This window comes from Caretta caretta, chromosome 15, assembly GCF_965140235.1.
Source record: "Caretta caretta isolate rCarCar2 chromosome 15, rCarCar1.hap1, whole genome shotgun sequence".
NCBI lineage: Eukaryota > Metazoa > Chordata > Testudines > Cheloniidae > Caretta > Caretta caretta.
In genome coordinates this window covers 191,829-332,837 of record NC_134220.1, presented here as the reverse complement: position 1 = coordinate 332,837, position 141,009 = coordinate 191,829, and the positions used below count along the sequence as shown (strand labels likewise).

The 141,009-nt window shown below is 52.8% G+C and overlaps 3 protein-coding genes across 5 annotated transcripts; 1 reads left to right on the top strand and 2 right to left on the bottom strand.

Moving 5' to 3' along the window:
* Window positions 1-20,357: 20,357 nt before the first annotated feature.
* On the top strand, window positions 20,358-26,831 carry MTFP1 (mitochondrial fission process 1). The gene is made up of 4 exons (XM_048821777.2): window positions 20,358-20,672; window positions 22,276-22,403; window positions 24,193-24,425; window positions 26,159-26,831. The coding sequence occupies exons 1-4, from the start codon at window positions 20,618-20,620 to the stop codon at window positions 26,232-26,234; spliced, it is 492 nt and encodes a 163-aa protein (XP_048677734.1). The 5' UTR covers window positions 20,358-20,617; the 3' UTR covers window positions 26,235-26,831.
* A 29,458-nt stretch (window positions 26,832-56,289) lies between these two features.
* On the bottom strand, window positions 56,290-66,041 carry LOC125623098 (zona pellucida sperm-binding protein 3-like). Its single transcript, XM_075120182.1, has 10 exons — window positions 65,978-66,041; window positions 64,486-64,679; window positions 63,732-63,844; window positions 62,564-62,655; window positions 62,016-62,196; window positions 61,416-61,524; window positions 59,596-59,687; window positions 58,131-58,228; window positions 57,226-57,354; window positions 56,290-56,521 (listed from the first exon to the last, which is right to left on the bottom strand). The coding sequence occupies exons 1-10, from the start codon at window positions 66,039-66,041 to the stop codon at window positions 56,316-56,318; spliced, it is 1,278 nt and encodes a 425-aa protein (XP_074976283.1). The 3' UTR covers window positions 56,290-56,315.
* Window positions 66,042-68,461: 2,420 nt separating this feature from the next.
* GAL3ST1 (galactose-3-O-sulfotransferase 1) lies at window positions 68,462-116,450 on the bottom strand. Of its 3 annotated transcripts, none has more exons than XM_048821778.2 (4): window positions 115,711-116,450; window positions 91,151-91,303; window positions 75,893-76,026; window positions 68,462-73,247 (listed from the first exon to the last, which is right to left on the bottom strand). In XM_048821778.2, exons 2-4 carry the CDS (start codon window positions 91,199-91,201, stop codon window positions 72,098-72,100), a joined length of 1,335 nt encoding a protein of 444 aa, XP_048677735.2. In that variant the 5' UTR covers window positions 91,202-91,303; window positions 115,711-116,450; the 3' UTR covers window positions 68,462-72,097. The 3 variants fall into 3 exon arrangements, with proteins under 3 accessions (XP_048677735.2, XP_074976246.1, XP_048677736.2); XM_075120145.1 differs by lacking the exon at window positions 91,151-91,303 and adding an exon at window positions 79,669-79,712 and having other exon boundaries at window positions 115,711-116,448; XM_048821779.2 differs by lacking the exon at window positions 91,151-91,303 and having other exon boundaries at window positions 115,711-116,445.
* Window positions 116,451-141,009: the final 24,559 nt, after the last annotated feature.

Sequence of the window (141,009 nt, the reverse complement as noted above, 5' to 3'; positions counted from 1 at the left end):
AGGGAGTGGGGTGGTTGGATGGGGGTGGGGTCCCGGGGGTCCCAGAAGGGGGCAGTTAGGGGACAAGGAGCAGGGGGGGTTCAATGGGTCAGGGGTTCTGAGGGGGGCAGTTAGGGGGCCGGAAGGGGTAGGGGTCAGATAGGGGGTAGGGGCCAGGCTGGGAGACACAGCCTTCCCTACCCAGCCCTCCATACAGTTTTGCAACTCCAGTGTGGCCCTCGGGCCAAAAAGTTTGCTCACCCTGCCCTATATAATGCACTGATGTCTTAGCACAATCACAGCCATAAACCCAGAGAGTCTAGATTCAGCTACTAGGGCTCTCAACCCCCTCCCCGATTTTAACTTTCGGAAAGACCCTCCCTTGGGGCAGGACATTTCAAGGTGTGGTTTCCGAATTTTTTCCTGCCTGGAAAGTGGGGTCAGCCCCAGGGAAGGCTACTGCCAATGATTCTGCTAGAGAGGGCCCTGACCCAACGCTGCGGGCCCAGGCCTTGCAGCGGGAAGGTGGGTGGCTCAGGGTCCACTGGAGACCCCTGGCTGTTGGGGTGCTTAGCCCCCCCCGCAGGACCCTAGCTCCGGACAGGTCTCCTTCTCCAGGGGGTGCAGATCAGGGCCTTGGCTCCCCTCCGTGGGATGCAGATCATGGCCTTGGCTCCCCTCCGGGGGGTGCAGATCAAGGCATTGGCTGTCCTCGGGGGGTGCAGATCAGGGCCTCGGCTCCCCTCTGGGGGGTGCAGATCAGGGCCTTGGTTTCCCTCCGGGGGTGCACATCAGGGCCTTGGCTCCCGTCCGGGGGTGCAGATCAAGGCATTGGCTGTCCTCGGGGGGTGCAGATCAGGGCCTCAGCTCCCCTCCAGGGGTGCAGATCGGGGCCTTGGCTGCCCTCCGGGGGTGCAGATCGGGGCCTTGGCTCCCCTTAGGGGCGCAGATCGGGGCCTCGGCTCCCCTCTGGGGGTGCAGATCAGGGCCTTGGCTGCACTACAGGGGTGCAGATCGGGGCCTAGGCTGCTCTCTGGGGGGTGCAGATCAGGGTCTTTGCTCCCCTCTGGGGGCGCTGATCGGGGTCTTTGCTCCCCTCCGGGGGTGCAGATCGGGGCCTCGGCTCTCCTCCGGGGGTGCATATCGGGGCCTCGGCTCCCCTCCGGGGGCGCAGATCGGGGCCTTGGCTCCCCTCCGTGGGGTGCAGATCGGGGCCTCGGCTCCCCTCCGGGGGCGCAGATCAGGGCCTCGGCTCCCCTCCGGGGGTGCAGATCACGGTCTTTGCTCCCCTCCGGAGGTGCAGATTGGGGCCTCGGCTGCCCTCCGGGGGTGCAGATCAGGGTCTTTGCTCCCCTCCAGGGGTGCAGATTGGGGCCTCGGTTTCCCTCCGGGGGTGCACATCAGGGCCTTGGCTCCCGTCCGGGGGTGCAGATCAAGGCATTGGCTGTCCTCGGGGGGTGCAGATCAGGGCCTCAGCTCCCCTCCAGGGGTGCAGATCGGGGCCTTGGCTGCCCTCCGGGGGTGCAGATCGGGGCCTTGGCTCCCCTTCGGGGCGCAGATCGGGGTCTTTGCTCCCCTCCGGGGGTGCAGATCGGGGCCTCGGCTGCCCTCCGGGGGCGCAGATCGGGGCCTTGGCTGCCCTCGTGGGTGCAGATCGGGGCCTCAGGGGGGTGCAGATCGGGGCCTCGGCTGCCCTCCGGGGATGCAGATAAGGGCCTTTGCTCCCCTCCGGGGGCGCAGATTAGGGTCTTGGCTCCCCTCTGGGGGTGCAGATCGGGGCCTTGGCTGCACTCCAGGGGTGCAGATCGGGGCCTAGGCTGCTCTTTGGGGGGTGCAGATCGGGGTCTTTGCTCCCCTCTGGGGGCGCTGATCGGGGTCTTTGCTCTCCTCCGGGGGTGCAGATCGGGGCCTCGGCTCCCCTCCTGGGGCGCAGATCGGGGTCTTTGTTCCCCTCCGGGGGTGCAGATCGGGGTCTCGGCTCCCCTCCAGGGGGCGCAGATCGGGGTCTCGGCTCCCCTCCGGGGGGCGCAGATCGTGGCCTCGGCTCCCCTCCGGGGGGTGCAGATCGTGGCCTCAGCTCCCCTCCGGGGGGTGCAGATCGGGGCCTCGGCTCCCCTCCTGGGGCGCAGATCGGGGTCTTTGTTCCCCTCTGGGGGTGCAGATCGGGGTCTTTGCTCCCCTCCGGGTGCGCAGATCGGGGCCTCGGCTGCCCTCCGGGGGGTGCAGATCGGGGCCTCGGCTCCCCTCCGGGGGCGCAGATCGGGGCCTTGGCTCCCCTTAGGGGTGCAGATCGGGGCCTCGGCTCCCCTCGGTGGGGTGCAGATCGGGGCCTCGGCTCCCGTCTGGGGGCGCAGACTGGGGCCTCGGCTCCCCTCCGGGGGCGCAGATTGGGGTCTCGGCTCCCCTCTGGGGAGCGCAGATCGTGGTCTCGGCTCCCCTTCGGGGCGCAAATCGGGGCCTCAGCTCCCCTCTGGGGGTGCAGATCGGGGCCTAGGCTGCTCTCTGGGGGGTGCAGATTGGGGTCTTTGCTCCCCTCTGGGGGCGCTGATCGGGGTCTTTGCTCCCCTCCGGGGGTGCAGATCAGGGCCTCGGCTCTCCTCCGGGGGTGCATATCGGGGCCTCGGCTCCCCTCTGTGGGGTGCAGATCACGGTCTTTGCTCCCCTCCAGAGGTGTAGATTGGGGCCTCGGCTGTCCTCGGGGGGTGCAGATCAGGGCCTCGGCTTCCCTCTGGGGGGTGCAGATCGGGGCCTCGGTTTCCCTCCGGGGGTGCACATCAGGGCCTTGGCTCCCGTCCGGGGGTGCAGATCAAGGCATTGGCTGTCCTCGGGGGGTGCAGATCAGGGCCTCAGCTCCCCTCCAGGGGTGCAGATCAGGGCCTTGGCTGCCCTCCGGGGGTGCACATCGGGGTCTTTGCTCCCCTCCGGGGGTGCAGATCGGGGCCTCGGCTGCCCTCCGGGGGCGCAGATCGGGGCCTTGGCTGCCCTCGTGGGCGCAGATCGGGGCCTCGGGGGGGTGCAGGTCGGGGCCTCAGCTGCCCTCCGGGGGTGCAGATAAGGGCCTTTGCTCCCCTCCGGGGGCGCAGATTAGGGTCTTGGCTCCCCTCTGGGGGTGCAGATCGGGGCCTTGGCTGCACTCCAGGGGTGCAGATCGGGGCCTCGGTTTCCCTCCGGGGGTGCACATCAGGGCCTTGGCTCCCGTCCGGGGGTGCAGATCAAGGCATTGGCTGTCCTCGGGGGGTGCAGATCAGGGCCTCAGCTCCCCTCCAGGGGTGCAGATCGGGGCCTTGGCTGCCCTCCGGGGGTGCAGATCGGGGCCTTGGCTCCCCTTCGGGGCGCAGATCGGGGTCTTTGCTCCCCTCCGGGGGTGCAGATCGGGGCCTCGGCTGCCCTCCGGGGGCGCAGATCGGGGCCTTGGCTGCCCTCGTGGGCGCAGATCGGGGCCTCGGGGGGGTGCAGATCGGGGCCTCGGCTGCCCTCCGGGGGTGCAGATAAGGGCCTTTGCTCCCCTCCGTAGGTGCAGATCGGGGTCTTTGCTCCCCTCTGGGGGCGCTGATCGGGGTCTTTGCTCCCCTCCGGGGGTGCAGATCGGGGCCTCGGCTGCCCTCCGGGGGTGCAGATCACGGTCTTTGCTCCCCTCTGGAGGTGCAGATTGGGGCCTTGGCTACCCTCCAGGGGTGCAGATCAAGGCCTCGGCTCCCGTCCTGGGGGGCAGCTCGGGGTCTTTGTTCCCCTCCGGGGGTGCAGATCGGGGTCTCGGCTCCCCTCCGGGGGTGCAGATCGGGGTCTCGGCTCCCCTCCGGGGGGTAAAGATCGGGGCTTCGGCTCCCCTCCGGGGATGCAGATCGGGGTCTCGGCTCCCCTCCGGGGGCGCAGATCGGGGTCTCGGCTCCCCTCCGGGGGCGCAGATCGGGGCCTCGGCTCCGCTCCGGGGGGTGCAGATCGGGGTCTCGTCTCCCCTCTGGGGGCGCAGATCGGGGTCTCGGCTCCCCTCCGGGGGCGCAGATCGGGGCCTCGGCTCCCCTCCGGGGGTGCACCGCGGGGCCTTGGCTCCTCTCCAGGGATGCAGATCGGGATCTCGGCTCCCCTCCGGGGGGTAAAGATCGGGGCCTCGGCTACCCTCCGGGGGGTGCAGATCGGGGTCTCGGCTCTCCTCCGGGGGCGCAGATTGGGGTCTCGGCTCCCCTCCGGGGGGTGCAGATTGTGGCCTCGGCTCCCCTCCGGGGGCGCAGATCGGGGTCTCGGCTCCCGTCCGGGGGTGCAGATCGGGGCCCTGGCTCCCCTCCAGGGGTTCACCGCGGGGCCTCGGCTCCCCTCCGGGGGTGCACTGCGGGGCCTCGGCTCCCCTTCGGGGCGGAGATCGGGGTCTTTGCTCCCCTCCGGGGGTGCAGATCGGGGTCTGGGCTCCCGTCCGGGGGCGCAGATCGGGGCCTCGGCTCCGCTCCGGGGGGTGCAGATCGGGGCCTCGGCTCCCCTCCGGGGGTGCACCGCGGGGCCTCGGCTCCCCTCCGGGGGTTGCAGATCGGGGTCTCGGCTCCCCTCCGGGGCGGCAGATTGGGGCCTCGGCTCCCCTCCGGGGGCGCAGATCGGGGCCTCGGCTCCCCTCTGGGGGGTGCAGATCGGGGCCTCGGCTCCGCCTCGGGGGTGCACCGCGGAGCTTCGGCTCCCCTCCGGGGATGCAGATCGGGGTCTCGGCTCCCCTCCGGGGGGTAAAGATCGGGGCCTCGGCTACCCTCCGGGGGGGCAGATCGAGGTCTCGGCTCTCCTCTGGGGGCGCAGATTGGGGTCTCGGCTCCCCTCCGGGGGGTGCAGATTGTGGCCTCGGCTCCCCTCCGGGGGCGCAGATCGGGGTCTCGGCTCCCCTCCGGGGGCGCAGATCGGGGCCTCGGCTCCGCTCCGGGGGGTGCAGATCGGGGTCTCGTCTCCCCTCCGGGGGCGCAGATCGGGGTCTCGGCTCCCCTCCAGGGGCACAGATCGGGGCCTCGGCTCCCCTCCGGGGGTGCACCGCGGGGCCTCGGCTCCCCTCTGGGGGTGCAGATCGGGGTCTCGGCTCCCCTCCGGGGGGTGCAGATCGGGGCCTCAGCTCCCCTCCGGGGGCGCAGATCGGGGCCTTGGCTCCCATCCGGGGGTGCAGATCGGGGCCTCGGCTCCCCTACGGGGGCGCAGATCGGGGCCTCGGCTCCGCTCCGGGGGTTGCAGATCGGGGTCTCGGCTCCCCTACGGGGGCGCAGATCGGGGCCTCGGCTCCCCTCCGGGGGTGCACCGCGGGGCCTCGGCTCCCCTCCAGGGGTGTAGATCGGGGCCCCGGCTCCCCTCCGGGGGCGCAGATCGGGGTCTCGGCTCCCCTCCGGGGGCACAGATCGGGGCCTCGGCTCCCCTCCGGGGGTGCACCGCGGGGCCTCGGCTCCCCTCTGGGGGTGCAGATCGGGGTCTCGGCTCCCCTCCGGGGGGTGCAGATCGGGGCCTCAGCTCCCCTCCGGGGGCGCAGATCGGGGCCTTGGCTCCCATCCAGGGGTGCAGATCGGGGCCTCGGCTCCCCTACGGGGGCGCAGATCGGGGCCTCGGCTCCGCTCCGGGGGTTGCAGATCGGGGTCTCGGCTCCCCTCCGGGGGCGCAGATCGGGGCCTCGGCTCCCCTCCGGGGGTGCACCGCGGGGCCTCGGCTCCCCTCCAGGGGTGTAGATCGGGGCCCCGGCTCCCCTCCGGGGGCGCAGATCGGGGCCTCGGCTCCGCTCTGGGGGGTGCAGATCGGGGCCTCGACTCCCCTCTGGGGGGTGCAGATCGGGGCCTCGGCTCCGCTCCGGGGGGGCGCAGATCGGGGCCTTGGCTCCCCTTCCGGGCGCAAATCGGGGTCTTTGCTCCCCTCCGGGTGCGCAGATTGGGGTCTCGGCTCCCCTCCGGGGGTGCAGATCGGGGCCTTGACTCCCCTCCGGGGGTGCAGATCGGGGCCTCGGCTGCCCTCCGGGGGTGCAGATCACGGTCTTTGCTCCCCTCTGGAGGTGCAGATTGGGGCCTTGGCTACCCTCCAGGGGTGCAGATCAAGGCCTCGGCTCCCGTCCTGGGGGGCAGCTCGGGGTCTTTGTTCCCCTCCGGGGGTGCAGATCAGGGTCTCGGCTCCCCTCCGGGGGTGCAGATCGGGGTCTCGGCTCCCCTCCGAGGGGCGCAGATCGGGGCCTCGGCTCCCCTCCGGGGGGTGCAGATTGGGGCCTCGGCTGCCCTCCGGGGGTGCAGATCGGGAACTCGGCTGCCCTCCGGGGGTGCAGATCAGGGTCTTTGCTCCCATCCAGGGGTGCAGATTGGGGCCTAGGCTACCCTCCGGGGGTGCAGATCGGGGCCTTGGCTCCCCTTCGGGGCACAGATTGGGGACTCGGCTCCCCTCCGGGGGTGCAGATCGGGGCCTCGGCTCCCCTCCGGGGGGTGCAGATCGGGGCCTCGGCTCCGCCTCGGGGGTGCACCGCGGGGCTTCGGCTCCCCTCCGGGGATGCAGATCGGGGTCTCGGCTCCCCTCCGGGGGGTAAAGATCGGGGCTTCGGCTCCCCTCCGGGGATGCAGATCGGGGTCTCGGCTCCCCTCCGGGGGCGCAGATCGGGGTCTCGGCTCCCCTACGGGGGCGCAGATCGGGGCCTCGGCTCCGCTCCGGGGGGTGCAGATCGGGGTCTCGTCTCCCCTCTGGGGGCGCAGATCGGGGTCTCGGCTCCCCTCCGGGGGCGCAGATCGGGGCCTCGGCTCCCCTCCGGGGGTGCACCGCGGGGCCTTGGCTCCTCTCCAGGGATGCAGATCGGGATCTCGGCTCCCCTCCGGGGGGTAAAGATCGGGGCCTCGGCTACCCTCCGGGGGGTGCAGATCGGGGTCTCGGCTCTCCTCCGGGGGCGCAGATTGGGGTCTCAGCTCCCCTCCGGGGGGTGCAGATTGTGGCCTCGGCTCCCCTCCGGGGGCGCAGATCGGGGTCTCGGCTCCCGTCCGGGGGTGCAGATCGGGGCCCTGGCTCCCCTCCAGGGGTTCACCGCGGGGCCTCGGCTCCCCTCCGGGGGTGCACTGCGGGGCCTCGGCTCCCCTTCGGGGCGGAGATCGGGGTCTTTGCTCCCCTCCGGGGGTGCAGATCGGGGTCTGGGCTCCCGTCCGAGGGCGCAGATCGGGGCCTCGGCTCCGCTCCGGGGGGTGCAGATCGGGGCCTCGGCTCCCCTCCGGGGGTGCACCGCGGGGCCTCGGCTCCCCTCCGGGGGTTGCAGATCGGGGTCTCGGCTCCCCTCCGGGGCGGCAGATTGGGGCCTCGGCTCCCCTCCGGGGGCGCAGATCGGGGCCTCGGCTCCCCTCTGGGGGGTGCAGATCGGGGCCTCGGCTCCGCCTCGGGGGTGCACCGCGGAGCTTCGGCTCCCCTCCGGGGATGCAGATCGGGGTCTCGGCTCCCCTCCGGGGGGTAAAGATCGGGGCCTCGGCTACCCTCCGGGGGGGCAGATCGAGGTCTCGGCTCTCCTCTGGGGGCGCAGATTGGGGCCTCGGCTCCCGTATGTGGGTGCACCGCGGGGCCTCGGCTCCCCTCCGGGGGGCGGAGATCGGGGCCTTGGCTCCCCTCCGGGGGCGCAGATCGGGGCCTTGGCTCCCATCCGGGGGTGCAGATCGGGGCCTCGGCTCCCCTACGGGGGCGCAGATCAGGGCCTCGGCTCCGCTCCGGGGGTTGCAGATCGGGGTCTCGGCTCCCCTCCGGGGGCGCAGATCGGGGCCTCGGCTCCCCTCCGGGGGTGCACCGCGGGGCCTCGGCTCCCCTCCAGGGGTGTAGATCGGGGCCTCGGCTCCCCTCCGGGGGCGCAGATCGGGGCCTCGGCTCCGCTCTGGGGGGTGCAGATCGGGGCCTCGACTCCCCTCTGGGGGGTGCAGATCGGGGCCTCGGCTCCGCTCCGGGGGGCGCAGATCGGGGCCTCGGCTCCGCTCCGGGGGGCGCAGATCGGGGTCTCGTCTCCCCTCCGGGGGCGCAGATCAGGGCCTCGGCTCCCCTCCGGGGGTGCAGCGCGGGGCCTCGGCTCCCCTCCAGGGGTGCAGATCGGGGCCTCGGCTCCCCTCCGGGGGCGCAGATCGGGGCCTCGGCTCCGCTCCGGGGGGTGCAGATCGGGGTCTCGTCTCCCCTCCGGGGGCGCAGATCGGGGTCTCGGCTCCCCTCCGGGGGCGCAGATCGGGGCCTCGGCTCCCCTCCGGGGGTGCACCGCGGGGACTCGGCTCCCCTCCGGGGGCGCAGATCGGGGTCTCGGCTCCCCTCCGGGGGGTAAAGATCGGGGCCTTGGCTCCGCTCCGGGGGGTGCAGATCGGGGTCTCGGCTCCCCTCCGGGGGCGCAGATCGGGGTCTCGGCTCTCCTCCGGGGGCGCAGATTGGGGCCTCGGCTCCCCTCTGGGGGTGCACCGCGGGGCCTCGGCTCCCCTCCCGGGGGGGCAGATCGGGGCCTCGGCTCCCCTCCGGGGGTGCAGATCGGGGCCTCGGCTACCCTCCGGGGGGTGCAGATCGGGGTCTCGGCTCTCCTCCAGGGGCGCAGATTGGGGTCTCGGCTCCCCTCCGGGGGCGCAGATCGGGGACTCGGCTCCCGTCCGGGGGTGCAGATCGGGGCCCTGGCTCCCCTCCAGGGGTTCACCACGGGGCCTCGGCTCCCCTCCGGGGGTGCACCGCGGGGCCTCGGCTCCCCTCCAGGGGTGTAGATCGGGGCCCCGGCTCCCCTCCGGGGGCGCAGATCGGGGTCTCGGCTCCCCTCCGGGGGCACAGATCGGGGCCTCGGCTCCCCTCCGGGGGTGCACCGCGGGGCCTCGGCTCCCCTCTGGGGGTGCAGATCGGGGTCTCGGCTCCCCTCCGGGGGGTGCAGATCGGGGCCTCAGCTCCCCTCCGGGGGCGCAGATCGGGGCCTTGGCTCCCATCCGGGGGTGCAGATCGGGGCCTCGGCTCCCCTACGGGGGCGCAGATCGGGGCCTCGGCTCCCCTCCGGGGGCGCAGATCGGGGCCTCGGCTCCCCTCTGGGGGGTGCAGATCGGGGCCTCGGCTCCGCCTCGGGGGTGCACCGCGGAGCTTCGGCTCCCCTCCGGGGATGCAGATCGGGGTCTCGGCTCCCCTCCGGGGGGTAAAGATCGGGGCCTCGGCTACCCTCCGGGGGGGCAGATCGAGGTCTCGGCTCTCCTCTGGGGGCGCAGATTGGGGTCTCGGCTCCCCTCCGGGGGGTGCAGATTGTGGCCTCGGCTCCCCTCCGGGGGCGCAGATCGGGGTCTCGGCTCCCCTCCGGGGGCGCAGATCGGGGCCTCGGCTCCGCTCCGGGGGGTGCAGATCGGGGTCTCGTCTCCCCTCCGGGGGCGCAGATCGGGGTCTCGGCTCCCCTCCAGGGGCACAGATCGGGGCCTCGGCTCCCCTCCGGGGGTGCACCGCGGGGCCTCGGCTCCCCTCTGGGGGTGCAGATCGGGGTCTCGGCTCCCCTCCGGGGGGTGCAGATCGGGGCCTCAGCTCCCCTCCGGGGGCGCAGATCGGGGCCTTGGCTCCCATCCAGGGGTGCAGATCGGGGCCTCGGCTCCCCTACGGGGGCGCAGATCGGGGCCTCGGCTCCGCTCCGGGGGTTGCAGATCGGGGTCTCGGCTCCCCTCCGGGGGCGCAGATCGGGGCCTCGGCTCCCCTCCGGGGGTGCACCGCGGGGCCTCGGCTCCCCTCCAGGGGTGTAGATCGGGGCCCCGGCTCCCCTCCGGGGGCGCAGATCGGGGCCTCGGCTCCGCTCTGGGGGGTGCAGATCGGGGCCTCGACTCCCCTCTGGGGGGTGCAGATCGGGGCCTCGGCTCCGCTCCGGGGGGCGCAGATCGGGGCCTTGGCTCCCCTTCCGGGCGCAAATCGGGGTCTTTGCTCCCCTCCGGGTGCGCAGATTGGGGTCTCGGCTCCCCTCCGGGGGTGCAGATCGGGGCCTTGACTCCCCTCCGGGGGTGCAGATCGGGGCCTCGGCTGCCCTCCGGGGGTGCAGATCACGGTCTTTGCTCCCCTCTGGAGGTGCAGATTGGGGCCTTGGCTACCCTCCAGGGGTGCAGATCAAGGCCTCGGCTCCCGTCCTGGGGGGCAGCTCGGGGTCTTTGTTCCCCTCCGGGGGTGCAGATCAGGGTCTCGGCTCCCCTCCGGGGGGTAAAGATCGGGGCCTCGGCTACCCTCCGGGGGGGCAGATCGAGGTCTCGGCTCTCCTCTGGGGGCGCAGATTGGGGCCTCGGCTCCCGTATGTGGGTGCACCGCGGGGCCTCGGCTCCCCTCCGGGGGGCGGAGATCGGGGCCTTGGCTCCCCTCCGGGGGCGCAGATCGGGGCCTTGGCTCCCATCCGGGGGTGCAGATCGGGGCCTCGGCTCCCCTACGGGGGCGCAGATCAGGGCCTCGGCTCCGCTCCGGGGGTTGCAGATCGGGGTCTCGTCTCCCCTCCGGGGGCGCAGATCGGGGCCTCGGCTCCCCTCCGGGGGCGCAGATCGGGGCCTCGGCTCCCCTCCGGGGGTGCACCGCGGGGCCTCGGCTCCCCTCCAGGGGTGTAGATCGGGGCCTCGGCTCCCCTCCGGGGGCGCAGATCGGGGCCTCGGCTCCGCTCTGGGGGGTGCAGATCGGGGCCTCGACTCCCCTCTGGGGGGTGCAGATCGGGGCCTCGGCTCCGCTCCGGGGGGCGCAGATCGGGGCCTCGGCTCCGCTCCGGGGGGCGCAGATCGGGGTCTCGTCTCCCCTCCGGGGGCGCAGATCGGGGCCTCGGCTCCCCTCCGGGGGTGCAGCGCGGGGCCTCGGCTCCCCTCCAGGGGTGCAGATCGGGGCCTCGGCTCCCCTCCGGGGGCGCAGATCGGGGCCTCGGCTCCGCTCCGGGGGGTGCAGATCGGGGTCTCGGCTCCCCTCCGGGGGCGCAGATCGGGGCCTCGGCTCCCCTCCGGGGGTGCACCGCGGGGCCTCGGCTCCCCTCCGGGGGCGCAGATCGGGGTCTCGGCTCCCCTCCGGGGGGTAAAGATGGGGCCTTGGCTCCGCTCCGGGGGGTGCAGATCGGGGTCTCGGCTCCCCTCCGGGGGCGCAGATCGGGGTCTCGGCTCTCCTCCGGGGGCGCAGATTGGGGCCTCGGCTCCCCTCTGGGGGTGCACCGCGGGGCCTCGGCTCCCCTCCGGGGGGTGCAGATCGGGGCCTCGGCTCCCCTCCGGGGGTGCAGATCGGGGCCTCGGCTACCCTCCGGGGGGTGCAGATCGGGGTCTCGGCTCTCCTCCAGGGGCGCAGATTGGGGTCTCGGCTCCCCTCCGGGGGCGCAGATCGGGGTCTCGGCTCCCCTCCGGGGGCGCAGATCGGGGCCCTGGCTCCCCTCCAGGGGTTCACCACGGGGCCTCGGCTCCCCTCTGGGGGTGCACTGCGGGGCCTCGGCTCCCCTTCGGGGCGCAGACCGGGGTCTTTGCTCCCCTCCGGGGGTGCAGATCGGGGTCTGGGCTCCCCTCCGGGGGCGCAGATCGGGGCCTTGGCTGCCCTCCGCGGGCGCAGATCGGGGCCTTGGCTCCCCTCCAAGGGGTGCAGATCGGGGCCTGGGCTGCCCTCCGGGGGTGCAGATCACGGTCTTTGCTCCCCTCCGGAGGTGCAGATTGGAGCCTTGGCTACCCTCCAGGGGTGCAGATCGGGGTCTCGGCTCCCCTCCGAGGGGCGCAGATCGGGGTCTTGGCTCCTCCGGGGGCGCAGATCGGGGCCTCGGCTCCCCTCCGGGGGGTGCAGATCGGGGCCTCCGCTCCCGTCCGGGGGCGCAGATCGGGGTCTCGGCTCCCCTCCGGGGGCACAGATCGGGGCCTCGGCTCCCCTCTGGGGGGTGCAGATCGGGGTCTCGGCTCCCCTCCGGGGGCGCAGATCGGGGCCTCGGCTCCCCTCCGGGGGTGCACCGCAGGGCCTCGGCTCCCCTCCGGGGGTGCAGATCGGGGTCTCGGCTCCCCTCCAGGGGTTGCAGATCGGGGTCTCGGCTCCCCTCCGGGGGTTGCAGATCGGGGTCTCGGCTCCCCTCCGGGGCGGCAGATTGGGGCCTCGGCTCCCCTCCGGGGGCGCAGATCGGGGCCTCGGCTCCCCTCCGGGGGGTGCAGATCGGGGCCTCGGCTCCGCCTCGGGGGTGCAACGCGGGGCTTCGGCTCCCCTCCGGGGATGCAGATCGGGGTCTCGGCTCCCCTCCGGGGGGTAAAGATCGGGGTCTCGGCTCCCCTCCGGGGGCGCAGATCGGGGTCTCGGCTCCCCTCCGGGGGCGCAGATCGGGGCCTCGGCTCCGCTCCGGGGGGTGCAGATCGGGGTCTCGTCTCCCCTCCGGGGGCGCAGATCGGGGTCTCGGCTCCCCTCCGGGGGCACAGATCGGGGCCTCGGCTCCCATCCGGGGGGTGCAGATCGGGGCCTCAGCTCCCCTCCGGGGGCGCAGATCGGGGCCTTGGCTCCCATCCGGGGGTGCAGATCGGGGCCTCGGCTCCGCTCCGGGGGTTGCAGATTGGGGTCTCGTCTCCCCTCCGGGGGCGCAGATCGGGGCCTCGGCTCCCCTCCGGGGGTGCACCGCGGGGCCTCGGCTCCCCTCCAGGGGTGTAGATCGGGGCCCCGGCTCCCCTCCGGGGGCGCAGATCGGGGTCTCGGCTCCCCTCCGGGGGCACAGATCGGGGCCTCGGCTCCCCTCCGGGGGTGCACCGCGGGGCCTCGGCTCCCCTCTGGGGGTGCAGATCGGGGTCTCAGCTCCCCTCCGGGGGGTGCAGATCGGGGCCTCAGCTCCCCTCCGGGGGCGCAGATCGGGGCCTTGGCTCCCATCCGGGGGCGCAGATCGGGGCCTCGGCTCCGCTCCGGGGGTTGCAGATCGGGGTCTCGGCTCCCCTCCGGGGGCGCAGATCGGGGCCTCGGCTCCCCTCCGGGGGTGCACCGCGGGGCCTCGGCTCCCCTCCAGGGGTGTAGATCGGGGCCCCGGCTCCCCTCCGGGGGCGCAGATCGGGGCCTCGGCTCCGCTCTGGGGGGTGCAGATCGGGGCCTCGACTCCCCTCTGGGGGGTGCAGATCGGGGCCTCGGCTCCGCTCCGGGGGGCGCAGATCGGGGCCTCGGCTCCGCTCCGGGGGGCGCAGATCGGGGTCTCGTCTCCCCTCCGGGGGCGCAGATCGGGGCCTCGGCTCCCCTCCGGGGGTGCACCGCGGGGCCTCGGCTCTCCTCCAGGGGTGCAGATCGGGGCCTTGGCTCCCCTCCGGGGGCGCAGATCGGGGCCTCGGCTCCGCTCCGGGGGGTGCAGATCGGGGTCTCGTCTCCCCTCCGGGGGCGCAGATCGGGGTCTCGGCTCCCCTCCGGGGGCGCAGATCGGGGCCTCGGCTCCCCTCCGGGGGTGCACCGCGGGGCTTCGGCTCCCCTCCGGGGGCGCAGATCGGGGTCTCGGCTCCCCTCCGGGGGGTGCAGATCGGGGTCTCGTCTCCCCTCCGGGGGCGCAGATCGGGGTCTCGGCTCCCCTCCGGGGGCACAGATCGGGGCCTCGGCTCCCATCCGGGGGGTGCAGATCGGGGCCTCAGCTCCCCTCCGGGGGCGCAGATCGGGGCCTTGGCTCCCATCCGGGGGTGCAGATCGGGGCCTCGGCTCCGCTCCGGGGGTTGCAGATTGGGGTCTCGTCTCCCCTCCGGGGGCGCAGATCGGGGCCTCGGCTCCCCTCCGGGGGTGCACCGCGGGGCCTCGGCTCCCCTCCAGGGGTGTAGATCGGGGCCCCGGCTCCCCTCCGGGGGCGCAGATCGGGGTCTCGGCTCCCCTCCGGGGGCACAGATCGGGGCCTCGGCTCCCCTCCGGGGGTGCACCGCGGGGCCTCGGCTCCCCTCTGGGGGTGCAGATCGGGGTCTCAGCTCCCCTCCGGGGGGTGCAGATCGGGGCCTCAGCTCCCCTCCGGGGGCGCAGATCGGGGCCTTGGCTCCCATCCGGGGGCGCAGATCGGGGCCTCGGCTCCGCTCCGGGGGTTGCAGATCGGGGTCTCGGCTCCCCTCCGGGGGCGCAGATCGGGGCCTCGGCTCCCCTCCGGGGGTGCACCGCGGGGCCTCGGCTCCCCTCCAGGGGTGTAGATCGGGGCCCCGGCTCCCCTCCGGGGGCGCAGATCGGGGCCTCGGCTCCGCTCTGGGGGGTGCAGATCGGGGCCTCGACTCCCCTCTGGGGGGTGCAGATCGGGGCCTCGGCTCCGCTCCGGGGGGCGCAGATCGGGGCCTCGGCTCCGCTCCGGGGGGCGCAGATCGGGGTCTCGTCTCCCCTCCGGGGGCGCAGATCGGGGCCTCGGCTCCCCTCCGGGGGTGCACCGCGGGGCCTCGGCTCTCCTCCAGGGGTGCAGATCGGGGCCTTGGCTCCCCTCCGGGGGCGCAGATCGGGGCCTCGGCTCCGCTCCGGGGGGTGCAGATCGGGGTCTCGTCTCCCCTCCGGGGGCGCAGATCGGGGTCTCGGCTCCCCTCCGGGGGCGCAGATCGGGGCCTCGGCTCCCCTCCGGGGGTGCACCGCGGGGCTTCGGCTCCCCTCCGGGGGCGCAGATCGGGGTCTCGGCTCCCCTCCGGGCGGTGCAGATCGGGGCCTCGGCTCCGCTCCGGGGGGTGCAGATCGGGGTCTCGGCTCCCCTCCGGGGGCGCAGATCGGGGCCTCGGCTCCCCTCCGGGGGTGCACCGCGGGGCCTTGGCTCCTCTCCAGGGATGCAGATCGGGATCTCGGCTCCCCTCCGGGGGGTAAAGATCGGGGCCTCGGCTACCCTCCGGGGGGGCAGATCGGGGTCTCGGCTCTCCTACGGGGGCGCAGATTGGGGCCTCGGCTCCCCTCTGGGGGTGCACCGCGGGGCCTCGGCTCCCCTCCGGGGGGTGCAGATCGGGGCCTCGGCTCCCCTCCGGGGGTGCAGATCGGGGCCTCAGCTACCCTCCGGGGGGTGCAGATCGGGGTCTCGGCTCTCCTCCGGGGGCGCAGATTGGGGTCTCGGCTCCCCTCCGGGGGGTGCAGATTGTGGCCTCGGCTCCCCTCCGGGGGCGCAGATCGGGGTCTCGGCTCCCGTCCGGGGGTGCAGATCGGGGCCCTGGCTCCCCTCCAGGGGTTCACCGCGGGGCCTCGGCTCCCCTCCGGGGGTGCACTGCGGGGCCTCGGCTCCCCTTCGGGGCGGAGATCGGGGTCTTTGCTCCCCTCCGGGGGTGCAGATCGGGGTCTGGGCTCCCGTCCGGGGGCGCAGATCGGGGCCTCGGCTCCGCTCCGGGGGGTGCAGATCGGGGCCTCGGCTCCCCTCCGGGGGTGCACCGCGGGGCCTCGGCTCCCCTCCGGGGGTTGCAGATCGGGGTCTCGGCTCCCCTCCGGGGCGGCAGATTGGGGCCTCGGCTCCCCTCCGGGGGCGCAGATCGGGGCCTCGGCTCCCCTCTGGGGGGTGCAGATCGGGGCCTCGGCTCCGCCTCGGGGGTGCACCGCGGAGCTTCGGCTCCCCTCCGGGGATGCAGATCGGGGTCTCGGCTCCCCTCCGGGGGGTAAAGATCGGGGCCTCGGCTACCCTCCGGGGGGGCAGATCGAGGTCTCGGCTCTCCTCTGGGGGCGCAGATTGGGGCCTCGGCTCCCGTATGTGGGTGCACCGCGGGGCCTCGGCTCCCCTCCGGGGGGCGGAGATCGGGGCCTTGGCTCCCCTCCGGGGGCGCAGATCGGGGCCTTGGCTCCCATCCGGGGGTGCAGATCGGGGCCTCGGCTCCCCTACGGGGGCGCAGATCAGGGCCTCGGCTCCGCTCCGGGGGTTGCAGATCGGGGTCTCGGCTCCCCTCCGGGGGCGCAGATCGGGGCCTCGGCTCCCCTCCGGGGGCGCAGATCGGGGCCTCGGCTCCCCTCCGGGGGTGCACCGCGGGGCCTCGGCTCCCCTCCAGGGGTGTAGATCGGGGCCTCGGCTCCCCTCCGGGGGCGCAGATCGGGGCCTCGGCTCCGCTCTGGGGGGTGCAGATCGGGGCCTCGACTCCCCTCTGGGGGGTGCAGATCGGGGCCTCGGCTCCGCTCCGGGGGGCGCAGATCGGGGCCTCGGCTCCGCTCCGGGGGGCGCAGATCGGGGTCTCGTCTCCCCTCCGGGGGCGCAGATCAGGGCCTCGGCTCCCCTCCGGGGGTGCAGCGCAGGGCCTCGGCTCCCCTCCAGGGGTGCAGATCGGGGCCTCGGCTCCCCTCCGGGGGCGCAGATCGGGGCCTCGGCTCCGCTCCGGGGGGTGCAGATCGGGGTCTCGTCTCCCCTCCGGGGGCGCAGATCGGGGTCTCGGCTCCCCTCCGGGGGCGCAGATCGGGGCCTCGGCTCCGCCTCGGGGGTGCACCGCGGGGCTTCGGCTCCCCTCCGGGGATGCAGATCGGGGTCTCGGCTCCCCTCCGGGGGGTAAAGATCGGGGTCTCGGCTCCCCTCCGGGGGCGCAGATCGGGGTCTCGGCTCCCCTCCGGGGGCGCAGATCGGGGCCTCGGCTCCGCTCCGGGGGGTGCAGATCGGGGTCTCGTCTCCCCTCCGGGGGCGCAGATCGGGGCCTCGGCTCCCCTCCGGGGGTGCACCGCGGGGCCTCGGCTCCCCTCTGGGGGTGCAGATCGGGGTCTCGGCTCCCATCCGGGGGGTGCAGATCGGGGCCTCAGCTCCCCTCCGGGGGCGCAGATCGGGGCCTTGGCTCCCATCCGGGGGTGCAGATCGGGGCCTCGGCTCCCCTACGGGGGCGCAGATCGGGGTCTCGGCTCCGCTCCGGGGGTTGCAGATCGGGGTCTCGGCTCCCCTCCGGGGGCGCAGATCGGGGCCTCGGCTCCCCTCCGGGGGTGCACCGCGGGGCCTCGGCTCCCCTCCAGGGGTGTAGATCGGGGCCCCGGCTCCCCTCCGGGGGCGCAGATCGGGGTCTCGGCTCCCCTCCGGGGGCACAGATCGGGGCCTCGGCTCCCCTCCGGGGGTGCACCGCGGGGCCTCGGCTCCCCTCTGGGGGTGCAGATCGGGGTCTCGGCTCCCCTCCAGGGGGTGCAGATCGGGGCCTCAGCTCCCCTCCGGGGGCGCAGATCGGGGCCTTGGCTCCCATCCGGGGGTGCAGATCGGGGCCTCGGCTCCCCTACGGGGGCGCAGATCGGGGCCTCGGCTCCGCTCCGGGGGTTGCAGATCGGGGTCTCGGCTCCCCTCCGGGGGCGCAGATCGGGGCCTCGGCTCCCCTCCGGGGGTGCACCGCGGGGCCTCGGCTCCCCTCCAGGGGTGTAGATCGGGGCCCCGGCTCCCCTCCGGGGGCGCAGATCGGGGCCTCGGCTCCGCTCTGGGGGGTGCAGATCGGGGCCTCGACTCCCCTCTGGGGGGTGCAGATCGGGGCCTCGGCTCCGCTCCGGGGGGCGCAGATCGGGGCCTCGGCTCCGCTCCGGGGGGCGCAGATCGGGGTCTCGTCTCCCCTCCGGGGGCGCAGATCGGGGCCTCGGCTGCCCTCCGGGGGTGCACCGCGGGGCCTCGGCTCTCCTCCGGGGTGCAGATCGGGGCCTTGGCTCCCCTCCGGGGGCGCAGATCGGGGCCTCGGCTCCGCTCCGGGGGGTGCAGATCGGGGTCTCGTCTCCCCTCCGGGGGCGCAGATCGGGGTCTCGGCTCCCCTCCGGGGGCGCAGATCGGGGCCTCGGCTCCCCTCCGGGGGTGCACCGCGGGGCCTCGGCTCCCCTCCGGGGGCGCAGATCGGGGTCTCGGCTCCCCTCCGGGGGGTGCAGATCGGGGCCTCGGCTCCGCTCCGGGGGGTGCAGATCGGGGTCTCGGCTCCCCTCCGGGGGCGCAGATCGGGGCCTCGGCTCCCCTCCGGGGGTGCACCGCGGGGCCTTGGCTCCTCTCCAGGGATGCAGATCGGGATCTCGGCTCCCCTCCGGGGGGTAAAGATCGGGGCCTCGGCTACCCTCCGGGGGGGCAGATCGGGGTCTCGGCTCTCCTACGGGGGCGCAGATTGGGGCTCGGCTCCCCTCTGGGGGTGCACCGCGGGGCCTCGGCTCCCCTCCGGGGGGTGCAGATCGGGGCCTCGGCTCCCCTCCGGGGGTGCAGATCGGGGCCTCAGCTACCCTCCGGGTGGTGCAGATCGGGGTCTCGGCTCTCCTCCGGGGGCGCAGATTGGGGTCTCGGCTCCCCTCCGGGGGGTGCAGATTGTGGCCTCGGCTCCCCTCCGGGGGCGCAGATCGGGGTCTCGGCTCCCGTCCGGGGGTGCAGATCGGGGCCCTGGCTCCCCTCCAGGGGTTCACCGCGGGGCCTCGGCTCCCCTCCGGGGGTGCACTGCGGGGCCTCGGCTCCCCTCCGGGGGTGCACTGCGGGGCCTCGGCTCCCCTCTGGGGGTGCAGATCGGGGTCTCGGCTCCCATCCGGGGGGTGCAGATCGGGGCCTCAGCTCCCCTCCGGGGGCGCAGATCGGGGCCTTGGCTCCCATCCGGGGGTGCAGATCGGGGCCTCGGCTCCCCTACGGGGGCGCAGATCGGGGTCTCGGCTCCGCTCCGGGGGTTGCAGATCGGGGTCTCGGCTCCCCTCCGGGGGCGCAGATCGGGGCCTCGGCTCCCCTCCGGGGGTGCACCGCGGGGCCTCGGCTCCCCTCCAGGGGTGTAGATCGGGGCCCCGGCTCCCCTCCGGGGGCGCAGATCGGGGTCTCGGCTCCCCTCCGGGGGCACAGATCGGGGCCTCGGCTCCCCTGCGGGGGTGCACCGCGGGGCCTCGCCTCCCCTCTGGGGGTGCAGATCGGGGTCTCGGCTCCCCTCCAGGGGGTGCAGATCGGGGCCTCAGCTCCCCTCCGGGGGCGCAGATCGGGGCCTTGGCTCCCATCCGGGGGTGCAGATCGGGGCCTCGGCTCCCCTACGGGGGCGCAGATCGGGGCCTCGGCTCCGCTCCGGGGGTTGCAGATCGGGGTCTCGGCTCCCCTCCGGGGGCGCAGATCGGGGCCTCGGCTCCCCTCCGGGGGTGCACCGCGGGGCCTCGGCTCCCCTCCAGGGGTGTAGATCGGGGCCCCGGCTCCCCTCCGGGGGCGCAGATCGGGGCCTCGGCTCCGCTCTGGGGGGTGCAGATCGGGGCCTCGACTCCCCTCTGGGGGGTGCAGATCGGGGCCTCGGCTCCGCTCCGGGGGGCGCAGATCGGGGCCTCGGCTCCGCTCCGGGGGGCGCAGATCGGGGTCTCGTCTCCCCTCCGGGGGCGCAGATCGGGGCCTCGGCTGCCCTCCGGGGGTGCACCGCGGGGCCTCGGCTCTCCTCCAGGGGTGCAGATCGGGGCCTTGGCTCCCCTCCGGGGGCGCAGATCGGGGCCTCGGCTCCGCTCCGGGGGGTGCAGATCGGGGTCTCGTCTCCCCTCCGGGGGCGGAGATCGGGGTCTCGGCTCCCCTCCGGGGGCGCAGATCGGGGCCTCGGCTCCCCTCCGGGGGTGCACCGCGGGGCCTCGGCTCCCCTCCGGGGGCGCAGATCGGGGTCTCGGCTCCCCTCCGGGGGGTGCAGATCGGGGCCTCGGCTCCGCTCCGGGGGGTGCAGATCGGGGTCTCGGCTCCCCTCCGGGGGCGCAGATCGGGGCCTCGGCTCCCCTCCGGGGGTGCACCGCGGGGCCTTGGCTCCTCTCCAGGGATGCAGATCGGGATCTCGGCTCCCCTCCGGGGGGTAAAGATCGGGGCCTCGGCTACCCTCCGGGGGGGCAGATCGGGGTCTCGGCTCTCCTACGGGGGCGCAGATTGGGGCTCGGCTCCCCTCTGGGGGTGCACCGCGGGGCCTCGGCTCCCCTCCGGGGGGTGCAGATCGGGGCCTCGGCTCCCCTCCGGGGGTGCAGATCGGGGCCTCAGCTACCCTCCGGGTGGTGCAGATCGGGGTCTCGGCTCTCCTCCGGGGGCGCAGATTGGGGTCTCGGCTCCCCTCCGGGGGGTGCAGATTGTGGCCTCGGCTCCCCTCCGGGGGCGCAGATCGGGGTCTCGGCTCCCGTCCGGGGGTGCAGATCGGGGCCCTGGCTCCCCTCCAGGGGTTCACCGCGGGGCCTCGGCTCCCCTCCGGGGGTGCACTGCGGGGCCTCGGCTCCCCTCCGGGGGTGCACTGCGGGGCCTCGGCTCCCCTTCGGGGCGGAGATCGGGGTCTTTGCTCCCCTCCGGGGGTGCAGATCGGGGTCTGGGCTCCCGTCCGGGGGCGCAGATCGGGGCCTCGGCTCCGCTCCGGGGGGTGCAGATCGGGGTCTCGGCTCCCCTCCGGGGGTGCACCGCGGGGCCTCGGCTCCCCTCCGGGGGCGCAGATCGGGGCCTCGGCTCCGCTCTGGGGGGTGCAGATCGGGGCCTCGGCTCCCCTCTGGGGGGTGCAGATCGGGGCCTCGGCTCCGCTCCGGGGGGCGCAGATCGGGGTCTCGTCTCCCCTCCGGGGGCGCAGATCGGGGCCTCGGCTCCCCTCCGGGGGTGCACTGCGGGGCCTCGGCTCCCCTCCGGGGGCGCAGATCGGGGTCTCGTCTCCCCTCCGGGGGCGGAGATCGGGGTCTCGGCTCCCTTCCGGGCGTGCACCGCGGGGTCTTGGCTGCCCCCCCGGTTCCGTGCGTGGGCGCGGCGGGCGGCTGGAGCGATGCCCGGTCCCGCCCCGGCTGCGCAGGGCGCGGGCGGCGGACGAGCCTTGGGAAGGGCGGGCTGAGCCTGGCCCCATCGGCCCGCCCCGCCGGCCCGGCCCAAGCGGGCGGGGATTTGCTGACCCGGGGCCGGCGTGACGGGGCCAGCGGCCGCCGCGCCATGGGGCCCCCCGCCGAGACCGACCTCTACCGGGACACCTGGGTGCGCTACCTGGGTGAGTGTGAGCCCGACCCCGACCCCGACCCCGCGCCCGTGTAAGGCGTGTGCACGGCGCGGCACTAACGCCAGGCCGGTGACGTGTCCGGAGCAGGGTCTGCCGCAGTGTCAGACACGGAGCCGTGTGTGTGTGTGCGCCGCACACAGGTGGGGAAGGGGCTGTGTGTCCTCCCAGGAGAGAGGCAGCCACACTCCAGAGCTCACCCTGCAAGGGTTGGTTGTGAGCCTGATTTCTCAAGGTGTTATTGTGGTGTGTGTGTGTGTTGCTGTGTAACCACACACCGATTTACACACATCAGTGTCCTGTGTGTGTGTGTTGTGCAGCCAGACACCGATTTATGTAGATCAGTGTACAGTGTGTGTGTGTTGCTGTGTAACCACACACCGATTTACACACATCAGTGTCCTGTGTGTGTGGCTGTGCAATCCGTGCACAGCACATGCAGGCACCCGTGCGCTCCATCCCCACCCGCAATTGTTGCATTGCGGAAAAGGGGGCCATGTCCCATGCCATGCTATGAGCATTTGGCTTCTTTGAGTCCCTGGGTCAGATGTGTCCCTGTGGCCAGGCACGCTATGGGATCTTGCCAGTGATGAGCTGCCAAAAGCTGAAGAACGGGGTTCTTCACTCGCTCCGGGTCTTCGGCGGCACTGGAGGACCTGCCGAATTAAAAAGGGATTCTCAGGGGAGCCTCCCCAGCCGAGAGCTCAGGCGGGCCGGACAGGATGGCCCTGGGGGCAGAATGTGGCCCACAGGCCGGAGTTTGCCCACCCTTTAACAACCAGTGCTAAACTGGCTTCAAAATTTAACAACCGGCTCCAGCTCACCACTGGATCTTCCTGCTGGGGCTGGCTTTCTGGCTGAGACGTGGAACAGCCCCCACCTGCCGTGGGCAGCTCTCACCAAGTGATGGGCTGCTGGAGGCCGATGCAGGGAACAAAGGGCACGCTCAAGGTGACCTTCCTGCCCATCAGCCCCAGGCTAGTGAGGCCTCTGCAAGGGCTCAGTGTTTCCGCCCTCCGGAGGCGCCTGGCACAGCCTGTAGGTGTCAGAGGCACCAGGGCTAAAAATAACCCTGGAAGCACTGCTGACAGCCCAGGGCACGCTGAGAAGGCGGCTGCTCTGAAACTCTGTGTGGTGCGTCTGCGAGCGAGCCCTGGAGAGCCTCAGAGTAGTGCAGCAGAGGGCAAGCTTTGCCCACATTGCCCTGCCCCATGCCTCAGCCCTGCTGAGGAGGCACCCAGGGCCTATTCGCTCCTGGGCCGGCGCCTCCCGCAGAGTTTACATGTGCAGTTCCCAGCCTCGTGATCCCAGAGGTGACCTGATGCAGAATTGTCTGTTCAGTCTGCAGCGGGTCTGACACTCTCTGAGAGGCGTGAGCTGCCCATTGGCTGCAGGGAGCTGCCAGGCTGAAGCCTAGAGCTGATGCTTGAATGACAACACTGGGGCTGCTGATCATTGAGCTACTGCGGTGTTGTGGGTGGAGCTTGGGTAGGATCCCACCGTTTTTTTGTTTCAACTCCTCTCTGGCCTGTGCCTTAGCCTCTTCTGTAACTAAACCCTCCCCCACTGGTCCCTCTGACCTTGCCCTTTCTTAAAGGCTACGCCAATGAAATTGGAGAGTCCTTCAGAGCCATTGTGCCCATCTCGCTGGTCTGGGCGAGCTACGGGGTGGCTACCACGTATGTGACAGCCGACGCGATTGATAAGGGAAAGAAGGCAGCTGTTGTAAGTATCCTGGAGCTCTCAAACCCTTCTGTCCCTGTACCCCAGAGCTGGTTGTCTCCTGGACCCCTGGGATTGCCTGTGTGTGTGTGTGTGTGTGTCCTAAACCCCATAGAGGGGCCAGAACAAGATTCTGTCACTTAGACCCTGGTCAGGTCCTGTGCCAGCGGGGAGGGCAGGCTAGGGTGGGTCTCCCTGTCAGGCCTTTGACCTTCCATGGGGCAAGGGCTCTCCTCTCCTGCTGACAAACTGGGCAGCCTGGGGCCAAGTTCTCTCATCTGCTAACTCCACCCTCCCTCTCATTCCTGCCCAGATCCTGTCTACTAGGCCAGACCTGCTCATGCACCAAAAATCTGCTTCTGCCTCTGAGCCCCATCTTTTCACAGACAAAGTCAGTCTGGCACACCTCCACTGCACAACTCTCTGCACTGAGGCCCTGTCTTCCTCTCCCGCTCCACCGGCTATAGATGTCAGACTCCATAGATTGAAGTTCCTGGGCATGTTTTAATTCATGGTGTCAGCTCAGGACTTGTAGTGTCCTATATCTCCATTCTGTGAAATTCACCTGCCTTTTCCTTTCAGTTCTTTCTCACTCACCTCCTTGGGTCGGACAGTGGACCATAAGAATTCCCCTGCAGGAAGAGACTTGTGGTCCATCTAGTGCAGTATCCCATGTCCCTGACACTCTGGAAGAGACCCCTGAGCTCTCCAGTCCAGAGCTCTGTATCTGACATTGGCCAGCGCCAGATGTGTCGTAACTGTGCAATATGCTGGGCTGCGGGATCATTCCTGAGCCCACCATCTGCAAAAGCATTTGGGTTTAGGGCATGCCAGGAGCTGGCAGCAGATCCAGGAGCCTGAGAGGCCAGCTACAGCACCTCCAGGAGCGTGGAAGAGGATGTTCTGACCCCTGCTGCTGTGCTGGAGACGGGGGCAGAGCCTGCTAGCACTGAACCCCCATCCAATGGTAGCTAGAGAGCAAGGAGCCACGTGCTGTGGTCTGGGTGAGCGAGCCGGGGAGGCCTGGCTCCCTTTGAAGGGGCAGGTGGGATCCCCATCAGACACAGCAGTGACTTGGCAGCTTCCTTGCTGTGTGTCGGCTGTGCTGCCCCGCGGTGCCAAGCTGAGCTCTGCGGCGGTTCCTGATTGGTGGTACCACCCTGCACGCACCAGGGCAGCACCTTCCCTGCTCAGGTGAGCTAATGCACCCACCCAGATGCGTACAGACACACCCAGCCCTTCACCCCTGTGCATGCATGGATCTGTACAGCCCCAGCCTGCACACGCACGCATATGGACGTGCACACCCACAAATCCACAGAGACCTGTACACCCCCTGCCTGCACACACACCTGTACACGTGTGCGCTCACACACACACACAGAGACCTGTACACCCCCTGCCTGCACACACACCTGTACACGTGTGCGCTCACACACACACACACAGACCTCTGTACACCCCCTGCCTGCACACACACCTGTACACGTGTGCGCTCACACACACACAGAGACCTGTACACCCCCTGCCTGCACACTCTCCTGTATGCATGTGTGCTCACACACACAGAGCGCCCATAACAAACGATTTTCTCTGCTTGCCTTCTGCTGTGGTCCATTCCTCTCTGCATCATTTCCCCCAACCCATACTGGACCCTGTGTGTAACCCACCTCTTCCACATCACTGATACATTCCTCTCTGTACATGCCCCCCCATCCACACCCTGCTGTTCTGCCCCTCTCCTCCAGTACAGTGTCCCTGCTCTCCATGCTCTCTTTGCTGCACCCATCAGGCACATGAATACGACGCGGGGAAGACGACGCGGGTGGCCGTGGCTGTGGTGGATACGTTTGTGTGGCAGGCGCTGGCCTCCGTAGCCATCCCCGGCTTCACCATTAACCGCATCTGTGCTGCCTCCCTCTACCTCCTGGGCACCATGACCCACTGGCCCCTCCCCATCCGGAAGTGGATGACCACAGCCATTGGCCTCTCAGCCATTCCCATCATCATCAAGCCCATTGACAGGTAAGGGCTGGCCTGGCTTCCCTGGCATGCCAAGGTTTAACACTGCGGAGGCAGGATCATGGCTAAGCACCTGGGGCTCAGGACTCTGGGCAAGAGTCCAGAGGCTTGTGATGCCCTGGGGGGGGAAGATGATGGTGGAGGGGGTAGTGTACACTACTTACATAGAGAGGCATGGTGTTAAAGCAGAGGACTAGGAGTCAAGACTCCTCCCTCCGCTATTGACTCATGGTATGGCCTTGGGCAAGTCATGGGGCTGCTCTGTGCCTTGTTTTCCCTGCCTCTATCAGCGGTAGCTACAGTGCTTGGCATTAAAAATGCAGCATTTGCCAGTAGTGCTCTGCCTGAGGGATACCAGTGACCCTTGTAAGCCCCTGCACCCTGACCCCGCTGCCTGGCAGGAGCACTGTGGAGGGAGGAGCCCCCGTGCTCCAACTCCATTTCCCCAGCTGGAGTGCCGGGGGAACTGCAGGTGGAAGGGGTGGAGAAAGGCCCCACTTGCTCTGGCCCAGTGCCCCACAAACCCCTAATCTGAGTGGAGCAATGCCTGAGTGTCTTTGGATCGAGGCCGTAGGCACCCAACTCCTGCTGAAAGTCCCCTCATGCCCCAGGCCCTCTGGCAAGCACAGCCTGTGTGTTCATTGTCAAGCAGCTCAGAGGGAGCTAGCACTGGGGAATTTGTGCAAGTACCCTGGTTGCACCATTGCCCTGCACCAGGATGGTGTCACCCTCTCCTGGCACAGCTGCCGTTAAACACCTGGCCGAGCACAGCGCTAGCTCACAGCTAAACCCTGTCCATTGCTTCAAGGGGTCTCGACCACAGGAAGACTGCAGGGGCCCATGGCAAATACCAGCCTGGGGCTGATGACAAGACTCCATGCTCACTAGGAAATGCCGACACTAAAAAATGACCCATAAGCCACCAAGCAAAGGCCAGTGTAGGCCTGGGAAGCTGAAGTGGATTGGCTCACATGGGGCCTTAGTCCTCACTGGTGCCTGGCAGTAGGGGGTGGTGCATGAAGCTTGTCCGGCCATCCCACATGGTGCTGCTCTTTGCTTTCACCCGTCACCCGCTCTGTATTACCAACATGGGCATCCACACATCATGAGTCAGCCCCTGCCCCAAGCATGGCTTTTTTTTAAAGACGCCACCCAAAGCCATGTTGGTTTTGGTTGGCTGCTAGTGGCCTAGCTGTTCAGGGTCACAGCTCCAAGCTTTTCCTCACCCCCTCTGGGGAATAGAACCTTAGTTTCCATTTTAAAAAGTGAGGTTCTCCTGCTCAGATAACTCGAAGAGCTGCGAGCACTAGCTGCACTTGTGTGTGCTAAGCATCCCCCTGTACCAAGAACCTAGAGGGCTATAAAAATAGCTGGAATTTAAGAGCAGCCCTCTGGCTGCCTCTAATAGGGGCTGCCATGTGCAAGAAGAAACGGGCAGCTGGTATCAAAGAGCAGGTGGCTGGGCAGCACATCCATCAAGGGACTGAACAGCTAGGAGGAGAAAGAAAATCAAAGGAGACCTTATGGTTAACCCTTTCACTAAGGGCCCCACACTGATCACGTTAGAGATGGATACAAATGCTTACCAAGTAACTCCTAGCTGTGAGCTAGTGCTCTGGGGCTGTTTGCTAGGAGAGGGGGCCCAGCTGACGGAATGAAGGGATATGCAAGGGGCACAATGGGATAGGAGCATGAAAACACCTGTTTGAAGTAACTTCAGCCTCCCCTCTCTGCAGGTCTGTGGATTTCCTGATGGACTCCAGCCTTCGCAAACTCTATGGTGCAAAAGAGAAACATCCCTCTTCTTCCTGAGGCAACCCCCCTGCCCCCATGGCTGAAGTGGGGCAGCGGGGAGAACTCTCACCCATCCAGCTCCACACCTCACAACTGACTCCACTGTATTTGAGTAATTTTCTGCTGTTAAGCCAACTTACTGTGACATCAGGGCAGGAGAACAAGAGGGCTGGGCAGTCCTGCCCCATGCATCTCTGTTTCAGAGGCATTAGCACCAGGCCTGAATGGCCAGGAGCTGGTTGTCCTACCCAAATGCTGGCAGCCTAGCTGCTTTGGCAGAATGGGATTTCAGGGTTGTTTTTGGTCCTTTGTGGCCTGATTCAGGGAGTATTGGGGGAGGAGAAGAGGAAAAGCGGAATTGCTACCAATACCCCCGTGGTATTAATACAGGCTAGGGCTGGTAGAGGCTCTATCTAAGTTACAAAGCCGTGGGACAGGTTAGGTTTGGCCTATCGAGAGATCTGCATTTACTGTGAAAAACCCTGTTCTGGGGGTTAATTGTACTAACTCACATTCATCTAACTGGCTCCAGTTCCTGCTGTTTGACTAGTCAGGTTCCCACTGTAAAACAACTCTGCAATTCCTTCTCCTCCGAATAAACCACTTTAACCTGAATTCACTCCAGTTCCATGGGATATTGAACTCGCTGGTTAAGGCTCCCTCTGCTTTAGTGCAGGGACACTCTTAATAGCTAGGATATGCTGGCATGGAGAGACCTGAGGAGGTTTGTCTCTCCCTTCCTCTAAGAAGCAGAGACAATGCAACAGACAGACACCAGGAAACTCAGGGTTTGGGTGGTGACCCCTGTAGTCCCCTCGCCTGCAGCACGAGTCTCAGAGCATTGACCCGACCTGTAGCACAGCTCTGGTTGACCGTTCAGCCTGTTTTCAGAGACTTAACCGCTAGCCTTGAGATGATTCCCCCCCTCACTCCAGCTCTATTTTCTGAGTCCTTTGCTACTGACAATTTCCCCTAGTTCATTGTTACAGGTCAGCTGAAGGCAGAGATAAGTGCATGTGCCCTTCACACCTATGCCATCACCACAGGCCATGGCTACTTGCACCTGTTATTTCTGAGCTTCACACCGTTCTGACTTCTGCATCCTCCCACCACCCTCATTTGTCAGCTGCCACTCACACTGGCCAGCCAGTTCCTGAGCTTTAGGCAGCCAGAAAGGCATCAGCCACAGGTTGGGTTTTTGTTCATTTTTCTTATGTGATCAAGTATCTATTCTGCTATTGCACTCAGGCTCCCCTAGTTGGGGGGTGGATAGGAACTGCTGCATTGCAAAGTGGGACTCTTCCATCTGCCATGGCTGCTTACTAATAGGAATGCTTGGAGCTAGGAGTTGCCACAAAGTCTTAACCTATGGGTCTCTAGACCAAGCAGCTGCATAACATCACCCCCCCCCCCCAGAGTATCTGGACCTGTTGGTGGAGAAAACTAGGAAACCCAAGGCTCATTCCAGCAAGGAAGATCCAGATTCTCATGGAGGGCAGAGTCAGTGTCTCATCTCCCCCTGCCCCTCCTCCCCCCCCCCCCTTGGGGGCTTGGAGACCTCAGCAGAGGGAAGACAGACAAGAGATGAACATTAGAGAAAGAGCATTTATTGTAGCTTGAAGGGCTGGTTATTCCTTCTCTGATGCATCTGTATTCAAGTTGTAGTCTATGCTGGATTCTCTCTGATCCTTCTGTATCTCTTCAGCAGGAACAAGGGCACTCACCACAGTCTGCAGCTCTGTATGGTAGGGGTACTCCTTCCTCTTCCTCAGCAGCCTTTGCCCTTTGCTGCTCTGGTATGACCGGAACAAGGCCAGAGCCAGAGCTAAGAGGCCTCCTACAAAGAGGGCTCCCACTAGACAGCTACCCACAAAAGCAACACCCACCAGCAGAAGCTTCTTCAGGGTGCGGCATCGTTCTAGGGGACAGAGACATTTAGGGGTTGAGTCCAGACCAAGTGGACCAAAGAAAAATGTAGCCCTAGGAGAAGCCAGTCTCTTATGAGCCCTGCATTTGTGTATCGGCTCCCAGTGCCTAGCCATTCATTAGATGCCACCTACAGAGAAATGCCCAGAACTGCTGTTACAAGCTGTGCCAGCTGGGAGCTACAAAACCAAGTACTGCCTTCTTACTCAGAGATGAGTGCCAGAGCTTTTACCATTAGTCTTAACCATTTCCAGGTGTTGTAGGGGTGGAAGGACCCTGAGTCTAAGTTATTCATTCCCACTTCCCTCCCAGTACAATGAGTTTGTCAGGTCTCATTCACACCTACCTTCATACCACGGAGCCTCTTCCTTGCACACGGTCAAGGGGCCAGCTACCTTTCTGTGGAGCATCCCTTCACCTACAAACTCTGTAGGAAAAACAGGTCTTTGGACAACCCAGTCTGAGTATGGGTAGTCACTTTACTACAGAGGCAGGTGAGCACAGCCATGGAGATCTATGGGATGGCTACAGCCACCTTCATTCCACAAGGAGATGGAGGCTACAGGTCCAAGCTAGTCAGCACAGGCTGCATCACCATATTGAGGGGCTTTTGGTTAATCGAGTAGGAGTTACTTGTGTGAGAGAGTTCAATACCCAGCTCAGGTGCCTTAGCTTGATTTGATTTGGCAAGGTGGCTTGATACCATGCAGCCCCCACCATTCTTGTGCTGCATATGATGGAGTGGAGGCTGCCCACAGTCTGATGTTAGATGGGGTCTGTGTGTTTGTGTCCCCATCAGAGCAGGGAGATGGTTGTGACCGGCTCCTGTAGGATAGCTAGACTTTCCCCCTCCTCATGAGGAATTGAGGCTCACAGAAGAGGGCCAGTCAAGATCACATTTCCTCAACATTGCCCCATTCTTGTTGGCTGCATTATTGCCCTCAAAACCACACAAGTCCAGTGGAGAGCCCAATGCTAACTGGCCACAGCAGAGTGGATGATACCAGGAACCCAGAAGCCCTCCCACTCTGGACAGATGAAACACCCTCTTATGGCATTGCTGCCAGGTCCTGCCTGCAGTCTGCTGAGACAGCCCCAGCAGAGAACATCTGTTTCTCTGCAGCAAAGTCAGAGTGACCATTCTGTTTGGGGAGCACTCACCAATTGGCTATACAATCTGGCTGCACAGTATCAAGCATGCAGAGAAGAAAAGGGACACAGGGTCCTGGTACCTCTTAGTTCTCCTGGAGGAGTGGGGTCAGCAGGGCAGTGGCTGTCACAGCAGCTACACTTTAAGTTCTGGGAAGGATCCTCGAGGTTCTGCCAGCTGGAGATAGTGAGAGGAAGGAATCACTGGGCAGCAGTCCCTGCACAGCACATCTGGGATCAGGAGTGGTCCCACAGGGAGGGTACCCCCTATAGCCCCACAAGCAGGTACTTTGAGGACAGGCCAGCCCCACACCATTATAGCCTTGGCTTCTCTGCAGAGGCTGCCAGTTGGTGACAGCTGTGATGGCCATTTCCATGTGGCAGCTTGCCCACTAGAACTGAATGGAAACCCACTGCTTCACATAGGCTACTCAATCAAATGGTCACTACTGATCAGAGCTGGATTCAAGCCAGCTTCCTGGGCATACCCTCCCAGCAGGGTGTTATGTTGGCAGGGGGCCACATTTAATCCAGGTGGCCACATTTAATCCAGGTGGCCAGATTCAAGCCATTGGTGGCTCAAATTTAGTCATATGTCCTCCTCCACAAGCATAGCCCAGAGAGCCTTCTCCAGGCACTGTTTGACAGATGCTCTGGAGTAGTGTCTTGTTTGTGCTCAGATGTGAAAAAGCACTTCCCCAGATGCAACTGTTGCAACAGCCCTGCCAGCTGCTTCTTATATGGGAGAGCCCCACTAGTCAGTGTTAATGGGCATTTTGGTCACAGCCCCCAGAAATGCACTGAGAATGGCCGAGCAGACCTGAAGGAGGTACTGTTGTAATAGCAGGACTTCTTCCCCAGGCTTGTGAGGCTCTCCTGACCCCATGCAGTCAGCAGGCAGTGAATGTAGATCTGAAAGAGACAACTTGTGCTCAGAGCAAACCCTAAGCTCCCACCCCAGATTCATACCCCAGGTGCTGCTGGTCAGTCTACATGTAGGCCAGGAGAGGGATTGAGCTCAAGGTCATGGTCAGAGCAGCCAGGGGAAACCCTTGGGCCAAGCCTCATCTTGGATGAAGCTTGCACTGACTGACAATTTCATTTGATGTTCTAAGTTTGGAGGGAGCCTGGCAGGTGTCCAGAAGCAGATAGGATGGTGGGCTTGCCCACTGTCATGCAACTGCCATACATGCAGCCTTCCCACTCCAGGCAGGCCCAGAGCCACTGGGGAACAGAGGTGAAGCTAGTGCACAAATGAGGGCCTGGGAAGAGTTGGCTGTCTGGAGAGGCAGTGCACAGGGACCCCACAGCTGAATGATCCTGAGGGCTGAGCCAAGCACAAGCCTCTCTTCTGAACCATTTGCTGTATATGCTTGTGTTGAGATGGGGCAAGGGGCAGCCAGCTCAGCCAGTCTGGCTACTGCACACGTTCCAGGACAGACATCTCCCTGAAAGCCCCAGCTACATCGTTGGAGATGCAAGCTGGTGTCCCGCAAGGGGTGCTCATGGGCGTCTTAGCCTGGGCAATAGGGCAGGACATAGTGCTGCCTTCCTAGATCAGTCTTCCATGGCAAGGATAACCCCCTGGTTCCAGCCAGGTAGATTCAGGGGCAGTTAAAGCACCCAGCTAACAGAGAGGAGACTTTGGGATCCTTGTAGGAGGATCTGGATTCCAGTTAAGGTGGCTTTCACCAAGCAGTTCCTGCTTTTCTGGCTTAGCCGGGAGGGGCAGGCAGAGTCTCTCATAGGGCACTGTCTGTTCAGAATTAGGATTCTGAAGCAGGACAGGCAATTGCTGCCGAGTGCCTTGGCTAGGCTGCAAAGTACAGTCAGCTCCACTCAGTCGCTGCAGGGAGCTTGTTAAAGGCTCCCAAGTCTGCTTCTTAGTTGGCAGCATCTGAGGAGGCAGATGCCCTCCTCTATCAGCCCTGGCTGAGCCCAGCTGCCCCTTTCAGCCACTAGCAGAACAATGCCTGAGGGCACAGCCAGTCACACTCCCCACCCATAGTGGGGCCTCACCTTTTCCTCTGGTTCGCCAGCCAGCATGAAAGCCTGGATGGCAAACTGCAAGGCAGAATCCTCCGGCCGACGCCAGATTGCAATGTCTCCAGACTCCCCCCCATGCAGACACCTGGGGGAGACAAGAGAGCCAGCCAGGGATGCCTTGAGCCCAGGGTCACAGCCTCCAGAAGGGGGAAGGGATCAGAGGAAGTGCCCTCCCCAGCAGTGATGTGCAGACTGAGTAAGGGTTGTCATGTTACTGACCAGGCTGCCGTTCTTCCCATTGACTTGTCCTAGGCTCCCCAATACCAAGGTGGTGGGCACAGCCCAGGAAGAGACTCCCTCAAGTGTATGCATTGGAGTTACATGTTCCCCTGCTAGAGCAAGGGATCCACACACCCCTACATCTGGGAGAGTAAACAGGGATGACTGAGGGTTTAATATAGGAACCAGCTGAGGGTCAAAGAGCACCTGCTCCCCCTCCCTGCTGTATTTTTGCTCCAGGGAAGTGCTGAAATCCAGCCTAGGGTGACCAGATATCAGGACTGTCCCTATAAAATTGGGACAGTCCTGATTTTTGGGTCTCTTATATAGGTTATTACCCTCAACCCGATTTCACATTTGTTGTTGGGTCACCCTAATCCAGACAGCAGGATAGATTGCATGTCCATGTGTTGGGAGTGAGACCCCACAGCTGAGGGCATGCAGAACAAGCCCAAGCACCTCCTCAGTCTCTGATCTCCCCACCCTTTGCCCCCACTGACCCATGGTTGTTCACAATCACATAGATCCTCCTGGAATGGTTCAGGTGCTTTGCACGGGTCCCATAGCACTCATCCACATAGATCCTTGGGGAGACACCTGCACTGGATTCCACTCTGGCCTCAACATGGATGGGAGAGCCAGGGTTGTATGTTGGGGGCTCTGCCATCACACTGAAGTCCTCTGGGGGGGAGGGGAGGAGAGGAGAGGATAGGTTACATGTACCAATGCCTTGTACTATCCCAAATACATCTGGAGCACCTCTGAAGAGGTGCTGTTGTCTCATCCACCCAGTGACAGAGGGAGTGCCCCAAGGGCAAAGTACACCTTCTTGCCAGCATCCAGGGAGGTCATGGGATGGAGAAAGTCTGTATCAGGTCCTTGCACCCAGGAACAGCAAGCCATAGCTGTAACTAGGACGGTCTCTGCTCTCCAGAAGGGTCAAACCAGCAACTGCTCTTTCCTGGTTTCCTCAGCCCAGAAAAGGAGCAAGTGGTCAAGGGGCTGGATGAAGGCCACCTAGCCCTTGAGCTCAGTTTCCAATCCAGTTCAGATTGATTGAAACTAAGAGCTATTGCTTCCCCGGAGCCTATGGCTGGAGTCTGAGGTGTCAGAAGTTCAACTCCATGGTAAATGTTAAGATTGAGACCTACTCAGACTTGTGTTCTGGTGACAGTGGTCACCCCCAATAAGCCACCAGCTAGTCCCCAGGAAGTATTATGGGACAATAGAGGAGTAGAGAACAAGCTACCCACTCACACGGTGGAGCATACAAACAGCTCAGGGTACAGGGAAGGTACTGAATATCCCAGCTAGACAGAGGCAGGGCTAGAGGCTATTCTAATCCAGGAATTCTGTTGTTGTAACTACACAAGACTCCCATTTATGAAGCCCTCTGCTGAAGGGAGCCCCATATGCTGGCCCTTATACCTGCCACCCCAGGTATTTAATCCCAGTCATTAGGTTCATTCAGCTAGGTGCTGGAGCCAGTGTGCATTGGACCAGCAGAGGTTCAGCACTATAGAGCTGATCCACCCTTGGACCAGGGCAGAGGATGGCAGCTCCCCATGCTCAAGGTGAAAAAAAGTGGTGCTAAACCACACTTACAACATCTCTCGCAGGAAGTGCCTTTGGTTTCTCAGTGCGCAAAGCCCTGCACGTGGGGCAGTCCAGGAAAGAATGGTGGGGGGGGGCGGGGCGGGGAGAGAATACATCAATGGTCACCACTGATGAGATGAGCCCAAGATGCCTGTAGGTGGTCACATCCAGGAGCACGTTAACCAGATATCCATGGACAGATTGTTACCCTAGAGACAGCTGGCTTAAACTCATACTGACACCTAGGCAGCAGGGCGAGTGTTTACCAGGGTTGGTTTTGTACATGGGGTGGGGGGGGGACAAACAGCACAGAACAGAACATTAAGGCAGAATGCTGCATCTCTTACACATGAGAACTTCACCAAGATCTGTAGGAAGGTCTCACCATTCAGGATCCTTAGGGTGAAGTTCATCTTCGCAGACTTTATGGAGTGGCCACCTTGCAGGACCTGGACATGAGCCGGTGTCCTAGCTGAGAGATGGCCAGCCACTGGGGTACCAGAGGGGGCTGAAGCAGCGGGCACCACCGTGGACACTGTATTGTAAGAGTAATCACCCCAGAAGGGGGACACTAGATCTTTGGCAGCTATGAGAGAAGAATTGAGAAACTAGACTTGAATCTACATTGAACAGCATCTGTAGGAACATAGAAAGTGTCAGACTGGATCAGACCAGCAGTCCTATCCCCAACAGTGTCCAACTGGAGAGACTTTAGAGGAATGTGTCAATAGGCTGCCCGGGGGGGGGAACCCTATAATTAAACACTCACCCCCATTGCAAAGTTTGGTTTATGCCAGGATTTATTTAAACCTCAACATGGAAATGTTCTTGCTACCCACAGAGCATCTTAGTCTGGCAGAGTTCTTGACCTTGATGCATTTCAGTGGCATTGAGTTCCACAGACTTAGGTAAGTCTTGTCAGTTTTAAATTTGCTTCATTCCAATCTCACTGGTGTTTGTTCTAGGAATGCAAGAATGGGTGAGTAGGAGCATCTTGTCTACTTTCTATCCCATTCTTTAGACTGGAGACCTTCATCAGGCCCTCTGATTCATTGATTTACCATGCAGGCACCTCTCAGCCCTCCTCCTGCAGCATTCACCAGCCTAACTATGGCCACAGAACTGGCGAAGTGGGAGCTCCACCACCACAGAGGGACCTACTAAAATAGGTTCAGCAGAAAACCTATGGAGGGACCAACCTGAGACCTGCAGCACTGTAAGAGAGGGACCATTAAACATACATGGGTTTCTAGGTAGCTGGCCTTTCCTCCCATGAAGAGGTTAGGACCTGCCTTTGGGTCATTCTGGAAGGAGGGGTTGGATAGTAATTAAGAGGACTAGTGAGCAGCTCCCAGAAGGAAGGGGCCAAGAGCACCAAGCGGCTCATCCTTCAGGAAGTCATCCATAGGATGGAGTGAAGGAAATATGGCCCTACAAACATGTAACCAACTTCTGCACTGAGGGGACTGCCTGGCTAAGTTGCAACCTTCAGGTCAGCGGTATTTTGCCAAGTAGCAGCCCACCAAGCCACAGGCAAGCCCTGCCTAACCTAATGAGGGGATGGCAGTGATGCAGGGTTCAGAGCAGGGCAAGGAATAGAGAATGAGCTCCACAGAGTTTCAAGGATGCTGCTGCATATCTGCTGAGGGCCTAACCCAAGATGGAAGTAGCTAGTGTCATGGGCTTTTGCAGCTCTTGGGCTTTTGCAGGGCTTGACCTGCCTGACCCAGGAGGCCAAGGGTTTCTCACCATTCAGGACTTTATGGAAGAAGCTCATCTTTGCAGACTGTGCAGTTGTGGCGTCTTGCCGATTGTGACCTGTGGCAATAGCTGCTGCAGTTGGATGCAAGGAGCCATTCCACTGGGTGGGAACTAGCTCCGGGACAACTAGAGAAGGAAACCTTTGATTATTGACAACTCAGCCTGGGTTAGCCGCGACGCTTAGAGTCTTACATCTCCACTCACAGTGCACAAGCCAGGCACCCAGCTAGCCTTCAGTCTCCTCAGCATGGAGCAAGATGGTAAATGAAGCCCTTAAGAGTACCGATTCCAAGGATACAAGGAATCACAACAAAGCAGGGAATTTGTTCATTTAAATCCAAAGTTATCACATGGTAGGGGGTTAGTTACAGAAAAACCCAGCCATGCTGAGGAAGCAGGACCCAGCAAGGAGGACAGACCCCAAGAGAAGCTCATACAGGTTGAGAACTTCTTTCAGAGCAGGGAACATCCAGGCAGAGAGGGATTGTCCAGACTGGGGTGCAGGCAGTTATATAGCGAGTGAAGTATTACCACTCCCCAGCCCAGGGCTTAGAAGGGGGGCAGAGGCAGATCTCTCCCCTCTTGTGGCCTACATAGGAAGTCAGTGGATGCTCCAGCTCCTAGGGGTCAGGTGTCCACATCCCTAGCTGGCACCATTGTTATCAGTCACAGCAGGAACTGAAGGAAACATGGAGTGGGTAAAGTCCAAAGTTGCCAATGCTGGATTCATAAGAGACTCTCATAGCATTTGGTGGTTTTCTTAACGCCCCAGCTCCTGTAATCATGCGAGTGTGGGGAGTCTCAGCTTTCATATAATAGTGAGTTTCTAACCTTATGGTATAGAAGAGCTTGAAAGTGACTTGAGTGCACCCTAAAGGCTCAGAAACCAGAAGTAAATAGAGCTTTATTAAGACACACATGGCATTCTCTATAAATATGATCTCATGATTTGAAAGCTTGGGGTTGGTAATACCAAGAATCTGATTCTCTCTCCCCCCTCCCCAGCCCTCAAATCCTTACACAGGGCCTGGGAAATGGGGATGTGAGCTAGAGGTAGCAGATGAGGGAATCTGAGCTAGAGACCATTTTAGCCTCCAGGGCTGAGATGCACCTTTCTCCTGCATTAAACCCCAGCATGGCATTTCAATCTACAGCTTGCTCCCTAGACACTAAACAAGTCCATTTTCCTTGGGCACAGAGTTTTCATTAGCCCAGTGATCAGATAGCAATTTAGTCTAGTGCCAGGGGACACCACAACAGTTCCTAGCCTGCTCAAGGGTAATAAAAGCCCTAACTTTTTGCTGTCCACTCCTCCCTCAACACCCAGTTACAAAAAGCCCTCATAGATCAGCTGTAAAAAGAAAAGGAGTACTTGTGGCACCTTAGAGACTAACCAATTTATTTGAGCATGAGCTTTCATGAGCTACAGCTCACTTCATCGGATGTATACCGTGGAAACTGCAGTAGACATTATATACAGACAGAGACCATGAAACAATACCTCCTCCCACCCCACTGTCCTGCTGGTAATAGCTTATCTAAAGTGATCATCAAGTTGGGCCATTTCCTGCACAAATCCAGGTTCTCTCACCCCCTCCAAAAGCCACACACACACTAACTCAGTCTCCTGCTGGTAATAGCTTATCCAAAGTGACCACTCTCCCTACAATGTGCATGGTAATCAAGGTGGGCCATTTCCAGCATAAATCCAGGTTCTCTCACCCCCCCACCCTCATACACACACAAGTCAGCTGTGACTCCTTTAGGCAGATACCTGTGTCTTTCTGCTTCTCTTCACTGCATGAGGCACGGGTGCCACCACAGGGGAATGGTAGAAAATCAAGTGGAAGCGAGTCAAGATTGAATGTCTAAGAAGTTATGCTATAGCTCAGAGAAGAGGGGTTTTTTGGGGGGGGCACAAAGGGGAGAAAGGAATGTTTAACCTTTGTTATGCAGGTGGTCAGACTAGAGGCTCTTAATGGTTCCTTCTGGCCTTAAGTTCTATGAAAGACAGCAAGAGCAGGCTGGACTTTTGGTGGAACTGTGCCTTTGTTACAAAAAAAAGAGGAGACATGCCTGTCTCTAGACAGCTTCCTCTCACATGGAAAGAGAGGTCAGCCAGTGAGCAGAGCTAGAGAGCAAGCCGTATATCCGCAGCGCATATGCACCCTAGTGAGCTAACCCCTAGAAGGTTTCAGGGCAACACTACTTTGTTCCTTAGAACGATCACACTCACCTCCAAAACAAGGGGAGCAGGCTGCTTTGTCTCTTCAAGGCAGAGAGACCACAACATGAGAGGCACAACCTTCCCCACAGCAGGCAGCTACTAGGCCCATATCACATCTTCCCCACAGAGCCCCATAGCCTGCAAGCAGGACCAGGAAAACCCCCATGCCATTTAAAGTGATGGCTTACCATTTTAATACCCCACACTTCTCAGTCAAGCAGACACCCTAGAAAGACTAGCCTAACCTAAGGCATCAGACACCATCTCACCCAGCACACAGGAGTGAGAACAAGAGGCCCTCATAGTAGGATTGCTAAGTAAGGATGTTACAGGGTAAGAAGTCTCAGATTACCTGGCACCCCAAACACTGCTACACACACAGCTGTGACCAGAACCACCCTCCAAGGAGCCATCCTGGGAAAGAAAAGATTCAGAGCACTACCTCCCAGGCCCCTGTAAATAGGCCCTCCAGCAGGTGCTCTGAGAGCGAACAAGCCCCACCTGAGTGAGCTTCAGCCCAAGAGCTCTGCCTCCTCATTGGGCAGTTCACCTGGATAACCACCTGGGTTGGGGGAGGGGGAAATCAATGCCAAAGCAAAAGCTCATAGAGATTCCCTGGGCACACCTGGATCAGCTTCATCCTTCACCCAGAATTGGGTCGCCTCCAGTCCCACAGATTTGGGGGGGAAATCACAGCCCATGTGGATTTAAGCACATAGTAAAAGTGCTGAGTGGAGACTCCTTATTCATTAGCTGACAGGTGCTTAATATCAGTGCTGGGAGCAGTGCTAAAAGTTCAGGGGTTCTGCCCAGCCCAAGCATCTAACATGTCCAGTGTTTTCTGACCCCCAGCTGTGAAAAGCTCACTGGCTCTGGCTCTCCTGTTAGCTTTCCAGTCTCTTGATTCCAGCAGGGCTGTATATGCCTTACAGATAATCAGCTGTGCAGGGATAGTTTATTTTTGGCAGTAACATAGCACCTAGAAGCTGCTACCTACTGAGACCTAAACTGCATCGCGTTAGGAGTGGTGCATGCATATAGGAAGAGATAGCCCCTGCTCTGGTGATGGGGTTGCCCCACATATGGGACATCAGTGACAGGCTTTCAAATCTTAGGCGAGGTGGGGCACAGGTTTTGGGAGGAGGGTTGCGTCTCACCTTGTGAGAACCAGTTTCTCTGTCCCTATCAATTTCCTTGAGGTGTGGAATGGATGGGGGAAAGGGGTGTGCTCAGAGGGTGGTCTGGGCCTGGGCCTGGGCCCGGGCCCAAGGAGTTCATGCCCCCAAAAGAGACTAGTTTGCAATCAAGGTGTAAGTAGTCTCAGAAGCACAGTTCTCTCCTTGCTTGTCTAGCCTGGGCAGCTCACAGAACTCTCTGGGGCTCCTGGCTGTGGGACCACCCCCTGTCTTGTCTCTGCTGGCCTGGCACTACCCTCTCCTCCCACCTGACCTTACTGTCTACAGTATTCATCCCCTCATTGTCCTCTGAGGTGACAGAATGGCTGGCATCCTGTAGGCCTCTGTATCCCAGCATGCTGCCTCTAGGGTTGCCAGGTGTCCGGTTTTCAACTGGAACGCCCAGTTGAAAAGGGACCCTGGCGGCTCCGGTCAACACCGCTGACCGGGCCATTAAAAGACTGGTTGGCAACGCAGTGGGGCTAAGGCAGGCTCCCTGCCTGCCATGGCTCTGCGTGCTGCGCAGCTCCCAGAAGCAGCGGCATGTCCCTCCTCTAGCTCCTATGCATAGGGGAAGCCAGGGGGGCTCCACACGCTGCCCCCACCCCAAACGCTGGCTCCGCAGTGCCCATTGGCTGCACACTCCAGCCCCCTGCCTCAGCCCGGAGCCCTCCCATACTCCGAACTCCTCGGCTCCACCCCCCAGCCTGGAACACTCTCCTACACCCCAAGCCCCTCATCCCGGCCCCCACCCCAGAACGCGCACCCCCAGCCAGAGCCCTCACCCTCTCCCACATCCTAACCCACTGCTTCAGCCAGAAGCCCCCTCCTGCACCCTCAACCCCTCATTTTTGGCCCATCCCAGAGCCTGCAGGCCCAGCCAGAGCCTGCACCCCCTCCCACACCCCAACCCCCTGAACCAGCCCAGTGAAAATGAGTGAGGGTGGGGAGAGCGAGTGACAGAGGGAGGGGGGGATGGAGTGAGCAGGGGCGGAGCCTCGGAGAAGGGACAGAGCAGGGGGCAAAGCGACGGTGTTTGGTTTTGTGCAAGTAGAAAGTTGGCAACCCTAACTGCCTCTCCAGCCTGGCAGCCTCTGCCCCACTGCACTGACTGAGTTGCTGGGAAACGTGATGGCGGTTGCTGACAAGGGGTCTGAGCCTCCTCCACCTCCTCTTCCCTCTCAACACCCCCTCCAGGCTATATCCGGGCATTGTCGCCAATGCGGTGCCGGCAGGGTCCGGCCCAGAGACAGAGGCTGGGATGAGAAGTGGAGTTGCCCAAGTGGAGTGCAGGAAGCGATATGGTAGGACAGTGGCCCAGGAGAGCGAGGAGCCATGGGGATGGGCTGTGGAGCAGGGAGCTCTTGGCCACACACAGGAAATTCCTGCTATGGCTTTGGTCCCCACTCATTGTCTTCGTTTAAGCATTTATATGACATCACTGTTGTTCAGACCTTCCCCGTCTCCCTGAAATAATCAGCAACCACAACCATAGAGCAGATGCTCCTTGGTGCCGCCTGCTCTTCCCTACGCCCCCCACACCACTGCTGGATCTTGAGCCGGGCTTCTATTGTGCCCCTGCTGCCCACACATTTCCTTCCACACCAGGAGGTGGTACTGCTGGCGTATGAAGCTAGGAATCAGTTTTCCGCCTGCAGAAGGTTGTTATGTTGTGCTCAGCCCCCAGGTAACTGAGCACCTCCGAGTTTCTTCCTTGTCCATGGGAAGCATGCCGCCCACCCCGTCCATCCCCTTCCATTCTCAGAGGCCCCACCATGATTCCTGGGAGGTGCTTCTGCAGCATTGGAGGGAAGAGTCCAGGAGGCAGAACTACAGCTATCCCTTCATGCATGCTACTGCCCTCCCACCTGGCTGAGCTCCCCCTCTCTGATGAAGAGAAGAGCAGAGGCCAGCTCAAGCAAATCAGGTTTCCCCGTGAAGTCATTCAGTCCAGCCCCACACCCCAGATACAAGGCTAACTATCTGTGTGGAACTGCCTCCAGACGCTGTGCCGTCTTCTCAGATGTTAGGGCTGGTCAGAAAATGCTTTTTATTTTCCCACAAAAAATTGTATCTTTTTGGTAGAAAGTCACCAAACAGAAATATTTGGATTTGGAAATGCTGCTGCAGTGCTACATGGGAGTTGTAGTTCTGATGCCTCAGAGTGCCACTCTCTTGTATATGCCTGGCTCCCTTCTTGGACTACATTTCCCAAGATGCACCATGGTCTCAACTTTCGGTGAGGAGAAGCAGTGCTTTCTGGGAATCCCTGGCCATGGTGTATGAGGAAGATGGCTGGGGACCATAAAGGAGAACAGGAACAGAAGGCTACAGAACTACAGCTCCCATACGGCACTACCAGGCCTTTCAGAACTGAATTACTTTGATTTTTGGCTGAAAACCCTAAACACTGGTTTGGGGCATTTTTTTTCCTTTCACAAAAAGTGAAAATTTTCTGCCAAAAGCAGCCACTTTGTGTGAAAAATTTTGCTGAGTAAAAAAATCAGATTTCCCATCAAAACACATCTTAGATGGAAAATGTTCATACATACCTATTCAATATGCACAGCACCTATCACTGTAGTATTTAAGTGCATTCCTGGGCTCCTACCACAGACAATCCCCTTTTGTCCTCCACTTGCTCAATGGATAAAAAGCGACAATGTTTCCTTCCTACAACTGACACCCATTCATCAGAAACTCATTCAACTTTATTGTTGATGCATTTCAGCAGCACCTCCCCCACTTCCTGCTGAAGTCTGCTTACTAGGGGCTCGCTCCCCCAGGGTGGAGGGGCAGGGCAGACAGTTCTTCGACATAAGTGTATTTGAAATGAGGAGTTTTATCTCCTATGAGACCACAGCTCCTTGAGACCACAGTACATCGCATAGCATTAATTCCATGCTCCCCTTCTTGTGCAAATGACAAAGGCCACAGGGTTTTTTTCTTTTCACTTTGTCAGTCGCTGTTTAAGCTGTAACAATCTGGGGCCAGGGAAGCCTGCATGAAAGCAGCTGGTGATCGGTTTGTCAGTGACCCTGCCATGACGGACACAGAGCTGCTCTGGTCTAAATGATGCAGAATGTGTGTTGGGATGGTTACTGCAAGAACCTATTGGGTTAGCTTAAAAACAGGGCTGTTAGGACAAACAAGCAGGAAGGGAAGAAGGATAGCTCAAAATAAGGCCCTGGTCAGCAAACACTTGAGTGTTGTCATGGGACAGTAGGAGGGCCACTGGCTCACAGGCTCTGATTTGGCCTCTGGCTGAGGCTGCAGGTTTTGACAAGCAGGGCCAAAGCCCAGGAACTGTCAAGAACAAGGAACTCGGGCTACATTATAAGGGACTTTCTCTCTCCAGAGGGGCATGGTTGTTCAGGGGAACTAGACTGGGACAGGACCCTGCTGTGGTATCAGAAGAAGGTAGGCCTTCTTAGGTCCCCATCAAGGGGGCCAGGACTTTAGGTGAGACAGCCATGTGTGAAGGCTATCCTCTAAACGCTTTGTTCCTACTGTTAAAACATCAGCTATCATCGGCAGTAGCTGATGGGTCTTTTTTCCTCGGTGACACAGGGACACTGCCTTTCTCCAGCATGTGAAGACTGTTCTGGTGGACTGGGTAGAGGAAATCAATTTCTGATTCAATGGCCATGAAGGCGGTTCAGCAATGTGCTGTGGGGCACGGAGAGCATGACAAGACTCTGAAGCTGTCCTGGCCACCCACTGCAGCTAAGGAAGTCCCCAGCCATAACGATTCTTCATGCTGCTGGAATCTTTCTTCCGTGGCTGAGAGTGTGGGACAGTTCCTGTGCAGCGCCTTTCTCACTCAGAAATTTATCGCAACTCTCATCCCATTAACATTTTATCAAATCTCATTAACATCATATCACTAATTCAAGTCCTGCGGTGATGGGGGCGTGGCGAAGCGACTGTGGAGACGCCCACTGGCGGTCGTAGCCACAATCCTGCACGTAGGCGGCCTTGGGGCTAGTGGCCGTTCAGCTCCATCCCAGGGCAGTGGAGAAATTCGGCAGCACCCTAGGTGATGGAGCAGTCCTTATTAGGAAAGCACTGCTCACCCTAGATAAGGGAGGGGCTAGAAAAGGTGCTTTAGACATAACACCTGCCCCATAACATCTGGCCAGACTACCACGGCTGGCAGATCATCCTTCAGTGGTTGAAAAACAATAAAGAAGAAAAGACTCACTCTAGGAGCATGGAATGTCTACACCCTTATGGATGGAGGGGATGCACAAAGGCCTGAGAGAAGAACAGCTCTTGTCTCCAGAGAACTTGCCTGCTACAACATTGATATTGCAGCACTCAATGAGATGAGACTGGACGGAGGAGGTTCCATCAGTGAGCTAGGAGGTGATTATACTTCCTTTTGGAAAGGAAAAGCAGAGAATGAAGACAGGATCCATGGCGTCAGATTTGCAATAAGAACGTCTCTCCTGAAACAACTCCCTGACCTCCTTGTTGGCCTGAATCAAGAGTTCATGGAACTTCAGTTCCCCTGAATCCTTTATGGCATGTCACTATTATCAGTGCCTGTGCACCTACACTGCCCAACACATAGGAAAGCAATGAGCAGTTCTACTCTGACCTGAACTTCATCACTGGATCAACCCTGCAAATGACAAGCTCAGCCTCCTGGGAGGCTTTAATGCTAGAGTTGGTAGAGACAGCAGTGGCTGGAGAGGTGTGATAGGATGACATGGACTAGAAAGATGAACAGCAATGGACTCCTCTTGGGTAAATGTGCAGAACACAGTCTGCTGATCACTAACACCATCTTTAGGCAAAATGATAAATATAAAATGACATGGATGCACCCATAGTCCAAACAGTGGCACCTGATCCACTATGTTATCACCTACCAATGAGATGTCTGTGATGTCAGAATTACCAGAGCCATGCGTAGTGCAGAATGCTGGGCAGACCACATATTGGTAAGAGCAGTGCTCAACCTGCATATAGTCCCTTGACAGCATAGGTGTCCCAAACTTAATAGAACAGCCTTCAACAGGGCAAAGCTCAAGCACACTAACTATCAGGTGCAGTTTCAGAAGTCACTTGATGACAAGCTTTTTTCATGCCTGCCAATTCTTGGCAACCCAACAGAAAAATTGAACCAGTTCAAACATGTGATTATTGACACAGCTAAATCAGTGCTGGGGCCAAAGAAAATGGTGCTCCAGGATTGGTTCGATGAGAACAGCGAGGATATCTCCAAACTCCTAAGTGACGAGGAGAAAGCATTTGTTGAATGATGTGATAATCTCACTTCCATCTCAAAGAAAGATAGGTTTAAGTACCTACTGAGCAAGGCCCAGTCTGAACTGAGGAGAATGCAGGATGAGTGGTGGGAGAGGAAAGCTGCAGAAGTCCAGCATTACGCAGATACAAACAACGCAAAGGTGTTCTTTGACTCTCTCAAAGCAGTCTACAGACTATCTAAATCTGGCAAAGTCCCCTTGAACTTGGCAGAGAGCACAATTCTCATCAAAGACAAGGAGGGAATCGTACAGAGATGGACTGAACACTTCAATAGTCTACTCAATAGACCATCCACAGTCATTTGGTGTGTCCTTGATCATTTATCTGAGAAACCTATCAAAGAGGATCTCAATCTCCCTCCCTTCCAGTTGAGGAAGTTATAAAGCCATCTGTCATAAATATAAAGGGAAGAGTAAACACCTTTAAAATCCCTCCTGGCCAGAGGAAAAACCCTTTCACCTGTAAAGGGTTAAGAAGCTAGGATAACCTCGCTGGCACCTGACCAAAATGACCAATGAGAAGACAAGATACTTTCAAAAGCTGGGGGGAGGGAGAAACAAAGCCTCTCTCTCTGTGTGATGCTTTTGCTGGGGACAGAACAGGAATGGAGTCTTAGAACTTAGTAAGTAATCTAGCTAGATATGTGTTAGATTCTGATTTCTTTAAATGGCTGAGAAAATAAGCTGTGCTGAATGGAATGGATATTCCTGTTTTTGTGTCTTTTTGTAACTTAAGGTTTTGCCTAGAGGGATTCTCTCTGTTTTGAATCTAATTACCCTGTAATGTATTTACCATCCTGATTTTACAGAGGTGATTCTTTTTACTTTTTTTTTGTTTTGTTTTCTTTCTAACTCTTGGGAGTAAAGTTAGTTAAAAACCAGAGAGATTAGGATGACAGACTCCACGGTTCAACAAAAGCTGGAATTAGCCAGATTTGAGGCTGAGGAAAAACAAAAGGAACATGAAAGACAGGTAGAACTCAGACGGATGGAGATGGAGGAGAAGGAAAAAAAGAGAGGAAACATGCACTGGAGATGGAGAAGGCAAAGGCTCAGCAGAATATACCAACAAACCCTAACAATCCTTCTCCAGGTACCACTTCCCATCCCAGAAAGTTCCCCACCTACAAGGCAGGCGATGATACCGGGGCCTTCTTAGAAAACTTTGAAAGGGCCTGCCTTGGGTACAGCATCTCTACAGACCAATACATGGTAGAGCTGAGGCCGCAGCTCAGTGGACCCTTAGCTGAGGTGGTGGCTGAAATGCCTAAGGAACACATGCACAAGTATGAACTGTTTAAAACCAAGGTGAGAGTCCGAATGGGGCTAACACCCGAGCATTCCCATCAGTGGTTCAGAGCCCTAAGGTGGAAACCAGACGTGTCATTTACCCGACATGCCTACCACATTGTGAAACATTGGGATGCCTGGATATCGGGAGCAAGTGTTAAATCTCCAGAAGATTTGCCCTTCCTAATGCAAATGGAGCAGTTCTTAGAGGGTGTTCCTGAGGAAATAGAAAGCTACATCCTAGATGCGAAACCCAAAACTGTAATCGAGGCGAGGGAGATTGGAGCCAAATGGGTGGAGGTGGCAGAAAAGAAAAAAAACTGGTCGCAGTTGGTGTGGATACCAGAAGGGACAACCTCAGACCACACCCTACTACCAGGGGCAGCCCAAGGCCCCACCTACCCCCCAAGGAACCCTCCAGCCACCTTATTGTCCCACCACACCGTTCTCCAGCAACCCCCCTCGCCCCAGTGACCCGTCAGCTGGACGATGTTTTAAATGTAACGAGCTGGGGCATGTAAAGGCCAACTGCCCCAAGAAACCCAACAGATTACAGTTCATTGCACTGGAATCACACCAGAGGTCCACAGGCCCAGATACCTCCCAGATACCCTTGGAGCAGAGGGAAACTGTGAGTGTAGACGGGAAGAAGGTCACCGCGTGGAGGGACACCAGAGCACAAGTGTCAGCTATCCATGCTTCCTTAGTGGACCCCAATTTAATCAACCCAGAGATCCAAGTGACGATTCAACCCTTCAAGTCCAACTCTTTCAATTTGCCTACAGCCAAGTTGCCTGTCCAGTACCAGGGCTGGTCAGGAACATGGACTTTTGCAGTCTATGATAATTATCCCATCTCCATGCTGTTGTGGGAAGACCTGGCCAATCATGTGAAGCAGGCCAAGCGGGTGGGAATGGTCACTCGCAGCCAGGCTAAACCAGCTGTCCCGCCTAGCTCTGTTCCGGAAACTTCGACCAGGACCTGGTCCGAGGTGATGGACCCGGACCCCAGGCCAATGTCTGCAACGGCAGTAGTGGACCCAGTCCCAGAGACCCGGACGGAACCAGCCCCAGAACCGGAACTGGTGGAACAACCAGCACCAGACCCACTGCCAGCACTGAACCCAGTACTTGCAACCTCAACACCAGAGGGCCTCACTGAACCTGAACCGGCAGCAGCCGATAACCCTACACAAGAGGCTCAGCCGGAGCCTGAATCCCAACATAGTGCACCAGTGGAGAGCGGTTCACAGTCAACGGAAACAGCCCCAACCCCTACATCGCTTCCAGAGGGACCAAGCCTAGGTCCACAATCCAGTGAGGAACTGATGTCTCCAGCATCAAGGGAACAGTTCCAGACCAAACAGGAAGCAGATGAAAGCCTCCAGAGAGCTTGGATGGCGGCACGGAGCAACCCACTGCCTCTCAGCTCTTCTAATCGATCCAGGTTTGTTGCAGAAAGAGGACTTTTATACAAGGAAACTCTTTCTGGTGGACAGGAGGAAGACTGGCATCCTCAGAGACAGTTGGTAGTTCCAACTAAGTACCAGGTCAAGCTCTTGAGCTTAGCCCACGATCATCCTAGTGGCCATGCTGGGGTGAACAGGACCAAAGACTGTTTGGGGAGGTCATTCCACTGGGAGGGAATGGGCAAGGATGTTTCTATCTATGTCCAGTCTTCTGAGGTGTGCCAAAGAGTGGGAAAACCCCAAGACCAGGTCAAAGCCCCTCTCCAGCCACTCCCCATCATTGAGGTTCCATTTCAGCAAGTAGCGGTGGATATTCTGGGTTCTTTTCCGAAAAAGACACCCAGAGGAAAGCAGTACATACTGACTTTCATGGATTTTGCCACCCGATGGCCGGAAGCAGTAGCTCTAAGCAACACCAGGGCTAAAAGTGTGTGCCAGGCACTAGCAGACATTTTTGCCAGGGTAGGTTGGCCCTCCGACATCCTCACAGATGCAGGAACTAATTTCCTGGCAGGAACTATGGAAAGCCTTTGGGAAGCTCATGGGGTAAATCACTTGGTTGCCACTCCTTACCACTCCTTACCAAACAAATGGCATGGTGGAGAAGTGTAATGGGACTTTGGGGGCCATGATATGTAAATTCATAAATGAGCACTCCAATGATTGGGACCTAGTGTTGCAGCAGTTGCTTTTTGCCTACAGAGCTGTACCACATCCCAGTTTAGGGTTTTCACCATTTGAACTTGTATATGGCACAAGGATAAGGGGCCATTACAGTTGGTGAAGCAGCAATGGGAGGGATTTACACCTTCTCCAGAAACTAACATTCTGGATTTTGTAACCAACCTACAAAACACCCTCCGAACCTCTCTAGCCCTTGCTAAAGAAAACCTCCAGGATGCTCAAAAAGAGCAAAAAGCCTGGTATGATAAACATGCCAGAGAGCATTCCTTCAAAGTAGGGGACCAGGTCATGGTGTTAAAGGTGCTCCAGGCCCACAAAGTGGAAGTGTCATGGGAAGGGCCATTCACGGTCCAGGAGCACCTGGTAGCTGTTAATTATTTCATAGCATTCCCCACCTCCAACCGAAAGCCTAAGGTATACCATATTAATGCTCTAAAGCCCTTTTATTCCAGAGAATTAAAGGTTTGTCAGTTAACAGCCCAGGGAGGAGATGACGCTGAGTGGCCCGAAGGTGTCTACTACGAAGGGAAAAGTGCTGGTGGCGTGGAAGAGATGAACCTCTCCATGACCCTTGGGCATATGCAGTGACAGCAGATCAAGGAGCTGTGCACTAGCTACACGCCGATGTTCTCAGCCACCCCAGGACTGACTGAACGGGCATTCCACTCCATTGACACAGGTAATGCTCACCCAATTAGGGTCCAACCTTACCGGGTGTCTCCTCAAGCTAAAACTGCTATAGAATGGGAGATCCAGAATATGTTACAGATGGGTGTAATCCGCCCCTCTGGCAGTGCATGGGCATCTCCAGTGGTTCTAGTTCCCAAACCAGATGGGGAGATACAGCATTTAGCTTACGGTAGTCCACGCAAAAATGTAACTCGTCCCGACAACTATCCAGTGCCATGCACAGATGAACTATTAGAGAAACTGGGATGGGCCCAGTTCATCTCTACCTTGGACTTAACCAAGGGGTACTGGAAGGTACCGCTAGATGAATCTGCCAAGGAACGGTCAGCCTTCACCACACATGTCAGGCTGTATGAATTTAATGTACTCCCTTTTGGGCTGCGGAATGCACACGCCACCTTCCAAAGACTTGTAGATGGTCTCCTAGCGGGATTGGGAGAATATGCAGTTGCCTACCTTGACGATGTGGCCATATTTTCGGATTCCTGGGCAGAACACCTGGAACATCTACAAAAAGTCTTCGAGCGCATAAGGGAGGCAGGACTAACTGTTAAGGCTAAGAAGTGTCAAATAGGCCTAGACAGAGTGACTTACCTTGGACACCAGATGGGCCAAGGAACTATCAACCCCCTACAGGCCAAAGTGGATGCTATTCCTGGGCAGAACACCTGGAACATCTACAAAAAGTCTTCGAGCGCAACCCCCTACAGGCCAAAGTGGATGCTATCCAAAAGTGGCCTGTCCCAAAGTCAAAGTTCAGGAGTTCAGTCCTTCTTAGGCTTGGCCGGTTATTACAGACGATTTGTACCGCAATACAGCCAAATCGCCGCCACACTGACAGACCTAACCAAAAAGAAACAGCCAAATGCTGTTCAGTGGATCAAAAAGTGTCAGAAGGCCTTTAACAAGCTTAAAGTGACACTCATGTCCGACCCTGTACTAAGGGCCCCAGACTTTTACAAACCATTCCTAGTAACCGCAGATGCGTCCGAGCATGGTGTGGGAGCAGTTTTAATGCAGGAAGGATTGGATCAAGAATTCCACCCTTTAGTGTTTCTCAGCAAGAAGCTGTCTGAGAGGGAAAGCAACTGGTCAGTCAGTGAAAAAGAATGTTACGTCATTGTCTATGCTCTGGAAAAGCTATGCCCATATGTTTGGGGATGGCATTTCCACCTGCAAACCGACCATGCTGCGCTACGGTGGGTTCATACTGCCACGGGAAATAACAAAAATCTTATTTGGTGGAGTTTAGCTCTCCAAGATTTTGATTTCAACATCCAACACATCTCAGGAGCTTCTAACAAAGTGGCTGATGCACTCTCCCTTGAAAGTTTCCCAGAATCAACTGGTTCAAATCGTCCTTGAGATGTGGAAAATATTGTTAGTCTTTATACAGTTAGTAGTATATTTAGAGGTGCATGTGTTTTATTAACTCTGTTTTCTCCTAGAGCTCCAGGAAGAAATCCCAGCCAGCGTTTCACCCTATCTGTGATTTGGGGTGTGTGTCATAAATATAAAGGGAAGGGTAAAACACCTTTAAAATCCCTCCTGGCTAGAGGAAAAACCCTTTCACCTGTAAAGGGTTAAGAAGCTAGGATAACCTTGCTGGCATCTGACCAAAATGACCAATGAGGAGACAAGATACTTTCAAAGCTGGAGGTGGGGAGAATCAAAGGCTCTCTCTGTCTGTGTGATGCATTTGCTGGGAACAGAAAGGAATGGAGTCTTAGAACTTAGTAAGTAATCCAGCTAGATATGCGTTAGATTCTGATTTCTTTAAATGGCTGAGAAAATAAACTGTGCTGAATGGAATGGATATTCCTGTTTTTGTGTCTTTTTGTAACTTAAGGTTTTGCCTAGAGGGATTCTCTATGTTTTGAATCTATTTACCATCCTGATTTTACAGATGTGATTCTTTTTACTTTTTCTTCTATTAAAATTCTTCTTTTAAGAAACTGAACGCTCTTTCATTGTTCTTAAGATCCAAGGGTTTGGGTCTGTGGTCACCTATGCAAATTGGTGAGGATTTTTATCAAACCTTCCCCAGGAAAGGGGGTGTAAGATTTGGGAAGATTTTGGGGGGAAAGACGTTTCCAAACGGACTCATTCCCAGTAACGGGTGTTAGATGTTTGGTGGTGGCACCGAAAGTCCACGGGCAAAAGGTAAAATAGTTTGTACCTTGGGGAAGTTTTAACCTAAGCTGGTAAAAGTAAGCTTAGGAGGTTTTCGTGCAGGTCCCCACATCTGTACCCTAGAGTTCAGAGTGGGGAAAGAACCTTGACACCATCAAACAACTGAACTCTGGCAAAGCCTCCGGAAAGGATGGCATCCCAGCAGAATTGTATAAAGTAGCCACCCCAAGGCCATCAAAGTGTTTCATGACAACTTGAGTAGCATTTGGGAGGAAGAAGAAATGCCACAAGGCTTCAAAGATGCTATTATTGTATCACTGTTCAAATATAAAGGCAGCAAAGCTGATTGTGGAAACTGCAGAAACATTGCTCTCCTCTGTACAGCAGGGAAAATACTAGCTTGCATTCTACTGAACAGACTCATTGCAAACATCACTGAGGAGAATCTTCCAGAAGCACAGTGTGGTTTCAGACCAGGTTGTAGTACTATGTGTAATGCCGACAGACCCCGGTCGTCAGCAGGAGGGATTGAACCTCTGGAGCTTAGTGCATGAGCCTCTACCGCATGAGCTAAAAGCCAACTGCCTGTTACCTAAGGCTGTAGAGAAGACTCGTTTAACTTTCTCTCTAAGTGGTCTCGGTGCCACTAGATGGGTCAGAACACCACACCCAGGAGGTGTGTGGGTTACATATGGACATGATCTTTGTCATAAGGCAGGTTCAGCAAAAATGTTCAGAGCAGAACACGTACTTGTATGCAGTTTTCATTGATTTGACCAAAGCTTTCGATGTGGTCAACAGAGGGGGATCTATGGGCTATTCTGCATAAACTGGCTGCCCAAAAAAGGTTGATACAAATCAACCATCTGTTCCATGACCACATGCCATTGCAAGTACTCGCCAGTGGTGACTTTTCCGATGCGTCTGAAATCTCAAATGGAGTGAAGCAAGGTTGCATACTTGTTTTTTGCGGGTCTCCTCAGTCATGCAACAAGATGACTTGGATCAGGTGATATACATCTACTCGATGGCTCCCTCTTTGAAAGACTCAGTGCTAAGACCAAGACACTGGAGAGGCTTTTCACTGAGGCCCTTTTTGCAGATGACTGTGCCTTGATGGCCCATAGACATGATGACCTTCAGATCATCGTTGATAGATTTTCTGAAGCATCTCAGCTCTTTGGTCTCATCATCAGTCTCAGGAAGACCAAGGTCTTGTTCCAACCAGCACCTCATTCCAATGCCCCAGTGCCAGCCATCTTCATCCAAGGCACACAGTTGAAAAATGTGGAGCAGTTCAAGTATTTGGGCAGTACCATCTTGAGTAACGGTACCCTCAATAAGGAAATTTCCTCCAGAATTAGTCAAGCCACTTATGGAAAAGCTGCTAGGAAAAGGTGCATCTGATCAAAGGTAAACATACCTAGCCCAGACAGCACAGATCACAGCCCTCTAGGAAAAGGGGGCAAGGAAGCACTCAGTGCTAGGAGAGGGAAGTATCAGGTAACCCCAAAAAGGGAGCTGGATTTTCTGTATATGTACAGTCCTGGGGTTGAGAGACCACTCCCCAAAGGGCCAGCCAATGGGCAGGATCCCCCTGAACACCTATCTTGCCAGACCCTGAGGCATTAAAATTCCAGAAACATGATTAAATTAAGAGCCCACACAGAGGGGAACACTGGAGGGAAAGAAAAGCCAGTGATTGATTACATGGAAGAAAGTCGAAGGACACCATGTGTAATGAACAAACTAACCTCAAACTGAACAGATGGCATGGTATCATAAAGATACTTGTAAACGCACATCTGTGATACAAATTTTGGTATTAATGTTAAGTTTTGGGGATAAGAATTTTGACACAGATGTTAAACCTTATGATAATGCTACTTTATAATTAATACCTGTAAACAGACTTAAAGCATACCACAACAGAGAAACCATAACAAACCTGGTTTGCTGGGTGAGGGGGAAACTGAGGCACGCTGCCTCAAAGCCTTAATAGCTATTTCCTGAGGAGACTGAAACCAATGGGGCAAACCCAAACCCTAATGAAAATGGCCAGATCCCTCATACTGACCCAGTATTATCCGAGGACAGGAAAATAGAAAATATGGGTAACGAACCACCAGTCTTAAGAAGGTCCCAGAGGTCTAATAAGGGTGTACTTCCTGTTAGACTTAGAGATAATTATGTTATTGGTTCTATGTAGTGTTTTAATGAATATTGTTATGTATAGTATGAAGAAGTAGATGTGAAATGTTAAATATGTTAAATGTTCTTTTGCTAATTGTTAATGGGTTTTTAATATAACATGATGTGGATATATGGTGTTAATACGGGGCCCGGATGTACTGGTGTGAATATTGTGGCTGTGGCAGAATTCTAGCAAGGGGGAATGTACGGGGACTGTTGCCCCCTTACTAACATTCAGTGGGGGTGTTTTGTTTGGCTAGCTCCCAGTACTAAAAGGGGAAGGGTAGATGGGAAATCAGGACCCTGAGATGGACAGCCCCCAGGAACAATGGGGAGAGGCCAATGCTGCAGGTCAGCCTGAATGACAGGGTGGGCGGGCTAATCAGGGAGTCAAGAGGCCAGGGAGGTCCCGTCCTCCGTGTCAGCTGGATTTGCCTGGGTCAGACAGAGTGGGGCCGAGCTAAGCAGAAAGCAGGGGCCCGAGCTGCGCTGGGGAGCAGAGCTGGGCCAGATCCAGAGGGACCAGAAAAGCAGCCCAGAGAGAGCAGACCCTGTCCTGGGAGCAGAGCTGCAGCAACCAGAGTCAGAGGGGCCAGAGAAGCAGCCCAGGGAGCTGCAGGCAGAGCAGCAGCAGTGCAGAGACCGAGTGGTGGGGCTGGAGCAGTCCGGAGCTGGGTGCGGTGAGCAGCTGGGGAGAGCGAGGGGGACCCTGGGCAGCGGGCCCTGCACAGGGAGACGCCTCAGCCAAGAGGCTCTGCAGGCCAGGCTTAGATTGTAACCCCGACAGGGTGGGGGCGACACTGGGCAGAAGGGTCCTACCACTTAGAGCCTGAGAGCGTGTGGCCACCACCAGAGCAAGTGTCCAACCCACAGCATCCCTGCAGCACAGCCAGGGCCGGAGCAGGGGGCCTGGGACTTACAAGGAGCAGACTGTGAACTGCCTGGACAATCCAGAGATACCGTTTGTGATGTTCCCTGCCACAGAGCGGGGTGATGTGTTTCCTTTAACCTTTCCCATTTTTCCTTATTCCTTTTTAAACTAATTGTTGATTAAATAAATTGTATTTGCTTTAAATTGTATGTAATGATCAGTGGGTCAGGGAAGTGTCCAGTGCAGAGAGAGTACCCTGCAGTGGGGACACCCTAGCCCTTGTCGTAGGTGACCACAGTCGGGTTAGGGGGTCGAGCCCCCCAGGAATCCTGGGCCCAGCCTCGTTGGGGTTACGAGGCCTCTGCCAGACAGGAGAGTGGGGAGGAAGGCCTCCGGGTAAGGGAAGTGGGAGCGAGGACTCAGATCCTTCCACTAGCGCATTGCACCGGGGTAATGCAGAAGCCAGGAAAGTTCTCCACAAGAGCAGGGCCATTCCCCCGCTTACACATGGGCAGACAATACCATTAAAGTGGGAGTCAAATCTAGGCATTTCTGAGGAAGGAGGCAGAGATTCAGGGGCTGCGGCTGCTGTTGTTGGTGTGCGTACAAGCCCCTTTTCTTACCCGACAGAAGCATCGATCTCCTGTGTCGCCATGAAGCAGCAGCAGCAAACGAGGGGAAATTACCATGGCCAGCAATGAAACTGACTGGCAAAAGGGTGTTTACCTGCATGCCCTAGAGAGAGCACATATTTGTACTAAGTAAACAAAGGCTAACCTCCTCCTAATAGCAGCACCTTACCTGCGACTTGGACCACCACCACTAGCCATTTCCACACTGGAGTCCAGTTTAAATTAGCACCACTTTAAATTTGGTGAAACTGCTGAGAAGTTTGACATCATGAACATCTAGTAAGCAGTGTGTGCACATGTAAAAATGATGAAAGGGAGCATGGTCCAGTGCACAGGACAGAGGTCTACTCCCACCTCAGCAACTGACTTGCCCTGTAACATCATGCAAGTCACTTCTTATACTGTCCCTGATCAGCTTAGACTGTAAACTCTTGAGGGGCAAGGCTGGCTGAATGTTTGCCCAGACCCCAGCATGAAGGGACCACAGCTGAGATCAGGACTCCAAGGTGGTACTGGTATGGAAACAAAAAGTCTTAGTGGTGCACAAGTGTCATTTGTAAAGTCACGTGTGTACAAACAGCCAAAAAAGGCTGAGTACTTAAAAACTGAATGGTAACAGCCCATGAATCCCAGTGATTGAACCTGGTGATAGTCTGAACAAAAAGCTCCATGGGGGTGTTTAGTATCACACGGATTCAGACCGTCTAGATTACAGAATAAAATCCCAGGCATGTCACTACTGATTAGATGCCCCATCTCTGAATAATCAGTTCATGCAGAGGCTGCTTCGCCTTCCCCCTTCTCTTAAATTGCAGACTGGTTTTAGCACTCAATACCCTTGCTCTACAACGGCATGGGGGCTTCAGCTCCCAGCTACTGCCCGGAGTCAATGAAGGTGCCTCATGGCAAGTCTGCTGCTTTGCTTCTCCTTGAACTCAAGGATCCTCAGTTTCTCCCCTGCAAGGATGGGTTAGGTACCACCCTGCAGGGTTCACAGCAGAGAGGATAGTTATATGGCAAAAGCAGAGGCTTGGCTCTGACATAAGCCTTCCATGGAGGAACTTGAGCAACTCAGTTTATGGACCTCATTAGCTACATTTCCCAAACAGGGCTAGTTGTGCCCTAGCACTGGGAGGTAATGTGGTGTAGTGGTTACAGACCAGGCCTGGAGCCTCAGACTGTCTAGGTTTAAGCCCAGCTTGGCCCCTGGATGACCTGAGCCAAGTCATTTCCCCTCTGTGTATCCACTTAATGAGTGTTTGAGATCTAGTGCTCTCAGATGCTCTGATGGTATTTTGATAAACACCCTGGAAATGCCTTTGAAGAGAGGGTTTCCCCCCTATGATTGTAAGCCAGCTGAGGGTTGAGCAGGGCAGCCTTGCCCTAACTTTACAAGACTAGGGTAGAAGAGGTTAAGTGCAGAAGTTGTCTGGCACCATCTCCTTTTGAGGAAGGTCCTGAAGGCATTTTTCAGTTGTTTCCCCAGCTACAGTAGAACCTCAGAGTTATGAGGACCAGAGCTACAAACTGACCAGTCAACTGCACACCTCATTTGGAATTATGCAAGCAGCAGAGGGAAAAAAAAAAAGTAAAAATAAAAGGGAAAGTTCTGAAAAAAATTGACAAGCTATGGAACCTGTCTGTGCTGGTTTCATTTAAATTAAGATACTTAAAAGCAGTAGTTTTCTTCTGCACCATAAAGTTCCAAAGCTGTATTAAGTCAATGTTCAGTTGTAAACTTTTGAAAGAACCAATGTTTTGTTCAGGGTTACAAACAACCTCCGTTCCTGAGGTGTTTGTAATGGAGGTTTTACTGTATTCTCAACAGCACTTCAGCTCCTGTGGTTGGAGCAGTGAGTCCTGCTGCAGGCCAGTTACTGGCATGTAAGCTCACTGAGCGGGGTTTAAATTAAAAAAGGTTTAACTAGTAGTCCCCTCCAACACTGTCAAATCCAGTCCAACTCTACCCTTAGAAAGCCTCTGTCAGAGCTACTTTCCCTAGATCAGCAAGGGGCCCCACCAATGCCTTTAAGAAAAAAAAAACAACACAAAAACCAACCCCATGTTAAAAGATTGTCCTTGAGTCTTTTAAACTCATGTTGGCTTGCCCCATATTAAGTCTATTCAGGAGCTAGAATATTCTAATCTCACTTGTGCCTTCCAGAATAGCAAAGAGGGTTTAGCAGGACTACACCTGCACTTGGACATTACCAGTGCTAAACTGGCTTGTTATTTTTTTTGTTAAAGGTTAGACTAGTCAGACTGAGCCAAGTCCCTGACCTCCTCCTATGGGTCCTGACAATGACTTGAGTTACTGGATCTATAGCTGAAGGAGCAAGCCAGCTCAGCAGTTAGATCACATTTTAAGCAGGTCGGTCAGTGAGCTACAGCATTTTGAGCAGTTACTGGGACACCAGAAGGTTTTCTTGCTTGACATCCAGCATATGGAGTGTCCAGAGCATGGCCTCCCCAGGAAGGGGACATTCCCAGAGGTTGGTAGTGTCTTGGTTCCATTACTAATAGGGTCTAGGATCAAGCCTGAGTGAAGCTCTTCCACAAGGAGTATTTAGAGCCTTGCCCTGGCTCAGGCTAGTGAGGGAATATTGGTAGAGAAAGATGAAGTTTAGCTAGAAAGCAGCATGAGATATTCAAATGCAGCTTTCAACTTGCTGGTCCCCTTCCACCCCAGAGGCCCAGGAGCTCCCAGCCCAGCCATAAATGACATGCACACACCAGCTGGATTTGTTAAGGTTTTACTTGGATTCATTCCACATCTGCATTAATGCTTGCACACTCCTGTTCTGCAGTAACCAGCCCCTCTGTGCAGGAGTCTGCAGCCCCCCTGGTTCTGAAACAGAGCTTCTTGTGATGGCTATTGTACAGGCAGAAACCCAGGGACACTACAGCAATTAGAGCAACTTCCAGCAGCAGGGCACCAACAGGAGGTGGCATCACACTTGGTTTCCCTCCTGCAAGAGGAAAGTGTCAAGAGGCAGCTGGACATTGACAGCTTATTTCCCAAAGCCATCCATCCCTGCAACAATGGGCCATGTATCTTTTGGGAAACCCTTGGGTCAGGATGGGGTACAGGTGTGATGTTTGTGGGAGTTTAGTTATGTTGACAAGCCCATCATAATTGGGGTGGAAAGGACTAACTGCCCCTCACTGTGCTCAGGGAAGGCATCAAGCTAGTTATTTCTCCTCCCATTTTTGGCACCTCTGCCTCATAGAATTCTCAGGGGTGGCTCAGCTGGGCTTTAGACTAGCAAGCACCTGCTCTGACTTCCTTGGGGTTCTTTGCTCTTTAGAGAGGAGAAAGATTCCAGAGTGTACTAGGATTTAGAAGTTGGATTGAGGAGCTTGTGGGTGTCTAACTCCTCATGGAGAGGAGCTGTCTTCACCCAATGGCTCCCTTGGTTAAGGCAAGGCCAGTAGTGGGTGGGAAATCTGGAGGGGGTATGGCTGTAGCTGCCCACACCTACCCACTGAGTAGACACTTCAGTTCTCTTGAGCAAGGCACCAGACAGTTCAAACTCTGCTCCCCTCCCACTGGGCAACTGAGCTTTCTGGGGCTGTTGTACCAACTCCATTCCCTGCCTGTCAGGACTCCCCACTGTAGCCAGTGGTTGTCTGGTTGCTATGGAACACAGCTTCAACCCACGAGGGTAGTTACCTGTGTGACTCTGGATTGCGGGAAAGCCATTTGAGTCCCAGTCATAGCTTCCAGTCTTTGCAGCTAGTTTCTGCACCTTCAAGGGGCCAACAACAACAGCATGGACAAGTCCACCTTCCCTTGCAGAGCCTGGGGCAAATGGAGATGGGAAGCTTCAGATCCCTGGGGCAGCAAGTTATATGGGCCTGGCCCCACCTGCCATCACCCCCCCCCCCCCCATGAGCCTCCCCCAGCCCCACCTGCCACCCCCAGAGTATCCCCTGCTGCTCTGTGCCCCTTCACCAGCTACAGAAGAAGCAACACCAGCAGCAGAGGGAAGAGGCACACATGTGATGGCTGCTTCCCCCCCTCCCCACCACAAGGGAGGCAAGGGGGCTTCCTAAACCTGAGAGGGGCCTGGGGAGAACAGGACTGGAGTCCTGTGGCCCCAGCCCCAGGGCAGCCTGCCTGCACCCCCAGAGCTCTCCTCCCCAGTGCAATATAGGGAAACTGTTAGACACTTACTGTTTCTAGTACATATATAGGCTTACAAGCTATGTGTGGGGGTGGGAGGGACTTGGACCCCAAAATTTTACAAATCTGCTGCCCCTCCCAAAAAATACTGAACAATTTATCTCTTGCTTGGCCAGGAGCTTGTTTACACAGCTGGCTCTGAAGAGCTCAGCATCTCCTACCTCTTCCCTTTGCTTGGGGGAGAGCCCCATTACCAGGTCTCTACTTCACTAGAGCGGAGATGCTGGAATACTGATGCCATGTGACAATGAAAGCCACCTTTGCACCACAGGAGAAGGGGCACCCCAAACCAAGCCTGCCAGACTTGGCCAAGTCTCCACTATCAGGAACAATGACCACACAGAACATCCTGCCCCATCCCCACACACTTTCCTTCTCAACAGAAGTAGTACCTTCCAGGTCTCTCTTGTGGCGAGAGGTTGTGGCTTGGCATAGGGAGTCGCAGCAGCTACAGCCAGAGCTCAGAGAGGGACTGTCCAGGAGTTCCCACCTGTTGGAGGAGAGTAGTACAAAGGTGACTCACCCCTGCTGATCAACATCTCAAAAGTTGAGGAATTACATGGGATTGTGAGGTCCCTAGGCTCAGTCCCCAGGCAGCTTCTAACTCATCTGAGCACTGAGGCTCTTTCAGGAGAGCTAGGGCAAGGTTGAGCATCTGCTTGCAACAGGACTGGTGTGAAGATCAGCAGTTCTGTCTTAAGTGAGAGGCGCAGAGCAGGCATGGATAGTAGAGCTGCCTGGGAGCATTGTCCCTTGCAGCAAGGAGAAGTTGGGAGTGGTTGTAAGATACAAGCATGGTGTTTTAGGCTACATCTACACTGATCAGGGTGAGAATCCAGCTATGTACGTATGCCCACTAACTCGATAAGCAGCAGCACGTGTATGAACAGCGCTACTATCCAGAGGACAAACCCCACCTGACTCCACGGGTATGCCCGTGTTACAGCTTTGCTATGCCAGCACTAGTGCCATTGTGTCTGGCTGGCCTGGGACTCCACCCCCACGAGAGCTCTAGAGTGTCTAGAGACCAAGGTTTGCTTGGCCAGCTGCTGGTTTGCACCTGAACTTCAACCAATCTTGAGTGTTCAGACAAAATTCATGGACTCTGCAGCATAAGGACTGGTCATTGTCTGCCAAGGAAAGAAGTCCAGCACTGCATCCCAAGGGGGCTATTAGTCCTGAGCATGCTAGAAACCCTGGTAAAGCTCACTACCCATCACAGAGGGAAGCAGGTAGAGATCATGTGAATTGCCTGGTGCCTCTCTCAAGGCAGGCCTGGATTCCCCCTCTACACTTAGTGCTTGGCCTGTTCTTTGTTAGAACAAATCTCACTACTGCAAGAGCAGCCTGTACGCCATGTTTCTAGGGGCCATGTTCCCACCCTCATGAAAGGGTTGTGGGGGGGAACACTATGGCAGGACCTTTCTGTCCTGCTTTGAACCAAGTCACTTTGGCACAGCACTTGAAGCTAGGTAGTTTCCCTTGGTAGGTTTGCAAGGGAAACCAGCCTTTGCCACCATTCCCAATCTAATGGAGTTCACCTGAAGGCTTTTAGTGTTGTCCAGCTAGTCCCACCCAGTTTGTTGGCTTTGCCATTATAGTCTCTCCACCAGTGAGGTGGGAGAAATAAGGGTAATGAAGAAGCAAGTGGTATGAGCTAAAGTTGCTTTGGGCACTAGAGCCAAGTTTGTTGTCCACAAGAGAGTCTCCAGAGGACTGTTTGCAAGCATCTCTGCAGGTTGTTCCCTCCTGTATGGCACGTCACTGGGACATACCCATGTAGAACAACCAGATTCTGTTCTAGCTGGTTTAGTTTTAGAGAATTGCAATTCCTCCTTCTCCCCCAAGGGTCCTTACCTGTTGGTGTCCCTGTGAAATGAACAGGCCTTCCTTGTGGGATCCATGAGCACGCTGGGGTCCCAGACCAGCACCTGGCAGTGGAGATAGATCTTGGGGGGTGGGAGGGGAGAGAAGAGAAGAAAGCAGATTGAGATTATCCCCACTGCCTATCAGGAAGAAACATCCTTCACTGGTGGTGGGGGAAGCTGTGGGGGGTGGTGTTCAGGAGAGGAGAAAGAGCCCTACTCAGCATAGCTGCTCTGCTCAAGTGCAGTCCAGATACCAGGAGTCCCATTACAAGTCCCCCACATGCTGCCTTTCAGAGATGCTCTGGTTTGTGGATGGGTCTGTCATGACCCCATGCTTGCTATGAAGAAGTTAAATGGGGCTTCCAGGCAGTTGCCTATTTGTAGCCCCTAAAATGCTGCATTCATAGAGGAATTAGGCATCTAAAGTAGCAGTTAAGTGCTTAAATCCCAGAAGCAGGCTTTACTAGGCTTCACAGAAGCCCCACTGGGCTGTCCAACCTATAGGGGCCTAACCTTGCTCAGGACCTAGATTTCTGGCCTAAGTTCCTTAGGTTTCCATCTCTGGGCATGCACACTGCAGCCCAATGCTGGGCATCCAGCCCTAGAACAATGACCCGGGGATGAGGTGGAGGACACAGACCTGCTTGTAGGGCCTAGTCTGGTAAGCTTGCTTAGCCCCTACCTACTTATTGGGCCCCTAGAGGCATCCTGCGTGAGACATCTGGGGAAGGAGGAGCTTCCCTCCATTTTTAGCCCAGCACTTGGGATTAGGAGGACCACTCCTCCCCTCCCCCCCCCCCCACACCCCTGAGGGTAGAGGGGATTTGAACAGGGACCACTAGGCTTGTCTGAGAATCCCAAGCCCAGCTAGGTACTTCCCTGCAGATGGGATTTAGGTGCCTGTCTCCAAGAGAGGGATAGGTTTTTAGCAACCCCCTCCCAGTGGCTAATTTCAGCCAGGAGCTGCCTAGGGTGCTGGTTTTTGTGAATGCTATTCTGAGGTCTCCCCTCCCACAAACCATCCTTGTAGAGAGCCTGGGGGCCAATCAAGCTTTGTTAATTCCAGTGACTTCCTAGGAGCAGCAATGCTCAGCATCACCATGATGAAGCTTTGCGATACTAGCCTTGGGTGGCCAGAACATCCAGCTCTGGACTAACTAGGCCACTTCAATGTTAGTGAGAGTAACAAAGCAGCTGGTTGCATGGAATTTCTTTTGTGAAGGCCTGTTTGCTAGGAGCATAGCTGATGCCCTAGTTTGGAGGCAGGGCATGTCAGAGGCTAGATGCTGTCTGAAGGTGCCTTTCAGTGCTTAAGGCAGTGGTTCTCAACTCATGGCCTGCTGGTGGCCCAGTCAGCACACAGCTGCAGCCCATGTGACATCCTCAGGGCCATACATATGTTGTGTGGATGCAGCCCACATAACAGAGCTGCATGTGCAGCCCATAATGGTAAATAAGCCAGTGGTTCTCAACCTAAGGGAAGCATGCTGGTAGGGGAGTTAAATTTCTAGGCTTCACAGAAGTACATGAGAGGTGGAGTCTCCTCAGGTACTGTTTGCTAGGTTGTTGGATGATAAGTTGAGATAACTGTGCAGTTCTTAATGCGGTTGTGTGCCAGTTTCCACAAGCTAGAGTCTAGCTGAAACTAAAGCCATGAAGTGTTAATGGTGTGGAGCCGTTCACCAACCCATCAGTGAAAAATGAGTTCTAGCTTGAGCCATCTGCAAGTTGCATTCAGAGTATGCAGGCATTTGACATTCCAGCCCTCGAAGGAAGCTGTACATCTAATTCAGATTCTTAGTTACTTACATCAGAGTCCACACCTACAAATTCAAAGGCCTGCAGGGAGAGCTGGATAGCTTCAGGGGTCTGTCTGGGCAGGAACTGGGAGTTTGCCACCTTACCATCCACAAGGCACCTGGAACAGGAAGACAGTTAAATTCACTGGTCCAGGGACTGTTAGAGATAGAAGAACTGTTTAACCCTAGGAGAGGCCTACTGCATTATTCTCTCTCCACTTGCAGTCAGTAGTTTAAGAGCTTCAAAGACCTACACCAAGTGTTACAGAGCAATATGAACACGAAGTTGCCCTAGCAACAGCAAAGGCTTTGGATATATCAACTAACACTAGTGCCAGTGTGTCCAATTCTTTAAGGGGCCATGTGGTTACCAGAGGCTAAGCCAGATATCTTCATTTACTATTGTCTCTTGGTAGTCTGTGGCTTAGTTGGATCAGCTGGAGTCAGAGACCAGCCTCTCTCCCCCAAATCTAGGATTTATGTAGGAGCCTTCAGAACCCAGCATGTTCCATTACAATGGAGTTGGGGCAGTCCCAGGAGCATGTTTCACACCTTACTCCACTTCAGACATTCAAGCACCCCAGAGCTGTTGTCTCCTGGAGATAGTTACCCATGGTTTGCAATGATGCTATAGTTCCTCGGAGACTTGCTAAGTTCTGGGGTTGGGGTGGCAGTGCACTCATCTACAAAGATCTGCAGAGGCTGGTGGAAGGAACTCTTTACAGAAAACTCTATATGGATCTGAGAGCCTAGGAAGAAGATCTTGGAGTCTGATGGGGCACTGAAGTCCACTGCAAGAAAACAAGAATTAGTCAAAGTGCATGGTACAGAATGCTGGTCTCAGAAGGAGACTCCAAGCACAGAGCCTTCTGCACATGCCTGCAGGTTTTGGGGAGGAAATGGGGAGGGGTGTGTTCCAATGGGTATTCTTGTGAACACATTACAAAATCATGAGGCACAAGTCTTTGCTTCAGTAGTTTCCTAGAAGCTGAGATGGCAATGGTGCCAAGAGCCTAAGACGCCATCTTAGAGAGGCAAAGTGAGTATTGAGGTGGAGGGAACTGGGTTGGATGTTGCCTGAAGCTGCAGGAGATGCAGTCAGGATGGGCTGTGTGGGAGATCAGCTGGCACTGCCCACCCCTTCCCCAGGTGTCTTACCATTCATTAGGGTCACCGTGAACATTAGCACTCCAGAGGCAGACAGGTGGCCAGTCTCTGAAGGGATGTACATAGGAGTCAAGTGCCCTGCCCTAGGAGAGGCAGAAAAGGGTTACCCTACAGGGATCAGATTCTCATTCCCTCCCTAGGAAGAGGGAGTTCTCCCTGCTTGTATCAGGGAGTGCTAGGCCAGAGGCCATCTCAGCTGGACTGGAAAGCTGAAGTCACCCCAGCTCCATATCTTACTTAACAGAGGCTGCTCTAGAGCTGGAGTGAAGCTGACACTGGGCCACCCCTCATGTCCACAGGGGGCTTGCATATCCCAGGCTCACTTGCAGACAGTTTTTTGCAGGGTCAGCTCATGCTGGTGACCCCAACATGTGCTGCTGTGAAGATGTGGCACAGCAAGTCCCACAAGCATCACTAATATAGTTTGACTCCCACTGACACCCCCAGGCTGTCCCCTCCCACTGAGTCATTTCTCATCCACCTTCATTAGCTCCATCTTCCAGGTGGAGTCTCATTTGGATTCCTGGGCTCTAGACCCCCATTGTATTGGCTCTAGCATGAGAGGTCCTCAACTCCCTGGGCTGAGGTCTTGAGTTTTAACCCCCTGCCCCCAAAATATCATTGGAATGCATCCTGACAGGAGGGGCAGCATAAGACCCTCCAGTCCATTCACAGTTCATAGAGGCTCCTAAACACTCCTATCTTGCACCCAAGACGAATGCTTTACTAGTTTGTTAGTCTCTAAGGTGTCACAAGTACTCCTTTTCTTTTTGCTGAAACCTGTTACTAGCACTAGTGTCCCTTTGTCAGCAGTACTCAGGGCTGCCTGCTACCCTTCCCACCTCATGCCAAGCTGCCTGGCTCCTGGGGGTATTTTAGGTTCTATGTTACTAGGGATATAAGCCAGGTTTACTAGATGGCAATAGCCAGGACAACTCATCCCACATGAGCTTGCTTTGCTCCAACCCTGTGATCAACATCCCTTTGACAGTTGGGGTGCACATCACCCCCCACCCCAATCAGCTGGTTAGAGCCCTGTCTTGAATCCCTGCTGCTTTTTATGGGGTCCTATTGCCCCTCAGTGAAGCCCATGAGAGTCTGGGAAATTTTAGCATTAGTCCCTTAGGGTGCTAGCATAAGCTAAGTGCCGGCAGCTTACTCATAGTCAGTGCAGTTGATCCTCTCAGTGAAGGAGGTGGTATAGCGTCTGCCTGTGCCAGGGGAAGGCCTGTAGACCAGGTCCGTGAAGTATTCAATCATGTTCCCAGATGTCTGGAGATGTGTGCATGTGGGGGGGGAAGAAATCAGAGAGGGTGGCGGTCAGCACTAGCATCAGTTACAGCTTCCTCCTGTAGCTCTTGGCCTAGCAAAGTGGGAGGGTTGGTTCATTGCTAAGGAAGTGAAACAGTATTTCTGTTCCTTGAGACAAGCCCTTGCCCTAAGCAAGGGAGAGGGATGCTACTCCACACTGCCTCCCCCCCCAGCATTCCCTGGCAGGGCACCAGTCTGTTACTGGGAGTATTAAACTGGGAATATGGACAGAAGCCCAGCTAGGTAAGAGCCACTTGGGAGGGGCCTTTGCCATTTAGCATTTCTCCCCTCTGCCAGGGGAGCCAACATGCTGTTCAGGTAGTGGGCCAGGACCCAGCCTCCCCCTGGAACAGAGAATCAGGATCCAAATCCAAAGTAATAGGCCCTTGGGATATCCATTCACACAGCCATCCCTTCCCTTGCCAGTTCAGCACATGAGGGGGGACACTCTCTCAGACCCCTCACCCAGCAGGAGGGCAGTTTGTTCTCACCCACACAGCCAGAGTACGCAAAACGAGCCAGCTTGCAGGCATCCAAGCAGCAGACAGCACCTTACTGCTCAGAACACAAGGCTGCGCCCCAGCTAAGGTTCTCTCACTCACCAGCCGAGAGAAGCCACAGTCCTTCAGGCGGTACTGGAAGTGCAGAAAGCCCTGCAGGTCATTGATGGAGTAGAGGCAGCTGCCCAGGTGCACAAGTTGTGGATCCAGCAGGAGTCCATTTCCCAAGGGGTCTATCTTTACAGCCAGGTGGATGCTGGTTTTATTGCACTCGTAGAGCACAGAGTTAATGGGTGCTAGAGGAGAGTGAGCCGACTTGACATAACCCTCTGGGGAGGCCCCCAGAGACAATCTTTCCCCCAGACCTCCTGTAATCCCACCAGGTGGCAGGCCCTCTGGACAAGAATGTCAGAGGAGTCCTCCTTGGGAGGAGCCATTGGCTTAGCTAGCAAAATGATCAGATAGCCAGCCCTTCAGAACCTTTGCTGTTACTAGAAAGGAGCCAGCACCTGGAGGTTTGACTGCCCAGGCTCTTTGACCCTCTAGCTAGAGGATCTGGCTTCAGTGCCATTATCTGTAATTAACAGATAAATTTCATGCAGTTGGTTCACTGTTGGCCTCACTCCCCTTGAAGATAGGGGTGTGTCACCATCCCGTGGTCACAAATGCCATTGTGCTTGTTACTTTATTAAAAAGAAGTCTTTTACCCCCACCCTACCCATCACCTGGGGACTTCCAGGGAACTCTTAGAGCCTGTCCCTGCTGGTCAGGCTCCTTTAAGGAAAGGAAACCCTTCCTTGGTGCTCTGCAGCTGGAGAGCCCTTGGGCAAAATCATGGGTGCTCAGCAGCCAGCACCAACCAGTGGGTGGGAGGGAGAGGAACAGGGCAGAAGGAGGCAGAGCAAGGGTGGGGTGTGCTCAGAGTCCAGGGGAGGGGCAGAAGAGGGGGCCCTGGGGCCCCCACCCAGAAAGAAGAAGGTCAGCACCTGTGGGGTAAAGGGTTACAGCTGTTCAAGATGCTTCTGTAGCCAAGCATGAGACAGCACCAAGTTCTCATTAGCCTTCAAAGTGACACTGCTGTAGCTACCAGAATTGGCTACAGCTGGTGAAGAGCTAGTGTTAGATATCACTCCCAGCACAAGCAGGAGCTCACTCTGCAAAAAGGAGCTGGCAAGCCGAGTCTCGGAAATAGCCTGCAGGCAGCTTTCAGGTTGGGTTACTGCATTTACAACCTTAATTGCAAAGGTCAAAGAAGCAGGGTCAAAGCAAAGGTCCCCCTTTAGAGAGCAGTCAGCGTTGGCAGCTCTAGTGAGCTTAGAACTAGAGTTAGGACATGGGAGGTTTCTTACAGCCAGCCCCTGGAGTCAAGTTATTGCCTGAGACTCAACTTCACTGGAGAGCGAAGTGATTTGGTTGCTGAGACAAGCTTTGAAACAGAAGGTTCAAAAGCTAGAGGGCAGATAACAAGTGTGTTTAAAAACAAAATACCCTTGATTTTTGAACACTGAAGTTGGTATCACTGAGTACTGGACCTTAGCTCAGAACCCCCATGGGGGGGAGATGGGGACAGACAGACTTATCACCACACACTTACCTCTCTGAGCAGCAAGAGCTGAGCTCCAGATGAGCACCCCCAGAAATGCTTTCCACAGCCCCATGATGCTAGTAACCCACACTCAGGTTAGCAGGAAGGCAACATACCTCTAGCTCCTGGGGAGAAGCTATATATACCCATCTAGTGATAGGCTACTGCTGTGATCAGAGCCACCTCCTTAACCTCCACAAGCAGCCCCAGCCAGGAGCCGCAGAATGCAGCATTCAACTCAGGTGCTGGGCATTCTTCATCTTCCTCCCCATCAGGAGAGCCAGCTTTCAGGCCCCCACAGACAAACCCAACTGTCTCCAGGCAAAAGGGCTGCTCAGCTAGTCCTAGGCCCAGAGAGCAGGCAGAAGTGTCACCTACAGATGTGGGCAGGGCTCTTGGCTGCTGTCCTATGCTTTTGCTATGCCTCATCCAAGTCAGGGGTAAGTTGGGCAGGTATCAAGGTGCACCCCCCCCCCCCCCCCGAGCAGGCTGCAGGACTGGGGCTGTGTGCTGTAAGTTCTTTGCACCAAGGACTGCACCTTCAGAAGTGTTTGTATAGCACCCAGCACAACAGGGCCTGATTCGGATGAGGGCCTCTGCGTGCTACTGCTAATTTATAATAAGGGCAGCAGTGTAGATGGAAGACTTTCATAGGAAAAGAAGAGGTGCTGTAAGAAGTGAGCTGTTTTCTCTCCTCTCCAGTGAGTTAGCACAGAGCTGCCACACGAGGAGGCACTGTCTTTTGGGTGACCCATAAAGCTGATGTCCTAACTGGTTGGAGTAATTAAAATCCCAGGGCACTTTCTGCAAAAGGAAGGTGGGGTCTAGCCACGTATCCACCCAGGTACCTGTATTCTGCTTCCCTGAAGTCATCCCTGCAGTGTCACCTGGAGAGGACACTCTCATTCCCTGTCCTAAAATGACCCTGCTGTGAGCTATTAAACAGCTGCCACGGTTCAGTCCTGGGTCAGATGAATCCTGCAGCGTCTCCAGAGGGTGTTGGGCTGCAAAGCAGCCTAGAAGTGTCAGTTATCACCGGCTGCTGAGGGATGGGACCTTTGTGGTGGCTGTGCCAGCAGCTGCTTCACTTATATAAATCCTGCTACCTGCAGGTCCCCTACTTCTGCCAGCATCCTCGAGTGCTGTGCAAAGGCAACGCAGCTGCAAGGAAACCTGGGTTCATTGCAGGATCTTGGTGTTTTATTTGCCGCAAGGGGCATTTTTAGATGGTCCTGCACTTGCACACATGGTTAAAGGTAAGTGTGTGGACGTTTGTAGGATTAAGGCGTTGGCATCTGTACTGCTTCAGTGGCCCGGGCTCCATTCTGAATATGGGTCTATTCCTGGCTCTGCCGCTGGCTTCCTGGGTGAACTTGGCAAGTTATAGTCTTACCCTGTGCCTCAGTTTCCCCATCTGTAGCATATGGATGACAATACTGACCCGCCCTATCATAGAATAGCATCATAGAATATCAGGGTTGGAAGGGACCTCAGGAGGTCACCTAGTCAAACCCCCTGCTTGAAGCAGGACCAATCCCCAATTTTTGCCTCGGATCCCTAAACGGCCCCCTCAAGAATTGAACTCACAACCCTGGGTTTAGCAGAGCAATGCTCAAACCACTGAGCTATCCCTCCCCCACACTGTAATGTTCATGGGTGGAAAATGCACAAGCATGAATGTGATTCTTTCTCCACACTCTGAGCGTCTGTGCAATGACTGGGTTAACTCAGTGCAACCCGTGTGTGGACACTCACTTCTGTTTTAGAGCGCCTGACTCACTGATTTCTTACTGAGTTAACCTAGGGCACTGTAGAGCTCTCTTAACCAGAAACAAAACTGTCTGCACCAGGGCGTTGCATTGATTTACCTGCATCAATTTCTAATCTGATTTAGTACGAGTGCCGTGTTCCCATGCAGGCAAGGCCAGATTAGGACACCACTCACTGAGCAGTGGCAGTTGCTGGAGAATCCCAGCAGGCCCTGCCAGTGAAGCATGCTGAAGAAGATTGCCAGAAGGGGAGTTGGATAGGTTCTCCCGCATAGGCAAGCGCTGGGGACCCCCAGCAGTGAGTCAGAAAGGCTGCCTGAGAATGGATCCAGGAATCTGGCATCAGCAGGGGGAATTGCTGGGGGACTGCAGTGGGGCGGCAATGGCAGGAAGAGTCAGGGAGGGGGAAACTCAGCTGGGAAAGCCCTTTCCAGCAGGAGTAGCCAGCGACAGCTGCTCAGGATCCAGGAATAAGGCTGTGCCCACCTGCTCTCCATCTGCCCTCCTGGGATTTCCTCTCAGGAGGTCAGGCCTGAGCAGAAGAGGTCAGAAGGGGGGAAATGAAATCAATCTGCCCTCTGCAATCAATGGAAGCAGACTTGTCCCTTGGGCTAGGTCCCCCTATCTCCTGAGGCTGCTGCCCCAGGAGTCTCCATATCCATTGCTAATGGGGCCAAGACCCCCCTGCCAGCTCCCGGGGGGAGAAGAAAGAGACCACAACAAGAACAGCTGAACGGTTCATATATTAAAAACTGTCAAATATACAGTATAATTGTCATACAAAATGATCATTTTATTCCCTGTCTTTCCAAGCAGAGCAGAACGTTAGACACCCTCCCACCAAGGAGTATCGATGGCACCCAACGGCTACAGCCGGGAGAGGAAGGAGGCCGTTTGACAGCAAGGTCTGGGGTTACCTTCCGCTTTAAAACATGCGGGCGGTGCACAAGGACCACAGATCCCCGCCTGCGTGGCTCCTTCTGCATCTGAGCATCTTCAAAGACAGAGCAGGGCGTGCTGGCACTGCCATCCCATAGGCCACCCCGAGGATGCGGCATCGTACTCTGCTCCACTGTATGCCAGTTAGGGGTTGCCCTTAGGCTCCCGCCGCAGCCCTGGAGACGGTGCTGAGAACTAAGGACTGGGGCAGGGCTGACGGGGCACATGACCAGCTGCTGCCTCCTGGAGTCCACTCACAGGGGAGAGACAGGGACCAGCCTTCCCACAAGCTGCCTGCTCTCACTCTAACATATCCCCCAAGCCCTGTCTGTGAGGCAAGTCTCTCTCTTGTGCAGCCCTGTGAACCTGGGGCCTATGCTCCAAGCAGGTATCTTTGGGGGTGGGGGCATCACCCCGGCTCTCATCTTCCAGCCACCTGCAACCAGCTCCTCTGCTGATGCCACACGCCACCGCACCCCAATCCCCACCGTGCCCCCTCTGGAGCACCCTGGGCTGCAGATTCAGCAGAGGACCCCTTTGCCAGCAGCCGCATATGGGCTGCGGGGGGAGAAGCCTTTAGCGCTTTCCCTGCTCTCACTGGGCCTCCTGTCACTCCACGAACTGCTGCCCCTGGGTGTGAACCGAGTTGCATATGGCCACCCCAGCTCCCCCAAGGCCATGGGAGGCTGAGTCCATGGGATGGGGGCGGAGGGCCCTGGGCTGCAAATGCAGGACAGGCAAGTTCTCCCCTGCTGGAAATTCCTGGTGTTGCTGGGGGGCGGCTGGAATCTTGTCCCCCTCCCCTACTGCCAGGGAGTCTCTGGCTGCTGCATTCCCAGAGTCCAAGCTCATGGTGGCAGGTGGGCCATAAAGCTGGGGGATTCAGTGCCAAGCGGGGACTCCCCCAACCCTTCCCCTCTTCAAACAGTGCTCCCTGAAAGGTCTGCCCTCAGTCTGCTCTCGCCACCCTCCCTCCTTGCCTCTGTGCAGCTGGGTTGCTTCCATCCCTTTCCAGGCCTGGTGCTTTGGTTACTCCCTGTGTAGCCCGATGAACTGTGCCTCCTAGCTGCACAGCCCTGGGGCCCCTCCCTGCTCGCTGGCTCCCTCCTAACACATCCATGATGGCTGCTGCTCAGCCCAGTGCCTCCCAGGCTGATCGCCCTCATACTAAACACCCTGGTTGGGTCCCCTTGCCCTTCGGCTTTGTCCCATTCTCCTGAAGAGAGGTGCAGTGGCTGCAGGGCTAGCGGGGGGCTCATTGTGAGGGGTCACAAGCATGGCAGCTGTTGGGAGCTTGTCTCCTGTTCCCTCTTCCCCTCTGGACTCCCCACCCCAGCCAAGCCTCAAAGCAAGAAGAGAAAGCAGGGAACATGCTGTCCTGCCCCCTCAGCCTCTCTCCCAAGCCCTCCTGTACCCCCACCAGTTCTCACCAGGTCTCGTGGCTCACACCCAGCCTCCCCTCTAGGGAGGGGCACCATGGGACCCTCGAACTGGTGGTGTGGGGGCAGGAAGAGAACACACTCTGCTCTGCTGGGAGCCAACCAGCCATGGTCCAACAGGAAGACAGGAAGCTTGGAGCACTGAGCCCATGGTGGCTCAGGGAATGATACACACATGGCGACTGGAGCTATGGGTTACAGTGGAAACCTACCATCCAGTATCCAGCCGTAGGCATGAGACCCTGCAGCAAAGGATCTGACAGTGGCCAGGTTCATGCAGTGAAACCTCCACAGGCAACAGCTGCTGGAGGCTGGGATTTGGTTGGCAGACACCCTGAAAAGACTCTCTTGTTTTCTTTTGAACCTGCCAGGCTGGTTAGAAATTCAAGGACCACAAACAAACCCACAGAAGGCTTGTGTAGTGGGGTTTTTATACATGCCTGAAACTCAAGTGTTGATGCTGCTTCAAACAATATAGTCATTTTGCTGGCTGCTAGTCAATAATGTGTTATAAGGACCCATGGTCAACTACAGACTGTCTGAGCTCACTGAACACCATAAAAACACGTACATGGAGGTTGAGTTAGGTGCAGCTTGAGCTGGTAATATCTACCACTTGGAGTAGTATGAATCATGCATAGCCTGTTCAAAATCAGTGCTATGGGAGAACTAGTTTGATTAAATGTGACACGTTGGCCGTCTTAATGTATTTAAGGACCGCTGCCTTGGTTGTTATTTCCCATATATGGACTGGTCTGAGTCAGTGCAGGCTGAAGACTGTTGTGGCCAACTAAGCCCTCTGATGCAGATAAAAACCAGCATGTAGACACATATTGACTTTCACACACAGACTGTATGTGGTCTACATGGAACTGACAGTCTCTAGGCCAGTGTGAATTAGTGCAAATGGCTGTCTCTAGAATGGACAGAGAGTACTGAGTATTGTCTGGTATATCAGCCATAGTGTGACTTGTGCAGCTCTAAACAGATATGCAGGCAAACAGGCTGGTCAGATTCACACATACTGAGTGAAATATGCACGCAGATCCCCATACACCCGATAACAGGTTGGTCTCTCTCTCTCTCTCTCACACACACACACACACACACACACTGTAATACATCCATCTCTTACATCCCCTACACAAGATCTGGATATTCACTGTACGGTATTGTACACAGCCACCACATGTCAACCATGCACAGATTCCTGTATGTACACCCTGCACACACTGAAATACACACAGTGACATAGTGACACACCTAGAGAGACCAATGTTTGTTGCAGAGTACTGTTACACTTTGTATTTGTTGTGTGAACAGATCAATCTCTCACACACACAGAGAATCCTGTAATGTAACAGGCTAAGGCTCCCCCTGCAACCACCAGCAAATATACTGACCACACCCCCATTAATACCAGTGTTCACTGTCATGTACTATTTACACACACACAGAGTAATGTGTGGTTCACAAGCGCACTCACACCCAGAATATACAGTATAACATATCTGACATACCTCCCAACCCCGAGATTCCTTCGCACATTGCAATGCATTGCACACACATTCTTGCAGCTGGAGTAAAGCACACACATTAAAGCATACACCCATCAGTGTGCAGCACACAAAACCAGTCATCAGTACAAACAAACACACACTCTTGCAACTCCATATCTTGTCTCCTGTTTACGCTGTGACAGGTATACTGCTATTAACATGAGTGAGGTACCCAGGCTGGGATCCCACTGCCACAGACGGTGCCCCCATTACTTTCAAATAGAAGCAAGAAGAAAACACATTGTGAAAAGCAATATTCCATGTTGGAGCCTCAAGTCAGTTCTGCTTGTTGACGACATGTCATGTCCTGCATCCAGCCAACAGACATAAGGAAGAAACGAAAATGAAAGCACTTGGTTCTCCTCTTGGGTGAGGATGAGGGCAGCGGAGGGGAGGGAGTTGGGAACAGCTGCAGTTCACATGTTACCACTTTAAGAACTCCCGCACGTGGCTCCAGAGCTTGGTGATCCAGAGGTTGACTCCCAGGTCAGTCAGGTACTGGATCTCAGGTGTCAGCATCTTGCGGCACAGCTTCCGGTGCTTCTTGTTGATCTTCTTCTTCAAATTGTAACCCAGGATGGACTTCTGGCCCAACGGCTGCCATGGCTGCATGGAGGACTCCTGGATGGCGTTGGCATCCACAGGGCGCCCTCCATCGATGCAGATGCTCTTCATCTTCTCATTCTCCCGGTGCAGCTCGGCCACATCCCTGGCCATTCGCTCCCACCCATAGGCCTCCACCTTGCGCCAGAAGGTGGCATTGAAGTAGCGGTAGAGCTTGGTGTCAATGAGGTTCCAGTAGGTGGCCTTCTCATAGAGCTCACCTGTCAGCTTGGAGACAGTGGAGTCCTTGCGGGCATTGAGCTTGAAGTAGAGGACGTCCTCCAGCTCCCAGCACAGCAGGTCCTTCAGGAGCACTAGGGACTCATCAAAGTACTCCAACAGCATGACCAGATGGAAATGTTGGTTGATCTCCTGGATGTACTGGTCCACCAAGGGGCTGTTGGCATTCATGTTGTTGTCATAGCCCAGGTCAAAGAAGAGCAGGTTCTGGAGGTAGTGAGCGTTGAACCCGTTAGGGTCATAGTAGTGCCATGGGTCACGGAGGAATTCTGCCAGCTTGTCCTCACCTTGCAGCTTCCAGGTGAGGGGGATGATGCGCCCAAAGTAGTGGAAGGAGGACTCGAAGAGGTAGGCAGGGTCACGCAGCACTGTCAGAAAGATGGTGTCAGCCGGCAGTAGCTTGCGCACCTCCTGGTACTGGAAGCGCATGTGGTTGCAGATGATGTTGAAGCACATGCCGGGCTGGTAGTCCTGGACCTGGCTGCGTTCGAAGTAGGAGGGGTAGTAGAAGTCATTGCGGCCATTGGGGAAGGCGAACTTGAGGCGGTGCTTCTCACCGAAGCGGAAGAGTATGTTTAGGATGGTGCTGCTGGCTGTCTTGTGTGTCTTCATGAACATGATGTCCAGCTTGGGCAGACACCCTTGCCCCAGGGGACTGTGGGTGCTGTTCACCACACCTGGCACCCTGGCCTGGGCAGGATAGGAGGAGCAGGAGTAAGGGATAGGAATGCTGGAGGAAAGGAAAGAACAGGCACATCTGTGAGGGCTGGATCTCTGCGCTGGCCTTGCTCAGCCACCATGATCCCCAGTGACTAGCCACGAGGACCCTGCAGAAAAGAGCCATTCCTTTCAAAGGGAGTTTGGTTCTGGGGAAAGATGCTGGCTCAAGGGCTCTGGGCACTGGAGCCCTCTCTTGATCCCCTGAATAGGTACAGCACAGACAGCCACATGGCAGGTTCCCCAAGGACCAGCTGTGGGGTGGAGAGGAGACCAGACTCTGTCTAGCTATTTTGACAGAGCCTTTTCCGTCAGTACCTGGGCTAGGTCCATGGCCCATTCAGTGCTCAGCCTCTCTGCTATCATTGCCAGCAAGAGTGCCAATGAGTGCAGGGGTGATGTGCACACCTTCCCAGCAGGAACTACCCTGACATCACTGTAAGTAACCTTGGCCTCTGCACAGCCATCAGCTGGGAGCTGCTTTAGTCACTATGGGGGCGGGGGGGATGCGCAAAAGGAGTTAGGCTCCTAACTTCCATTCCACCCCGCTGTCCTGGGCTCGACTAGAAACAATGGCTGGGGTGAAAGGCTCCACGCTCCATTCCCAACCCCTGAGCCAACCAATCCCCAGGAGCCAGCATCCTTTGGTACGAATGCAGTGAACCAAACTCTGCCATCAATTGCCACTGATCTGAAGTCACAATTTGGCCCCAAGGTTTGAAAGCAAGTTCGTCCTTTCAGAGAATCATGGCAGCCTGAGGCCAGCACTTGTCAGGAACAGTGGGGTAAACTGCAAAGTCAGTGAGGATTTCACTAGAGTTACTATGGATTTACACCAGGGTGACACAGACTGGAATCCAGCCCCTTCCCTTCACTCTGTTGCTGAGGTGCTTTTCTGGCTGGATTGCGGGACCTTTGGCACTTGCAATAACTGAAGCTGTTGGATTTTGTCTCCTCTCCCCTTCACCAGATTAAATCTGTATGTGGCAGCAAACACCCGCTCATCAAGTCTGATCTTCCCTATTCTGAATCTATCTATTGATCTATGTAAAGAGTTTTATTCTGCTGCCCATCACTGTAGTATCTGAACACCTTCCACATAAAATCACTAGCAATAGCAAAGTCCCTGGTGGACTTATTAGCGTCTCTGAAACCACTCCTTGGAGAAGTCGTTTTTTAAAGTGGGGAAAGCCCCACTGATCCCTGCTGCCAGGAGGGGTGGCGGGGGTACACAGGGTCAGCCTAAACCTCGCCCTCCCCCTGCATCGATTAAGAGGTGGGAGCCAGGCTGTCTCTCATTGGAGAGGGCATGTTCCTTAGTCTTCAACACGGACCCATATTGGCTCTAATGCTGCAATAGTGCAGCCCTTATTGTCCCACCTCTGTGCAGTCCCCTCCCTTTACCCCAAGGAAAAGGAGGAGTTTGTCCCTGTGAATCGGCAGGAGCCTGGAGGTTTCACTGCTCTGCCATTTCTGCACTGCCAATTGTCCTTTCCCTTCTCATTCGAGACACAGAGCATTTGGCCAGAGTGCAGAGAGCTGCCTGAGGAACGGCTTCTAGGTTGGCGATAGCTCAGGCTCAGTGTGAGAAGCCCAGGGACTGGGGAGGACATTGGGACCGAAGGCTGCAGTGGACGGGGCTATCGTTACACTGGGCTGTGTACAATTGGGTGGCTGTTCCCATGTGCAATGAGACTGGTGTGTCTCAGCCCAGTTCTAACACACGCGTCCCCATCACAAACACCTCCATCATGACTGGCACCCACTGGCCTCTTGTCAGCAGCCTCAGGATAATTTCGTGAGACAGGAGATTGAACTCTCCTTTAGAAGGGATCCGGCCAGGGCAGGACTGTCCATCTACTGCTCTCCACCACGGCTAGATAATAATTATACATCAATACAAAGCTCTAATGCAGCACCTTGCATCTGTAGATCTCAAAGGCGTGCAAGTGAGAAAGCACACAGGCGGGTAATGTTTCACAGATCAGAATAGCCCATCACAGGTAAAGGCAGCTGAGCAAGCCTCTCTGGCCAAGGGGGCTCAACTTTGCCCTGCAGGATCCACAGCTAGGGGCATGGGAGCTCTTCCAACAATCGGCTCTCTTCTGAGAACTGGGGTGTTGTTTTAGGACATTTATCCTTGTCCATTAGAACTGGACTGAGCCCCCCAGTTGACTTCACACAGACGACAACTTTCAGGATAACACCACTACAAAACCCCACCGTGGCAGTGAGTCTCAGAGCCCAGGGCAGCCAGCTTGGGCTTGTGAGACAAGGCTAACAATAGCTGTGTAGGTGCCAGGGCTCGGACTGGAGCCCAGGCTCTGAAACCCGGCCAGGGGTTTGTGTTTCAGAGCCGGGGCTCCAGCCCCAGCGAGAACACCTGCACTGCTATTTTTAGCCCTGTAACGTGAGCCTGAGTCAGTGGACGTGGGCTCTGAGACTCACTGCTGGGGGTTTTCTTTGCAGTGTAGCTGTACCATTGCACTCCTGGATTGAATCCACCTGGGCTGCAGCTGACCCAGTGTGGCTCCGTACCCCACCTGCCAATCCCCTGAGCCAGCCCTTCCCCACCCCTGGAGCCAGCATTTCTGAGCGGCTGGAAAGGAGCTGTTCTAGAGAAAGCGGAGACCCTCTGCCAAGGCGGGACTCACTCACTCCATCATGCTGACTTGCAGAGGGGGAATGATGTAGGAGTACAGCAGCAGCATGAAGCTGGTCAGGACAGTTCCCAGAACAAGCCCCTTGCACATGGACCTCCAGTGCTGCTTCTTCTGCAGCATTGCGGCCACCTGCAAATCCCAGAGAGAAGAGCAGTTAGGGAGGCAGGCAACCAGAGAGGAGTCTTCAGTAATTCCCTAGAGACAGACAGAGAGTGAGAGGATGGCCCAGGGAGAAGGGATGGGAAAGGGAGAGGAGATGCGGAGAACACGAACACGCCTGGGAAGAAAAGAGTTTTGATTCCTAGATTATTACCCCATCAGGGGCAACTGTGACCTGTGTCTGAGCTCCTGCGTACCTGAGAACTTCCCTGAATCCATCCCACCTGAACTAGAGCAGAGCTTCTACAAAAACAGCCAATCGTGCTTTAAAAATTGCATGCGATGGAGAATCCACCACAACCCTTGGTGAACTGAGCCAATGGTTAATTACCCTCACTGCCCCTTATTGCTAGACTGAGCTCTTCTGAAGGGAGGTGATGGACTCTCCATCCTTAGAGGTTTTAAGGCCAGGCTTGACAAAGCCCTGGCTGGGATGATTTGGTGGGTGTTGGTCCTGCTTTGAGCAGGGGGTTGGACTAGATGGCCTCCTGAGGTCTCTTCCAACCCTAATCTATGATTCTATAATTCTATGCTACCAGACTCTGCTCCATGTATACAAATCAGTGATGTCTGAGAGCTAGCGTGCAGTGGTTCTCAGCCAAGGTTAGATGTACCCCTAAGAGTACACAGAGGTCTTCCAGGGGGTACATCAACTCATCTAGATATATTATCCTAGTTTTACAACAGGCTACTTAAAAAGCTCTAGTGAAGTCAGTACAAACAAATTTCATACAGACAGTGACTTGTTTATACTGCTCTATGTACTACACACTGAAATGTAAGTACAATATTTATATTCCCATTGATTTATTTTATAATTATATGGTTAAAATTAAGAAAGCATGCAATTTTTCAGTAATAGTGGCTGTAACACTTTTGTATTTTTATGTCCGATTTTGTAAGCAAGTAGTTTTTAAGTGAGGTGAAACGTGGTGATAGGCAAGACAAATCAGACTCCTGAAAGGGGTACAGTAGTCTGGAAGGGTTGAGAGCCACTGGGCTAGTCTACACTACAATTGCACTGATGTAGCGCATATGGAGAATGCTCTCCTGTCAGCATAATTACTCCACCTCAATGAGAGGTGGAAGCTGTGTCGGTGGGAGAAAGTCTCCCGCCAACTTAGCACTGGTATGGACTTGCATCATTCGGGGGGGGGGGTGATTTTTTCACACCCCTGAACTACATAAGAACATAAGAATGGCCATACTGGGTCAGACCAAAGGTCCATCCATCCCAGTATCCTGTCTGCCAACAGTGGCCAATGCCAGCTGCCCTAGAGGGAGTGAACCTAACAGGTAATGATCTAGTGATCTCTCTCCTGCCATCCATCTCCACCCTCTGACAAACAGAGGCTAGGGACACCATTCCTTACCTGGCTAATAGCCATTAATGGGCTTAACCTCCATGAATTTATCTAGTTCTCTTTTAAACCCGGTTATAGTCCTAGCCTTCACAATCTCCTCAGGCAAGGAGTTCCATAGGTTGACTGTGGGCTGAGTGAAGAACTTCCTTTTATTTGTTTTAAACCTGCTACCCATTAATTTCATTTGGTGCCCCCTAGTTCTTATATTATGGGAACAAGTAAAGAACTTTTCCTTATTCACTTTCTCCACACCACTCATGATTTTATATACCTCTATCATATTCCCCCTTAGTCTCCTCTTTTCCAAGCTGAAAAGTCCTAGTCTCTTTAATTTCTCCTCATATGGGACCTGTTCCAAACCCCTAATCATTTTAGTTGCCCTTCTCTGAACCTTTTCTAATGCCAGTATATCTTTTTTGAGATGAGGGGACCACATCTGTACGCAGTATTCAAAATGTGGGCGTACCATGGATTTATATAAGGGCAATAAGTTTTATTCCCAATTTTATTCTCTATCCCTTTTTTAATGATTCCTAACATCCCATTCGCTTTTTTGACTGCCGCTGCACACTGCGTGGACATCTTCAGAGAACTATCCACGATGACTCCAAGATCTCTTTCCTCATTAGTTTTAGCTAAATTAGCCCCCATCATATTGAATGTATAGTTGGGGTTATTTTTTTCAATGTGCATTACTTTACATTTATCCACATTAAATTTCATTTGCCATTTTGTTGCCCAATCACTTAGTTTTGTGAGATCTTTTTGAAATTCTTCACAGTCTGCTGGTCTTAACTATCTTGAGCAGTCTAGTATTGTCTGCAAACTTTGCCACCTCACTGTTTACCCCTTTCTCCAGATCATTTATGAATAAGTTGAATAGGACTGGTCCTAGGACTGACCGTTGGGGAACACCACTAGTTACCTCTCTCCATTCTGAAAATTTACCATTTATTACTACCCTTTGTTCCCTGTCTTTTAATCAGTTCTCAATCCATGAAAGGATCTTCCCTCTTATCCCATGACAACTTAAATTACGTAAGAGCCTTTGGTGAGGGACCTTGTGAAAGGCTTTCTGGAAATCTAAGTATACTATGTCCACTGGATCCTCCTTGTCCACATGTTTGTTATCCCCTTCAGAGAACTCTAATAGATCAGTAAGACATGATCTCCCTTTACAGAAACCATGTTGACTTTTTCCCAACAATTTATGTTCTTCTATGTGTCTGACAATTTTATTCTTTACTATTGTTTCAACTAATTTGCCCAGTACAGACGTTAGACTTACTAGTCTGTAATTGCCAGGATTATCTCTAGAGCCCTTTTTAAATATTGGCGTTACATTAGCTGTCTTCCAGTCATTGGGTACAGAAGCTGATTTAAAGGACAGGTTACAAATCATAGTTAATAGTTCCACAATTTCACATTTAAGTTCTTTCAGAACTCTTAGGTGAATGCCATCTGGTCCTAGTGACTTGTTACTGTTAAGTTTACCAATTAATTCCAAAACCTCCTCTAACGACACTTCAGTATGTGACAATTCCTCAGATTTGTCACCTACAAAGGACAGCTCAGGTTTGGGAATCTCCCTAACATCCTCAGCCGTGAAGACTGAAGCAAAGAATTCATTTAGTTTCTCCACAATGACTTTGTCGTTTTTAAGTGCTCCTTTTGTAGCTCGATTGTCTAAGGGCCGCACTGGTTGTTTAGCAGGCTTCCTGCTTCTGATGTACTTAAAAAACATTTTGTTATTACCTTTTGAGTTTTGGGCTAGCTGTTCTTCAAACTCCTTTTTGGCTTTTCTTATTACATGAAGAAAAGGAGTACTTGTGGCACCTTAGAGACTAACCAATTTATTTGAGCATGAGCTTTCGTGAGCTGTAGCTCACGAAAGCTCATGCTCAAATAAATTGGTTAGTCTCTAAGGTGCCACAAGTCCTCCTTTTCTTTTTGCGAATACAGACTAACACGGCTGTTCCTCTGAAACCTCTTATTACATGTTTACACTTAATTTGGCAGTGTTTATGCTGCTTTCTATTTACCTCACTAGGATTTGACTTCCACTTTTTAAAAGATGCCTTTTTATCTCTCACTGCTTCTTTAACATGGTTGTTAAGCCATAGTGGCTCTTTTTTAGTTCTTTTACTGTGTTTTTTAATTTGGGGTATACATTTAAGTTGGGCCTTTATTATGATGTCTTTGAAAAGTGTCCATGCAGCTTGCAGGGATTTCACTGTAGTCACTGTACCTTTTAATTTCTGGTTTCAGAGTAGCAGCCGTGTTAGTCTGTATCTGCAAATAGAACAGAAGTACTTGTGACACCTTAGAGACTAACAAATTTATTAGAGCATAAGCTTTCGTGGGCTTCAGCCCACTTCATCGTATGCCTAGAATGGAACATATAGTAAGAAGATATATATATATACATACAGAGAAGGTGGAAGTTGCCATACAAACTGTAAGAGGCTAATTAAGTAAGATGAGCTATTATCAGCAGGAGAAAAAAACTTTTGTAGTGATAATCAAGATGGCCCATTTAGACAGTTCACAAGAAGGTGTGAGGATACTTAACTTAGGGAACAGATTTCAGAGGAACAGCCGTGTTAGTCTGTATTCGCAAAAAGAAAAGGAGTACTTGTGGCACCTTAGAGACTAACCAATTTATTTGAGCATGAGCTTTCGTGAGCTACAGCTCACTTCATCAGATGTATACCGTGGAAACTGCAGCAGACTTTATATACACACAGAGAATATGAAACAATACCTCCTCCCACCCCACTGTCCTGCTGGTAATAGCTTATCTAAAGTGATCAACAGGTGGGCCATTTCCAGCACAAATCCAGGTTTTCTCACCCTCCACCCCCCCACACAAATTCACTCTCCTGCTGGTGATAGCCCATCCAAAGTGACAACTCTTTACATAATCAAGTCGGGCTATTTCCTGCATAGATCCAGGTTTTCTCACATCCCCCCCACCCCCATACACACACAAACTCACTCTCCTGCTGGTAATAGCTCATCTAAACTGACCACTCTCCAAGTTTAAATCCAAGTTAAACCAGAACATCTGGGGGGGGGGGGGGGTAGGAAAAAACAAGAGGAAACAGGCTACCTTGCATAATGACTTAGCCACTCCCAGTCTCTATTTAAGCCTAAATTAATAGTATCCAATTTGCAAATGAATTCCAATTCAGCAGTTTCTCGCTGGAGTCTGGATTTGAAGTTTTTTTGTTTTAAGAAAGCGACCTTCATGTCTGTGATTGCGTGACCAGAGAGATTGAAGTGTTCTCCGACTGGTTTATGAATGTTATAATTCTTGACATCTGATTTGTGTCCATTTATTCTTTTACGTAGAGACTGTCCCGTTTGACCAATGTACATGGCAGAGGGGCATTGCTGGCACATGATGGCATATATCACATTGGTGGATGTGCAGGTGAACGAGCCTCTGATAGTGTGGCTGATGTTATTAGGCCCTGTGATGGTGTCCCCTGAATAGATATGTGGGCACAATTGGCAACGGGCTTTGTTGCAAGGATAAGTTCCTGGGTTAGTGGTTCTGTTGTGTGGTATGTGGTTGTTGGTGAGTATTTGCTTCAGGTTGCGGGGCTGTCTGTAGGCAAGGACTGGCCTGTCTCCCAAGACTTGTGAGAGTGTTGGGTCATCCTTTAGGATAGGTTGTAGATCCTTAATAATGCGTTGGAGGGGTTTTAGTTGGGGGCTGAAGGTGACGGCTAGTGGCGTTCTGTTATTTTCTTTGTTAGGCCTGTCCTGTAGTAGGTAACTTCTGGGAACTCTTCTGGCTCTATCAATCTGTTTCTTTACTTCTGCAGGTGGGTATTGTAGTTGTAAGAAAGCTTGACAGAGATCTTGTAGGTGTTTGTCTCTGTCTGAGGGGTTGGAGCAAATGCGGTTGTATCGCAGAGCTTGACTGTAGACGATGGATCGTGTGGTGTGGTCAGGGTGAAAGCTGGAGGCATGCAGGTAGGAATAGCGGTCAGTAGGTTTCCGGTATAGGGTGGTGTTTATGTGGCCATCGTTTATTAGCACTGTAGTGTCCAGGAAGTGGATCTCTTGTGTGGACTGGACCAGGCTGAGGTTGGTGGTGGGATGGAAATTGTTGAAATCATGGTGGAATTCCTCAAGGGCTTCTTTTCCATGGGTCCAGATGATGACGATGTCATCAATATAGCGCAAGTAGAGTAGGGGCTTTAGGGGACGAGAGCTGAGGAAGCGTTGTTCTAAATCAGCCATAAAAATGTTGGCATACTGTGGGGCCATGCGGGTACCCATAGCAGTGCCGCTGATCTGAAGGTATACATTGTCCCCAAATGTGAAATAGTTATGGGTAAGGACAAAGTCACAAAGTTCAGCCACCAGGTTAGCCGTGACATTATCGGGGATAGTGTTCTTGACGGCTTGTAGTCCATCTTTGTGTGGAATGTTGGTGTAGAGGGCTTCTACATCCATAGTAGCCAGGATGGTGTTATCAGGAAGATCACCGATGGATTGAAGTTTCCTCAGGAAGTCAGTGGTGTCTCGAAGGTAGCTGGGAGTGCTGGTAGCGTAGGGCCTGAGGAGGGAGTCTACATAGCCAGACAATCCTGCTGTCAGGGTGCCAATGCCTGAGATGATGGGGCGCCCAGGATTTCCAGGTTTATGGATCTTGGGTAGTAGATAGAATATCCCAGGTCGGGGTTCCAGGGGTGTGTCTGTGCGGATTTGATCTTGTGCTTTTTCAGGAAGTTTCTTGAGCAAATGCTGTAGTTGCTTTTGGTAACTCTCAGTGGGATCATAGGGTAATGGCTTGTAGAAACTCGTGTTGGAGAGCTGCCGAGCAGCCTCTTGTTCATATTCCGACCTATTCATGATGACAACAGCACCTCCTTTGTCAGCCTTTTTGATTATGATGTCAGAGTTGTTTCTGAGGCTGTGGATGGCATTGCGTTCCGCATGGCTGAGGTTATGGGGCAAGTGATGCTGCTTTTACACAATTTCAGATGGACATCGTACCAAAAGGACTGAAGGTAAAAAATCCATTACAATCTACATACCACACAGACTATGCTGACAGCTTGTGCCTCACGCTCTCAAAGAAACTGCGGAATCACCTGATCAAGATCCTCTACAGCAAACAGGGAAAGATTAAGAATGAGCTCTCAAAAATGGATACTCTCATAAAGAACCAACCTTCCACACAAACTTCCTCGTGGCTGGATTTTACTAAAACTAGACAAGCCATTTACAATGCACACTTTGCTTCTCTACAAAAGAAAAAGGACACTAAACTTTCTAAACTACTACATGCTACAAGGGGCCACAGCAATGGTTCCCTCACCCCACCTAGCAATATTGTTAACCTATCCAACTATACTCTCAGCCCAGCAGAAGCAGCTGTTCTATCTCGGGGCCTCTCCTTCTGCCCCTCCACCCCCACGAACATGATACAGTTCTGTGGTGACCTAGAATCCTATTTTCGACGTCTCCGTCTCAAGGAATATTTCCAAAATACCTCTGAACAACATACTAATCCACAGAGGTCTCCCTGCCAACACTACAGAAAGAGGGATTCTAGATGGACTCCTCCTGAAGGTCGAAACAGCAGACTGGACTTCTACATAGAGTGCTTCCGCCGACGTGCACGGGCTGAAATTGTGTAAAAGCAGCATCACTTGCCCCATAACCTCAGCCATGCGGAACGCAATGCCATCCACAGCCTCAGAAACAACTCTGACATCATAATCAAAAAGGCTGACAAAGGAGGTGCTGTTGTCATCATGAATAGGTCGGAATATGAACAAGAGGCTGCTCGGCAGCTCTCCAACACGAGTTTCTACAAGCCATTACCCTATGATCCCACTGAGAGTTACCAAAAGCAACTACAGCATTTGCTCAAGAAACTTCCTGAAAAAGCACAAGATCAAATCCGCACAGACACACCCCTGGAACCCCGACCTGGGATATTCTATCTACTACCCAAGATCCATAAACCTGGAAATCCTGGGCGCCCCATCATCTCAGGCATTGGCACCCTGACAGCAGGATTGTCTGGCTATGTAGACTCCCTCCTCAGGCCCTACGCTACCAGCACTCCCAGCTACCTTCGAGACACCACTGACTTCCTGAGGAAACTTCAATCCATCGGTGATCTTCCTGATAACACCATCCTGGCTACTATGGATGTAGAAGCCCTCTACACCAACATTCCACACAAAGATGGACTACAAGCCGTCAAGAACACTATCCCCGATAATGTCACGGCTAACCTGGTGGCTGAACTTTGTGACTTTGTCCTTACCCATAACTATTTCACATTTGGGGACAATGTATACCTTCAGATCAGCGGCACTGCTATGGGTACCCGCATGGCCCCACAGTATGCCAACATTTTTATGGCTGATTTAGAACAACGCTTCCTCAGCTCTCGTCCCCTAAAGCCCCTACTCTACTTGCGCTATATTGATGACATCTTCATCATCTGGACCCATGGAAAAGAAGCCCTTGAGGAATTCCACCATGATTTCAACAATTTCCATCCCACCACCAACCTCAGCCTGGTCCAGTCCACACAAGAGATCCACTTCCTGGACACTACAGTGCTAATAAACGATGGCCACATAAACACCACCCTATACCGGAAACCTACTGACCGCTATTCCTACCTGCATGCCTCCAGCTTTCACCCTGACCACACCACACGATCCATCGTCTACAGCCAAGCTCTGCGATACAACCGCATTTGCTCCAACCCCTCAGACAGAGACAAACACCTACAAGATCTCTGTCAAGCTTTCTTACAACTACAATACCCACCTGCAGAAGTAAAGAAACAGATTGATAGAGCCAGAAGAGTTCCCAGAAGTTACCTACTACAGGACAGGCCTAACAAAGAAAATAACAGAACGCCACTAGCCGTCACCTTCAGCCCCCAACTAAAACCCCTCCAACGCATTATTAAGGATCTACAACCTATCCTAAAGGATGACCCAACACTCTCACAAGTCTTGGGAGACAGGCCAGTCCTTGCCTACAGACAGCCCCGCAACCTGAAGCAAATACTCACCAACAACCACATACCACACAACAGAACCACTAACCCAGGAACTTATCCTTGCAACAAAGCCCGTTGCCAATTGTGCCCACATATCTATTCAGGGGACACCATCACAGGGCCTAATAACATCAGCCACACTATCAGAGGCTCGTTCACCTGCACATCCACCAATGTGATATATGCCATCATGTGCCAGCAATGCCCCTCTGCCATGTACATTGGTCAAACGGGACAGTCTCTACGTAAAAGAATAAATGGACACAAATCAGATGTCAAGAATTATAACATTCATAAACCAGTCGGAGAACACTTCAATCTCTCTGGTCACGCAATCACAGACATGAAGGTCGCTTTCTTAAAACAAAAAAACTTCAAATCCAGACTCCAGCGAGAAACTGCTGAATTGGAATTCATTTGCAAATTGGATACTATTAATTTAGGCTTAAATAGAGACTGGGAGTGGCTAAGTCATTATGCAAGGTAGCCTGTTTCCTCTTGTTTTTTCCTACCCCCCCCCCCCCCCCCGATGTTCTGGTTTAACTTGGATTTAAACTTGGAGAGTGGTCAGTTTAGATGAGCTATTACCAGCAGGAGAGTGAGTTTGTGTGTGTATGGGGGTGGGGGGGATGTGAGAAAACCTGGATCTATGCAGGAAATAGCCCGACTTGATTATGTAAAGAGTTGTCACTTTGGATGGGCTATCACCAGCAGGAGAGTGAATTTGTGTGGGGGGGTGGAGGGTGAGAAAACCTGGATTTGTGCTGGAAATGGCCCACCTGTTGATCACTTTAGATAAGCTATTACCAGCAGGACAGTGGGGTGGGAGGAGGTATTGTTTCATATTCTCTGTGTGTATATAAAGTCTGCTGCAGTTTCCACGGTATACATCTGATGAAGTGAGCTGTAGCTCACGAAAGCTCATGCTCAAATAAATTGGTTAGTCTCTAAGGTGCCACAAGTACTCCTTTTCTTTTAACTTAGGGAAATAGATTCAATATGTGTAATGACACAGGCACTCCCAGTCTCTATTCAAACCTGAGTTAATGGTATCTAGTTTGCATATTAATTCAAGCTCAGCAGTTTGTCCTTGGAGTCTGTTTTTGAAGCTTTTCTGTTGCAAAATTGCCACCCTTAAGTCTTTTACTGAGTTGCCAGAGAGGTTGAAGTGTTCTCCTATTGGTTTTTGAATGTTATGATTCCTGATGTCAGATTTGTGTCCATTTATTCTTTTGCATAGAGAATGTCCGGTTTGGCCAATGTACACGACAGAGGGGCATTGCTGACACATGATGTCATATATCACATTGGTAGATGTGCAGGTGGACGAGCCCCTGATGGCATGGCTAATGTGATTAGGTCCTATAATGGTGTCACTTGAATAAATATGTGGACAGAGTTGGCATCGGGCTTTGTTGCAAGGATAGGTTCCTGGGTTACAGAGTAACAGCCGTGTTAGTCTGTCTTTGCAAAAAGAAAAGGAGTACTTGTGGCACCTTAGAGACTGACCAATTTATTTGAGCATGAGCTTTCGTGAGCTACAGCTCACTTCATCGGATGCATACCGTGGAAACTGCAGTAGACATTATATACACACAGAGACCATGAAACAATACCTCCTCCCACCCCACTCTCCTGCTGGTAATAGCTTATCTAAAGTGATCATCAAGTTGGGCCATTTCCAGCACAAATCCAGGTTTTCTCACCCTCCGCCCCCCCCCCCCCCCACACACACACACACAAACTCACTCTCCTGCTGGTAATAGCCCATCCAAAGTGACCACTCTCTTCACAATGTGTATGATAATCAAGGTGGGCCATTTCCTGCACAAATCCAGGTTCTCTCACCCCCTCACCCCCCTCCAAAAACCACACACACAAACTCACTCTCCTGCTGGTAATAGCTTATCCAAAGTGACCACTACAGACTAACACGGCTGTTCCTCTGAAACCTCTCCCTACAATGTGCATGATAATCAAGGTGGGCCATTTCCAGCATAAATCCAGGTTTTCTCACCCCCCCCACCCCCATACACACACAAACTCACTCTCCTGCTGGTAATAGCCCTTGAGGAATTCCACCATGATTTCAACAATTTCCATCCCACCATCAACCTCAGCCTGGTCCAGTCCGCACAAGAGATCCACTTCCTGGACACTACAGTGCTAATAAACAATGGTCACATAAACACCACCCTATACTGGAAACCTACTGACCGCTATTCCTACCTACATGCCTCCAGCTTTCACCCTGACCACACCCCACGATCCATCGTCTACAGCCAAGCTCTGCGATACAACCGCATTTGCTCCAACCCCTCAGACAGAGACGAACACCTACAAGATCTCTATCAAGCTTTCTTACAACTACAATACCCACTTGCGGAAGTGAAGAAACAGATTGATAGAGCCAGAAGAGTTCCCAGAAGTCACCTACTACAGGATCGGCCTAACAAAGAAAATAACAGAACGCCACTAGCCGTCACCTTCAGCCCCCAACTAAAACCCCTCCAACGCATTATTAAGGATCTACAACCTATCCTGAAGGATGACCCAACACTCTCACAAATCTTGGGAGACAGGCCAGTCCTTGCCTACAGACAGCCCCGCAACCTGAAGCAAATACTCACCAACAACCACATACCACACAACAGAACCACAAGCCCAGGAACCTATCCTTGCAACAAAGCCCGTTGCCAACTGTGCCCACATATCTATTCAGGGGACACCATCACAGGGCCTAATAACATCAGCCACACTATCAGAGGCTCGTTCACCTGCACATCCACCAATGTGATATATGCCATCATGTGCCAGCAATGCCCCTCTGCCATTTACATTGGTCAAACTGGACAGTCTCTACGTAAAAGAATAAATGGACACAAATCAGATGTCAAGAATTATAACATTCATAAACCAGTCGGAGAACACTTCAATTTCTCTGGTCACGCAATCACCGACATGAAGGTCACTATCTTACAACAAAAAAACTTCAAATCCAGACTCCAGTGAGAAACTGCTGAATTGGAATTCATTTGCAAATTAGATACTATTAATTTAGGCTTAATTAGAGACTGGGAGTGGCTAAGTCATTATGCAAGGTAGCCTATTTCCCCTTGCTTTTTCCTACCCCCCCCCAGACGTTCTGGTTAAACTTGGATTTAAACTTGGAGAGTGGTCAGTTTGGATGAGCTATTGCCAGCAGGAGAGTGAGTTTATGTGTGTGTGTGTGTGTTCCCCGGGGCAGGCGGGGGTGAGAAAGCCTAGATCTGTGCTGGAAATGACCCACCTTGATTACCATGCACATTGTAGGGAGAGTGGTCACTTTGGATGAGCTATTACCAGCAGGAGAGTGAGTTTGTGTGTGTGGTTTTTGGAGGGGGGTGAGGGGGTGAGAGAACCTGGATTTGTGCAGGAAATGGCCCACCTTGATTATCATACACATTGTGAAGAGAGTGGTCACTTTGGATGGGCTATTACCAGCAGGAGAGTGAGTTTGTGTGTGTGTGTGGGGGGGGGGGGGCGGAGGGTGAGAAAACCTGGATTTGTGCTAGAAATGGCCCAACTTGATGATCACTTTAGATAAGCTATTACCAGCAGGAGAGTGGGGTGGGAGGGGGTATTGTTTCATGGTCTCTGTGTGTATATAATGTCTACTGCAGTTTCCACGGTATGCATCCGATGAAGTGAGCTGTAGCTCACGAAAGCTCATGCTCAAATAAATTGGTTAGTCTCTAAGGTGCCATAAGTACTCCTTTTCTTTTTGTTCCTGGGTTAGTGTTTTTGTTGTGTGGTTGCTGGTGAGTATTTGCTTCCGGTTGGGGGGCTGTCTGTAAGCGAGGACTGGTCTGTCTCCCAAGATCTGTGAGAGTGAGGGATCATTTTTGAGGATAGGTTGTAAATCTGTGATGATGAGCTGGAGAGGTTTTAGCTGGGGGTGAAGGTGGCAGCTAGCAGCGTTCTGTTATTTTCTTTGTTGGGCCTGTCCTGTAGTAGGTGACTTCTGGGTATTCTTTTGGCTCTGTCAATCTGTTTCTTCACTTCAGCAGGTGGGTATTGCAGTTTTAAGAACACTTGATAGAGATCTTGTAGGTGTTTGTCTCTGTCTGAGGGATTGGAGCAAATGGGGTTGTATCTTACAGCTTGGCTGTAGACAATGGATCGTGTGGTGTGTCCTGGATGGAAGCTGGAGGCATGTAGTTAAGTACAGCGGTCAGTAGGTTTCCGGTATAGGGTGGTGTTCATGTGACCATTGCTTATTAGCACAGTAGTGTCCAGAAAATGGACCACTTGTGTGGATTGGTCTGGGCTGAGGTTGATGGTGGGATGGAAATTGTCGAAATCATGGTGGAATTCCTCAAGGGCTTCTTTTCCATGGGTCCAGATGATGAAGATGTCACAACTGTCTAAATGGGCCATCTTGATTATCACTACAAAAGTTTTTTTCTCCTGCTGATAATAGCTCATCTTAACTAATTAGCATCTCACAGTTTGTATGATAATTTCCAACTTATCTGTATATATCTTACTATATGTTCCATTCTAGGCATACGATGAAGTGGGCTGTAGCCCACAAAAGCTTATGCTCTAATAAATTTATTAGTCTCTAAGGTGCCACAAGTACTCCTGTTCTTTTAATTTCTGTTTAACTAACCTCATTTTTGCATAGTTCCCCTTTCTGAAATTAAATGCCACAGTGTTGGGCTGCTGAGGTGTTCTTCCCACCACAAGAATGTTAAATGTTATTATATTATGGTCACTAACATAAGTTACTTCGACTTAAGAGGTAGTATAGACAAGCCCTCAGGGACAGGGGAAGAACATCGAATGGGGATAAAGAACATTCCAACCAAGCTGCCAAATTGAGGATGGCCATTGTCATTTTTAGAGCTGGGAGGGAAAGCGGTTTCCTGTCCTGGGAAAAATGCTGAGATTTCAAAAAAATGTCCTCTCCCAAATCAGAATGAAAAGTTACAATCTCGAAATTTTTTGCCAAACCAATAATCTGCGTCAATCCCACTGTTTTGTTTCAATAATTTCAGTGTTTCATTTCAATTTTGACCTTTTTAATTTTTATCATTTTTACTCTGCTTAGTTGACATTTAGAAACAGAACATCGTTCCAAACCAAAAAAGTTGAATTTTTCATTCCGACAATTTCAAAAGCATTTTTTCCAAAAAATGTTCAAAACAAGACATTTGTCAGAACTGACCTTTTCCCACAAAGGTTTTCAGGTTTGATGAATCAGCATTTTCTTATGAAAAATGGTTGACCCAAAAATTCTCGACCACCTCCGTTTTTAAATTATTTTTCTAACAAAATTAATAAATTCATAGATTCCAAGGGGGTACCTTAACTCATCTAAATGTTTGCCTAATTTTACAACAGGCTACATAAAAAGCACTAGCATACAGACAAAATAAGAAAGCAAGCAATTTTTCAGTAATAGTGTGGCTGTGACACTTTTGTATTTTTATGTCTGATTTTGTAAGCAACTAGTTTGTAAGTGAGGTGAAACTTGGGGGTATGCAAGACAAATCAGACCCCTGAAAGGGGGACAGTAGTCTGGAAAAGTTGAGAACCACTGCTCCAAATCACACATGCTTTAACATTGTCAGTTTACCACGGACCCTACCTAATGGCTTACAGCAGTTCCCTCAACCACCTCCTAGCATTCTGGACCCAAAGGAGTCCCCTGAAAAATTCAAGAATGGGATGAAGGAGCAAGCAGTTTTTCAAGCACACATTTAAAGTCTTTCCTGTGGGAAGCCTCTCATCTTTGGCCTGTTGCCAAAACATCCTCTACTGAGAAGGACACACGGCTAATTAATCTCACCATGTCACCTCTCTCACCAGGTCCTGCTTTCTCCTGGCTGCTTGGATGGTGACATCCTTTCCAACCAGCTGCAAACAGACAACAACAAAACAACTGGCAAGGTGTCAGAAACAGCAGCTGCATGCTTCATAAGTGCACTTCTCAGCCGCTAGGGGCGATGGGGTTTGGCCGCGCTCCTGCAGTGGATCCCGTTCCTCTCTGCTCTTCCTCAGGCTCCCCTGGACTCCCACATGGCTTGACTCTGCTTCAGCAACCCTCTAACCTCTAAGAGGCCTCCTCAGAAGTGAGGCCTCAGGCCGTCTGTCCCCAGGCTCCCTACTCAGTGTTCCCTGGGAACCTGGTAGAGTTAGAGAGCCCCGCTTAGACCATGACGGGTTAAAGACCCCCGCACTGACTGTTCTCACTGATAAATTCTAAATCATTTAAAAAAAAAAACCTAAAGAAACTTCCAGACAAAACACAGGCACGTTAAGGGTAAGAAATACCAGCAACCTCAACCCCAGAAGACCAGGGTAGCTATTAAAAGCAGCTCAGGCACACAGTGCTGGGATGGTAAAAACAAGCCTGTATGTGCCATGTCCAGCTGCTTGAGCTACAGAAATGGTGGGAGAGTCCTAGATTCCAAGGTCAGAAGGGCCCACCGTGATCATCTGACCTCCTGTTTCACACAGGCCAGAAACCTACCCCATAAAAGCTCCTAGGGCAGAGCTGTTAGAAAAACATCCAATCCTGATTTAAAAATTGCCAGGGATGGAGAATCACCAGACCCCTGGGTAAATTGTTCCCATGGTTAATTATGCTCATTGTTAAATTTTTACAACCGGCTACATAATTTTCAGTTACCTTTTTTTCAGTCGGAATTTGTCTAGCTTCAACTTCCAGCCATTGGATCATGTTAGACCTTTGTGTGCTAGACTGAAGATCCCATTGTTAAATATTTATTCCCCATGTAGCTATTTATAGGCTGTGATCAAGTCATCGCTGAAGCTTCTCTCTCTGTTAAGCGAAGCAGATTGAGCTCTAATGAAATAGCTGGAGAAAGATGATTGAGTGAGCAGCTTCCAGCCCAGCTGTCTGTCAGAACACGGCCTTCTGTACATGGTGTTCTGCCAGGAACAAATTCACAACAGGGGTTACCAGGGGGTGGATTAGGGCATGATCTAGGGATCCAGTCCTTGGGTGGGAGGAAAGCTCAGGGATCCACAAAGTCTGGCTTCCAGGCTCTGTGGGAAAAGGGCCAATGGCCAGAGAGTTCTGGGAATGCCCTAGTGAGTCAGAAGTAGGAGGTAGCCTGGCAGGGAGGCTGGAGAGCCAAGAGCACTAGTTTTTTGTGAGGGGGGCAGTTGGCTGGACTGGATCCAGACCCCTTTTGTCTCAATTTACCCGCTGGGTGTTGAACAGATCTTCAGATAGTGATAGTGAGAGAGGGCCCAGCTGAGTGTTTGGTTGACTATGGATTCCAGGTGAAAGGTGGCTGTGTTTGTTAGACCTCGCGGCTGATTTAGACTATAGGCAGAAAGTAGACAGTAATTAAGACCTGCATTGCTCCCTCAGCCACAGCAAAGGTGCAAAAAGAAAAGGAGTACTTGTGGCACCTTAGAGACTAACCAATTTATTTGAGCATAAGCTTTCGATGCATCCGATGAAGTGAGCTGTAGCTCACGAAAGCTTATGCTCAAATAAATTGGTTAGTCTCTAAGGTGCCACAAGTACTCCTTTTCTTTTTGCGAATACAGACTAACATGGCTGTTACTCTGAAACCAGCAAAGGTGCAGTTCCCCTGTGTGAGATGGCAGGCCCAACAGCTCCAAAGGACAGCACTATGGGCCAGCAGGTGGGATCTAGACGGAGCCACATTTTCTTCCGGCTGGGGTGCTGAACCTCAAGCTGTCATCTTTATATTAACCGGTAGTTTTCCCTCTGGGGCACTTGGTCACCTGCTCTGCTCCTGCTTTCCTCTCGTGGAAGCTGTTATTTCACCACTATGGCTCGTTATCCCTAGGAGTCCCTGCAGAGTGTTTAAAGGCTGTTCACAGCCTGAAAAGAGGGACTGCCCCTTGGAGGGGGGAGCAGCTCAAGCTGGGGAAGCCAAGGACTGGAAGGGCCACCAAGTGCAGCTGATACTCACAGGGGCCAAGCTCTCTCCTGGGGGCAGCAGCAGAAACTGACTCACCACCAGGTGGTGCTGGGCTGTTTCTCGTGACCACAACAGTAACAGCCCCTGTGGGTGGTCGAAACAAAGGCTGAGCATTCATGACATTCCCACAAGGGCTGGACGAAAGCAGCTCAGGTCATTGGCTTCACATCTCACTGCACAGCAGAGCTCCAGGTGGATCATCTCCTTCCACTTCGTCACCAGCTTCACTTCCAGCCACACGCTGGACACGCTGCACGGGGCCTCCTGCCCAAGCACTGCTTAGCTTAGGGCATCAGCCAATGGGCAACAGGCAGGGCAAAGGCAGCAACTTGCAGTCAAAAGGCAAAAGGGGATAGTAATCTGCACCCAGCACACAGGCTCCAATGACTCTGGGCAAGAGCACAGGCACTTCCACTAAAGAAGCCCATGCTGTGCCCGTGGAGTCCAGAGAAGCAGCTGTAACCATTTGACCTGTGTCTCCAAACAGCCCCCTCCTCGCCCTACACTCACGCTAATCAGCTCAGTATACGTGGGCGACAGCAGCAGCCAGTCTGAGCCCAGAGGGACCAGCATTGCCACACAAGTGTGTAACAGGATGTGCGTCGCTGGGTCACGCGGGTCCCAGGCCTTCTGACTTTGCCCTCCTGTCCAGCTCCCTCTCTCTTTAGACTGTAAGCTTGTCAGGGCAGGGACTGTGGCTTTCTTTAGGTGTGTGGGGACCTGCATCCATCATTCAGACTAATTTCCAGGGGCCTCGAGCCACCTGTGCGCACACAGGGACACACACGAAAGCCAAACCATCCAAGCAGGGGCAGGGGTGCCCAGAAATACACGTAACCTGGTCTAAGTGCTTGGCTACACTTACATTTCATAGCGGTCTAACTTGCTGGCTCAGGGGTGTGAAAAATCCCGCCCCCCCAGTGCAGCAAGTTTGAGTGCTTTACAGCGCTAGCGTGGACAGGCTCCGAGCGACTCCTCTCATGGAGGTGGATTACCAGGAGCGCGTGACCACACTTACACTTTAAAGCGCTGCTGCGGGAGTGCTTCGAAGTTTCTAGTATAGATGTAGCCTAAGTCTGCACACCTGGTAGCAGAAGGACACACATGTCTGATTCACTCCCACAGGGGCCAGCAGTGCACAGACGTGTACCTGCCAGGACAGCCTTATAAATATCCATGGGGCAGTGAACTTTTCACCTGCTCTCCAAGGAAAGGGCTCTCCCCATCTTGAGCCCTGTAGCCTAGCCTCCCCAGGGACAGCCTCCTGCTGCTCTCTAGTTCCATGGTTCATAGGCACACAGGGATGCACCTGATCACCTGCACCACTCATTCTTACCACCCCACCCTATGCACAGGGTGCACATGACCTTTCTTGGGAAGCCCAGCCCCTCCTGCCCGACCCCCTCAGCTTGTCTAGGAAGCCTTGAGCCAGCCAGCAGGGACCAGAGGGAAGTTAAAAGGGTACAGCACCTGCAAACCATCAGCTGCAACCTGCAAGGGATGAGTTCTCTGGAAGTCCCAGGGAGCAGAGGGGATGAGCAGGTCCAAGGTCTGACAACTGACTGAGGCTGGAGCTGCCTGGTAGCGTGTGAGCAACTGCATTGCAGCAATGCTGTCCTCTGTGTCAGGACAAGGAGACATGCTACTTGGGGACGGGAAAGCTGCCTCAGTCCCTGGAAAAATCATGGAGCAGGTCCTCAAGGAATCAATTCTGAAGCACTTAGCGGAGAGGAAAGTGATCAGGAACAGTCAGCATGGATTCACCAAGGGCAAGTCATGCCTGACTAATCTAATTGCCTTCGATGATGAGATAACCGGCTCTGTGGATGAAGGGAAAGCAGTGGATGTGTTGTTCCTTGACTTTAGCAAAGCTTTTGACACGGTCTCCCACAGTATTCTTGCCAGCAAGTTAAAGAAGTATGGGCTGGATGGACTATAAGGTGGATGTTGTCGGTAGCTACTGGTGAGGTGCTCTGCTCTGGTTCAATGATGATAACAGTCGGCTGCATGCATGTTCCCTCTGTGTGCTGCCCCAGCTCTGTGCAGATATCTGACACAGCAGACCCCGAGAGAAACCCCAAAGACCACAGACTCTAGTAAGGTACGAAGGCACCCGGCCCGGTTTATTGTCAAACGAAGCACAGGAATAGTTTCCTATAGACTCTCCAGGACATACTACGAATATGTGCCCCCTGGCAATGGACACAGCTCAGTCAGTGGCGGGACACTCCACTGCCCCCTAGGCTGGACAAAGATATGCGCTCCAGGACCTATTTTTATACAGTTGCAGGACAGATTACTCATCCCTACTGACATATTGAGGTACAGCCCCTTGACTCATTAGGGTGCTGTCTCCCCCTTTGATCATGTTGGTTCAAACAAACAGATCTGTCCATCATGCTGTCCTTTTGACCCTGTCTTTGGGGTGCATCTGGCTGTTCCTTGTTATCTCTGTGAAGTGTCCTCGTATTGGGATGTCCAGGTGCCATCTTGGTACACGTTCCTCTTATTACTACTTATATCATTAGCACATGCTTTCTAGGATCCCTTTTCTTGCCAAGTTCTGCAATTAGGGCCTGCCTCTGGCTCACAGCCCAGCTTTGCTTAGCAATGCCTGGAAGTACTTTGGTTCAGGCTTTAGGCCTCAGACCAGGCCTCTGATACAAGGGTTTGTATTTCAGGGTCTCTTACTACAGCAGATAGAAACCTGGCTAGATCTTCAGGCTTAATGGGTAGTGATCAATGGCGCCATGTCCAGTTGGCAGCCGGTATCAAGCGGAGTGCCCAAAAGGTTGGTCCTGGGGCCGGTTTTGTTCAAGTCTCTAAGGTGCCACAAGTACTCCTTTTCTTTTTGCGAATACAGACTAACATGGCTGTTCCTCTGAAACCTTTCATTAATGATCTGGAGGATGGTGTGGATTGCACCCTCAGCAAGTTTGCAGATGACACGAAACTGGGAGGAGTGGTAGATATGCTGGAGGGTAGGGATAGGATACAGAGGGACCTAGACAAATTAGAGGATTGGGCCAAAAGAAATCTGATGAGTTCAACAAGGACAAGTGCAGAGTCCTGCACTTAGAACAGAAAAATCCCATGCACAGCTACAGACTAGGGACCGAATGGCTAGGCAGCAGTTCTGCAGAAAAGGACCTAGGGGTTACAGTGGATGAGAAGCTGGATATGAGTCAATAATGTGCCCTTGTTGCCAAGAAGGCTAATCGCATTTTGGGCTGCAAAAGTAGGGACATTGCCAGCAGATTGAGGGACGTGATCGTTCCCATCTATTCGACATTGGTGAGGTCTCATCTGGAGTACTGTGTCCAGTTTTGGGCCCCACACTACAAGAAGGATATGGAAAAATTGGAAAGCGTCCAGCGGAGGGCAACAAAAATGATTAGGGGACTGAAGCACATGACTTATGAGGAGAGGCTGAGAGAACTGGGATTGTTTAGTCTGCAGAAGAGACGAATGAGGTGGGATTTGATAGCTGCTTTCAACTACCTGAAAGGGGGTTTCAAAGAAGATGGCTCTAGACTGTTCTCAGTGGTAGCAGATGACAGAAAAAGGAGTAATGGTCTCAAGTTGCAGTGGGGGAGGTTTAGGCTGGATATTAGGAAAAACTATTTCCCTAGGAGGGTGGTGAAGCACTGGGATGGGTTACCTAGGGAGGTGGTGGAATCTCCTTCCTTTGAGGTTTTTAAGGTTAGGCTTGACAAAGCCCTGGCTGGGATGATTAGTTGGGGATTGGTCCTGCTTTGAGCAGGGGGTTGGACCAGATGAGCTCCTGAGGTCCCTTCCAACCCTGATATTCTATGATTCTATGCTTGCAGCAATGCTCCAGGCAAGGCCCACAAAGGTTTTGGGCGGCTCAGGGCAAAAATCTGAAACTGAGGCCCCTTCATACTTCCAAAAACATTACCATGTGTAGACCAAAGAGGGGAGAGGATGGGGAGGGCAGGCGGGGGAAGGGGGGGGGGAGGCCTGTTGTAGTAGTAGGATTTTATGTTTGTATAATTCTGTATCTGAGCTGATTTCAAGGCAGTAACAGACCTTTGAGGGTCACCACTTTGTTGTAGGCTTAGCATTTTAAAATAAGTAAAAGAATGCCATGATTGTTTTTCTTCTGCATTGCAATTTGATGTTCCTGTTCAAAATGTTCTGTGTAAATTAATTCTCTTTTGTGTGTGAATGAGGAATGGGTGTTAAGAGATAAGTGTGAAGGCCATGGCTGAACCAGATGTTCTAGGGAGGAACCAGAGACAGACACAAGGGTGCCAGGAGGCTGAAACATGCCCCTATTGAAATATCAGAGGAGGGTAGATTGACGACTCTAAAAATGAGACAGGCACCTATCAATGGGGACAAGATAGCAGTGATCAAAACCAGCAGGGATAACTCCCTGAAAGACTTAATGAAAGAACAAGATAAAGGATGAGAAAAACAATGTAAGAAAACAAGCACTCATCAAACAACAGTTGATTACAGCATGATGGTGCAAAACTCATTGGTTCCCAAGGAAGGAAAATCACTTTGGGTTCATCCTGCCAAGACTTCCCTGAAGTATCGTGTCGCAACTGACAGAACCCGGCTCCTCTCTACCCGTGATCAACCTACCTGGCCACTAGATTGATCTGGACTCTGGACTGGTAACTATAACAACTGGTAACTATAACTGGTAACTATAACTGGCGGAACAGTGTGTGTGTGTGCGTGTGATTGAATGCATATGCTAATTGTTGTATCTTCAATAAAGTGGTGTATTGCCTTTTCCCCTGAAAAAGATCCCCTGTGCTTCTTTAAGCATAACATTTTTGGTGGAGAATTGCAAAAGGGGGAAGACATGCACTGTGATTGTTGAAAACACTGCTAAATACTGCTAAAAGATATACCATACATATAAAGTGATTGATCATTCTGGTGTGCACACCCCCGGTCGTAGAAGTGCCAGGCAATAGGGGGAGGATTAGAGTCCTCGGGGCGACCCGTCTTTCGGGGAAAAATTACATAGGTGAATAGACCCTCGGTCGTAGCCCAAAAGGTAGGGGGCTTAGCGTTCCCCCCTCCTGCTCTGTCAGACAGAGTTTTTATGGATATAGATTTTTTGTGTTTTGTAAGTCCCAGCACAAGCGTGGGCAAATAAGGAGTAGATTTCTGTAAAACCTCACTCTGAAGGATATTGGAGTGTGGGATATTGTTGTGATTTCACAATTTTAAGAAAAATGTTAAACAAAAGGGACCAGGAAGTGTGGGGGCTAATTGAGGAGCCCACCCTCTTTGCTAAATGGTTAGCGGGACAAAGCCTGTGCCCATGGGAAGGAATAGTTCAGCGAGGAAAGCAGGATCAGATCCAGACAAGCAGGCAGGCAACAGATAAAGAGATTGGAAAACAGGTTGGGAGCCCTGAGGGGCCTAGTGGCAGGAGTAAGGAAAGGAGTAAGTATAGGCATGGGGATTTCAGATCCCTGGGACAATACAGTAACTCCTCACTTGACATAGTAGTTCTGTTCCTGAAATATGCGACTTTACGCGAAACGATGTTAAGCAAATCCAATTTCCCCATAAGAATTAATGTGAATGGGGGGATTAGGTACCAGGGAAATTTTTTTCACCAGACAAAAGACTATATTATACATAGTATAAGTTTTAAACAAACAATTTAATACTGCTACACAGCGATGATGATTGTGAAGCTTGACTGAGGTGGTGAAGTCAGAGGGTGGGGTACTTCTCAGGAAATGTTTCAGAGTAGCAGCCGTGTTAGTCTGTATTCGCAAAAAGAAAAGCAGGATTTGTGGCACCTTAGAGATTAACAAATTTATTTGAGCGTAAGCTTTCGTGAGCATCATCGGATGCATTCAGTGGAAAATACAGTGGGGAGATTTATATACACAGAGAACACGAAAATCCAGTTTGCAAATTAATTCCAATTCAGCAGTTTCTCATTGGAGTCTGTTTTTGAAGTTTTTTTTGTTGAAGAATTGCCACTTTTAGGTCTGTAATCGAGTGATCAGAGAGATTGAAGTGTTCTCCAACTGGTTTTTGAATGTTATAATTCTTGATGTCTGATCTGTGTCCATTGATTCTTTTACGTAGAGACTGTCCAGTTTGACCAATGTACATGGCAGAGGGGCATTGCTGACACATGATGTCATAGATCACATTGGTAGATGCGCAGGTGAACGAGCCTCTGATAGTGTGGCTGATGTGATTAGGCCCTATGATGGTGTCCCCTGAATAGATAGCAGGAAGTGTCTTACTGCTAAATGATGAACTAGCAATTGGCTGAGCCCTCAAGGGTTAACTCATTGTTGTTAATGTAGCCTCACACTCTACAAGGCAGCACGAATGGAGGGAGGGGAGACAGCGTGGCAGACAGAGACACACACTGTGTGTGTGAGAGAGAGAAATGCACATTGTCCCTTTAAGTATGCTGACCCCAGACCACACTCTTAAATACCCTACCTTGTTAAGTAGATCAGCAAACGGAGACCGCAGCTGCTGCCAGGAAGCTCCCTCCGTCCTGAGCCCTGTCGTGTGTCCCCCCTGCTCTACTGAAGATGGAGTAAGTGGGGTGCAGCAGCCGGGGGAGGGGGACACCCTGACATTAGCCCCCCTCTTCCTCCTCTCCCTCCCCCCGCACATAGCAAGCAGGAGGCTCAGGGAGCAGCTCTAAAGCAGAGGGCAGGAGCAGCACAGGGCAGTGGGGGGAGGGACAGCTGAACTGCTGGCAATTGATAGCCTGCTGGGCGGCTGCCACACAGAGAACTTAGGGGAGCAGGGAGCTGATGCGGGGCTGCCGGCCCACCCTGGTTCCAAGCCCCCACCAGCTTCCTGCAAGCAGTGGACAAAGCAGGCCGCTGCCAAATGACATTATAAGGGAGCATTACACAACTTTAAAAGAGCATGTTCCCTAATTGATCAGCAACGAAACAACGTTAAGTGAGACGACTTTAAGTGAGGAGTTACTGTACTCGGAATGGTGAAATCTGAGTTGATGAAGGTGTCATTTTGGGAGATAAGCAAGTGATTTAAGGAAAGAGAGTGAGAAGTTAACTGCAGATTCTGAAGGGAATTAAGCAGTTGAACATTGTCAAAATGTTAAAAAGGAAAAGTGTTATAGAAAAGTTTCAGAGTAACAGCCGTGTTAGTCTGTATTCGCAAAAAGAAAAGGAGTACTTGTGGCACCTTAGAGACTAACCAATTTATTTGAGCATGAGCTTTCGTGAGCTACAGCTCACTTCATCGGGTGCATACCGTGGAAACTGCAGCAGACTTTATATATACACAGAGAATATGAAAGGAGGTATTGTTTCATATTCTCTGTGTATATATAAAGTCTGCTACAGTTTCCACGGTATGCATCCGATGAAGTGAGCTGTAGCTCACGAAAGCTCATGCTCAAATAAATTGGTTAGTCTCTAAGGTGCCACAAGTACTCCTTTTCTTGTTATAGAAAAAGAATTCTTGGTTTCTTTGCAGACATTCTGAAGGAAAAATGGGCTCTTTTCCAAAGGAATGTCTGTAAATAAGCCAGGCAAAGAGACAATCTGATTTAAATCATTTGACTATGAACAATTTAGTTAAATTCACTAAAAGAACATAAGGGGTTTCTACTGAAACTTTACCTCCCGCAAATGTATACACATGTAATCTATGTATAACTGTGTAAAAATTAAAGCAGTGTAAGGGATGTTAAGAAAAAATAATGTGTGTGTAAATACATTGTGTAAATATGTGAGGTTTTAAGGACCTAAATCAATACTCCTGGTCTGCAGGTTTAAGATGAATTGGTTTTGTTCTGTTTTTAAATAATACCACTAAAATCCATTCGAATCTTTCATTAAAAGTTGCAGAAATGACAGACACTGTTTGCCAGACACAGGTAACTAGTGCTGTTTGGCTTTGGTATTTAGCATTTAACCCTTAAGGTACCTTAATGCTTTATAATGTTCAATATCTTTTTAAAAACCAAAGTCGTGGCTGCAAGCAGGGCAGTCAAAGCCAGGAAAATGGGAAAAGATTCTGGATTTGTTTTTTGGTAACAAAATAGCAGATAAGAGCTGTAGTAAAAGTATAAGAAATTAAAAAAGACAGTGTGCCCTTCTGGAGCAACAGCAGGGGTGAGGTGCACAAAGAAGCAATGTTAGAAACACTGAGCCTTAAGGTAGCTCTGAGTAACCAAACTGTCACTTTGATAAGGTTTCAGAGTAGCAGCCATGTTAGTCTGTATTTGCAAAAACATCCGATGAAGTGAGCTGTAGCTCACGAAAGCTTATGCTCAAATAAATTTGTTAGTGTCTTAGCCCTGGTCTACACTAGGAGTTTAGGTCAAATTTAGCAGCATTAAATCGATGTAAACCTGCCTCCGTTCACACGATAAAGCCCTTTTTTTCGACTTAAAGGGCTCTTAAAATCGATTTCCTTAATCCACCTCTGACAAGTGGATTAGCGCTTAAATCGGCCTTGCCAGGTCGAATTTGGGGTACTGTGGACGCAATTAGACGGTATTGGCCTGCGGGAGCTATCCCAGAGTGCTCTATTGTGACCGCTCTGGACAGCACTCTCAACTCAGATGCACTGGTCAGGTAGACAGGAAAAGGCCCGCAAACTTCTGAATTTCAATTTCCTGTTTGCATGGTCACCTGCAGCTTGCCACGCTGGCCAGAGCTCATCAGCAGAGGTGACCATGCAGAGCTCATCAGCAGAGGTGACCATGATGGAGTCCCAGAATTGCAAAAGAGCGCCAGCATGGACCGAACAGGAGGTATGGGATCTGACCGCTGTAAGGGGAGAGGAATCTGTGCTATCAGAACTCCGTTCCAGTTTTCGAAATGCCAAAACATTTGTCAAAATCTCCCAGGGCATGAAGGACAAGGCCATAACAGGGACCCGAAGCAATGCCGCATGAAACTTAAGGAGCTGAGGCAAGCCTACCAGAAAACAGAGAGGCAAATGGCCGCTCCGGGTCAGAGCCCCAAACATGCCGCTTCTATGATGAGCTGCATGCCATTTTAGGGGGTTTGGCCACCACTACCCCAGCCGTGTTGTTTGACTCCTTCAATGGAGATGGAGGCAACACAGAAGCAGGTTTTGGGGACGAGGAAGATGATGATGATGAAGTTGTAGATAGCTCACAGCAAGCAAGCTGAGAAACCGGTTTTCCCGACAGCCAGGAACTGTTTCTCACCCTGGACCTGTAGGCAGTCCCCCCTGAACCCACCTAAGGCTGCCTCCCGGACCCGCCAGGTGGAGAAGGGACCTCTGGTGAGTGTACCTTTTAAAATACTATACATGGTTTAAAAGCAAGCATGTTTAATGATTAATTTGCCTTGGCATTTGTGGCTCTCCTGGATGTACTCCCAAAGCCTTTGCAAAAGGTTTCTGGGGAGGGCAGCCTTATTCCACCCACCATGGTAGGACACTTTACCACACCAGGCCAGTAGCACGTACTCGGGAATCATTGTAGAACAAAGCATTGCAGTGTATGTTTGCTGGCATTCAAACAACATCCGTTCTTTATCTCTCTGTGTTATCCTCAGGAGAGTGATATCATTCATGGTCACCTGGTTGAAATACGGTGCTTTTCTTAAGGGGACATGCAGAGGTGCCCATTCCTGCTGGGCTGTTTGCCTGTGGCTGAACAGAAATGTTCTCCGCTGTTAGACGGGGGGCAGGTGGAGTGTGAGGGGCTAGCCACATGGTGGGGGGAGGCAAAATGCGACCTTGGAACGAAAGCACATATGCTGTGTATGTAATGTTAACAGCAAGGTTTTAACCATGAAAGAGTGTAGCCATTGTTCTAGAAAATGTGTCTTTTTAAATACCACTGCCTCTTTTTTTTTTCTCCACCAGCTGCATGTGTTTCAATGATCACAGGATCTTCTCCTTCTCAGAGGCTAGTGAAGATTAGAAGGCGAAAAAAATGCACTCGTGATGAAATGTTCTCTGAGCTCATGGTGTCCTCCCACACTGACATAGCACAGACGACTGCGTGGAGGCAGACAATGTCAGAGTGCAGGAAAGAACAATATGACTTGGAGGAGAGGGCTGAAGAGAGTAAGTGGTGGGCTGAAGAGAGGGCTGAAGCTCAAATGTGGCAGCAGCGTGATGAGAGGAGGTAGGATTCAATGCTGAGGCTGCTGGAGGATCAAACCAATATGCTCCAGCGTATGGTTGAGCTGCAGGAAAGGCAGCAGGAGTACAGACCGCCGCTACAGCCCCTGTGTAACCAACCGCCCTCCTCCCCAAGTTCCATAGCCTCCTCACCCAGACGCCCAAGAACGCAGTGGGGGGGCCTCCGGCCACCTGGCCACTCCACTCCAGAGGATTGCCCAAGCAACAGAAGGCTGGCATTCAATAAGTTTTAAAGTTTTAAATTTTTAAAGTGCTGTGTGGCCTTGTCCTTCCCTCCTCCACCACCCCTCCTGGTGCTTCTCTCCTCCACCACCCCTCCTGGGCTACCTTGGTAGTTATCCCCCTATTTGTGTGATGAATGAATAAAGAAGGTATGAATGTGAAGCAACAATGACTTTATTGCCTCTGCAAGTGGTGATCAAAGGGAGGAGGGGAGAGTGGTTAGCTTACAGGTAAGTAGAGTGAACCAAGGGGTGGTGGGTTTCATCATGGTGAAACAAACAGAAATTTCACACCGTAGCCTGTCCAGTCATGAAACTGGTTTTCAAAGCTTCTCTGATGCGCACCCCGTGCCCTCCTGTGCTCTTCTAACCGCCCTGGTGTCTGGCTGTGCGAAATCAGAAGCCAGGCGATTTGCCTCAACCTCCCACCCCGCCATAAATGTCTCCCCCTTACTCTCACAGATATTATGGAGCGACAGCAAGCAGTAATAACAGTGGGAATATTGGTTTCGCTGAGGTCTAAGCGAGTCAGTAAACTGCGCCAGCGTGCTTTTAAACATCCAAATGCACATTCTACCACCGTTCTGCACTTGCTCAGCCTGTAGTTGAACAGCTCCTGACTACTGTCCAGGCTGCCTGTGTATGGCTTCATAAGCCATGGCATTAAGGGGTAGGCTGGGTCCCCAAGGATACATATAGGCATTTCAATGTCCCCAACGGTTATTTTCTGGTCTGGGAAGTAAGTCCCTTGCTGCAGCTGTTGAAACAGACCAGAGTTCCTGAAGATGCGAGCATCATGTACCTTTCCCGGCCATCCCACGTTGATGTTGGTGAAACGTCCCTTGTGATCCACCAGTTCTTGCAGCACCATTGAAAAGTACCCCTTGCGGTTAATGTACTCACCGCCTTGGTGCTCCGGTGGCAAGATAGGGATATGGGTTCTGTCTATGGCCCCACCACAGTTAGGGAATCCCATTGCAGCAAAGCCATCCACTATGACCTGCACATTTCCCAGGGTCACTACCCTTGATATCAGCAGATCTTTGATTGCATTGGCTACTTGCATCACAGCAGCCCCCACAGTAGATTTGCCCACTCCAAATTGATTCCCAACTGACTGGTAGTTGTCTGGCGTTGCAAGCTTCCACAGGGCTATTGCCACTCACTTCTCAACTGTGAGGGCCACTCTCATCTTGGTATTCTTGCGCCTCAGGGCAGGGGAAAGCAAGTCACAAAATTCCATGAAAGTGCCCTTACGCATGCGAAATATTTCACAACCACTGGGAATTATTCCAGACTTGCAACACTATGCGGTTCCACCAGTCTGTGCTTGTTTCCTGAGCCCAGAATCGGCGTTCCACCGTATGAACCTGCCCCATTAGCACCATGATGCCCACATTGCCAGGGCCCCTGCTTTGAGAGAAGTCTGTGTCCATGTCCTCATCACTCACGTTACCGCGCTGATGTCGCCTACTCGCCCGGTATTGCTTTGCCAGGTTCCGGTGCTGCATATACTGCTGGATAATGTGCATGGTGTTTAATGTGCTCCTAATTGCCAAAGTGATCTGAGCGGGCTCCATGCTTGCTGTGGTATAGCCTCTGCACAGAAAAAAGGCGCGGAACGATTGTCTGCTGTTGCCCTGACGGAGAGGGGGGCGACTGACGACATGGCTTATAGGATTGGCTTACAGAGAATTAAAATCAACAAAGGGGTGGCTTTGCGAGAAACTGAATGGCCCCCTCAAGGACAGAACTCAAAACCTCAAGGATAGAACTCAAAACTGGGCTTGGCAGGCTGTTGATTTCACAGAGGGAAGGAGGGAGGGAGGAGAAAATGAATACAAAATAAATCTGGTCTATTTCTTGTTTTGAGCCACTTCATCTATCTTTATACATCTTGCTGGCAGCAGACTGTGCAGTATGACCGCTAGCCGTCATCATCTCCTAAGTGCTCGGCAGAAGACGGTGCAGAATGACGACTAGCCATCATCTTCTGCTGGCTGGAGGTTAAAAGACAGTGCACTGCCGGTAGGACTGAATCGCCATGAGACGAAACTTAAAAGGGAAATGACTTGGCTGAATCACTCTCATTTTTGCCCAGGCGCCCGACTAAAAGAGCACCCAGGACTACGTCGATGATGGCTACCAGTCATACTGCACTGTCTGCTGCCAAAAGGCAATAAAATGCTGCTGTGTAGCAATGCAGTACCACATCTGCCAGCACCCAGGAGACATATGGTTAGCTGAGAGGGCTCCATGCTTGCCGTGGTATGGCGTCTGCACAGGTAACTCAAGAAAAAAGGTGCAAAACGATTGTCTGCCCTTGCTTTCCTGGAGAGAGGGAGGGAACGGGGGCCTGACGATATGTACCCAGAACCACCCGTGACAATGTTTTAGCCCCATCAGGCACTGGGATTTCTACCCAGAATTCAGATGGGCGGCGGAGACTGCGGGAACTGTGGGATAGCCACCCACAGTGCAACGGTCCGGAAGTCGACGGTTGCCTCTGTACTGTGGACACACTCCGCCGACTACATGCACTTAGAGCACTTGTGTGGGGACACACACAATCAACTGTATAAAACCGCTTTCTACAAAACCGACTTCTTTAAATTCAACCTAATTTCATAGTGTAGACATACCCTTAGGTGCCACAAGTCCTCCTTTTCTTTTTACTTTGATAAGGGTATATGAAAACTCGGTGAGCACAAAAGAAACAGTTACATCTTATGTAAAAATTGATATGGCTAATATAATGTTATAGAAGTTAAACTATGGAAGAAATGTGCATTTTCCCCAGGATGTGTGCAGTGTATATTGTAGAAGCGGTAAAAGAAATGCAAATAAAACATGCTACTTAATTAAAATCCTATTAGGGCTCCAAAAGGAGCCAAGATAGGTTGAGTTTTCTTTTTCAGATTGCTGTGTGTTTTGGAAGCAGGAGTTGAAAGTTAAAAGTAATCAGAACTCTGGTGAAAGTTGATTGTATCCCTTTTAAGACAGTCTCTGAGCTGCTGATGGCTTTGGATCCAAAAGCAAGCCAGAAAGCATCTGTGTTGATGCAAATTAGCTAACTGATAGAGAAAGGAGAGAACTGCACAGAAATGGTAGCACAAAGGAGCTGCAGATAAAGAACATACCTGGTAAGCAAAGAAACTACCTGAAACCAAAAGGCTTAAATTATGACCCTCCAGAGGAAAGTGGAAAAAGAAGTCAAACCTAAAAATAAGAGAGGAATAGGTTAACCTGAAGTAGAAAAATGCACTATGCAGTGCTGAAATCTGAAGACAGGTACAAAAGGGGTCTGCTTAAATGCATGACTCTCCTTTTTAATTCACCAAAACCCCAAGGATAAAATTCATGGTATATATAACAAGATACCTTTAATAAATTTGATGCTAATGTTATTGTTAATATTAAACTTTGGGATAAATTTAATGTTAATAAGTACCCCTGTAACAATGTAAAGGGTATGATTTTTGGGAAAAAAAACAAAACAAAAAAACCTTTAAGGTCATATGGTAATGATGCTTCTCAGCTATTACCTGTGAATAAACTTAAAACTTAGCACAGCAAAAAAACATTACAAACTTGGTCTCCTATATAGCAAGGGAAACTGAGGTACACCACGTCATGAGTTTAATGACTAATCAGTGGGATAATTTCCCCTAAACCCTTAAAAGGTAGAAGCCATTGAAACCTGGCCTCCCTCTAGAACAAAAACACAGGAAAGTATGGGGGTAATTCCTCTGTTTTGCCTGCAATCAGCAAGAGTATTTGTAAAAGAAAGGGATATTTTAAGCAAAAATCTGCCACCCCAAAAGGGGTAGAGACATGTTCTTTTTGTCTTTCAAAAAATCAGGAAAAGCTGATACCAGCTGAAGAGCAACCCAGATTTCCATGAATCTATTGTTGTGACAAAAATTGTTTTGTGTTTTATGTTTTGTCTTGTGATTTCATTATCTTTGAAAACTCGTGGCGAACGGGGGAAGTCCCGGATGACTGGAAAAAGGCTAATGTAGTGCCAATCTTTAAAAAAGGGAAGAAGGAGGATCCTGGGAACTACAGGCCAGTAAGCCTCACTTCAGTCCCCGGAAAAATCATGGAGCAGGTCCTCAAAGAATCAATCCTGAAGCACTTACATGAGAGGAAAGTGGTCAGGAACAGTCAGCATGGATTCACCAAGGGAAGGTCATGCCTGACTAATCTAATCGCCTTCTATGATGAGATTACTGGTTCTGTGGATGAAGGGAAAGCAGTGGATGTATTGTATCTTGACTTTAGCAAAGCTCTTGACACGGTCTCCCACAGTATTCTTGTCAGCAAGTTAAGGAAGTATGGGCTGGATGAATGCACTATAAGGTGGGTAGAAAGTTGGCTAGATTGTCGGGCTCAACGGGTAGTGATCAATGGCTCCATGTCTAGTTGGCAGCCGGTGTCAAGTGGAGTGTCCCAGGGGTCGGTCCTGGGGCCGGTTTTGTTCAATATCTTCATAAATGATCTGGAGGATGGTGTGGATTGCACCCTCAGCAAATTTGCGGATGATACTAAACTGGGAGGAGTGGTAGATACGCTGGAGGGCAGGGATAGGATACAGAGGGACCTAGACAAATTGGAGGATTGGGCCAAAAGAAATCTGATGAGGTTCAATAAGGATAAGTGCAGGGTCCTGCACTTAGGACGGAAGAACCAATGCACAGCTACAGACTAGGGACCAAATGGCTAGGCAGCAGTTCTGCAGAAAAGGACCTAGGGGTGACAGTGGACGAGAAGCTGGATATGAGCCAGCAGTGTGCCCTTGTTGCCAAGAAGGCCAATGGCATTTTGGGCTGTATAAGTAGGGGCATAGCGAGCAGATCGAGGGACGTGATCGTCCCCCTCTATTCGACATTGGTGAGGCCTCATCTGGAGTACTGTGTCCAGTTTTGGGCCCCACACTACAAGAAGGATGTGGATAAATTGGAGAGAGTCCAGCAAAGGGCAACAAGAATGATTAGGGGTCTGGAACACATGAGTTATGAGGAGAGGCTGAGGGAACTGGGATTGTTTAGTCTGTGGAAGAGAAGAATGAGGGGGGATTTGATAGCTGCTTTCAACTACCTGAGAGGTAGTTCCAGAGAGGATGGTTCTAGACTATTCTCAGTGGTGGAAGAGGACAGGACAAGGAGTAATGGTCTCAAGTTGCAGTAGGGGAGGTTTAGGTTGGATATTAGGAAAAACTTTTTCACTAGGAGGGTGATGAAACACTGGAATGCGTTACCTAGGGAGGTGGTGGAATCTCCTTCCTTAGATATTTTTAAGGTCAGGCTTGACAAAGCCCTGGCTGGGATGATTTAATTGGGTATGGGTCCTGCTTTTGAGCAGGGGGTTGGACTAGATGAGCTCCTGAGGTCCCTTCCAACCCTGATATTCTATGATTCTATGCTTGCAGCAATGCTCCAGGCAAGGCCCACAAAGGTTTTGGGCGGCTCAGGGCAAAAATCTGAAACTGAGGCCCCTTCATACTTCCAAAAACATTACCATGTGTAGACCAAAGAGGGGAGACGATGGGGAGGGCAGGCGGGGGAAGGGGGGGGGGAGGCCTGTTGTAGTAGTAGGATTTTATGTTTGTATAATTCTGTATCTGAGCTGATTTCAAGGCAGTAACCCTGATATTCTATGATTCTATGATTCTGTGTTTGTCTTGTTGCTAGCATTGTTGCTTATTGTGTTAAACAAACAAACAAACAAACAAACAAAAAAACCCTATTGCATTAGGCAGAAAAGGATTAATAATCATTTTAACTGTATTTACAGAAACCAATGTTGCAGAAAGGCAGAAGTCAAGAAATGCCAGTCTGTTAACAGGGAAACATCCTCATATAGCAGACACCATATTAGGAGGAATTGGTTTTGGAGCAGTATTCACGGGCGCCACTCAGTGCTGACTGGTTGCCGCTGAGATTCCCATCGCAGTGAATAATGAATGGAAATTGTAAGTGGATCCTGAAGTTGAGGGCAGCAGCTGGTAACAGGACTCCCTTATCCCTGACACCCAACACTGCAGCCTAGTGTCTCGGGCAGAACCAGCTGCTTCCCTTCCACTAAAACTGGTCCACAGGAAAAGTTCCAGATCTGAAGCTGGGTGGGGGCAGGAGGGTGCCAGCCTTTTGGCTATTGTCATCGTCTAGTGATAGGCAGACCTCCCGGGGAGGGGGCGGGGATGCTCTCACAAACTGCCTCTCTGCTGCTGTCCTTTCTACCCTTCACTGGTGTATCCCTGGCAGCCTTTGTACCTGAACACAAGGATCGGAAAACTGATCCTCTTCCCACCAGCCTGGCAGCAGCAGCTACCGTCTTTCTAATGCCTCGCTTCCTCCAAGTCATTCAAGAGGGACCTGGCACCTCAGCTCCCAGCAGAGACTCCCAGCTACAGACTAGGGATCGAATGGCTCAGCAGCAGTTCTGCAGAAAAGGACCTAGGGGTTACAGGGACGAGAAGCTGGATATGAGTCAACAGTGTGCCCTTGTTGCCAAGAAGGCCAATGGCATTTTGGGATGTATAAGTAGGGGCATTGCCAGCAGATCGAGGGACGTGATTGTTCCCCTCTATTCAACATTGGTGAGGCCTCATCTGGAGTACTGTGTCCAGTTTTGGGCCCCACACTACAAGAAGGATGTGGAAAAATTGGAAAACGTCCAGCGGAGGGCAACAAAAATGATTAGGGGACTGGAACACATGACTTATAAGGAGAGGCTGAGGGAACTGGGATTGTTTAGTCTGTGGAAGAGAAGAATGAGGGGGGATTTGATAGCTGCTTTCAACTACCTGAAAGGGGGTTCCAAAGAGGATGGATCTAGACTGTTCTCAGTGGTAGCAGAGGACAGAACAAGGAGTAATGGTCTCAAGTTGCAGTGGGAGAGATTTAGGTTGGATATTAGGAAAAACTTTTTCACTAGGAGGGTGATGAAACACTGGAATGCGTTACCTAGGGAGGTGGTGGAATCTCCTTCCTTAGATATTTTTAAGTTCAGGCTTGACAAAGCCCTGGCTGGGATGATTTAGTTGGGCATTGGTCCTGCTTTGAGCAGGGGGTTGGACTAGATGACCTCCTGAGGTCTCTTCCAATCCTGATATTCTATGATTCTATGAACTTCTCTTCCTCTAGCCCAGTGATCATGACCCCAGGCTTGACGCAGGAAAGATAGTCTCCTCCTGGGCTTATGACAAAGACACCCCATCAGCAATCAGAGGCATCATCATCAAACACCAGTCTGTGTTTCCAACCCCAACACCTCCAGGCTAGAAGGGGATCTATGTAGGCACAGACTGAAATGGCTGATACCACTGGGATGGCAGCACCAGGAATACCCGGGAGGTTTAGGTTGGACAATAGGAAAAATATCCTATCAGGGTCGTTAAATACTGGAATAAATTGCCCAGGGAGGTTGTGGAATCTCCACCATTGGAGATTTTTAAGAGCAGATTAGACAAACATCTGCTGGGGATGGTCTAGATCAGCGGTTCTCAAACTTTAGCAACCCAAGGACCCCCATTTTGATTTAAAATTTTTCAGGGACCCCCCAAGCCCATCCACTTAGCCCCAGGCCCTGCCCTCACCCCATCCCTTCCCTCAAGGCCCCATTCCCGCCCCACCTCTTCCCATCCCCCCTCCCTCCATCATTCGTTCTCCCCCACCCTCAATCACTTTCACCAGGCTGGGGCAGGGAGTTGGGGTGCAGGGGGGGTGCAGGGTGCAGGCTCTGGGAGGGAGTTTGGGTGCAGGGTGTGGACTCTGGGCTGGGGCAGGGAGTTGGGGTGTGGGAGATGGTGTGGGTTCCGGCCAGGCGGCTCTTACTTTGCATGGCTCCCGAAAGCGACTGGCACACCCCTCTGGCAGTGGCTCCTAGGTGGGGGGACCAGGGGCTCTCCGTGCACTGCCCCTGCCCATAGGCACTGCCCCACAGCTCCTGTTGGCCACAGTTCACAGCCAATGTGAGCTACAGAGTTGGCACTCGAGCTAGGGCAGCACACCGAGACCCCTGGCCTCCACCCAGGAGCCGCAGAGTGGTGCCAGCTGCTTCCAGGAGCCGTGTGGAGCCAGGGCAAGTAGGAAGCCTGCTTAGCCCTGCTGTGCTGCCAGACTTTTAGCACCTAAAATCTCCCAGTTTGGCTTCAGTAGTCTCCGGAAAATAGAGGGGAGGAGGAGTTGATCAGCGATGCCTGCAGATCCCCTGGAGTATCCTCGGGGACCCCCAGGGTCCGCAGAACCCAGTTTGAGAAAAGCTGGTCTAGATAATTACTTAGTCCTGCCTTAAGTGCAGGGGACTGGACTAGAAGACATCCCTTCCAGTCCTCAGATTCTATGATTCTACCTTCATGCTAGACTGGAAACCTACTACTGGAGCGGTTGCACCATAACTCACCTCCTGTGTCCTTGAAACATGCAGAGGCAACATCACATTGCTGTGTAAATGCAACAGGGTCAGGCTATCGTTTGTCTCATTAGACAAGCAGCCCCCTGAGCCCCACTGAAATGCACCTAACGGCTCTTGACTCCCACCTCTATAGTCCCCCAAGGTGATTTTATCAAATGGTCAGCAGACACGTCTGGCAGAGAAGAGACTGGGGTTTAATAGGTTCTCTTCAGGGGACAGTTTTGTAAGTATTCTCAAGAGTGGCAGTAATGGTAAGATAATGGCCTATGTTCTCATAGCAGCTTCTAGCCCAAAGGAGGCCAAAAAAGGAATCACTTCACCCAGCACTGCCATGCAGCCACCTCTGGGGTGGAACATGGCAGCTCTTTAACAGAATCCTAAAACACTAAACAACAATTTAGGATATTAAGTCCTGCATTCAGCTGAAAATTCAGGGGGAAATTTGAAGAACAGGCGATTATAAATGACACCACAGTCAGAAATGGGCCAGGACCAGAGCTACTACCCTGATATTTGTGAAAAGTGAGTTGGAATCTTTCACACCCAAGGCTTTGGTTTTACAGCTCATCCAAAAGACAGTAGCCCCTCCACCAGCACACTTGGTATGAAAATGCCATAGAAATGCAAGGTATTATTATTACAGCCTAATCTGGAAACAGAGAGATTTTCTCTGACGGAACCAGCAAACTCAAGCATCTGTTCTACCCCACAAAGTGTCCAGCGTGTAAAAATGAGCAGCATAGTGGAAGCATTTGTAAACATGTCTCCCTTGCCATGCAGAAGTTGCTGAGGTGGGGAGAAGGGCCCACATTCTCCAATGTCCCTAGTTCCCATTGAAATGCACCTAAATCCCTTTGAGCATCTGGGCCAAGGTGCTCCACACAGGCAGCCAGGGTTCTCTGGCTGCTGAAGTAGGAATAAATCTCTTTTTACACAATAGAAAGAAAATACCGTCACTAACAGTAAAAGGCTGCCCTATGTGTAGAGTCCTACCAAATTCACAGCTGTGAAAAATGCATCATGGACCATGAAATCTGGTCTCTGCTGTGAAATCTGTTTTTTTGTTTACTTTCACCCTATACTATACAGATTTCATGGGAGAGACCACTGTTTCTCAAACTGGGGGTCCTGACCTAAAAAGAGGTATGGGGTGGGTCACGAGCAAAGTTCCCTCTAATTTTTGACAGGCTGTGTGTGCAAAAAATTTCTTCTGTGCAAATTTTTGTGCTTCTGTGCAAATATTTGTGTGCACGGTGTTTCGCCGTGTGCGGGGGGTTTAGGATCTGTGTGCGTGCGTACATGCGCACAGCTTAGAGGGAACAGTGGTCGCAAGGTTATTGTAGGAGGGGTTGTGGGATCGCCACCCTTACTTCTGTGCTGTCTTCAGAGAGCGGCAGCTGCTGTCCAGGCGCCCAGCTCTGAAGGCAGTGCCACTGCCAGCAACAGTGCAGAAGGAAGGGTGGCAACGCCCTGCCACCTTCCTTCTGCCCTGCTGCCTTCAAAGCTGGGCGGCTGGAGAACGGCAGCTCTTGACTGAGGGCCCAGCTCTGAAGGCAGCAGCGCAGAAGGAAGGGTGACAATATCACACCATGCCACCCTTCCTTCTGCCCTGCTGCCTTCAAAGCTGGGCGGCTGGAGAACGGCAGCTCTTGACTGAGGGCCCAGCTCTGAAGGCAGCAGCGCAGAAGGAAGGGTGACAATATCACACCATGCCACCCTTCCTTCTGCCCTGCTGCCTTCAAAGCTGGGCGGCTGGAGAACGGCAGCTCTTGACTGAGGGCCCAGCTCTGAAGGCAGCAGCGCAGAAGGAAGGGTGACAATATCACACCATGCCATCCTGATTTCTGCAAAGCTGCTGGTGGCAGTGCTGCCTTACGAGCTGGGCGCCTGGACAGCAGCTGCTGCTCTCCAGCCACCTACCTCTGAAGGCAGTGCAGAAGTAAGGGTGGCAATACTGCGAACCCCCTACAATAACTTGTGACCCCCCCCCCACACAACCCTCTTTTGGGTCAGGACCCCGAGTTACAATACTGTGAAATTTTAGATTAAATATCTGAAATAATAAAATGTATTATTTTAAAAAATCTACGACCGTGAAATTGACCAAAATGGACCGTGAATTTGGTGGGGCCCCCCCTATGTGTAGGGAACCTGCTGTGCAAAGGGCCTGTCAGTCAAGCCATTCTCACTGTGGCCTTGTCTACACACAAAGTTGTACTGGTTTCACTGAATTGCTTTTAAATCAACTTAAGTTAGTGGTGTAGTGCAAAGACGCATGTGCACTCTTGAATTGGTTTAAAAGTGTTTTTTCTCAATTCAGTTTAAACCACTTAGAAGCCAAATTAAACTAAATGATTGTAAGCCACATTTAAATCAATTTAGGTGTATCCACACAGGTTTTTCACTGATTTAACTAAACTGATTTAAAAGCACATTATAGTGAAACTGGCACAAGTCTGTGTGCAGATCAGGCATAGACCAAAATGTCACTCCTGGTAGATAGCTTTCAAATGAGTGATGAGAGCATAAAGGGGTTGTGACATCAGAAGACTGACTGCATTGAAAACTCACTCCTTCCCACTTTCTTTACCAAGGGTACAGCAAAGCCATGACTTTAAGCATAGCACTAGATGTGCACGTATTGCCATGATTAGAATCTGGGCCAAGCTCCTTCCCTCTGCCACTACTTATACCTGTGATTATTGACAGGGAAACAATTATAAGGAGCATCTCTTCCCTGAGGAGGGACTATAAAAATGGTACAATGGTTTTCATGTTTCTTGTTCCTCCAGAACAAATGCGCTCAGTTTTTGACAGCCAGCCCTTGGATCAGAGAGCAAAGCTGGGCTCATTCCTTCCCATGCATCATCGCTGGTAATTAAAATTCTGCAGACCACATTACAGCTTCAGTAATGCCATTGTGTTCTGGGATCAGATAACTGGGGCCCTGTCATTGAAACTCAGTTGATAGTTCTGTTGATGAAAAGTGCTACATAAGAAGTAGGTATTTATTATTAATATTTTATTAATCATAATTATTATTATTGATTATAATTATGCAAAAGCCAGAATACAATCTGACACACTCTCCCAGAGCTATGTGACTTTCCAGCAGTTAAGAGCAGTCAAAAGTTATTGGGGTTTTTGTTTGTTTGGTCACTAAGGTCAGGAAAATGGAGTCAGACACAAACAGCTAGCAGGTCTGCTGAGTATGGAGAGGGTCACTGCTGCAGACACATTCAAAGCAGGGTCTCACTGTAAGCATCTAACTCACTTTTCTTTGCCCATTCAGTTTATTTACTTTTTGCCTTTTACTCAGCAAACAGTGAAACAGGCTGGTCAGTTTCCGGTTCTGTTTCTTGTCAGTTTCACTTCCTGGTTCCCATGCACTGGCCCAAGGCTGGGTTGCGGACACTGCAGGATGTTGGCTAAACCCAAGCTATAGAGGTTCAATGAAATGTGAAAAGAAACGCACAAAAGCCTATTAGCTGGAGTCCAGCTCTGTAAATCCTGAGACACGGGCAGTGAAACAAGTAACTGCCTCCTCCAGCCGGTGACTGCTCTGCAGTAAGAGTCTCTAATCCCCAATCCATGGTCATTAGAGTGGAGGGGGCATTTCCCCCGCTCCCAGGGATGCTAGAGAGTACTTTTTCCTCCACCCAGGCCTGGCCTCCACTGGGATGTTTATAAATAAATACTCCTGGGATCGTTTTCTTAGCCCAGCCTCAGTATTGACTTTGCCTTAGGTGAGTAGATTAATAATTAATGCAGGCTGCAGCCCTGCAGGCAGGTGGCAAGGAGCAGCTCCTGTTATTTGTGGCTCCCTGTTAGCACTGGGAGCAGGGGCATGGTGACTTACCACCTTCCTAACGAGAGTAACACAGCTGTGCCCATACAGAGAACATGGCCCCAACTGCCCCTCCCAGACAGCATGTCCCCTACAGCTATCCCCACTTTCCTGTAGACACACATGACCCCCACTGCTACCCCCAGAGACAGCAGGTTTCCCACAATTACCCCCACCCCTGCAGCCCTCCCAGCCCCAAAAGCCTGTCCCCAGTGGCACTCCTCCGGCAGAGCAGGCATCCCAGAGGAAAAGGAGGTCTCTCACTCTTCCCCATACATCTCCCTCTCCAAAGCCCATGCTCCCTGCTGCACCCGCAAACACTGTCAGTGACAGCCAGACTCTTTACAAACAGTGTCCTGGCACACACAGACTCTACTACCCCACTGCACGCAACCACCCAGTGCTCTAACTATATGCTTTCCCTTCCCCATTACAGACAAACACTCTATCACCCCCTCACCCCTTTCCATTCTTTCACCACACATAATCCCCTATGCACGGTCTCTCTCTCTCTCACACACACCCAACACACACTCCCCCACATGCTCTCTCACACACACATGTCCCCTGCACGCTCTCTCTCTCTCACACACGCACTCCCCATTGCAGTAGATATGTTGTAAAAAAAAAACCCTGTGAACCTCACCTTTTCCTTGGCTTAAGCTCCTCTCTGCAAACTTCCCTTTTCTTCCAGGGCTCAGTCGGACCAGACTGCACGCAAAGGGCGTTGCGATGCTGCTTCAACATGGAATCTCCTGGGCAGCTATCCCAGTGCCAGCTCTTACAAGGCAGCTCAGCCCTCCCTAGAAGTCGTGGCCACCTTCCCTATGCCAACTCCACGGTGCCAGGGCCATGCCATCAGCTTGGGACTTTGGAGCAGGCAGTTTCTTTCCAATGGTGCCTGCTATCTCCAGGATCTCAGACTCTCCTCCCAGGTGTGGAGCTGGGGCTGGACTCTCCCACCATCTCCTGGAGGGAGACTGTCCCGAGAATGAACTCTCACCATCACCCTAGCTGGCTCCCTGGCTTGTCCCTCCTCCCACTTCAAGCCGCACAGAGAGCTCATTCACAGCCCTCCCTTCCGGGGCTGAGAACAACAGAACCATTTGTATCCTTCTGCAGCATTGACATCAACAAAGACATTGTCACTGAAGACCATGCACTCTTTCCCCATTTCTCCTGCTAGGCACAGAAAAATGCAGCCTTACCAACCATGGCAGGAGCCCAGGGCCCAGAGCATGCAGATAAAACAGCCAGGGCTGGGAGCTTGTGGCAGGCACTGGTGTTCACTTGTGGAGCCACTGGCTTTTGGGGCCAGGTCCCACTTGACCACAGGACAGGTTTCCATTGGTGGCTAGTGGAGAGGGCCCTACCCATAACCCAGCAGGCAGGCGTGGCAGGCTGGGAGGCGGACGGGTTCCTGGCTCATCTGGCAGCTGCTAGCAGGGATGGGGTTTCAAGATTGGCTGAGATTTCTCAGTAAACACACAGTAAGAGGTTCAATACAGCAGGGCCTGTTCCACCCACCAGGGCTGGGGGAGAGGCAGACAGCAAGCCCCACTGTAGCTGCTCGTTGGCCAGGAATGGTCTCCCATGTGCTGGGGCTGGGAAATGGCTTCATACTGCTCAGGAGGTTGCTCACAGTGGGCCTGGTTTGAAGCCAATTGAAATCAGTGGGGATCTTTCCATAGACTCCAGTGGCCTTTGGAGCTGGCTCAGCATGCGAGCTGGAAACCGCAGGTGGCTGGCACTGCTCCAAGCACCTCCTCGAGCACACTGCTTCGCAGACTGGGAGGGGCCAGCCTTTTCCCAGAGGCTTAGCTCCACTCCAGAGGGGGCTTTGAAAAGGGGGGTTGGGCGGGGCAACCTTGCTGCTTTGACCTTGGGGGGAGCTGTGATCTGGATCTGAACTCTGTGGCCGAGGCTTGTCTCAGAGATCCTGTCCAAGGCAGAGTCTGTCGCTGCTCAGCCCTATCCCGATTCCAAGCCAGAAGCTGACATCTCACAGCCCATGCCTGGCCTGCTCAGTCCCTGCTCACTCATCACTGTCCCAGTCTCACTGATTCCCCAGCCAGCCTTTCTCTAACGGAATCGCTGATCCCCTCCACTTACCTCTTTATTTATTTATAGACTTTTATGGGCATCATCAGGGAGCAGCTGAGTCCCTGCCAAGTTATTAAAGTCCAATTACAATCACACAAACTCTCTTGCCCTCTCTTCACTGACAGGCCATAGCATTATTTTTTCTGGTGTGTTTAAGTGGGTGAAGTTGGCCAAGGCTTATCTTGCCTCTGGCTATTGTCTTCTCCGCAACACAGATGGATTTTTTTGGGGGGGGGGGGGTGGGTCATGACAGCACGTTAGCCAGCCCACTGTCAAGTTCTAGTGGAGTTCTACCATGGGTCAACAATATTCTGCTGCCCATGGTTGACCTTGCCTAGCCTCTTGCATCCATTTTCAGTGTAAAAACACATATTATTTGGCAGTGAAGACAAAGCCTGTGTGTGGAGAGCTCTTGAGGGGAAACTAAGCTGAAGAGATGAGTTTTGCATTGAGTTCTGATCCCTCTGAGGCCCGTGGTCTTGTCTCTCATGTGGCAGGGAGTTCCACAGTCTAAGCCCTTCGCCCATGAGGGTTCTGACTCCTGTACTCACGAACCTCCCCCATTGGAGACAGTGTCGGGCCCCGGAGGCACATAGTTGTCATGGGACATTGTGCTCGTGGAGGGAGAGGCGTCTCTCAGGCAGCAGGGCCTGTTCCTTGGAGGACTGGGACAGCAGGGTCCTGCGCTGGTCTCTGTTCAATGGGGTGCAGCGCTGGGGTGCTGTGCTCAGGGCACAGGTGTGCTGCTAAGTGGACAGGCTGCTGTGCATGGCACCAGCTGGCATATACCCAGGGTGTGCTCCATCGTGGCAGCTGAGCCGCCCTAATGGAGCTGGGAAGTCCTAAATGTCCTCACCGTGGCCAGGTCTGTGTCAGGCAGGACAGGGCATGATTGTCTGGCTAGTCATAGTCAGAGGAGGGCAGTTTGTGCTGTCTGGGCTATTTGGGCAGCCAGTATCCCCAAGGGGCAGGTGCCCTTGATCGAGGGGGAAGTTATGGAAGAGGAGAGATCTTCATGGCACTTCCCTCTTCATAGCAGCATTGCCTCTGTCTCACCTGGGTGTGGTGTTCACCAGCTGCTCTTTGTCCAGGGGCTGGTCCCAGCCAGGCACCAGGAGAACAGGGAGAGGGAGCTGGTCACATCTGCCAGAGCGGACACATAGAGCTGGGTGCCACCTGTGTGTGGCTGGCATTTCAGCCCCTAGTGTCTAATCAGTTCCTCCGGTGGCTTCATATAGCTGCTGAACCTCCATCGCTGATCATCTCCTATTACCCCTCATTTCCACTATCAGCAGACCCTTCTATGACCACTGCGGCCAGGCCAGGATGTAGGAAGACCCTGTGCAGTCCAACTACGCAGCTCAGGATGGCAGATACACAGCCAAAGAGGACCACAGGGTCTATCTGTGTCTAGTAGCCTCAGTACAGAATCCCCTTTTAGTCACTACAATCAAGGCCTGTCTCTTTTGTACGGTGAGGGATGCTTCATCCATCACCCACCCACTCACAGACTGGCACTGTTAGTCTGGGTAGGAGGGTTCTGGACCAGCCGCTAGAGATGCCCCAGCTGAAGCCCAGTTGCTGCTCTGAAAGATGCCTCTGCCAGGCCTGTCTCTGATTCGCACAGCTCCTATTCATGCCTGGATCCAGCCCAGACCTGGCCATGGTGCTGCCCGCAGACCTGTGTGGGGAGGAGGGGTAGGGCCCGGCCTGGGGCATGAAGCAGTGTTTTGTTCAGAGGAAACAAACCAGCCCTTTGCTGGCAGCTCCTGGTGGGGAGCTGGGGACCGAGGTGGCCCACAGGCTCCTTTGTCCCCAGCAGGCAGCGTAAGCGGAGCTGAAGTGGGAGGCGCGTGAGTGATCTTTCCACCCGCGGCAGCAGCGGACCCCGGCTCCCATCTGCCTGGACCGCCTAACACATCACCCCAGGCACAGAATAGGGGCCATTGTTCAGCCAGCCCCAGCCCTGGCTCCCTCCCATCTGCCTATAAGCCAGGCTGCTGCTTTTAAAGGGGACGACACAGCAGCACTTTGCTCCCCAAGGGCTTGCTGTGCCCTGCCCCAGGCAGCTCTTGGGGTCCTACTCAGAAGAAGCCAGCATTTGCTGTGCTGGGCAATGAGCCCTGTGCCGTCATGTGCCTTTCTCATCCCCGTCCACTGCACCTTGCTCTCCATATTGCACCCCTCACTTGCCACCTTGCATGTCTGGCGCAGCCCCGTGCATGCCTGACACCTCACACTGCACCTCCTGGTCCTTGCCCACCCCTCCCCCTGTGCTGTGCACTGATGACCATGGCCTTTGTACTCCTTGCACACCTCGAGCTGCATGCATCACACGGCATCTTCCATGCCTCGTGCCACACCTTGGCCTAGTCTACACTGGCAAAAAGGGACCTGTAATTTTCCATCAGTACAGCAATGATAGAAGCTGTAGTGTAGACAGTGTCCAGAGACTGCACATACATTACACCAGACACTGCCTGAACCATGGCTCTCATTTTTGCAAGTGTGAACCCAGTCCTTGTGTCTGGAAGAACTCCCCTGTGTTGGGGGTTCACGCTGAACAGGGTGAGCCCCCAAAGGTCGCTCCAGGTTTGATCAGAACAGAATCAGTCAGCAGCATGTACCTGGCGCTTGAACTCAAATGGCTCGTGAGCCCCAGACAGCTGAATGCATCCAGGACAATCTATTGGTAAATGCCCTGAATAGGCCATGAAGCAGATCTGAATTCTGCAGCTCAGACCAATCTCACAGTGTCATTCATACCGGGTTTGGATCTGGATCTAGGCTTCCCCAGTGTTTGGCTCCAGGGTATGGGTTTGCCCTGTCTCTAGTAGCACTGCCTTCTCCATGGACTACCAGAATCCTGGGACATAGTAAGGTTCTCTCTTTCTGCACCCTGAGGGACCATGCTTCCTTACTTTATACTCAAAGCATAACTAACCAGAGGACCTCCCAGCCACAGGATATCATGAAGGTCATGAGCTTAGCAGGGTTCCAAAGAGAATGAGAGACTGATAAGAATCAGAAAAGCCACAGCTATTTTAGCTAGGATAAAAATGTGGAAGAGAAATCAACTCTCATCCTTCAGGGCATGAGCAAACCACTAGCTGCTGGGGTCAGGAACCAACATCTCCCATGGGCAGAGTAGACTATAACTATCCAGTGTGGAGGATTTACACCTTCTTTTGAAATACCTTCCACAGGCCCTTGTCAGATACTTGAGCTGAAAGATTCCCCTGCCAGTCTAGGGTCCTACATTAGGCCAGGTCTTACATCTATCTAGCTCCCAGCCACTGCCTCAGTTCATCAGGCTCCCAGCTGCTGCCTTAGTGCCCCCTTGTTTTGGGACTGTGATACAGGCCCCTGACAAGCTCTGGCCTTCAGCAAAGCAGGTCTGAGAGAGCCACGAGTTCCTCCCACCACCTAAAGGGCCCAAGTCTCCATGGCACTGAGCAGCCCGCCCACCACCCCCTTGACCAGCTCTGGAATGGGGAGAATTCCAGACGCATGCCAGTGGTTCAGCTCTGCCCTCTGGGGCCTCTATTCATCAGGAGGACAGGGGAGGGGCACAGCGAGTTTGTGCGCCCTGCCTGTGTATTTCTGATCAGATTGGCCTGCCACCCCCTTTCACCCCATCCCATTCCAGGATCTGGGGAGGAAACAGCCCCTGAAAGCTGTAGCTCTGACAGGTCAGCTGTAGCCAGGACAGGGACTTTGAGAGTGCCCATGCTGCAGCTGGGGATCTTTGTCCTGATCCATGCTGGCCGGTATAGAAGGAGTGCTGCTGCTGTCCGCTCAGTCGAACAAAGGCAGCCAGGGCAGGGCTCTGTGTTGGGAGGGTCAGAAAGAATGAGGTGCTCACGGAGAGCCCTAGGTTCTGGACATTGTGTCACCAGCTGGTACAGCCCCACTCTGGGGGAGCTGCTGGGAGGGGCTGGCAGCACTGCACAGGAGACTGGGTAACAGGGAAAAGTCACGTTTCACTGCTCTGTGCCCCAGGGAGTGCCCCGGCCGTGCTGCAGATACAGCCCAGGTTGAGTGGCCAGGTCTTTCCATTCTCCTGACACTGCAGATTAAAAGTGCTTAATCACAGGGGGCAGGCGTTAAAGCTTTCTGTGGGGGGAGGGCAATTCACCAAGGCATCAGCTCCCCTGCTCCTGGGAAGAGCCTTGACCTCTCTGCTGAGACTTCTGGCAAAGGGGCCAAGACATGCCCAGCAGCCTGTCGATACTTGTCTTAGACCTTGTTTACACTGAAAGGTTGTGCTGCTTTGTCAGCATAGTTACAGATGAACTGCCCGCCCCAGTGTGGACACAGATATGCCAGTATAACAGCACTAAGGCTAGGACAGTTTCATCTGGTTCAGGGTGACAAACTAAGCCTAATAGGCATAAGCACTTTTATACCAGTATAACAGCTACACCAGAGCTTTTCCTGAGGTTACTATGTCAGCTCAGACTCACCCCCCTGACTGCCCCAGCTATGCCAGCCACATTTCTGAGAGCAGATCTGGCCTTACTAGGGTCTGGTGAGTGGTGAGACCCACTAAATGCACTTCACACAGGCCACTATGGAGCCATCAGACAATGACACATTGTAATCAATACCAACCTGGGCTGGATTTTAGCAAGTGATTTATTGTCAATCTCATTGCCAGTCCCTGAGGCACACTGATAGAAATAAATAGTCAGGCTATGTTGATATTGAACTAATTAATATATGAGAACCCATTGACTCATCTGTAGGGCCCTACCAAATTCGTGGTCCATTTTGGTCAATTTCACAGTCATAGGATTTGAAACATCATAAATTTCATGATTTTTAGCTATTTAAATCTGAAATTTCAGTGTGTTGTAATTGTAGGGGTCCTGACCCAAAAAGGAGGTGAGGGGAGGGTCACGAGGTTATTGTAGGGGGTGGTGCTGTACTGCTAAGCTTACTGCTGCAGGCGGCAGCGCTGCCTTCAGAGTCGGGCAGCTGGAGAGCGGCGGCTGCTGGCCAGGAGCCCCGCTCCGAAGACAGAGCCGCCGCCAGCAGCAGGGCAGAATTAAGGATGGCCTGGTCTGGGATTGCCACTCCTGGGTGCTGCTGCCTGCAGAGCTGGGCCCTCAGTCAGCAGCCAATGCTCTCTGGCCACCCAGCCCTGCAGGCAGAGCAGAAGTAAGGGTGGCAATACCTCATCCCCCATAAAATAACCTTGTGACCCCCCTGCAACTCCCTTTTGGGTCAAGACCCCCAATTTGAGAAACGCTGGTCTCCCTCGTGAAATCTGTATAGCATAGAGCAAAAGCACACAAAAGACCAGATTTCACAGTCTGTGACGTGTTTTTCATGACCATAAATTTGGTAGGGCCCTAGTCATCTGGTATATAGCGCAACTCTCCCACCCCATATGCTCTGATATCTGTTATCAAAGGGATTCTAACCTCTTAGATAGGTAGTTACCTTTCTAACTAACTTAACTAGGGCTAGGAAACAGCCAGTATGCATCTATATCCTGTATCAGAACCTCAGCTTTCAATTACAAAACAAAGCAAGTCTCTGGCTATTACGGTCGCTATGAAAACCTCACAAATCTGAACTGGCCCTAAGAAGTCTACCTGAGTATGCAGAGAGCCTGAGATAATAGTTCTGAGAGATGTGAACCACCCCATTCATCCCATTGAGGGGTTTAGTCACATGCCCGGTGATGATATTTTATTGCTAAAGTGAGGAAGGAAAGGGACGGTCATGGAGCTGCACAAGTTATTGTGAGTGACATCTCATTTTGGTGCCACAAGTGAGTGGGATATGTCACCACTTATTTTTTCCCCCAATCAAGAAGGAGACAAGCCCAAGGCACATCTGGTCCCCAGGGAGGGGGATCTGAGCTCCAGGAGGCCAGTAGACCCTGGAGACTAGGCACATTCATGTTCTGAACATCTGCACAATCTGCTGTGAGCAGTCTCATTGTGGTGACTCCCAGAAGGCAGAACTTATTTTGTGGGTTGAGCTTCGGAAAATACCACCATTTTTTCCTCCCAGTCTGACCCCTGATTTACACCTTGGTACATCCAAGACAGAGGCCTGACTGGGTGCTGTTGGGCATCACCTGATTCTAGCATGAGTCTCTTTGTAATGGGACTGTCCTGGTGTAGCACCATGTGGATTTGCCACTGTCTCATGCCCCACACCCACCCTTGCACGAGGGGAGAAGAAACACTGCCATCAGTTGAACCTTGGAAGGACTTACCCTGACACCTGGCATCAATCCGTCTGCACAACCACACCTGGCCCTGCCTGGGAAACTCTCACAACAGCTGGAAAGTAAGAATGGGGCTTTAACATTAAATACAGACAAAGGGATTGGCTTATCCCTTCAAACCAGAGTAAAAGGACAGTCCCACCCTCCTGTAAACCAATGTCCCCCAATAAGGGAATAATAGACATAGATAAGGATAAGAACAGCCACAGCTATTTTAGCTAGGATAAAAACATAGAAGAGAAATCAACTCTCATGGTTCAGAGCAAGAGCCAACCACTAGCTACTGGAGTCAGGAACCAACAACTCCCATGGGCAGGATAGACTATAACTGTCCAGTGTGGAGGATTTACACGTTCTGAAGTATTTCACACGGGCCTTTGTCACAGACTTGAAAGACGCCTCTGCCAGTCTAGGGTCCTACACATAGAATCAGAGACATGTAGGGCTGAAAGGACCTTGAGAGGTCAGTTAGCCCAGTCCCCTGCGCTGAGGCAGGACTATGTATTATCTAGACCAGGGCTTCTCACCCTGTGGGTCACCAGAATGTGACAAAGGGTCTCATGGGAGGCCTATGGGAAGGGGGTATGTTGCAAAGCCAGCCCATGCTCATTGTACAGCAGTGACTTTTGGGACTTCAGTCCTACGGAGCTAGCTGGCCTTGGCTTCCTGCTCTGGGTGTTGTAACCTAGTGCATGGGGTGGAAGCACTGCTCAGATTTGGCCCACCAGCCCCTCTGTCTTGATGATGGGGGTACTGTCTGGACCAAATCTGAGTGAGTGGTGCTGTGATTCTATATCTCAGGTTACAGTGCCACTCACACAACTTTGGCCCAGCCAAGGCAAACCTGAGCAGTGTTGCAATCTCAGAGCCAAGCCCACTCTGGGTGGACAAGAGCCACTGCTGTGGTACCATGTACTTAGTACTTATGGCATTCATGTGTAATCGTAAGCCAGATATTATTTGTACTAAAGCAATTTACTGGGTCATGACAGGACACTGAAATTTACAAATGGGCCCTGAACTGAAAAAGTTTGACAACCACTGATCTAGACCATCCCTGACAGGTGTCTGTCTAACCTGGTCTTAAAAACCTCCAACAACAGAGATTCCACAGCCTCCCTAGGCAATTTGTTCCAGTGCTTAACTATCCTGACTGTTGGAAGCTTTTCCTAATGTTGAACCTAAACCATCCTTGCAGCAATTTAAGCCCTTTGCTTCTTGTCCTATCTCCTCAGAGGTTAAGGAGGACAATTTATCACCCTCCTCTTTATAATATTCGTATATGTACTTGAAGACTGTTATCATGTCCACCCTCAGTCTTCTCTTCTCCAGACTAAACAAACCCAATTTTTTCAATCTTTCCTTGTAAGTCCTGTTCTCTAGACCCTTTTTGTTGCTCTCCTCTGAATTTTCTCTAATTTGTCCACTTCTTTCTCAAAGCATGGTGCCCAGAACTGGACACAGCACTCCAGCTGAGGACTTCTCAATGTTGAGTAGAGTGGAAGAATAACTTCTTAAGTCTTGCTTATTCCTGATAATATATCCCAGAATGATGTTTGCTTTTTTTGCAACAGCATTACACTGTTGACTCATGTTTAGTTTGTGATCCGCTATAACCCCCTAGATCCTTTTCTGCAGTACTCCTTCCTAGGCAGTCATTTCCCATCTTGTATGTGTGCAATTGATTGTTCCTTCCTAAGCATAGAACTTTGCATTTGTCCTTAGTGAATTTCATCCTATTTATTTCAGACCATTTCTCTAGTTTGTCAGGATCATTTTGAATGCTAATCCTGTCCTTCAAAGCATTTGCAACTCCTCTCAGCTTGGTATCATCTGCAAACTTTATAAGTGTATGTTGTACACCAACATCCAAATCATTTATGAAGATATTGAATAGAACCATCCCAGGACAAATCCCTGTGGCAACCCACTCTCTATACCCTTCTAGCTTGATTGTGAACCACTGATAACTCTGAGTGTGCTTCTTCAACCACTTGGGCATGCAGCTCATAGTAGGTTCATCTAGGCTGTATTTCTCTGGTTTGTTTATGAGAAGGTCATGTGGGATAGTTTCAAAAGCCTTACTAAAATCAAGATATACCACATCTACTACTTCCCCCACCCAGAAGGCTTGTTACCCGGCCAAAGAAAGCTATTAGGTTAGTTTGACATAATATGTTCTTGACAAATCCATGTTGATTGGTACTTATTTTATTTTCTTCTAGATGCTTACAGATTGATTGTTTGATTATTTGCTCCATTATCTGTTAAGATGACTGGTCTGTAATTCCCTGAGGTGTCAGAGCAAATACACGATAGGAAAATGATAATAATAATACCTAGCTCTTAAAAACCGCTTTTCATCAAAGGTCTCAAAGCACTTTCCAAAGTTGTCAGTATCAACAACTCACTTTTACAGATGGATAAACTGAGGCAAATGTCTTGCCCAGCAGGCCATGGCTACGAATAGAACCCAGGTCTCCTGAGATCCAGTCCAATGTGCTATCCACTTGGCACCACCACCCTTTATTGGTAGTGGCAGTATTTCAGCTGGGGAGGGAACTCCCTGTACAAGAGGTTACCAAACTTGGCCACTACAGAGACACCCAGTGCAATAGCTAGTGCTGAGCGTGGAATAAAGCTGCATTTGTACTTTGTCTCTGTAACCATGCCACTGGAGCTTCATATTTATTGTCTCCTAGAGACTCCAGGTCAAATGAGCTCAGTTTATAAGTAACAAGACGGTTTTCCTAACTGACAGACCACAAACAGCCTCACATCGAAGGCAGCATCTACACTAGGTTTTTAGCCCTGTAATTCCCAGTGGGCACAACTCAATCAGTGGTCATGCTGGTGGCGGTTGCACTGGGGGTGGCTCCTGCTGGGCGTTAGCAACAGTGCGACATATCTGTGAAAGGCTGCCTAATGCAGATAGAGCCATGGAGGGCCCAAATCTGCCACTGTGCAATCGCATACACTTTTATGGGTGACATGGGATGGGATTCAGTGCAGAATTTGTGTCACAGGCTTCAACTCAAGGGCAACAATTGACCGCTGGCTGAGGCGATTGCGGCGTCATCCTTGCAGAGTTACCTTGAGTTATCTATGCTGTAGTTAACACCTCTCTCAAGCTGGCCTTGCTCAAGTGACAGTAGCCACACTGCGATAAATACTCTAGCTGCGACACCCATACTGGTGCTGCACTAACGGGAGTGGTGCTAAGATTGCTGCAGGCACACCCCCTGGTCCTTAGTTCTATGAACTCTTTCCCAGTGAATTGTGGGAGAAGTTGTCTGTCCTTTCTGAGCATTTGGGGAGAATTTTGGAGGGCAGTGGAGGACTAGCCGCACGCAAGTGGAGCTAGCCTGTGTCCACATGACACAGTGGTCACGTTAGCGGCTGATGAGTTGTGCTCACTCACTCAATCTATACCCCTATACCTCTTAGGCAACCAACTCCAATTAAAAATACCAACACGCTTGAGGGAAGAGTTTTGTGTTTGGACAGGGCTCCAGTTAGGGCTAACACTCAAGATATAACTCATAGAATCATAGAAGATTAGGGTTGGAAGAGACCTCAGGAGGCCCTCTAGTCCAACCCCTGCTCAAAGCAGGACCAACATCAACTAAATCATCCCAGCCAGGGCTTTGTCAAGCTGGGCCTTAAAAACCCCTAAGGATGGAGATTCCATCACCTCCCTAGGTAATGCATTCCAGTGCTTCACCACCCTCCTAGTGAAATAGTGTTTCCTAATATCCAACCTAGACCTCCCCCACTGCAACTTGAGACTATTGCTCCTTGTTCTGTCATCTGCCACAACTGAGAACAGCCTAGCTCCATCCTCTTTGGAACCCCCCTTCAGGTAGCTGAAGGCTGCTATCAAATCCCCCCTCACTCTTTTTTGCTGCAGACTAAATAAGCCCAGTTACCTCAGCATCTCCTCATAAGTCATGTGCCCCAGCCTCCTAATCATTTTTGTTGTCCTCCATGGACATACCCTATCCCTACCCTATAGCATATCTACCTCTCCCCACATCTTAGTGTCATCTGTGAACTTGCTGAGGGTGCAATCCATCCCATCATCCCAGATCACTAATGGAGATGTTGAACAAAACTGGCCCCAGGACCAACCCCTGGGCACTCTGCTTGATACCGGCTGCCAGCTAGACATTGAGCCATTGATCACTACCCATTGAGCCCAACGATCTAGCCAGCTTATGCATTTTATAGTCCATTCATCTAATCCATACTTTTTTAACTTGCTGGCAAGAATACTGTGGGCGACTGTATCAAAAGCTTTGCTAAAGTCAAGATATATCACATTCACTGCTTTCCCCATATCCACAGAGCCAGTTATCTCATCATAGAAGGCAATCAGGCTGGTCAGGCATGACTTGCCCTTGGTGAATCCATGTTGACTGTTCCTGATCACCTTCCTCTCCTCCAAGTGCTTCAAAATGGATTCCTTGAGGACCTGCTCCATGATTTTTCCAGGGATTGAGGTTCTCTTTCTTCCCTTTTTAAAAGATGGGCACTATATTTGCCTTTTTCCAAGCGTCTTGGATCTCTCCCGATCACTACGAGTTTTCAAAGATAATGGCCAGTGGCTCTGCAATCACATCCGCCAACTCCCTCAGCACCCTCGAATGCATTGCAACTGGCCCTATGGACTTGTGCATGTCCAGCTTTTCTAAATAGTCCTTAACCTGTTCTTTCACCACTGAGGGCTGTTCACCTCCCCCCATACTGTGCTGCCCAGTGCAGCAGTCTGGGAGCTGACCTTGTCTGTGAAGACCACGGCAAAAAAAGCATTGAGTACTTCAACTTTTTCCACATCATCTGTCACTATGTTGCCTTCCCCATTCAGTAAGGGTCCCACACTTTCCCTGACCTTCTTCTTGTTGCTAACATACCTGTAGGAACCCTTCTTGTTACCCTTCACATCCCTTGCTAGCTGCAACTCCAATTGTGCTTTGGCCTTCCTGATACACCTCTGCATGCTCAAGCAATACTTTTATACTCTTCTCTAGTCATTTGTCCAAGTTTCCATTTCTTGTAAGCTTTCTTTTTGTGTTTAAGCTCACCAGAGATTTCTCTGTTAAGCCAAGCTGGTCACCTGCCATATCTGCTATTCTTTCTGCACATTGGGATGGTTTGTTCCTGCACCCTCAATAAGGCTTCTTTAAAATACAACCAGCTCTTCTGGACTTCTTTCCCCCTCATATTAGCCTCCCAGGGGATCCTGCCCATCAGTTCCCTGAGGGAGTCCAAGTCTGCTTTTCTGAAGTTCAGAGTCCATATTCTACTGCTCTCCTTTCTTCCTTTTGTCAGGATCCTGAACTCAACCATCTCATGGTCACTGCTGCCCAGCTTGTCACCAACAACTTCTACGTCCCCTACCAATTCTTCCCTGTTTGTGAGCAGCAGGTCAAAAGGAGCATGACCCCTAGTTGGTTCCTCCAGCACTTGCCCCAGGAAGTTGTCCCCAGCACTCTCCAAAAACTTTCTTGATTGTCTATGCACTGCTGTATTGCTCTCCCAGCAAATGTCAGGGTGATTGAAGCCCCCCATGAGAACTAGGGCCTATGATCTGGAAACTTCTGTTAGGTGTCTGAAGAAAGCATCATTTACCTCATCCTCCTGGCCTGTTGGTCTACAGCAGAGTCCCACCACGACATCATCCTTGTTATTCTCGCCTCAAAACCTAACCCGAAGACTCTCAACAGGCTTTTCTCCAGTTTCGTACTGGAGCTCTGAGCAATGATACTGCTCTCTTACATACAGTGCAACTCCTCCACCTTTTCTCCCCTGCGTGTCCTTCCTGAACAGTTTATATCCATCCATGACAGCGCTCCAGTCACGTGAGTTACCCCACTGAGTCTCTGTTATTCCAATCACATCATAGTTCCTTGTCTTCCAATTCTTCCCTTTTGTTTCCCAGGCTTCTTGCATTCATGTACAGGTACCTAAGATAACTAGCTGATTGCCCTAATTTCTCAGTATGAATCAGGAGGCCTCCCCAGTTGCACCCTCCTCCTTGTGTTTCCTCCTTTCCACTTCCCCATTTACCTCAAGGCTTAGGTCACCATCCCCCAGTGAACCTAGTTTAAAGCCCTCCTCACTTGGTTAGCAAGCCTGAAAGAGAAGATGCTCTTCCCTCTCTTCATTAGGTGAATCCCATCTCTTCCTAGCAATCCTTCTTCCTGGAACAACATCCCATGGTCAAAGAATCCAAAGTCCTTTTTCTGACACCACCTGCACAACCATGCATTTACCTTCACAATTCGATGGTCCCTACCTGGGCCTTTTCCTTCAACAGGGAGTATGGACGAGAATACGACTTGCACCTCAAACTCCTTTATCCTTCTTCCCAGAGCCACGTAGTCTATAGTGACCCACTCAAGGTGATTCTTGGCATTATCGTTGGTGCCCACGTGGAGAAATAGGAAGGGATAAAAGTCCAAGGGCTTGATCAGTCTCAGCAGACACTCATCACATCGTGAATTCTAGCTCCAGGCAAGCGGCACATTTCTCGAGTTTCCCAGTCTGGACGGCAGATGGATGACTCTGTCCCACTTAGGAGGGAGTCCCTGACTACCACCACCCGTCTCCTACTTTTGGGAGTGGTGGTTATAGAACCCCCATCTCTAGGACAATGCATCCCATGCCTTTCGGTTGATGAGGTCTCCTTCTGATCTCTTCTCTCAGATAACTCTTCCAAACCATTCTCCACTGTAGTACCTGTGCAGAGAGCCTGAAAATGGTTTCTTACCTCTATCTGCATTGGGGGTACATGGGTTCTCCTCTTTCTTCTTCTGGAGGTCACATGCTGCCAATTTTCTTCCCTGTTCTGCACTGCCCTGTGTGACAAAATTCCTCCTCTATCTTGGTGGGTCTTGCGCTTACTGGCAGATTTGCTCGCCTTGGAGCTTCACGGCAGCCCTCAGTTTGGTCGTTTTCATGAACTCACAGTCCAGGTCAACTCCTCCTGTGTCTGATCAGGAGATGGGAGGTTTGGGGGGAACCTGGACCCGCCCTCTACTCCGGGTTCCAGCCCAGGGCCCTGTGGAATGCAGCTGTCTAGAGTGCCTCCTGGAACAGCTGTGCGACAGCTGCAACTCCCTGGGCTACTTCCCCATGGCCTCCTCCCAAGCCCTTCTTTATTCTCACCATAGGACCTTCCTCCTGGTGTCTGATAATGCTTGTACTCCTCAGTCCTCCAATAGTACACGTTCTCACTCTCAGCTCCTAATACCTCTTGCTCCCAGCTCCTCACACGCACACCACAAACTGAAGTGAGCTCCTTTTTAAACCCAGGTGCCCTGATTAGCCTGCCTTAATTGAGTCTAGCAGCTTCTTGATTGGCTGCAGATGTTTTAATCGGCCTGTCTTAATTGTCTCCAGAAGGTTCCTGATTGTTCTGGAACCTTCCCTGTTACCTTACCCAGAGAAAAGGGACCTACTTAACCTGGGGCTAATATATCTGCCTTCTATTACTCTCCTGTCACACCTGTCTGATTCTTCAGCATGCTGTGCCTGCAGTACAAATGCTGACTTCTATCCAGAAAGTTAGCTCACAACACAGCCCCCCTAATGCAGCACTCACCGTAGCTCCTCTCCCTGTTTGCCTGTCCTCTGTTTGCTGCTCACTCATTAACATTGCAGTGAAAACAAGTCCTAAGTGTGCTCAGAGATGAGCTAAAACCAACAGACATACAGCTGAGCTGAGAAGTAACAGAGAAACCATCTAGCCTGCTTTTCTTCTCACTGGCACCAGAATAAATCAGGAGTAGCTCCCCTGAAGTTAGCAGAGTTAGACTATTGCAAATGAGAGACGACCCAGGCCATGGGTGCAAACAGGTAGCAGCTGATGATCTGAAAGAGCTGTGAGTCTGAGCTGTACTATCTACTATCCTTCTTCAAGATTGTACATACATATAAATGACACCAGAAGTCAGTGCCTGTGTTGGTTTATTTTTCTCACCACAAAGAAATAATGAGGTTAGTCAAAGTTATAGGGCACCAGAGTAGGAGGCAGCAGTTATGTATGGGTTCTAGTCCCAGCACTTCACTGACTTGCTGCTTTACCATGGGTGGATTACCTCATCTCTCTCTGCCTGTTTTCCCATCTATCAAATGGCAATAATTCTTACTCCACCTCTGCAAAGCCACTGAGACCTATGATGAAAAGTGCTCCATGCTACATACCTATAGCCTGGGAGTCCACACTTTTCTGATTGCTCAGAACCTATGATGATTGGCTGGAGTGAAAACTGTCCCAATAGACAGGTTTCAGAGTGGTAGCCGTATTAGTCTGTATCAGCAAAAACAATGAGGAGTCTTTGTGGCACCTTAGAGACTAACAAATTTATTTGGGCATAAGCTTTCGTGGGCTTACATGGCAGACGGGCATTGCTGGCAGATGATGGCATATATCACATTGGTAGATGTGCAGGTGAATGAGTCCCTGATGGTGTGGCTGATGTGGTTAGGTCCTATGATGGTGTCCTACAGACAGCTCCCCAACCTGAAGCAAATACTTACCAGCAACTACACACAACACAACAAAAACACTAACCCAGGAACCAAACCCTTCACCAAATGCCGGTGCCAACTCTGTCTGCATATCTATTGAAGGGACACCATCATAGGACCTAGCCACACCATCAGGGGCTCATTCACCTGCACATCTACCAACGTGATATATGCCATCATCTGGCAGCAATGCCCCCCTGCCATGTACATTGGCCAAACCAGACAGTCTCTATGCAAAAGAATAAATGGACATTCATCTGACATCAAGAATTATAACATTAAAAAAACAGTAGAAGAACACTTCAATCTCCCTGGACACTCAATAACATACTTAAAAGTAACAATTCTTCAACAAAAAAACTTCAAAAATAGACTCCAATGAGAAACTGCAGAACTGGAATTAATTTGCAAACTGGACACCATAAAATTAGGCCTGAATAAAGACTAGGAGTGGATGGGTCACTACAAAAACTAATTCCCCCCCCGCTGATACTCACACCTTCTTGAAAAACTGGGGAAGAAAACTATTAGAGCCTCCCCTGGGATAGTGCTTTGGGTGTGCTATAGACCGCCAGGATCTAATTTGGATATGGATAGAGCCCTTTTTAATGTTTTTAATAAAGTAAATACTAATGGAAACTGTGTGATCATGGGAGACTTTAACTTCCCAGATATAGACTGGAGGACGAGTGCTAGTAATAATAACAGGGCTCAGATTTTCCTAGATGCAATAGCTGATGGATTCCTTCATCAAATAGTTGCTGAACCGACTAGAGGGAATGCCATTTTACATTTGGTTTCGGTGAGTAGTGAGGACCTCATAGAAGAAATGGTTGTAGGGGATAATCTTGGCTCAAGTGATCATGAGCTAATTCAGTTCAAACTGAGCGGAAGGATTAACAAAAATAAATCTGCAACTAGGGTTTTTGATTTCAAAAGGGCTGACTTTCAAAAATTAAGGAAATTAGTTAGGAAAGTGGATTGTACTGAAGAATTTATGGATCTAAAGGTAGAGGAGGCCTGGGATTATTTTAAATCAAAGCTGCAGAAGCTATCGGAAGCCTGCATCCCAAGAAAGGGGAAAAAATTCATAGGCAGGAGTTGTAGACCAAGCTGGATGAACAAGCATCTCAGGGAGGTGATTAAGAAAAAGCAGAAAGCATACAGGGAGTGGAAGAAGGGAGGGATCGGCAAGGAATGCTACCTTATTGAGGTCAGAACATGTAGGGATAAAGTGAGACAGGCTAAAAGTCAAGTAGAGTTGGACCTTGCAAAGGGAATTAAAACCAATAGTAAAAGGTTCTATAGCCATATAAATAAGAAGAAAACAAAAAAAGAAGAAGTGGGACCGCTAAACACTGAGGATGGAGTGGAGGTCAAGGATAATCTAGGCATGGCCCAATATCTAAACAAATACTTTGCCTCAGTCTTTAATAAGACTAAAGAGGATCTTAGGGATAACGGTAGCATGACAAATCGGAATGAGGATATGGAGGTAGATATTACCATATCTGAGGTAGGAGTGAAACTCAAACAGCTTAATGGGACTAAATCGGGGGGCCCAGATAATTTTCATCCAAGAATATTAAAGGAATTGGCACATGAAATTGCAAGCCCATTAGCAAGAATTTTTAATGAATCTGTAAATTCAGGGGTTGTACTGTATGATTGGAGAATTGCTAACATAGTTCCTATTTTTAAGAAAGGGAAAAAAAGTGATCCGGGTATCTATAGGCCTGTTAGTTTGACATCTGTAGTATGCAAGGTCTTGGAAAAAATTTTGAAGGAGAAGGTAGTTAAGGACATTGAAGTCAATGGTAAATGAGACAAAATACAACATGGTTTTACAAAAGGTAGATCGTGCCAATCCAACCTGATCTCCTTCTTTGAGAAAGTAACAGATATTTTAGACAAAGGAAACGCAGTGGATCTAATTTACCTAGATTTCAGTAAGGTGTTCGATACCTTGCCACAAAGGGAACTATTAGTTAAATTGGATAAGATGGGGATCAATAGGAAAATTGAAAGGTGGATAAGGAATTGGTTAAAGGGGAGACTACAACGGGTCCTACTGAAAGGTGAACTGTCAGGCTGGAGGGAAGTTACCAGTGGAGTTCCTCAAGGATCGGTTTTGGGACCAATCTTATTTAATCTTTTTATTACTGACCTTGGCACAAAAAGTGGGAGTGTGCTAATAAAGTTTGCGGATGATACAAAGCTGGGAGGTATTGCCAATTTAGAGAAGGACAGGGATATCCTACAGGAGGATCTGGATGACCTTGTAAACTGGAGTAATAGTAATAGTAATAGGATGAAATTTAATAGTGACAAGTGTAAGGTCATGCATTTAGGGATTAATAACAAGAATTTTAGTTATAAGCTGGGGATGCATCAATTAGAAGTAACGGAGGAGGAGAAGGACCTTGGAGTATTGGTTGATCATAGGATGACTATGAGCCGCCAATGTGATATGGCTGTGAAAAAAGCTAATGCGGTCTTGGAATGCATCAGGAGAGGTATTTCCAGTAGGGATAAGGAGGTTTTAGTACTGTTATACAAGGCACTGGTGAGACCTCATCTGGAATACTGTGTGCAGTTCTGGTCTCCCATGTTTAAGAAGGATGAATTCAAACTGGAACAGGTCCAGAGAAGGGCTACTAGGATGATCCGAGGAATGGAAAACTTGTCTTATGAAAAGAGACTCAAGGAGCTTGGCTTGTTTAGCCTAACTAAAAGAAAGTTGAGGGGAGATATGATTGCTTTCTATATATATATCAGAGGGATAAATATCGGAGAGGGAGAGGAATTATTTAAGCTCAGTACCAATGTGGACACAAGAACAAATGGATATAAACTGGCCACCAGGAAGTTTAGACTTGAAATTAGATGAAGGTTTCTAACCATCAGAGGAGTGAAGTTTTGGAATAGCCTTCCAAGGGAAACAGTGTGGGCAAAAGATCTATCTGGCTTTAAGATTAAACTCGATAAGTTTATGGAGGAGATGGTATGATGGGATAACATGGTTTTGGTAATTAAATATTCATGGTAAATAGGCCCAATGGCCTGTGATGGGGTATTAGATGGGGTGGGATCTGAGTTACCCAGGAAAGAATTTTCTGTAGTATCTGGCTGGTGAATCTTGCCCATATGCTCAGGGTTTAGCTGATTGCCATATTTGGGGTTGGGAAGGAATTTTCCTCCAGGGCAGATTGGAAGCGGCCCTGGAGGTTTTTCACCTTCCTCTGTAGCATGGGGCATGGGTCACTTGCTGGAGGATTCTCTGCTCCTTGAAGTCTTTAAACCACGATTTGAGGACTTCAATAGCTCAGACATAGGTGAGAGGTTTTTTGCAGGAGTGGATGAGTGAAGTTCTGTGGCCTGTGTTGTGCAGGAGGTCAGACTAGATGATCATAGTGGTCCCTTCTGACCTAAATATCTATGAATCTATGAAACTGTTTGAAATGGGCCACCTTGATTACATTGAACTCATTAACACCATAAAAGTGATTTTTTCCTCCCTTCTTGTCAACTATTGAGAATAACCCACTTCCACCTTAATTGAATTGGCTCATTAGCACTGATCCCCCACTTGATAAGGCAACTCTCATCTTTTCATATGCAGTGTATTTATACCTCTTTACTGTATTTTCCACTTTATGCGTCTGATGAAGTGGGTTTTAGCTCACGAAAGCTTATGCCCAAATAAATTTGTTAGTCTCTAAGGTGCCACAAGGACTCCTCATTGTTTTTGTCCTAATAGCCACCTGCTAAGTGTAGTCACCTGTCTTAGTAGCCAGGTAAATCTCTGTCCTGTGGGAATTGTTATCCCTATCACAACACTGTGTTATGTGACCACCTGGAAACCCCAAGCCCAGGTGTATAAATACACTGAGATCAACCTGATGTATAGGCTGGTGAACAGACAGACTTGAGCCAGCTTGAAGCACCACCCAGGAAATGGAAACAGGCAAGGCAGTGAAAAGGAATTGCAGTAGTAAGCCTGGGAGATGGACAGGAAATGGAGCCGAGCTGTGACTGAGGGTGGGGCTGGCTGGCCAGGCTCAGGGGCCATCTGAGCTTCCATCACACCTTGCCCCTGGAGCATGAGGAGTATTTAAGTGTGGATGCAGAGGCTGATACTTCTGGAATTTACATGCTGAATGGACAGAACTAAACGAGCCAGTGATAAACTGCCCAGGCTGCCTCAGGGGATGCATCTGCATGCAATGCTCTGACACCTGTTCTTTATTATGCCCTTGTTTCCCATCCTGCCCTGGGTGCGTCTTGTCCATTTAGATTATACGCTTTCCGGGCCAGAGGTCTTTGTAGAATATCTAGCAAAGCAAGGCTCTGATCTACGCTAAGGTGCTTTAATACAGAAACAATAAATAATCATTGAGGGCCCAGCTCAGGATAATGCTGCTTGGTGTTTTAAACAAGAAGCTGTTTCTGGGTTACACAAGCTCAGCAAAATGTCTGACAAAGCCAGCATGCATTCAAGGGACAGCTGTTCCCTGTGCCCTTCAACACACAAAAACTAGGCCTGGAACAAGGCTATTGGATTTTTCTGGTTTGATCAGGTGTGACACACAAAGAGTAGGTTTCAGAGTAACAGCTGTGTTAGTCTGTATTCGCAAAAAGAAAAGGAGTACTTGTGGCACCTTAGAGACTAACCAATTTATTTGAGCATGAGCTTTCGTGAGCTACAGCTCACTTCATTGGATCACTTCATCGGATGCTGTAGCTCACGAAAGCTTATGCTCAAATAAATTGGTTAGTCTCTAAGGTGCCACAAGTACTCCTTTTCTTTTCACACAAAGAGTAACATCCGTTCCGTCTGCCCCCTCCTGGCTAGACTGTGCCTGGGAACAACCTTGGCAAAGGGTGTGATGCATTTCAGTTACCCTGGGATTCAGCAGTGTCACCTTTAACTGGGCTGGCTCCATCCCAGCACACACATCCTGCCTAGGGCTGCCAGTTCAATCCTGGAGGGCTGGCAACCCTGTAACACTGCTTAGCGATGTCTGCAAACCTGTGGCAGCTCAAACCCGCCTCCAAGATGCTGGGGGAGGAGGCCTGCAGGCTTCTCAGAGGTATTTCTCATTTTAAAAATCACTCCAGCCCTCCCTTTGTATTTACTGCTAACCTCACTAGAAGCTTGACCCAGAAACCCATTTCATTACTGAATGCCCCCCACCCTCCCCCGCATTGGGCTCACCCCCGGTTTTGTTATTGTAGGGTTGTTTGTGAGGGCTGGGCTACGTACAATGGTTTGTTATTGGACACCTACTCGTGACCCCTAGCTTTGGGGCACTTGTTTGGGTTTCATAGGGCAGCCCACCAGCCGCAGGCTACCCCTACTCTGGCTTGTTATGGTGGGGTGACTTGCGAGTGCTGAGCCGGAAACACGGGTTTGTTATTGTAGGGTTGCTTGGGGCAGCTGCTCTACAATTGAAGTCATCACTGGAAAACAAAAGTCTGTAGGGAAAGTAAGTGCTTCTCCTTCGCCTGCTGGCAAGGATCCCCACAGGATGGGGTGGGGCCCGCTTTCAGGGGGCTGGCCTACATGGGGTTACATCTGGGGCCCTCCTGGGGCCTGAGGTAAAATTACACCCCCAGAGCACTGCCAGCTGCTCCCTCCCTCAGCCAGAGCCCCCAGCATGCCCCGTGGCCCCAGCGCTGTAACCCTCTTCCCCCGACCCCTGCCTGGGCACGGAGAGGGGACCGGGGTCACCCCGCCCAGCCAGGCCCCACACCTGAACCGAGCCAGAGACCTCACCTGCGGGAGCCGGGCTGAGGAGACACGCCTGCTGCGTGGCTGGGTCACCAGCAGGGGGCTCTCTCCCCGGGCCTGGCCCTGCCCTGAGCGCGCCCTGCCAGCCTGGTACCAGGGCCCACACCGGGCCCCTCCGCCCCACAGCATCAATCCAGGCAGAGCCTCTCCAGAGCACAGCCCAGCACGGCAGCGTTGCTGCCACCCTCACGCAGAACGGCAAGTACCCCCCGCCCAGTGCCTCCCTCCTCCAGCTCAAAATGGTCCTCTGGGCTTTCCAAAGAGTCCCGCTGCTCCCCCCGACATCTCCAGCTCTCTAACTCTGGCCTCCTCCTCTGTGTCCCTTCACGCAGAGTAAGCCACGTGGTGAGAGAGCCTCCGCCGCCGCAACTCCTGCCATCTACAGCAGCCTCCCTGAATCTCCCCGCATCGTCCTGTTCCACATCTCATCAGTCACACCCACTAGAGCTCGTCGGAAAAGGGGGGAAAACACGTTTTTAAAAAATGTACAAATTAGTTCACTTATTTTTCTTCAGCAGGGTTCAAAATGGGTCAATTTTTTAAAAGTGTTTTGCTAATTTTTTAGTTTAGGGAAAAATGATATTCAAAAACAACAACAAAAAAAAAATAGGGAAAAGGGGGAGGGAGAAAAGAAGGAAAACCAAAAAATAAAACTCAACGACCAACAAATTTAGATAGAAAAGTCAAAAACAGACAATTTTCTGAAGAAAAAAAGGTTTATTTAAAAAACAAGGCTGTTTTTCTATGAAAAAAAAAACCACTTCATTCAAAAAATTTCCCTTAGTTGTAGACAGTATCAACCAGTCATTGCCTTCTTACATCTCTCATTGCGTTCCACTGCGGCTGTTTAATGGTGGAAGGTTTTGGGGAACATGGTTTGTATGACAGACATTGCTCAGAATACAATGGTGGTGGTTTGAGCAGACTGGTGTGCGGATACGGAGATGTGCTGAAGCAGGCTGGGGCACAGGTCTTTTCAATTGAAACTATAATCGCAATTACAGGAGTTTGGTGGCTTGTACAAAGTACACCCAAGTTGGTGTGGTCTGCTCAAACTAGGCCCCAGGCTGGCACAGCAAGAAGGCTACCAAGCAGCAGAGAGTGGTCTGGAAAGCATTACTATCTCTCTGTTGATATTGTCAAAGTCAGATTCAAGGCTCACAGAATTTGTCAGACCACTCTGTTTATTAGCAAAGTGCTTTGCCAATGCACCCAGATATATGTGAGCCTCCTGCAAAAGCTCAACCTAACTTATTTATACAGAAGCCAAAGCCAATTTAACATAGCAGACAAAAGGAAGCAGAAACTGACAAATATACATACATATCTTATTTGCATGCTAAGGTTTACCAATCTCCTAGCTCAGTAGGAGCTCTAAGTCAATTAGTTTGAGGACCCACTGCCTCACACTCCTTAATGTTTCTCTTCCTAACAACTATATTTCAACAAACTCTTCAAGCAGCATTTCTTTTATGAATTATAATTTCAATATAATTCATTCTACTTTCACAATATATTGCCCTTACTTTAAACAGAGACAGAAGACACAAAACTAGGAGCCTGCTTTCATCCCATATTGCTGTCCAGGCTGTTTGGATCCTGGCTTTTGGTTCAGCACTTTATAAAAACAGGGGCTGTCAAGGTTCCTTCCCCACTCTGAACTCTAGGGTACAGATGTGGGGACCTGCATGAAAGACCCCCTAAGCTTATTCTTACCAGCTTAGGTTAAAAACTTCCCCAAGGTACAAACTTTGCCTTGTCCTTGAACCGTATGCTGCCACCACCAAGTGTTTAAACAAAGAACAGGGAAAAAGAGCCCACTTGGAGACGTCTTCCCCCAAAATATCCCCTCAAGCCCTACACCCATTTTCCTGGGGATAGCTTGATAAGAATTCTCACCAATCTGTACAGGTGAACACAGACCAAACCCTTGGATCTTAAGAACAATTTAAAATCAATCAGTTTCTTAAAAGAAGAATTTTAATTAAAGAAAAGGTAAAAGAATTACCTCTGTAAAATCAAGATGGTAAATACCTTCCAAGGTAATCAGATTCAAAACATAGAGAATCCCTCTAGGCAAAACCTTAAGCTACAAAAAAAAAAGACACAAAAACAGGAATCACTCTTTACAGTGTGTATGGTAACACCCATTGTTTCATGTTCTCTGTGCATATAAATCTCCCCACTGTATTTTCCACTGAATGCATCCGATGAAGTGAGCTGTAGCTCACGAAAGCTTATGCTCAAATAAATTGGTTAGTCTCTAAGGTGCCACAAGTACTCCTTTTCTTTTTGCAAAAACAGGAATATACATTCCAGCCAGCACAGCTTATTTTACCAGCCGTTAAACAAAAGGAAATCCAACGCATTTCTAGCTAGATTACTTACTAATTTAACAGGAGTTGTGAGGCTGCATTTCTGATCTGTTCCCGGCAAAAGCATCACACAGACAGACAGAACCCTTTGTTTCCCCCCTCCAGATTTGAAAGAATCTTGTCCCCTCATTGGCCATTTTGGGTCAGGTGCCAGCGGGGTTACCTTAGCTTCTTCACCCTTTACAGGTGAAAGATTTTGCCTCTGGCCAGGAGGGATTTTATAGCACTGTATACAGAAAGGTGGTTACCCTTCCCTTTATAGTTATGACAGGGGCCATCTGCAAAATACAGTTTTAACCCCCCAACCAATTGCCATGAGCAGGACATAGCTCAGGCTGGAAGCAGAGTCCAATCTTGCATGCTTCAGCTAGCCACACCCTTATCATTCCCTTACGATCTGCAGGTTTAAGTTCAGAGGGCTGGACCCTCGCAAAGAGATAGAATCATAGAATATCAGGGTTGGAAGGGACCTCAGGAGGTCATCTAGTCCAACCCTCTGCTCAAAGCAGGACCAATCTCCAATTTTTGCCCCAGATCTCTAAGTGGCCCCTCAAGGATTGAACTCACAACCCTGGGTTTAGCAGGCCAATGCTCAAACCACTGAGCTGAAGCTTGTCAGTATTCTTAACTGTGCAAAATAATTTCCAATGGTAGGAATTTCATAGTTCAGTGGGTGGAGTACAGCGATGCAGAGCTTTTTACCCATTCAGACCCTGTGCAGGCTGGTGCACATCGTAAGAACATAAGAACAGCCATACTGGGTCAGACCAAAGTTCCATCCAGCCCAGAATCCTGTCTGCCGACAGTGGCCAATGCCAGCTGCCCCAGAGGGAGTGAACCTAACAGGTAATGATCAAGTGATCTCTCTCCTGCCATCCATCTCCACCCCTC

What these genes read in the sequence shown, in the direction of transcription:
- MTFP1 (XM_048821777.2), top strand. Translation starts at nt 20,618, where the DNA reads ATGGGGCCCCCCGCCGAGACCGACCTCTACCGGGACACCTGGGTGCGC. An exon ending in AGGGAAAGAAGGCAGCTGTT is followed by an intron (nt 22,404 to 24,192) that starts GTAAGTATCCTG and finishes TGCACCCATCAG; the next exon opens with GCACATGAATACGACGCGGG. An exon ending in ATCATCAAGCCCATTGACAG is followed by an intron (nt 24,426 to 26,158) that starts GTAAGGGCTGGC and finishes CCCTCTCTGCAG; the next exon opens with GTCTGTGGATTTCCTGATGG.
- LOC125623098 (XM_075120182.1), bottom strand. Translation starts at nt 66,041, where the DNA reads ATGGGGCTGTGGAAAGCATTTCTGGGGGTGCTCATCTGGAGCTCAGCT. An exon ending in ACTGTGGCTTCTCTCGGCTG is followed by an intron (nt 63,845 to 64,485) that starts GTGAGTGAGAGA and finishes ACACATCTCCAG; the next exon opens with ACATCTGGGAACATGATTGA. An exon ending in CGCAATCCAGAGTCACACAG is followed by an intron (nt 56,522 to 57,225) that starts GTAACTACCCTC and finishes TTCCTCTTGCAG; the next exon opens with GAGGGAAACCAAGTGTGATG.
- GAL3ST1 (XM_048821778.2), bottom strand. Translation starts at nt 91,201, where the DNA reads ATGATCCAATGGCTGGAAGTTGAAGCTAGACAAATTCCGACTGAAAAA. An exon ending in AAATTCCGACTGAAAAAAAG is followed by an intron (nt 76,027 to 91,150) that starts GTAACTGAAAAT and finishes TGGGATTTGCAG; the next exon opens with GTGGCCGCAATGCTGCAGAA. An exon ending in CTGCAAGTCAGCATGATGGA is followed by an intron (nt 73,248 to 75,892) that starts GTGAGTGAGTCC and finishes CCTTTCCTCCAG; the next exon opens with CATTCCTATCCCTTACTCCT.